A 144179-nucleotide genomic window follows, 5' to 3' on the forward strand; every position below is an offset into this window, starting at 1 on the left:
GATCCTACGACACCATCACGACTGTCAGTGGATACGCCTGGAGACAAGAGGAGTGGACCCGTCGAGGACCGATTTAAGAAAATTCTCGAGAGAAGGAGACATGAGTCAGAAGAAGAGAGTATGGATGAAACTCTCAGTGAAGCCGGTGAAGACATGGAAGTGGGGAATACGCCTGAACCAGGGCCATCAGGGGAGGAGCTCACCACTCAAGAGCTGTTGAAAGACTTGAGCGAGGAGAATTGGGCAGATACGGCCACCCCACCCCTGAATCCGTCCCCCCGGAAGAATCTGGAATTTCCATTGGCAAGTGAAACCTTCAATATGGGGATGATACTCTTGAGCTCGGAAGAAAGGGAAAGGAAGACTTTCGAAGGGAACAGGGACATATTCCTGGGATTCCTGAAGGACGATGCTTGGCAGGAGTTCTTGGAAGAATTCAATCAAGAAGTGGGCAGCGAGACGACGCTGGACAAGTTCAAGGAGGAACTGTGGGACACAGTCGTAAGATTTGGAGAACCGCTTCTGATAGGAACGGGCCTGGATGAGAAGGCGAGAAAAGAGCTACTGAGCAAGCTGGTAGAGCTGAGGAATTCACGATCGAAGACTAGAGAAGAAAAATGTGAGGACAGCTCTACTCGGAGACAAAAAACTGTAGATAAAATGGTTGATGATATAAAAAGGGATAAGGTTGGGACTAGTAATATGATTAAAAGTACTAATATCCTTAAGGCTCGAGCAGGGGGGAGGCAAGAGTTGGAAGGAGTGGATGGAGAGGTCGAATCAGTGATGGTAGCCACAACACCCTCAAGTAGAGATGTGAAGACTCGCAAGAGGAAGAGAGAAGTGGAAGGATTGGGTAGTCCTTCAGTGGATGCTGTTTCGGAAGGAAACTTGAGAGAGACGGCGCCCATGATTTTGGCTCGATGCAAGACGGCGGCATACAAGAGCAGCTCGGAGCTCAGAAGACCACTTGAAGTAGATAGGGAGATAGAGGTTTCCACCAGTTCGACATCGGAGGAAGACTTCAAGCCTCAGAAGATAAACGTGAAGAGAGGTTCAACGAACGGACAGACATGGGAAGTAGATGTCGGCAAAGAATGGATCTCGAAGGCACACCAGGCCACGGGCAAGCGAGTGACAAGTGATCCATTGGAGAGGAACAAGACGAGGAACACCTCCCGGACGTGGTGGGTGGCCCTTGAAACATTGAAAGAAATGGAGGACTGCTGGAAGAAGTTGGACAGTGGAGTAGCTCGCAAGCGACGCAATTGGGCCACCCAGCAAAAGGCCGAGGTTAATAGAATAGAAATGGCAAGTCATCTGAAGAGGTCCTGGCAGAGTTTGTTGAAGGATCATTTTGAAGAATCAATGAGGACACCCTCATCAGCACCACCATTAATGGCGAATCCCTTCGTTAGAACTGCAGGACAATTAATGTTCACCTGGAGTCTGGTGGGGATAGAGTTGGAAACGCTGACCTCGTATGACAGGCTGAAGTTGGGAAGCAAGAAGCTAGATGTGTATCAGGCACTGATGCAACACGTAGCCAGGGATAATTCAGGCTTGAGCCTGGCTAGAAGAAAGGACGCCACGTGTTTCTTGAGATGGATAATGTCGATGATGTCTGATAGCACCATCTTGGCATGCCAACAGAGAGCAAGCGTAAGCAAAACCATGGAAAAAAGAGTCTCAACGGTCATCTTGAACGTGTATCAGAGCACAGGAATAGAAAAGGAAGAGGGTTCCAGACTATCCCTAGAGAACCATAGGAAGCTAGACGAGGTACGGAGGTTTTATAATAAGAAGTTCGAAGAAGAACATGATGTTCACCGTAACCTGGCCTCGTCAGAGCAGTACTCGAGGCTCAGCGAGAAGGGGGAATACCAATATGTGTCTGGAGTGATGGGAATGGCCTACAACCCCTTCTTAGACTCGGAAGCTGGAGGCGCCCACAGGAACCATGAGGTAGCGGAGCTACTGAAGTTTTGGACAGAAAGAATAATGGAAATAGACGCGGTGGAAAAAGAGGGGCCGAGCCTGGGTTTGATTCTTGAGAAAACACCAGAGGTGGTGAGCATACCGCGTTCAAACAAGAGAGTTGAAGTGAACATGGGCGATGGAAATGGCTTGTTAACCACGAACTTGGGAGTGGTATGGAAGCTATTAAGACCCTCCTGGTGTCCACATCCCCACGCGAGTCTGATCGAGGAAACCACCGAGCGAGTGAGGTTAGCACCAACGGAAGATGAAGATCTGGCAAAGTTGAGTGTGCTGCATAAGCTAATTTCACCTCAGATGCAAGAGCCAGGCGAAAAGACGAGTAATCCCGGGTCAGCAAAGAAATTGGAGCCGGGTAGCTGTCTGGATTCGACGTGTGGAAACGGAGAGCACACCTGCGATGGACGGTCATGCGTTAGAATACTGTCATTTCAAAAAGAAGACCTGGTCACTTGGTTCGAAGACATAACAGAAAGGGAGAAAAGTGAAGTGCAAATAGTAGCGGAGTGTTACGCGAGAACCACGGTGAATATAGCGACAGCTCTCGGATTCTTCTCGAGAATGTGTAGTCTGCAGTCACTGGAAAGACTAGAATCTGAACATCATTTAGTGACGGCGTTGAGCGTAGAATCGTGGCCCGGGGTGTTGCAGGTGACTCAAAAACACATCCGGAGCTGGAAGGTTGGTCTCGAGGCGGAAATGGGATTTCCCATGAGCGAAGCTTATGGCTTGCCATTGAACGCGAAATCGCTGATAGGGTCAATGATGGCCAACTTGTGCGGAAGTCACTACCCACTGCACATGGTGATGGTGGAAGCATCCAGCCAGAGAGTACTGGTGGACAAGGCCTTCTCAGTGCCCAAGTGCGTGAGGTTGGCTCGGATATCGCATCACTCGCACAAGTTGTTGAGAAAAATCAGAGGGACAGTACCAAAAGAATTGAGAGATGACTTGAGTGAAATCTGGGGAGAAGAACTTTTGAAGTTGGAGAGAGAGAACACAAGCGATCACGAGAGACAAAACGTGATCGGAAAACCTGTGGGAAGTGCTCCAAACCTGGAGGATAACGACACGATACATGAGAAAATGATGGAGCTTGAGCCTCTCTTGGAAGCCTCGGGGGAGCGTAACCTCAGGAGCATTGAAATCACCCATGGAGAATGCCCATGCCACTGTTTAGCGCAAACGGTGTGGTATCCAGATCACAAGAACCTTTGCCTGGTGTGGGATATGGAAGAAATCCGGTCGATCGGACTACCGGATCACCGACAGAAGGTGACGATCTTGGTAGTGAGTACGATGTTGGCTCTGAGATGGATAGAAGAGAATATAACGAAGTATCGGGAAGCGGGGACGCCAACGGCTGAGTCAATATACGCGATAGACTACAGTAGGAGACTCGAGTTGTTTGAGACTGCGTGCAAGGTATTCGCCATACCAACGGAAGTCAGACATGTCTGGAGCCGTTTGAGGTACTTCCCATGGTTTCGGGCGACGCTGACGTCCTGGTTGTACATGACAACGAAAGATCACATGAGAAAACATCAAAAAGAGTATCGACAGTTCCAGGCCGAGATTGGGCCGGAAGCTTTCAAGAGACCCCTGTTAACCCATCGTAATGCAATCACAACAGGATGGAAGAGAGTGGGTAAAATGTCTAGAGACAATACCAAGGCGAGGGAATCGATACTAGAGGAGGACCTGGCGAAGAACGTGAGCTTGAGCCTGCACAACTCCTTTTGTTTGAACCGGGAATCTAGGGTGAAGGCACTACCCAACCAAGCAAAGAGGTTGCAAGAGCAAAGAGAATGGATGCGATCCTACGAACAGCTGAAGGCTTGGGAGGAGATTGTGATTAGCTCCGATGATGAAGAGGAACTGTTGAGACAGTTTGCCGTATCTAGTACTTCAGGGTGTAGTACCTCCAAGGCGAAGAGTGCGAGATGAGTGGGTGGCTCGTATGGATCTTGAGTCTTGAGAGGGGAAAGGGGGCTTGAGCGTGGATCCGGGTGAAACTTGGATTCACGAAAAAGAAGTTTTAACAAAAGCAAATATTGTTATTAATATACTATATTTATTATATAAATCAAAATGCTGCATGACAATTTCCTGATTGAATAGGACAAAAGAAATTTTAAATGATTGGTTTGGAAAGCAAGAATTCAAGGGTGCAGGTGTGTGCAGATTTTGATTGCTGTTTAGCGATAGTGTGAAAATTTTACATGGCTGTGAATTTTGGGGTGTAGATAAGCTTAAGTCTGCTGCAAACTTCTGTAAATGACCACTGGCACTGTATCTTGAGTAACACTCGGTTTTCTGGGACTCACTGGCAGAAGACAGCACGCGATGAGGACATCGATCTCGAGTCCGGGGAGTATGTGCCAGTCGGTCATATTCGGAAGTTTGACCTTGAGAGAAGCAAAAAACACTTGATTTTGGAGTGAAATTTAATTTTTCAAAATTTCGAATGGAACCTGTCATGCACGATTTTCTCGCGATAACTGAAAATCAGATAAGAGAAGTCAGAACGATCGAGTGACAATCGCGGGAAAGTTGCTAGAAAAATCAGTGGGAAATTGCTATTCGCAATTTCAGTAGCAATAATAATCGAGAGTAGAGCTGTCCCATCTGAAACAGAGACGAGCGCATTCCCACGAACTGGATTGTTGTGACTGGAGTACTATTATTAACTGGACCAGAGTGAACCTTCGGTGGAAAGGTGGACAGCTAGAGTGTCCCAATGGTTCACAAGAACTCACAGTCTAGAGTAAAAAACTTGTTTTGTTGTTAAAACTGACGGACATTAAACTCATCTTAGTTACTTTATTGATTCTTGAGTTGCATACCGACTTATTTACTTCCTGGTTCTTGAGAGTGCTACAATGTGAGTACTAATTTAAATTTCTAGAGTGTGTTTTATAATTGTTATGTTGAGGTAAGGCGAGTTTTAGGTTGATCCATCTGAAATGGATCAAAGTTCCACTGTCTAATAAAAAGTAACTTAACGGATTGTTCCAACCCGGTTTTTAACGGCGTTCATGTATTTTGGGTATCTAGAGACCTAAGTATGGGGACGTTTCTAATTCTAGAGTGGGGGGATATTTTAGTAGTAGCCTTTAAGCTGTAACGGGTCGTAGTCTCATGTCACAAGCGAACCGAATTGTGTAACATTCGCCCGGAAGATACATATCGACGGATAACAAAACTAAGTCTTAAGACGACTGGCTAGCGTCTAAACAGAGCTTTGCATGTTTTTCACCGTCTCTACCAAGCCAGTACTTTTCGGTGGTCTTTCGAACATCGGGTCGACAAAAACGTTACTGCTCTCCGGCTTCGACCAGAACGCTCAAATTAACTGAATTACATGCAAAAATAGTGAGCTCATGGCTGGGTCTCAGTATCCCCAGACCACGAGGTCACTCCTAAAAACAGGGCTACTGCTTATTATATTACTATTGTTTTTGTTCAGTAGATAAAAATCATCATCTCCATCGAAGATGGATCAACCCTTTCCCCCAACTCCTAGCTTCTCATCCTTATCAAAATGAATCCAGTTGTTAATTAAATTCAATTCAGGACATGACAAGAAGCTAAAAGTTTATATAAAAGGCTAAAAGTTCCAGTCCCGAAACCCTTCCGGATTCTTAAATCCAGTGAATCAAGCTCCTTAAGTTCAACTTCACACCAATCCGGAAGGCTGGTTCTCACCCTTCACCGTTGTTGGCAACGGCCTTGCAACTATTGTAGCAGCACAATAGTTGCAACTTGGAACGTTCTCTGCTATTGTAGTTCGTTGTCGTTTTTCTTTAATCTCGATTTTCGTTCTGTTCGCAATCACAGATAAAGTTGTTCTGTTTTTCACTCACTTTTTGTTAAAATGGCCGTTTCAGCATTTCTCAGAAATGTGACGTCATCATTCGAATTTTTGAAAATTTAAAATACTAGAATATTCTAGCCTTCACCGTTTGGCCAAACGTCCCAATAACGTCGCTAATCCTTCGAAATCATCAACTCGGAAGGCTTACTGCTCAAAATTCGAATCCTGCATAAATTGCATTTTGGCCATTCTGGTCGAATGTCACATACTCCCCGGACAGTCCGGTCAATGTCCTCATTGAATCGCGCAATGTTCTAAATGGTTACAGTGTCATCGAACAGAATTTACAAAATGCACGAAATTACTTTTACCTACGTCACATCGACTCACTGCAGAATATAACTGGCATCATACTACATCACTATAGCCTTCAAATTCTTTCATTAATCTGCACATTGAGGATATGACTTAAGATAAAACATATTTTCTGACTTCCAGTGTCAATGTCCCGATTGAAACTTTTTCTCCTAGATTTAAAAGGTGTTGGCTTGCAGGACAGTCCTGCCAACCAACAAGCTAAAATTATCCTACTATGCTCCTTCCCTTCGGAAATCTTGCTTGTTTATTGCCCTGAATATTAAAACTAAGAAACTTTGTGGTTAGAAAGAACAATGCAACAACCTCCCTCCTCAAGAAGTTACTCAAGTTTTTCATGTCACCACAAAGTGATCAGTCTTCCTAAGTGATTAAAAACAATCATGCAGGCTGGAATATGTAAATATACTCTTCCCTCAAGCCTTTCTAAATAAATAATAAGTGAGTGTCTCTAAAGCCACTTCAACTAAAACCAAAATGCAAATTTATAAATGCAACAATTTCAAAACTCAACAAAATGTTTCAGTTTTCAATTACAACTTGGTTGCTTGGTTTCTCACTTGAGTTTTTCACACACATAAAACAATTCTGAGTTTTAACGTTTCTTCATCATCCCTTTGTTCTCTTCTTTTTTCGTCGTTTAGAAGTTCTAAAACTTCTAAATTCTTCTAATTTTCTTTCTTGCTGCCTCTTGTTTTCTCGACCATTCATCAATGTTCCATTTCCTCCTCCTGTGATGCTGACTCCGCACTTTCGGTTTCCGTGTCTTGTAGCACGTCGTTGACTATCCTGACACTGTTGGAAGCCGTCCTCCAATACTTCTGCTCTTCTACCCTCTGTTTACAGCAAGGTAGGGGATCCACATTGGATTCTCTGTTTCTACAGAAGCTGTTGTGGAGACAAAACGTCACGTTTCTCTCCAAATCTTCTTTCAGCATCTCTGCCTTCTCATTTCCACTACGCTCGCTCGTCCTGGAAATTCTTTTCACAGCGGTGGTCACTGCATTCCGATGGGTCACGAAAGCTCGCTTGAAAGCTCCTGCCCCAATGTTCAGCTGATATTCACTGTACACTCTGCCATGCTTCGACATATGCTTTTTCCCATACTCGTACAACCATGCAGTCATGTTAGCTCTGAACCATGGCATCAATCGTTTTCTTGCCCATATCTTCTTCACTTCCATCGGAATGTTTAGAACTTTGCACATTGTCTCAAAAAGATCTAAATCTTTTAGACAATCTATTCTCTGCAACTGTTCTCTCGTCGGTGCCTCCTGTCTATTATTTTCTCTCACATGAGCTTCCAGCCATCGTATCGCCATCATAACTCCCACTATCACTATTGTTATGAGCTGTGATGAATCTGGTAAACCCATGGAGAGCAGCTCTCCAGAGTCCCAGACCAACACCAAATTACTACGCTTGGGATACCACCAGGTCTGCAGCAAGCAGTGGCAAGGAAACTCGTCATGTGTCAACATGATGCTCCTCCAATTGCGTTTGCCTGAAGCTTCCAGCAATGGTTCCACTTCCATCATCACTCGGTGGATTTCATCATTCTCATCTACTGCATTGTAATCTGTGACAGTTGATCCTCTCTGTTTCTGTTTTTCAAAGTCACTGAAGTTCCCGCTCACATATCCCATGAACTTCTTTCCTAGTATTGACTCCAATTCCTCTTTGGTTCTCTCTGGAACTGCTGAGAACATCTTACATAGTAACTCGTAAGACTTTTCAGACATTCTCGCCAATCTCACGCACTTTGGCACTGAGAAAGCTTGATCCACGATCGTTCTTGTACTCTTCACGTCCACAGCCACGAAATGTACAGGGTATCTGCTCTTGCACATTGGAGCCAACGTTGAACCCACCAAATATCGTGCTCCTGATGGTCTACAATAAGTTTCGCTGTGTCTGATGTTCATCTCTGTTTCGATTGCTTCCCTCCATTTTCCTATATACTTCTGCTCAGTCTGCAGAACTCCTGGGAATACTTCTACGCTGATGGCTGTGACCATCTCATGTTTCTGTTCTAGATTCAATAGTGACTCTAAAGAACCAAACATGCTGTAGAATCCTAGTGCTGTCACTAGATTCACATCGGTTCCTCCATGGCAATCTGCTATCAGTTCCGTTTCCGTTCTTGCTTTCATCACTACATTTCCAAACAATACTGTCAACTGCTTGTGTTGTTTCTCCAGGGTTTTCACACAGTCTAGACTTCCACAAACGTGACCCTCTAGTCCACAGACTTCCGCCAGACAGCTACCAGGTTTGACCCAGTCTTCTGGTCCCCAGCCAGGCAACTCCACTTTATCTTCTCCGTTGCTCTTAGAGGCTGTTATCATCACATTATATATGATGTTGAGGTCACGCAGGTTACAGTCCGCATTCAGTTCCCTCTGTATGTCTTGTGTCGCCCGTAATATTGAGTCAGCGTTGGGACTAGGACACCATGATGGCTTCATCAATTCCCACACTGCCATCAAGCTCGTTCTCAGTAATTCATCTGAGAATCCCAACCCAAATTCCACTCTCTTGTCGGATTTTGGTACTGAAGGTGCAGTCACCTCTTCTTCCAAGACCAATCCCAATTTGGCCTGTGGATTGTTGACGCTTTTAATCGTTACAATTCTGGACGTCCAGAACCTTAGTAACACCGCCTGCTCATAATCAAAGAAGCAATCGCGTATGTCTTCACTCAGGAAAGGATTGTATGCTATCCCTATAATCCCGGACACATAGCTATATGACTTCTTCTAGATCGGTCCACAGTATTCACTGGATTTCGGCAATGCTCCCATAGATTCTTTAGTGAGCCTCAACTCCTTGTTTGAGAATCTCCTGATCTCGTCTATCTTTTTCATGGGTTCCAATTCTTCAGGTTCTTTCATGTTCACCCTCATCGGTTTACTTTGCCGCATATCCAGCATTGCTAGTAAGAACATGGCTTTCGTTCGCTCATCGCCTTCCTTCAACATTTTAACACAAGTGCTTAATGCAGGTACTGAGATCTGCTCTATCAGGAATCGAATGAAACAGAGAGCGTCTCTCCGCTTTGCACACGCTACTGCTGCTCCCTCCTGGACTATCAGATCCCTCAGATTCGTCATAAGGAAAACTTTTTCCTCCTTTGATCTCTTCCTTTCTTCTGAATCATATTCTTCGCGAGTCAGTCCCATCATGCACCAGGCGGGCCTGAGTTGTAATTCTGTCCTTACGTAAGGTACTGCCACGAGAGCTTGTATTCTTGGCGTAGTCCTCATTTCTTCTTCGAAATACCTCAATACTACTGCTTTCCATGGAAGGCTCACTAACTGCTCGATCGTCTCCGCCTCTACGTCAGACGACGCCAAAGTTCCATACGCCTTCTGCTTGAGGGTGGTGCCTTGCAACATCGTTTCCAGATAACCCTCCATGGCTTTTTCGTCTTCCAGGGCCATTACATACCCTCTAGCCGAGTTCCGGTATTCCAACATCTCCATGTATCCACCGGTGGGTTCATCTATCGACACTGTCTCCGACACTGTTAGTCGGTTGTATTCCACTGGTGTCAGTTGTCCTGCAACACTTCCTTTTCCATGATTCATGGGAGATGGTTTGAAGTCCCTCATTTTACTCTCTCCACATTGACTGAGTATTTCCATTTCTAAAGTTGCTCCAGTCAGAGTGCGGTCACTCCTTTTGGATTTATAACCGGTTGACTTTATCCCTGCCATGAGAATGGGTGGCACCATCGCTATATCAGTTAATATTCTATCTGTGCCAGACAATTGATAATCACCTTGCCCCAAATCCATGACTTCCTCGACTCGTTTTCTTTTCGCTGAGTTACCAGCTTTCATCGATATTTCCGAATCCACTTTCGTCTTTCCAATCCTCCTCGGCATCACTCTGCTGCCTAACTTCATTTTCATCGCATTGATTTTATCAATCACCATTTTCGATCGCATCGTTCCTCTCCTGGTCCTTGACAGGTACACCACCTCTCCTTCATTGTCCTGCGGTGTCATCTTGATGGGAGAATTCGCTTCACTCTCATCAGTGGCTGAGTCGATCAATAACTCACTCAGTCTCCCTTCACACTCATCAAGCTTGTCAAGTACTTCTCTCATCAAGGGTTGATTGAGACCTGTTTTGAGAATGGACTGGGTCCCATAGCTCTGAATCACAGTCCAGACTTCCTCCATGAACGCCACTCTGTCCAGCTTACATCCCGTCCTACTCTCGTGGTCTCGGTGATGTACTTCCCATTCTTCTTCGGGCAGCGTTCCCAAGAAAGGTACTCTGGCTGAGGCCTCTATTCTTCTCCTCCGAGGTGATTCCATGAGGATTCTCTGATCGTTATTCCTTGTATTGCCAGGAGAGCTGCTCTCCGGCAAATTCCGTTTCATCTCCTCAAAGGCTGACGGAGGTTCCAGTGTCGAGATGCCTTCATCCGCTGGCTCAGTCGTTTCCAACGTGTCTGCATTATTCTCAAGATCACTGAAGATATTGAAATCCAGGCTGGATGTTCCTCCTGTCGATGCCCTGTCGTCCTCCCCACCAGCTTGATCTTGTTGCATGGGTTCTTCAGTCTGACGGTTTCCACCCTGTCCGTCATCTCCTTCTGACTTGTCCCTATTCGAGTTCGATGGTCCTTGTTTGTCATTGTCAGCTTCTTCCTGGAATCTCGGTATGAGCAATGTGCCGGCTGATTTATCTTCCTCTTCTCCATGGACCACTTTGATTTCTTCGCAGCCGAAGGGTGCTAGGAAAATTCTCGTCTGCAATACTCCCGCAGCTTTCATCTCTTTTCTCACACTGGTCAGGATTACTGAGGCTTCAGGCAATTCAGTCCTGCCTCTCATCCTCATTGGAGCTAAGCCTAGTTCCCTCCATTCCTCATCAAATCCTTCCGGCTTGGGAGTAGCAGCGTTGCTTATTCGCCTTCTCGTCGCTTGATCCGTGTACGCAAATCGTGTGTACTGTAACACGGCGGCATTTCTCCCCACGAAGTATGGATCCATCGTCGCCGAGAAATTCCCTACTCTCCTTTCATTGGTTTCGAATGCTCTCAACCTAGGAGTTTGTACTACGGAGACTGCTCCGAGCAACATCCTTCTTATCAGAGGGAATTCAGGGATTGCTTCGGGTAGCTTCTTGTAGTCGCCCCAGTCCTTCGTCTCTTCTCTCACCTTGTGATACGCTGCTGTGAGACGAGGCACTCTGGTCATTTCACCATTCGTTTTGTCATAGGGCCTCAGATTCCAAAGCTTTGGAAACACCTCGATGTGACTCTTTCTACTTCTCCCATGCGGTCACAGAAGTGATCGTCAAAATTGATGACTGTCATCTCTGGCTCCGATATTTTCGCAAATAACAGATCTTCACTCATGAGCTCTCGCAATGCGTGCTGCTCACACCAGTTCAGTGTACTACCGTCCACTGCCGATATGAGGTTCAGGTGCAACACCGACCTCCTATATGCTTCCACTTTAACGTCAGGGAACGCAAAGGTGACTGCTGGTCCATAGATCACTGTCACGAACTCCGTGACTCCTCTGATCAGCGCCAAGGGATCGATTCTCATAGCTAAGCTCAAATCTGTTAACAGCGGCATGCCTCCAACATGTCGTCTAACATCTTCCTCTCTTTCAATTGTCTCGTCTTCTCCGGTTCCAAAGCGATTTTGCTGCAAGAGATACTGGATAAGAGTGTGTCTCAGGTCTCTTATTTTGTTCCACGAGTCTGTGGATTTCTTCATATCCAGATTCCTCACTCTCTCTTTCATCTGCTCTGGACAACGTGCCAGTTTCATCAGTCCTCCCAAGTTTCCGTGGGTTATTGCGATCAATGTCAGAAGTCCATCTAGTCGCAGGTTCTGTATTCCATCCGTAAGCAGTATCACCGGTCCTTTCACGAAATTCTCCGCTCCAAATGTCACGAACAGGGCTATTAATTCCACTATCGATACTTTCACTACCGCTTGGAGGAATTCCTTTATCAAGTAGTGCGAGACTTTCGGGTAGACTTTTGCCAAGAAGGACGCGGTCCATCCGGCTCCCAACCCTTCTAGCATGCTGTCTGTCCTTTCAAATCCCTCCTGTCCTTTCACTTCCTGGGTCCAGAAGGTTTCCAGAGTAATCTGACACATTCTGTTCACGAACTCAGCTGTCTTTTCTCCGGCATTTTCCGCCAGATTCACCTCCTTCAACAAGTAGGCGTGTATCTTAGTGATCATTACTGGGCCTTGCTGAAAAGCATCTGCACCCAATGCCGCTACTCTCGGATTCAGGTGTAGCCACTGGTTTGCTTCCGGCTTGGTTCTCAGCACCATCGCTTCCAGATGAGCTCTCGTCTCCAGTGAATTCTTTCTTCTCGTGTCTTCACTCGCCACTTCCATTGCTCGGAACCACAAGTCGTTGGACATCGCCGTGATCACTCGATGGTCGTCATCTATTCCTGGTTTCAGTTTGAGTTGCCGACTGAAGTTGGACAGTTCCAACCCCAGCACTTCGTCCAACACCAACATGTGTAGCGCGTGGTCCTTGAACCCTCTCATCGCGTTTGAGATATCTGACCATACTGCAGGCAGTTCAGCCTTAAGTGGCCTCAGGTTCTCCATTTCTATCATGCGATTCGGGGCTGATATGATCACATCATATTTTCCCTCCGAAAGTAAGGCTACCATTGCATACACAAATTTCAGTCCATCTGGGAGATATGCATATCCCGGAGACAACGCAAATACTACTCTCAACGTCACTTTATTGAATGATCCCTCCTTTGTCGCGTCTACCACTTCACCCATTGACTCCAGGATGTCTTTTATCGCTGGCCATACTGCGTTTTCTGCTGTTGCAGGATCTCTGAGCCTGCTCAGAAAACCTCTACTGTGTAGATGGTCATTGATGCCAGCAAACACAATCGTTATCGGGTTCATTTCTGTCTGCCTTTGTACCCCTATAGCCAATGACACTGATTGCAATAGGTCTAGGTCAACTGCGGCCAGCATTATGACGTCCGGCCAAAACAAAGACTTAGAGGTGTACACGAACTCTGAATTCGCTACTACCATGATTTTGGCCTTTCTCATCTCTGCTTTGTCGTAGGCGGCGAAGATGGTCTCATCTTTCTTTATCGCTGTCAATCCGCCATATCTCTGGGCATCACCATCTTGGTTCACTAGTTTTGGGTACACTCTCTCCTTCACATGACCAGGTGGTGTCGTCAATTGCCTAAATATCTTCACGTGTTGTCCAATCGGCGCTCTCGCCGTCAGGAATCTTCCTGGCCTTTCTTCACGATTCCTCTCATCATGGTTCAATCTCACATCTTGCAACGGTCTTGCATTCACAGGTCCTATTGTGTTGTTGGAGGGCAGTCCCTCCAAGTCGGCAAATCTCAAGGCCGTCGTGGAGCTGAAATTTATGCTAGCGGCTATCAACCAGTCTACGCCGGTTATCGAGTACAATCTGCTGACGGATAGCGTGGCTCCATTCAGCATCCTCCTTGCATCTTCGATGAAGCTCACTCTCTGTAGGTCCAGCTTCATTAGTTCTTCTTTGTATATATGCCAAGGAGACGGTATGGATCGCGACCACATCAATGAGCCTCTGCTCGGTCTCTCCTCTCGACTGGTACTCGTCGTCTCCGATCTAGTGTCCGATCTGGATGTGCCTGCTACTTCCTCGATTGGTTGGTTGACAGGTCCTATCCTTTTCCTAGGATGAATTGTCCTCCTCATCGGTGCTTCTCCCAACCGATCTTGTACGTCTGTTCTTCGACCTGGTTCACCGGAGCTTTGTTGCCGGTAATTTGTGACGGCTGGGACCGTACCCAAGCGTGTTTCCAGGTTAGGAGGTACAAAGGTGGTGATCACCGTATCACTCACCGTTCCCTCTTCCTTCAGCACTCCTGTGTCAAAGAGTTCTGCTTCCAGCTCATCCAACCGTTCTTGGAAGACTCGATTCAACCAAGCTTGTCCTTCGACACTGTCGAAGTGGATGCCATCTGTGGTCAGTCTGGCTTGATCCATGGCTCTCAATTCATGTTCAATGTCCATGAGGATCATTCTTCCGACATTTCGATTTGCTAGGTTTCTCAAGATGTTGTTCCATCTCATGACTCCCTCGTTGTGCCTTCTTCCTGATGCTGTCAGGCTTCTTGCGTTCATTGGCACCGTGCAAACGGTCAGTACCGCGCAACTGAACTTCTGCCAGAGAGTAGTAAACAAACAAACCATCATTGATTCCCACAGTGCTTCCTGCTCATCTGATCCTCTGGAGATATCATTCGTCCCAACTAAGATCATCACATTGGGTATCTTCCCAGGATTCATCAGCTCCACCATGCGATATAATTGGGCAATCGTCGCGCCTCCAAAGGCCATCACCGTGGTGACCCATGAGGTCCTCAAATTCGACAGCACTCTGACTAAGCTGTCTCCCAATATCAGGTGAGATGTCCCGAGTGGTGGTTGCTGCAGGTTCACAGCCGGGCTCCAGGTAGCTCGATTGAAGCAGGCTCTCGGATCTGTCTCCGGAACTCCCGTGAAATTATACTTCAATTGATTATTCTTCTGCACGTCTATTACACGAGACACTTTCTTCGCTGGCATCTTCCTTACTTTCCTCTCTGGGATTCTCGAGTTCCCCATGAGTGGTGTCACGTTACTCATCCCTTGTCTGATTACTGTCTGGGAGAGTTGTACTCTGCCCGTATCGTCAATCGTTCCATAGGGTGCAGTCACCCCGGAACCTGGTGCATTCTTGTTAGCGACCAATCGTCCAGCTGTCTCTATCAGTTTTCTCACTGTCTGTTCTACGACGGGGTCACCCAAGGTGTCGCTAGGATCCGGGATTGTTACTCGATTTGTCTCCATTGGAGGTCGTGTCTCCGTTGTTTGACTAATTTCTCGAGGTGTCAAGAGCTCCATCGGGGACTGCCCACGAGGAATATCCCTTGCAGGTATCACTTTCTCAATGGACGTCGTCAACGCCACCTGCTCCGATCGCTCTTTGTATTCCTGCCTTAAGCGTTCGATCTCTTGACCCTGCTTTTTGTTGCAGTCTTCAAACAACTTTCTCCACATGTCCCGGTCTTCCTCCATCGCCAGCATGGTCTTCGTCATATCGTCTAACTCCTTCTTCGTACTTCTCAACTGATCGTTCATCTCGTCCAGATCTTGTATGGTTTGGTTCGTCTGAACCTTCTGTGTTACTTTCGCCCCTTTTGGTGGCACAGCTGCTCTCAGTGGTGAACCAGACGAGGTCGCCTCGCTGTTCATCTCCCGATGCATTCTCGTCAGCCCAGGTTTAGGCTTAGAGGGCATTGGTATCTCACCTGGTTGGTAAGTCCTAGAACTTCCCAACCCAGGCTCATTCGCCAAGTCACTCCCTGAGAGAGCCCCGTTTCTCCACCTCATCACTCTCATGTTCGGGCGGTCTACTACTCCTCTTTCTCCATATGCTGCCATCAACAGGACTTCCGTGGGGCGGTCCCCACGGTTGTCGTGCCCCAAGATGTTAATCAGGGCGGTCAGCAACATGACCACCTCTGGGTCCTCCAGAGCGAAGTCTCGTTCGATCAGCCGACGATAGATCGCATCTACCATCGGTCCTACATATGCCTCTGCCAGGTCCATCAATTCATCCAGGTTGAAGTTGTCCATTCTATTCTTTTCAAGTTTGATTCGATTCTTTGACTCAAGTGAGTAATTTAAATGATCAATCAGGATCTAGAAAAGGAATCACGACTGTCACACCTGCCAGTTTCACCTTATATTGTTAAAATCTGCTTAAAACAGTTCAGATAAAAAGATATTTATCCTAAAATTTATTAAAATCAATTGGTTTCTAAAATTTTGGAATTCGACCTAAGATTGGACAGTCCAAACTTTGGATCTATTCCCAAGATCGTCATTTAGTTGTTCATGGTCACTAACCCCTACTTACCCATGATCTTAATAACCTAACACATAACATAACATAACGCACCTCTCACATATTACACACAACTTAGTCTTTGGCCTAACACCCTCTCGCACATCACTCAGCCTATACTTAAGTAATATTTCTTATGTAGATATACTTGTATGTTCGTATCAGAGAATATCACGTGTACAAGCGCGTACAATTCCCGAGGATGCAGTCTTCCTCTATTTGGATCGTACACTGGAAGCGAGAGCTCCTTCACGTCCATTTCCACAAGGAAGTCCCTCAGCCTCGTCAAAGACAAGACTAGGTTTTCTGGGTCCACGTGCTGCTTCTCCGTCGCCCTCGTTACCAAGAAGCACAAGTACTTTCCCGGTATCTGCGACACCGCCGGAGGTAAGGCTGCTACGCCCCCTATCCCCGGTCTTTGCTTCCAAAGGAATTCCACGTTTTTATATTCCCTCTTAAAATCTGCCGCTAGCGCCGTCCTAAAACTCATGTCTGCGGTGATAGCTACCGCACATGTTCTGTTTGTGAGTATGAAATCACTGTCTGTTAGTATTATGTTACTAGAATATTCATTTGGTAAATTAAAATATGACTCAACTACCCTGCCTATGTCAGGTTTCTTAGGTTCTTCGCCTGTTTCTGCTTCTAAGTTTCCTGTTTCTCTTGCTATTCTCAATTTTTTTATTATCAAGTTTTCAGTGTGGGTAAGTCCTACCCCCACTCCCCGGACAAAAATATCCATCGGCGTCCCCGTCGATCGCATACCGGGTATTAAGTCAAGATTAGAAGCTGGAATGAGAAGTTGTCCTTCCTGGGCAGCCCAGGAAGGATCATCTCGTTCGGTCTTAATGTATTTCGCGCTTTCGCGATCTACGTCTTGAATCGTAACGCTGGTCATTTTGGGGTCTGATGTCATTTCGTTCAGCCACTCTAAGACACGCAGGTTCGTCAGGTCTTGTTCATTTGACTGCTGTTGCTCATCGTCGAACTCCACCTCGGGTTTCGACCAGTCGTCAACCCACTCATCGTTGTGATCATCGACTATGTCAATGTCTTGTGACACGGTTATTTCCTCTAAACCCACTACTTCCTCCACTATTTTCTTTAGATCTATCCTATCCACTACAAAGTCGTCACCGTAAGGATTGTATTTCTTTCTTGGTCTCGTCCCGTCTTTCTGACGAGTCTGCATCGTGAACGGAAGATCTGGTTCCATGTTCTTGGGAATCTCTGTCTGTTCGGAATCCTGCCAATCTTCCTCTGCGTAGGGCAAGGTTTCATCGTCTGCTTCGATCTGTTCGTTTGGATCCAGGTCCAATGGTGTATCCGTGCCTTCCTCTACGACTTCGTTTCCATCGTTCTTCTCCCTGGTGCCTTTTTCATTGATCTCACAAGCAGGGTCCATCATTAGATAATCCCCTTCTTCCATGTCTGCAGGTATACACCAGTCTTCTGTCGATGGATTGTGTGGCTTGATGTTCTCGTAGTGGGCGGCTCGGCCAGTACTCAGTCTATAAAAACGTCCCTCCTGGTGCACCTCCGTAATCATGAAGGGTCCCCTCCACTTTTTTAGAAGCTTCTTTGTTCCTTTCGGTGGTATAACGTTCTGAAATACCCATACGTAGTCTCCCACCGAGTAGGCCTTTGCACCAGCTGCTTTCTTGTCGAATCTTTTCCTCTGCCTTGCCTGTGCCTGCTGAGTGTTTCGTCTACACAAATCGTTCAACTCCTGTTGGCGTTTGATCACATCCCTCACGTAGAACTGTGGGGACGTTTTCTTTCCCTCATACTCTGGGTAGAAGAATGTCAAGGGTAAAGACTTCTCGTGTCCCGTCAGCATCATGTGTGGACTGACTCCAGTGGTGGAGTGTTGCGTGCTATTATAAGCTCCCATCACCTGTGGAAGGTATCTGTCCCAATCGGTCATGTACCTGGAACAATATACCCTCAGCATCGACACTAACGTCCTATTCTGTCTTTCCACTAAGCCATTCGTCTGAGGGTGGTATGTCGTGGAGTGAGCCTGAGCGACTTGTGACCGTCTCATAAGCTCTTTCGTAAGCTCGCCTACGAAAGCCGTTCCATTGTCCGATTGAAACGTCATTGGACATCCGTGTCTTGCTATCCACGTATTGATCAGGTGGTCGCATGTCTCTTCCGCCGAGGCAGTGATGCAGGGCACGGCCTCTGCATACTTCGTGAAGTGATCTATCATGACCAAGACTTGGTTGTAACCGCTGTCTGTCATGCATATCTTCTGGTGATCTATCTGCACCACCTCGTTGAATTCAGACGACTCAATTGATTGTAAAGGAAATCGCAACTTCCTAGGATCCTTGACCTGTTGGCATGACAGACATGCTGTCACCCATTTCTCGCATGCCTTTTTCATCCCAGGCCACTCAAAGCGCTTCAGGATCCTCTGATACACTTTGTCGATCCCTTGATGGCCCATCTGATCATGCGACCTGAATAATAGTTCTGTCTGATAGAGTTGCGGCAACACTATCGCGTTATATTTGTATAAGACCTTGTCTTCTTCTCTTCTCCTGCAAGCCACGATCCCGTCCTTGTTCAGATATAATCTCCCCTCCTTCTGCATGAAGTATTGTCTCAGGATCCTATAGCTGTCTTCTTCCAGGTCACCTTTGTCAGGTGCACCGTTTTCTATCCACCTTTTTAGGTTGCTTGTCATGCGATCATTTCTCTGCGCCCTTAGAAGGTCCGAGAGTCTGTATCTCGCCTTCAAGTACGTCTTCATGACTCTCATCTGACTGTTCAGCTCGTTGGGCTGATGTGTGTCTTCTTCCATCTTAACGCACCAAATCTTCGCCAACGGTTGTGTTTCTTGTTGAAACGGCTGAAGATCAGTCCTGACTACCTCTTTCTGCGGCAACAGGCTTATCGAACGTTTCGATACCGCTATCGTTTCTAAGTCATCCGCTGCGTTGTCAAAGACTCTTTCGCTTGGTATTAGGTAGCGATCACTGTCAGGATCCTGGTACACCTATCTGTCCAGGTTTCTCGCCCGAGTTTCCACTAGTAGCGTGTGTATCGCCAGTTCTGACAGTTCTGATCCCGAGGTCGAATCCCTGTCTGAATAGGTGTTCATTCTCGAGCTTTCTGACTGATCATCTGTCGAAGAGGTTGTGCTGGAGACTGCACGCTCCTCCAGATCATGTCTGTGCTTTCTTCGCATCCATCTGAACTCCCCGGACAAAACTTTGTTCTCTAGGTCCTGTTTCTCATCAGGAATTTTCTCGTCTATCTCAGACTCCCCGGACAAATTTCCTTGTCCCGGGTGTTGATCTTGTGATCGCTGGTTTTTCTCCTCATCCTTCTCCCCGGACAAATAGTCTTGCAGCAGATTTTGTTCTACTTCTTCACCCTCTTTTTCCCGGTCTACAAAGGTGACAGTTTTCTTTTGCTTGCCGCTCTCCTGTCCTTTCTGTCCGTAAGAAGTACTGGTTAAAATCTCCTGGGGTATTGAGGATACTAGTTGCTGAACTATTGTCCTACAATCCCTCTTGTTCTCTTCGTGCTGTTGTCTGGACGGCATGATCTTCACTTTCTCACTGACTGTTAGCGATGCCACTGCTGCTGTCCACTCGGGGTCATCTCTGGTCACTTCTCTTTCTAACAATCCACCCATTATCCGCATCACTTGTGGTGTGACTTGCACCGTTTTATCCAATAATGAGAGGCTGTTTATATTCATGCGAGAGAGTTCTTGCTGGACCAGGTTCGAGCGCAGCAACAAATCCAAGGGGACCGGGTCCTCCCTTGACAGGATCTTTATCTCGGCTGCTTTCTCTACAGGTAACTCAGGATGCCCCGGAATTGGATGTCCAGACTTATCCAACCATCTCGTTAAGGGAAGCGCTTCATAAGTTTCTTTGTCCAGAAACGAGAATCCCTCCTTTACTTCCGCCTGATTGGCCTGCTTCTGCTCCAATCTTTCATAGAACTCAGTTTTCTTGCTGAGACTGTCAGCATTCTGATGTTTATCACGCATCCTGTGTTCGATTATCATATGGTAGCCATCCAGTCTTACTATCCATCTACCAATATAACTCTGATCCATCGAGTAGGTCTTCAACCAGGATAACGCTCTGTTGTCCACGCGTAACTTGAAGGGAGCGCTCCCCAAGTATGCACGGTACTTCTCCACGAAGGTAACTACTGCAAACATTTCTGCTTTTGGTGCGCCATATTTCATCTCTGTGTCACTCAAGACTTTGCTGCCGTATGCAATGGGACGGAGAACTGCTCTTCCGTTCCATTCTTGCTCCTGATGCAATATTCCTGAGATGGCCACCACCGATGCGTCTGTGTCGAGAACATACATGCCCTTTTCTGTAGGCATGCCCAGCACTGGCGCTTCGCACAGTTCCCGCTTTATGTTCTCGAAAGCAACTTGTGCCTCATCGTTCCATTCGAACTTTTTCCCTTTGTTGCGCATCAGCTTCTGCATCGGGTACACCTTGTCCGCGTATCCTTTTATGAATTCTCGGTAGTAATTGGCAAACCCTAGGAAGCTCATGAGCTGTGTGTCCGTTCTAGGAGCTTTCCATGTCAGCACAGCCTCTACTGCTTCTGGATCTGGCCTCACACCATGCCGGTCCACCATTCTTCCCAGGTACTTGATCGAATCCCTAAGGATTTCACATTTCGATGGTTTGCATTTCAAGCCTGCTCTTTTCATACATCCGAAGACCTCATCGAGTCGATCAATGTGATCCTCCAGGGTTGGTGTCGCTATGACTACGTCATCCACGTAGCACATCAAGAGATTCCCGTACTTTTTGGTCACTCCTGTCAAAGCCTGAGCCATCAGCCTTTGAAAAGTTGCTGTTGCATTGCACAAGCCGAAGGGCATCCTCTTCCACTGGTACAACCCCAATTCGCACGCGAATCCGGTTTTCTCCCTGTCCTTCTTTCGCAGAGGAACCTGCCAGAAGGCAGAACCCAAGTCCAATGTGGTGAAGAACTTTGCATCACCAAGTTTGGATAGGCTCTCGTCTATTCGCGGTATCGGGTACGCATCTTTAATCGTTACCGCGTTCAAGTAACGAAAGTCGCAACAAAATCTAAGCTGCCCCCCTTTCTTTTTCGCCATTACTACTCCGCAAGCCCATGGTGATTTCGAGGGTTCTATCATGTCGTATTCAAGCAACATTTCTATTTCCGCTCGGCACGCTTCCGATTTATGTGGCGTCATTCGCCTTGCGCCTTCCCTATGGGAAACGGCGCCCTCTTCAAGTTCGATTTCGTGTTCGACGAAATTACAGCAACCGATGTCCGCCTTATGTTTTGAAAATACTTCGGCGTTCCGATCTAGGAGGTCCCGCAATTTTTCAAAATCTCCCTCACCTATTTTTCCTTTTAAATGTTCTATTTCTGGCAAAACCGGTTTGTCAGAATCTAGTTCATATGACGAGGGGCGTTCCGGAAAATTCGAGCAGCTTGATAAGCCGTCGTCCGTTTCGGATTTCATTGAAAACAATTTACGAATAGATTTTAATTCATCAATCCTCTTTAAAATTTTATCTTTATTGGCATGATAAGGACAGTCTTTCACACTATATTTCTTCAAGTTTTGTGTCTCTTCATAGTCGGTCCTCATCGGCAATGCGTAACCAAGCTTGTTTCCACGCTGGATTGAAACCGTGGTGTCCAGTGTGTTCAACAACACACTGACACACAGTCCGTTTCGCGTTACCGAGAAGCTCCGGCCTAAAATCACCGAACTCTGACTATTTGGATTCGGTACTAAGCAAACCTGTTTACTATCACTTAACGAATTTAAACTTCTCATTCTAAAAATCGCTACTACAGCTTGTCCTGGTTGTAATTTTACTTTTCTATCCAAAAAAACTGGTACCTTATTCTCGTCTGTTATTATCCTATTAATTGGTCTCTTAACATACTTTCGGTCCGGGTTTCTAATCCGTATTAGACCGTTGTTCAAGTCAATCATCACGTCAAAGTTCCTGACAAAATCTCTGCCCAAGATGAATTGGTCGGCGTCGTCCAGATTCTCTACCACCAGGAAGCTCATCCAAAGGTTCCGTCCTCCCATGTGAAGGACCGTCACCGGTGTTCTTCCAGCTACGTAGATAGCTCCTCGATTTGCAGCGGCTAGTCGGAGATTCGTAGGAATCAGATCTTCCCGCGTGAAGCCCATTCTCTCCCAGGTTTTTATCGGCATCACACTCACCACCGCGCCTGTGTCCAGAAGCCCTTTGACTCCGATTTTTGTTCCGTTGGTGTCAAGCAGGTGTGCTGTCACATCTGCTTCATATCCAATATGTACCGCGTCTTGTTCCATCATGGCGTCATGGCCTATCCTGCGGACTTTGAGTTCCTCTTCACCCAAATAGATCTGCCCCATTTGGTCATCATCTGTTGTTATGTAAGTCCTGGTGTAGATGCTGATTCCATCCACGTTCAGCATTATTTGATACGGCCCATAGACCTCCAAGTAGCGTCCATGAAGTTTCTTCATGCGAGGGCCACCCGTCGTTAGTAGTGCTCGCACAGCTCTCGACTCAGTGCGTGGCTCCACCTGCCTCAGATAATCTGCATATGTGTCCAAATGCATTAAAGTGAACTCTGATGGTTCACTCAAATTTCTTATTACCTGGTGTCCAGCCACTGAGATTATCGACTGTATCTTCTTTCCCTGCGGCGCCATGCCGAACCTCTTACCGGAGATCACTTTAAGTTTCATATCTAAACTGCTTGGTGTTTTCGTCTCTTCGAACTCCGTTGCCTCGAAGGTATTCAGTTGCTCCTGAAGCTTTTCATTTTCCAGTTCAAGTTTCACTTTTTGTTCGATCTCTTTGGTCACCAATTCCTGCTGTACTCTATTTAGAGCATCCTTTGCGGCTGCCTTATAATCGATCTTGAAGTCATCGGCCGCAGTTGCTGGTTCCGGTTCACGTGCTTCCTCTGTTACCGCTTGCATCTTCTTTGCCACCAGCTCTTGAGGTTTATCCTTTCTGCGTGCCTCCGCTTCACTCAAAAGTCGAGCCTTGCTGGCTTTCACTCCTGACAAAGCTTCTTCATGTCTTGGATGCTTGATGTCTGCCACTGCATCCCAGAATTGCGGACAATCTGATTTAAAATGACCTTCCAAGTTACAAAAGAAACACCTCGGGCCGAATTTCGCAATTACTCCTCTCATGAAATCCTCATGATCCAACTCTGACGCATCTTCGTCCTCGAGGCTAAAGCCTATTGCTTTCATGCCTTGTTTGTAAGCTGGGCATGCTGACACATGATGGTCTGTTGAACTGCAATTAGCACAAGAACGTCTCTTGTCCATATCATCCCTCGGTTTATACCAATTGTTCTCTTGGTTTGCTGGTCCGTTGTTAAAATTGCCATAATTGTTCTTGTAATATCCAGATCTCGAAGGAGGTTTCAACAAAAGATACTCTTTTGATTTGAGCCTCAACTCCTCCGGTGTTGGCGCATTAGTTGATAGTGGTGTGTAATGCGTTGCTAGCATCGTACGAAGTTCATCATTTTTCACACCATCGATGAATTTTGAGGCTACGGCCAGGTTCATCCTTCGGTTTGACTCATCCGGTTGGCTGCGTCTTCTCAGCATTTCCAAATCATCGAGAAACTTGTCTATTGTTTCATCTTCTCGTTGCCTCCGTTTCTCGAAGCGCATCATCGCCTGGTGCCCCTGCACCCCTGATCCGAAACGGTTTAACAAGATTTCGAAGATTTTCTCAGCAGTGTCACGTTGATACTGTTTCTTAGCCATGACACAGTTCAGGGCTGTCCCTTCTAAGTTGCTGGTGAGCGCGCTGCATTCCTGTCTCTCCGACAAGTCCTCTTCCTCGAAATGCAGCTTCATTACCTCTATCCAGGTATCAATACAGCCATCAGATTCATCCTTGTAGCATCTTGGCTTCTTAAAGACTCTTCTGGACTTTTCACTGCGTTCATTGGTTCTAGATAACCGCGTCAGGAATGTCTCCAAAGACCTGTTCAGGGGTTCAAATGCTGTGGCCATTGCCGTAGCATCCCTTGAGTGTCCCGCCTGAGTGTCCTCACACCTTGTCGAAGGCTCTGTGTGCGGTGCATCCCTGCAATCCGAATCACCATGAGCGTTTCCCGCTTGGCCCATGTGACTCCTCCTCGGGCTTGTATGCCCCATGTTGCCAGAATCGCTTCTCCCGGTCGCATGTGTGCTTTGCGTTGGTCGTTCGTTCGAGGTTTGTCTGTTCCCCGTTGAACTTGCTCTACTGTTCGGGCCCCATGCTGTATTACCCCTTGTGGCATAGCCTGATGAACTGCCCCTGCCTCTAGTGGATCCATTTGTCTTCCTCCTTTGATGTTCATTGAAGTTCACCCTCGGTTCCCTGCTGGGACCTCCCGAGTTCGGCTCTCCTTCTTTTGGTCCACTCTTGCTGCTTAGTAGCCCGTCCAACCTATCCATGATAGCCTGCGTTCGCCTCTCCATCATCGCGTCTATCTTTGTGTCAAGAGACCCAAGAGACTGCTCTTGCTGAATTCTTAACTTCTCCATTTCGGCTCTTAAGCGTAACTCCCTCTGTTCCGCCTCTCTTGTCATTCGCGACAAGTTCCTCGTCATATGTTCGTCCGTTCTTTCTTTCAAGCGTTTTTCGCTTCTGCCAACTTCTTGTCTGTTGCGGTTTATTTCTTCCCGCAGACTTTCTCTTTCAATGTGAACTGCTCTTTCCAGTACACTCATCCTTATCGACATCTGTTCATTTTGTTCTCCTAAACTGCCCACTATGTTGTTAAAGGCTTCCTCTAGTGCTGCCCCGTTATCCATGAGGGGCGTCACTAGTGGTGGTGTAACTCTGTCGGTCCCAGGTAGCTTCGTGCTGGTAGAGATCCGGGCCTTGACTCTCTGTCTTGACGTTTTATCATTATCTATTTCAGGATCCGCTAACGCGTTGCCAAGCCCTCTGGTTCTACTCTCTTCAGGTTGTGGCTCCGAACTTGTCCTAATCGCGAAGTCCTTGGACTGGCCCGGTGTGTTTGCCTCTTTGCTTATCGTTGTCACTACACCAAATTTATCCTTGGTTCCAGTGTCTCTTCCGACGTGTGCCTCACTCTCCTGGATCGAACTATTGAGACTGACTTGAGATCCAAAGTCCCCTTGCTCCTCTTCATCCTCTTCCTCCTGGGACTCCCCATCGTTTCCTGCTCCTCCTCCCATGCTGAATGGAAAGATGTTTCCGAAGGTGTTCTTCATTCTTTCTGAGAACGATGATGAGGTTGTTTGTTTTCCAGTTCCGCTTGCCATCATAGTGTTGTCTGTCGGAGATCTTCTAGTTGCCGTTACTTCAGTTGAGATGTCGGACAGTTCCGACATCTCCTCTCGATCCAACGTCCCGGTGGAAGTGGCAAAATCATGGCCTTGTTCTACCGGAGTAGATTCACTCGCCAGCCTTCTGCCTCTCCCTTCCAGTCCATTTACTCCCTGGTTGTCGTTCATGGTATGGTCCGTATTGACCTCCACTTCTAACAGTTCTCTTCGCTCTTCTGAGGTCTTTTGACTTCTCGTTTCAACCATTCTGCCTGAAACCGTCCCCTCTTTATCGGACCGGGTTCGCTTGATCCAATCCACAAAAGGATCGGTCATCGTTTTTCTTTGCTTTTCAGGTATGAATTTCCTAGAGCTATTACCTCGTTTTGGTATCCTTGACTTGTCTAAACTCTTTCTTTATTTGTCACTTTCCTATGCCTACTCTTGACTCAATTGCTAGAGACCTTATAGTTTTATTAACAATAACAATGACACAACACAATAAATTTCACCAGATTCTACTAAATAGTGACCACGAATCCCTGTATGTTGTCAGAGTACAGTTTGTACAAAATTTATTCACACTAGCCGATTATCGGTCCAAAGATCTGGAAACTAGCACAATATGATGTTATCAGTCAATTTTAAAAGATAGTGTACTCACTACCCAATCAAGCACAGTTTAGGTTGATTTAAAATCAAAAACAAAAAATATATATTGACACAATATGACTGTATATATAAAAAAACGTATGTGTCTTGTACTCTTAGTCGGTCGCAGTACAATAGTCGAACCTGTCTTTTAAAGAAAAAGCTTTCCCTGCTTGGTGCTGCACCAAACAGACAAAACTTTGAAGGCAGTTATTTTCTCAAGTGGGCGTCTATTGCACCCACCGAGTACTGTGTTACCTATCTGCCTTCGGACTGCCCGAGCTAGACCTACTAAAATCCTCAGGGCAGTCACTTTTCCCAAAAACGTATTATGTTCCAATCCACACCAATGAGTCACGCTCTTTTTAATTTAGACTTAGTGTCGCGAATATCCGAGTTCGGACCTGTTTTGTATTAGTCTGGTTCTTTTTGAGAGGCAAGTTACCAGTGCAGTCACTGATACCTAGCTTGTGTAATTTGCTAAAAACAATCTCAAAAATTTTCACGCTCGTTTTTCCGAAAAATTCTCTTTCCTACTAGTAAGTTCAGCTAATTTCTGATCTAATGGTACCAAGATTGACTCGATATGCTCTGTAGTTCCAAAGTTATTAACCAAAACGTCTTTTTTCCAAATTCAAAAATTTTCTCTCTTGTAGGTTCCGCCTAACTTTTTCCGCAAATCTGGTCCTTTCGACCTAAAAATTATTGATCCGAGCTCAGAAGGCCTATACTCTTCTAGTTCAATGCAAAAGACCCGATCTAAAACGCTATTGTAGAAAAAATTTGCGAAAAACTATGCTACCTGGACCCCTCCGGATTGATGAATCCACCAAATCAAACACGTTACGTTCGATTTCTATGCAACCCGGAAGGCTTTCGGGTAGCGGGTTTTAAAACTTGTAGATTCACTAGTGGACGTTGTCCGAACAACTATTATTACTGTCCTACCTCAAAAATTTCAAAAAATTTTCTAAATTTTTAGTGTTCCGTTTTCTCAAAAATCACGAAACTTCAGTTTTCGGTACCAAATTAGTTCCAACCACCTTCGAACTTAACTTAACCGGTTCTACCTATTATGGTAGTGCAGTTACGATGTAACACACTAACTTAGCGTTTTTTTCCGTTTCAAAAAATATCGATATCTCAAAAATCGCGACTTGTGGGGGGATCAAAATATCGCTATTTTGACCCTAAAAACCGGTCTGTTTTCGTTGTTTTTCACTGAAAAACGATATAAGACTATTAATATAGGCTAAATAAGTAATAATATTAGTAATACTATACCCCTCCGGGTTTGTTTATTATCCGAATTTAGGTGCTTAACTCGGATATTCGCAGTTCGGTGAAGGGTCACTACAGTGCAGCACTGTCGAGCCCCCCACAGATTACTATCTTACTTTTTGTACCAAAAGGGATACAAAACTTGTTAACGATACCCAACAGTCGATTGTTGTTGTCGTTGAGCCCCTTCTTGTTGCTCCTTGTACTGCTTGCCGGATCGGTCTTCACCCAAGACCCTTCCGAATTGAGCGCAAATCAGCTGACCCCTCCGGAATGAGCGCAATTTATCATTAACGTGCTTAAATGCTCAAATAACCCTACAGTACAAGCCTCACAAACGGGCCTCAAAATTGATCGTAACGATCCTGACTGATACAAATGCCTGTAACAACAATATATCTATCAACAACAAACGGGGGGGGGTTGAATCACATCTTGTCTGGGGGGATGATTTCTACTGATTTTTTACTTTTTTTACTGTTTATGGTTTTTTCGGTTATTTTTTATGTTTTTTGTTTTTCTTGGGTACTATACTACTTTTTGTTTGGTTTTACTTATATCTTTAAGTGTTTTTGGTCACCAACCACTCAGGGGACGAGGGGACGGCCGATCCCCCCACCCTTCCTGGTTCGTGAATTTTCGGTCTTAACTAGGTTAAAAAACTATTCACGGCAATTCGGAAGGCCTCCGCGTTTCGAACTACCCTTCCGCCCCGGCGGTTTAGGCCTATTAAGGGCGTTAATGTGAGCATCCGCTCGGCGCGGAGTGCTCGTTAACGGTTCTGCCGGTCATGATGTTAAAAAAGAATAACACCCAGGAGCGCCATAAAAACATACATGTAACATTCGCCCGGAAGATACATATCGACGGATAACAAAACTAAGTCTTAAGACGACTGGCTAGCGTCTAAACAGAGCTTTGCATGTTTTTCACCGTCTCTACCAAGCCAGTACTTTTCGGTGGTCTTTCGAACATCGGGTCGACAAAAACGTTACTGCTCTCCGGCTTCAACCAGAACGCTCAAATTAACTGAATTACATGCAAAAATAGTGAGCTCATGGCTGGGTCTCAGTATCCCCAGACCACGAGGTCACTCCTAAAAACAGGGCTACTGCTTATTATATTACTATTGTTTTTGTTCAGTAGATAAAAATCATCATCTCCATCGAAGATGGATCAACCCTTTCCCCCAACTCCTAGCTTCTCATCCTTATCAAAATGAATCCAGTTGTTAATTAAATTCAATTCAAGACATGACAAGAAGCTAAAAGTTTATATAAAAGGCTAAAAGTTCCAGTCCCGAAACCCTTCCGGATTCTTAAATCCAGTGAATCAAGCTCCTTAAGTTCAACTTCACACCAATCCGGAAGGCTGGTTCTCACCCTTCACCGTTGTTGGCAACGGCCTTGCAACTATTGTAGCAGCACAATAGTTGCAACTTGGAACGTTCTCTGCTATTGTAGTTCGTTGTCGTTTTTCTTTAATCTCGATTTTCGTTCTGTTCGCAATCACAGATAAAGTTGTTCTGTTTTTCACTCACTTTTTGTTAAAATGGCCGTTTCAGCATTTCTCAGAAATGTGACGTCATCATTCGAATTTTTGAAAATTTAAAATACTAGAATATTCTAGCCTTCACCGTTTGGCCAAACGTCCCAATAACGTCGCTAATCCTTCGAAATCATCAACTCGGAAGGCTTACTGCTCAAAATTCGAATCCTGCATAAATTGCATTTTGGCCATTCTGGTCGAATGTCACATAGACTCCGACTGATTTGAGGTACAAAAACACAAGAGATAGTGTCCCTGACTCTTGAGCCAATGGTTATAGGGCCTATTTTTCTTAAGCCTCATGTGTGACTGCAGTAGACGAATGTTACACAAGCCCGTTGATCTTGATTTCTTCCTAATCCGGAAGGCTGGTTTCTTACCCTTCACCGTTGTTTGCAACGGCCTTGCAACTATTGTAGCAGCACAATAGTTGCAACTCGGAACGTTCTCTGCAATCTGCTGCTGTTTTTCTTCAATTTCGACTTCTTCAATTTCGATAAAGTTGTTCTCGTCAGCGCAACTAATGTTGTTGTTCTGTTTTTTCACTCGTTTTTTGTTAAAATGGCCGTTTCAGCATTTCTCAGAAATGTGACGTCATCATTCGAATTTTTGAAATTTTAAAATACTAGAATATTCCAGCCTTCACCGTTTGGCTAAACGTTCCAATAACGCCCTTAGTTCTTAAAAACCACCAATCCGGAAGGCTTACTGCTAAAATTTCGAATTCTTCAGAGATTGCATTTTGGCCATTCTGGTCGAATGTCACAAATTTCAACCAATCAGATTTCAAAAAGATAAATTTTGGGGACTTATGCGACTTATTTTTTTATTTTGGGATCTATGAATGTTGGGACCCATAAAAATTCACCAAAAAATTTGATCCTAGTGAAAAATTTCAGAGACTATCTTCGTATCTGATGCTTTTATAGACAACGAAAATGAGTTGCATAGGCGACGAAAAAGAATTATTTACAGAATCAGTTGATTCTGCTTTGCCTTCATCGATTACAAGTGACTCGTCCCTTCCTTCGTCGCCAGTTAAGTCGGTCCCTGTTGTGTCTTCCTCCCCCTCTCACAGTTTTAGCAATAACATTAGCGGTTTACCGGGTCCTGAAACCGTCATCGAATACAGATGGCCTTTAGGTGATGGCGAAGATTACATTCTGCAGGAAACATTGGCCCAATATTTGGGTATCACCAGTTTTCGTCGAAAGTTTCCAGATGTTGTTAGACGAAACTGCGAAATCGAAGAGAGGCGATACCTGTTGCACATGAAAATCATAAATTCAAATGAGGAAATATTTGGCGTCACGGCTTTGAAAGCAGACGATGCTCATCAACTGATGCAATGTCATTTCCCAGAGTTACACGCAAAGTATGTTGCGTATTGGAAACAAAAAAGAGCAGAAGAGAAAGAGAAGGCGGCCCTGTTAGCGAAAACAGATATGGTGGCAATTAAAAGTGACCGAGAAAAAATGAACAAATTGATGCGGGAGGCTATCTTGGATACAGCTAGATGGAGTGCACAAATTAACAAAGAGCGTCGAACTAGCAGGTAAAATCACCTTCTTTCCCGTAAAAAACCTTGTCCATTGGATCACACTTCTGTATTACATTATTTGCATATCAAAATCTTGTCACTTGTTGAGCTTGTTTGGCAAAAGGTCATTTTTTTGGAAAACAATTACTTCCTTTACATTTTTTTTGGTTTTTTATAAATCAAATCGACCTTTATTTGAAGCAAATGAATCAAGGCTTAGCATATAATTACTTCTTTCGAAATATTATTTCGAATAACTGTTTATTAGGCTTGCGATTAGCGAGCGTTATCAAACTTGAATTTAGACACTTTTTTTCGGATTAACAACTTGTTTAACGGATTGACTTGAATCCTTTGTATCTTGGTTCATAAAGAATTCAAACTTTCATGTATTCCCAGCCAACGTAGACTTGAGGTAACTAATATGCCTTGGACGGCGAAGTTCTTTTTTTAACGGGAAATACTCTGTTTGAAATAAAATTGTCGGCCTGTTATTTGTCTGCTTATCTGTTGTCGACTTAGTTGTCAGATCTTTGAATCGTTTTTCTTGCTGAGCGCATTTCTTTTTAAAGTTGCTTTTAGTGTTTGACATTCTCATTCAATTTTACTTACTTTGACTTCGTAGTTCCTTCCTTGTTTTTTGTTTTGCTAAAAAATTCCTCTGCCTATTTTTTATCGGTTTTTTTACCTAATTTTAGGTCGTATCAAGGGAAACGCATTTTTAATACTCTCTTCCGCTCTTTTCAAGTTGGTTGCTTGTTTACCAATCGGTTTGACAAAATTTCTTTTTGGCTATTGGAAAATTTAAAAAAATAATAAATTGAAAGACCTCCCTCTCCTCCCAAAGAGTATCTTTTTACTTGTTTCCTCCGTCTACAGCCTTTGAAAAAGTCTATGAGAGAATATTTGACCCATATTTTTATGAGGAAATATTTGACACACATTTTTAATTTTTTTTCTCGGTAACCACTTCTCTCAAATTTGAGTTTTATGGTGTCAATGAACAGAATTGTTTTGAAAAGTTCCCTGCATATGCGGCTACACCCATTTTTCTAACATAAAGTTTTGACCCTCGGAAAAGTATATTTTTTCCACCGTTTTGTGAATCATCTTGATTTTGGCTCAAAAACTAACTTCTCAAATCTGAATGTTCTAAATTTTTTGAATGTTCTCGAAAAATTTAAAATTTTAAATTTTTTGAATGTTCTCGAAAAATTCCCTGCTATATCTGAAATTTTGGGTTCAATTCATTTAAAGGGTTGTTTGAAACTCATTTTTTATGCAACTGCGTCCAAATTTTTCTGACAGCAAAAGTTTTGGACCTCGGAAATGTGTCTTTGACAAGTTTTTGAAAGTTATTTCTCGCTAACTATCCTGTCAAATCGATTTCATGGTTTTAATCAAAACAACAGGTTAATGACAGTCTACGTTTATAATTGGCTATGCCCATTTCGCTTAAGAAAAAAGTTATGAGCTCATGATTATGATGAATTTTTGAGGTCTACTTTATCTCAAGTAATTACTGCGCATGACGACTTTTGAATTAATATGCCTGTGTGAACTCTTTAAACTAAAATTGGAATCCAGCGCTCAATTAAATTGGAATATTTGCATTTGGTTTTCGGATCCAAAATAGTTTCTTTGAGTATTCCCAAAAACTAGCCATTCATTCCATTTTATTCTAAATATTTTTTTTTTGTTTTTTGTTTTTTTTTTTGTAACTAATCCATTTTTTTTGTTTGCTCCAAAGTTTTGACATGGAGATGGTATCTGGAAGATGTTGAAATTGGAGAACATAGTGGCGTTATTATTGCAACGCCCTAAAAGTTATCGAGTTTAGTTTTACTCATGATCAGGTGAATGATGCTTATTTGCTTCCACTGCCTGTGTTTTGAATTTTGTTCTTGAAATTATTTCAAATTCGTATTTCAGCTTTACAGCTAGCTCTGAATATGATATTGATACCTCCAAAAATTCAATTGTATCAGCAACATTTTGAAGCTTTCTACTTGAGCATAGTTTTTCTGACGACTGAACTTTCCGACTGGATGACTTTCATCTACAAATTAATTAGAATTTGTTTTCGTCATCTTTCTCAGTTGATCATGCACACCTTGTTTTTTTTCGATCTCGGCTCAAACCAGTTTTTTTTAGTTTTAGTACGTATAAAAGGCGGAACATCAGATCTTATTTTTATCAATGAAGATTCCGATAAAATCATGTTAAAAGCATTTAGTGACCAATAAATTGTTCTCCAATTTGTTTTTGTTCCTTTTAATTGTTTTTCCCAGCCAATCCTTAATCAGGTCACATTCTTTAATAGTTAGATGTATTCGCGAAAATTTATATTCGTCAAAATCAAGAATCGAGTAAATTGTCGAGATACTTTTCAACGGACTCTTGTAAAAAACCATGAAGGTCATTTCCGTAACCGAATCCTTAAAGTTTGAACAAAATTGGCTACAATTTTTTTAAGCTGAAGTACAACTCGTTTAATTGCTGAATAAATGCTGTTTTTGATGCTTCACTTGTTCGAAAAATTGGATTTACGGAATTGTTATTACCCTTGCGATAAGCAAGGGTTCAATCGGTTACTAGATTTTTTTTCCATAAGCAACTTTGTCCACAGGATGACTGAAATTTGGTCATTTCCAAATGCATCTCTTTTTCTACCCAACTTGCACGTCTAACAGCTGGCTTCAACGACTTAATTGATAATTGTTTTACAGCTGAAAAGTGTTTTAGATATAAGTTAATTTTTTGTAGTTTTTTTTTGATTTCGACACAGTTTTTGTTGGCTTACTTGCCGGGCAATTAATTCTATCTTTTTGGTAGATTTTTGGAGTACTTTTTTCCCTCATTTTGATGAGAGTAAATATAGTTAATGGTTTTCTGGTTTTCATAGGCGCCAAAATTTTCTGTCTGAAATAAAATATTTTGAATTTTAAGGCTGTTTTTTTTCAGTTTTTTTCGGATGCATGGTTTCTGTTTTTTTTTTAATTCAAAAAGTGCGCGAAACTAGCTTAAGTGTTAATTAGTTAGGTGTTAATTTAGGTTGGAGCAATTTTATTTGAGATCGATTGAAGTTGATTGTTTAACGTACTGTTTCAATTTGTCAAAAAAAGTTAAATTTCCAGATTTTTTGCAAGATTGACTCGACTGATTTGTCTACAAAGGAATATGGCGGCAAGTTGTGCACGAGATTCAGGAGTGTGGTTCTTTTTGGCTGAAATTTTTGCGTTTTTTATTTTCTTTGTTGGCGTTTTCTACTGTTTTTTTTTGTTATGATCTAGCTCTCACCATTGCGAATACATTTCATAATTGATAATGATTGAAGAACTTTGGTTATTTTCATAAGTTTTCAGAGTTGTTTCAGATTTTGGGCTAGCTCTTTTATGTGGCAATTGTTTTTAATTTTTTTTCTTTTTTATCTTTTACTATAGGGCCTTTGACTCTCGATTGTTCTCTTTGGATAGCAGATTGTTTGATTTCAAGGTTTAATTAAGTTTTCGAGTACATTTGGGTTTTATTCGAAATGTCTTTTCTATTGGTTATCAGAAAGAAATGGATATAGTTCAGTCCAAATCCTTCTTTTGTTTTGAAGGTAATTGGTATCTTTTACATATCCAATAAAATTTTTCTTGAATTTTTGGCCTATAATTCGTTCAACAAAATTCAATCATTATTTTCAAGTTCAAGGCATTATCTTTTGATTTTTGAAGCTTTATTGTATACCGCAAGTGATGCGAAGATCAGCTTTGCCTCTGTGTATGATTTACTTTGTTACTTGACACTTTCCTTTTGCAGTGACAGCAAAATGTTAATATCAGTTCTGTGTGTCTGATCTTATTGATACTCCCTATGTATTCGGATTACTTTACGACAATCTGGTTTTTCCGGCTTTTGGTCTGGTTTTTCAAAAATTTGCATGCGGCGCAGAACTTTTGGTCAAAATTAAGTTTTTAATAAAGCTCAGTAAATCAAATTCGTCGGCCCAAAATAGTTTGACAATTTCAAAAGTTTTTTGAAAATCCTTTCTCGATAAAATCCTAAATCCACTGCTGCTTTTCAGCGTAGAAATTTTATTAGGTAAGAGTTTTTGCTTCGGTTGAGGGTGTCAAATACTATTTAACTAGCGAACTAGGATTTAGTTTTTTTTCAACCTAACTCGCAAATTAAGCTGCTCATTTGGTATCACTTTTGCTATAATCCTTATCAGTTGTATTAGAAAAATCATAGTATCTGTTCTGATTTATGTGTGGTTCGTGCTTGGCGCTCTTTAAGCGTCCGTGGCCGAGATAGAAGTACGTGGGACTGAATTTCCAGGTCTAAGGTCCGAATCGGTTATGTAACAAAATTTTCACCTATTTACTACTTCGAGGCTTATTTCTAATTATTTTTTTTGACTTATAGAGTTTTTTGGTCGTTTTGTCGCTAGCTTTTGCAAAGCGCAGCTTTACCACTGTTAAATTTTGGAATTTAATTAACTTCATTCAGGTGATATATGAAAGTGAGTAAAAAGATGTATAACTTCATTTACATTTCAACACGGGGACATACAAAAAACTGTTTAGCTAGTCGAGGTATGCCCTGAAAAACCTTAACATCAGTTGCGAAAAGATATCGACGAAAAGTACAATCAGCAATATGCTCAAGAGTAAATTTTAACCTCTAATCAAGTTACAGTAAATTTTATTGTAAAACCGGTCTACTTGAGGTACTGAAAATTGTTTTTGATTCTGTGGAATAAATTGATTCGAACTGAGAAAACCAAAACACTTAACTGAAATATTCCGCCAAGATAGCTGTATGGTTAGAGTACGAGACGGTAACGAAGATAGGATTTTTAGATAATCTCTGTGTAACAAAAGATTCAAGATAAAAGGTGCTATTTGGGGCTCCTCCCCATAAGTTGTTCATAAGTTGTAAAAAATATCACGAAAAATTTGTCAAAAATACAAATAGAATACAGTGTAATTACTCGTATCTCAAGAATATCGGAAACAGGATCAAGTTTTCGTTAAAAGTAAATTGTTTTAATTATTCGTCTCTCCATAAAATGAATTTGATAAAGATAATTTTTTGTGTTGCACCATTGGATATAACCTGTTGGGAACGGGTTTTTCGATATTAATTTATACTTTCTTAACAGCGTCATCTTAAATGTTAATAACAGTTCCTGTTGGTTTTGATGAGATCGAAATCGTTGCATTTTTTTTTTCGAATATCATTGTCCCATGATGTTAGACGCTCATGAATGATAGCAGTTTTCCGTTAAGTTCCCTGCCCCCCCCCCCCATTTGGATGAGTTGGGATGGGATTGAGTAGAAAGTTCTGAAATACCAAGCAATTTTTGCTGGTGCAGCGTTCCTGTTGAACCCTCCTTCCCTCCAGAGAGCTCACTTGTTTCTTTAAATCCAAAAAAAAAGAACTATATTGATGCACACATTTATCTAATTCCGAAATCTGTACATTTTTCTCGTCCATTCACTTGAGTTAGGACCGAAGTGTATAACTCATAGAGTAATTTCGGATAGGGTACACCGTCTGCTCGTCACGCTATCTTATTTTCGGCCGGATAGATTCGTGCAACTTCTTAGTCTAATACCGATCCTAATCTTACTCTTATACTATCTAGTCTCAGGTTGTTTAACTAGTCTCTGCTAGGCTCAATAGATCTAGGGTATACTGGTTTATTGCGGCTGCTGAAGTACTCGGGAGAGTTCAACTAATTTCTAAGTTAAATTCAAATCTCTCTGGTGCTGAAATTACAAGTAATTTCAGCACTTACAAATAAGTGGATTGTTAGTTAGATGGATCATGATTGGTTAATATTAAATACTTTACATTGGTAAAATATCTAATTTATCCAATCATAAAATGTAGTTTAGATCAGGTTCCACACTTCTCGAAAGCAGTTTTTTCAGAGTAACTTACTGATAATGTCACCCTGTTCCAATACTTTACCCTGATGTTGTCTCTCCTTGGTGTAGTTTGAGGCAAATGTAATTACAAGTTTTAAATAGTAAATCAAGTGCTTTTAAGTATTTATGTAAGTATAAGTTTCAAATCCAAATTGCTCTTTTTTGAGATTTTTCTTCGTTCAAGGTTTGAAGACTGCGTTAGAAATGAGATCGACTGATTTCTAGCTGATCATTCGATCGCTGAAATTTTCTAACTCAAATGTTCCTATCGAAGAAAAAAAACATATGCCGTAGTTGGTTTTGAGTCAAGGCAAATATTAACGTTAACTGCATCGTTCGAAAAGCGAAAATAGATTTTTTATCTGGGTGCGCGGGGTAAGAGAGAGAGGAAGCTATTAAAACTAATACGGGCGTGTACCCAAGTATATTTGCTCTAGCTACAGCTTCGAAAATATTTTCAATATTCATTTTTTTCTGGGAACTACTTTCAGACTTGTTTTCCTCTGAGTACAAGCTCGGAATCTAGGGAATTGTTTTTATGTCAAGATTTCGAATGATTGGTTTTTTATAGGGCAGCCTATTTCGATCTGCAAACGTTCAACATTCACTACCCCCGCGACAAGCCCAAGTATGATCCTGAGATATGTAAATCAATAAGCGAAGAAAAAGCGCGGTTGGCTACCGTACCACCCTACAGAGAATACACGAGCGAGCATTTGAAATATCTTCCATTAAAAACTGTATCTTGTGGACCGCTGGGAGTCCTAGAACGTGGCGATACCTCGGATCCAGTTTTTCCAGATAGTTCAGACTCCGAAACTGAGGTAACCATTGAAGCGCCGGAGGTGAATCCGGTTGTGCCGCCAAATCCAACCAGCAATTCCAAACCTAGCTCGTCGAGTAGAAGTTCAAAAAGCGGATCAAAACCTAGAAGATCGGCAGCGAAAAGACAAGCAGCAAATAATGACAACGGAATTGATGAAAAAAGTTGTTCGAGTCCAAAATCCCGAAAATCTAGTGGCGCATCCTCGACCGCGTTCAAAGAAGAATTACCGTCGATTTCAGTTGACAGCATGACAAACATAGCTTCAATATGCGGCATTTGTTTCAAAAATAACCAAGAAAACAAGTTCAATCAACAGGAAAACTTGATATCTTGTTCTCAGTGTACCAATGCGGGACATCCTACTTGTTTAGAGCTTACAGATAGTATAGTTAGCGTGATTATGACTTATAACTGGCAATGTATGGAATGCAAAGTATGTATGACTTGCAAAAGCGCAACAGATGAGGAGAATTTGATGTTTTGTGACAATTGTGATCGCGGATATCATTCGTATTGTGTAGGCATGACTGAAATACCCAGTGGTAGATGGGTCTGTGAAATTTGCGGAGATGTGACAACGTTTTATGTTGGGTTTGTTGTGGTTTTTCTTATGTTTTGTTGGTTGTGTCCTTTTTTCAAAAATCAAATTGTTTGTGGTATGGGTTTGTCTTTCGACTTTTTTGTGTTTTATTATTTCTTTCTTAGACTTTATAATAGTCTTCAAAAGAATAAATTATCCAGTTTTAAACTGGGTTAATCCGGTTTGGGTACCGTTGGTTTCCTTTTCTTAGTCATGCTGTTATGCTATGTGTTGTGGTGTTTAGTAAGCTGCATTGGTTAGTTTTGTTTAGTATATAATTCCTTTCCAACCGGGTTAAAGGAAAGTTTGAAACGTGTTATCTTGTGTTAGAGTTATCGAGTGTGAAAGCTTGAAACTGAAATTCATTATTTTAAACAATGCGAGCTGTGCGAGTGTGGATAGAATTCTTATGCGAGTGAATGAAAATATCAAAAGGTTAGTACTGCTTTTGCTTCTTATGAATTTACTACATAGAATTTTAATTTTACTGCTAATTGTTGGGGGAAATTAAGTTACAAATTTTCATCATTATTAGATTTACTGCTGGTGGGGGAAAAATTTATAAATTAATTTACTGCATTGGTATTATATTTATTTAATTCTTGGTGCAAAAATTTAATAGGGTTTTAAACAGTTTTGAAGAAGTTTGCTATTTTTTATTTTTCTTTTGTGAATTTTTCAGATGATCGTTGGATGAAGGCTAAAATTCTAAAGAAAACATGGATAAAGAATGGTGAGTTTCTAATGTTTGAATTAATTAGTAATATGTATAATTCATACTTACCTGTTAGTCGTCGGGGAAGAAACCGTGGGGGAAAATGTCGTGAATGAGATCTGAAGTTGTTAGTAGTTTGGCTAATATGCGGATGATATTTTTAGTTTGAAGCAGTGGCCAAAGCAATTGAAGTGCCTTAATTGTGGTTAGTTCTTCAGTGCCAACTGCAAATTCATAAGGTGTGTTTTGGATTAGATTATATAATTTGTGGTTGAATTTAGTGTTATGGATGAATTCTAAAATGGGGATTTCTATAGGTTGTACAAACTCGTGTGGGATGAGGAAGGGTCGGGATTCTTCTGCGTTGAAGGTCTTGGTGATGGGACAAAAGATATACATTTGGGTTATGGGATCATAATTTCGAAGAATACCATGAAGGTTAGTATCTTTAATGCAATATGTGAAGTTAAGAAAGAATGGTGAGGTGTATTTGGAATTGATGAATTGAAAACGATGGTGTGGTTGTCTGGAGGGAGTGTGTAGGTCAAAGTGATTTTGGATGAAACGATAATAAGTATATGTGTGTGTTTGTTTAGTGCGCAACATAATATCGTGTGAGCAGTGCAAATCTCTTTCATGTGGTGCAAGGAAATGAAAGGTTAGTGAAAATATTTGGAAGCGTTCTTTAAAACTTTCGTAGGCTTGCGTGTCTGTTAGTGCTTCTGAGATAATGTGGTCAAACTTGCGATCGAAGATATTTAGTGTAAATACATATGGTGTTTTAATGAAAAATTTCTCGGTGATTTGTGGGTTAGAGCAGCGATCGTCGTCTAAGAATTGATCTTGGTTAGTTCTGATGATGTTATGGTCGTAATATTCTAGTGTATATTCATTAGCTCGGGGTGCAGTGTGTGTTTTTAGTGATTTTTTGTATCCAATGTAAGTAAATTGTCTAGGTGTTAGTGGTGTAGTGAGTCGATATAGCATGTCCATATTTCGTTCTATATCGATATGAGTGTTAGATAAAGGTAAGCAAAGGGGATTTGTAAAATGATAATATGAGGTCCAAGGAAGGGTAGGCATTAAAACGTATTCGTCTACAAAGTTACGTGTCTCGTTAGTGTCATGAGGGGTGTTTAAGGTGTATTGTGGAAATGAGGGTAAGGTGATAGCTAAAAATTCTTTTGTGTTAGTGTGTTGTGGATGGTTGATGTATTCACGGGCTGTTCCTGGTTTCGCTGGGAAAGGATGGTTGGGGAACTTCCTTTTAAAAGTGCGGTAAGCTCTATTAGTGCTGAGTGAAGATACAGTAGTTGTGGATGATGGTGCTAATGAATCAGTATAAATTGAAGAGGGTGTAGGGGTAGGAGGGTTGGATGAATCTATTGTGGATGAGATTTGGTTTATGGTTGGGGTGTCAAGGTGATAGGATTGTTGTTGTAAGGTAATGAAATTATCTAGTTCTGGGGAGATTCGGGGGGTGTCTGAAGAATGAGATGATTGGTTTGAGTGAAGTGAGGAGTAGGTTGGAGTGACTTGGGAAGCATAAGAGGGTGTAGAATTGGTTGGGTCAGGGTTATTTGGTAGTATGGGTTGAAAAGGGGGTTGGGAAAAATTTAAGGGATTGGTGTGAAAATTATTTGATGGAGATGGTTCGGAGTCGGCAAATTCATCGGGGGTTTCAATATTCGGGTTATTGAGTTGTGAGATGGAGTATAAAACTGAGATGTGTGATTTAGTATCGGAATTCATGCCGGATGTTACATTACTGGATGGGAAATCGGGTGGCGGAAAAGCAAAAAGTGGTATTATTGGGATTGGAGTGGTGAGGTTGGTTGGGTGGGAATTTGATCGGTGTAGGGATCCAAGTTGTCGGCTCATCATGGGCTAAAAAAATTATTGTTTTGAGACTGAAAAGCGGTGGTATGGGGTTGTTCTATAATTTGTTCATAAGTATTTTCATCTTGTGAGTGGTGTGGCATTATATGTTGGATGGGACTTTGTGATATGGTTGGTCTAAAATTATTATGTGTTATGGCTAAATTTCGAAAATTACGTGGGACTAGGGATAATGGATGGTTATGTGGTAGGGGTGGTAACTGTGGTGCTGTTGGTGTTGTGTCTGCATTGTTATGTTCTTCGTCGTATGTGTTCTGTCTTGTTGCTATTTTTGTGTTATATTCTTTTATTTGTGCGTCTAAAAGAATTTTGTTTATAGATGTAGAAAATATTCCAAAAAATCCTGCAAATAGTATGCGTGCTACACTTGCTTGTCTATTGACTTGTGTGTGTATAGCACATGTGTTATAGATTCCTTTTAAGAGTGAAAAAAGAAATCCAATAAAGTTAAACATTGCGTATAAAATAGTTAGTTTTTCTAAGATGTAGTAGGGCCATCCTAGAAAATCAAGAATTTCATTCTTGAGTGTAACAAAGCTAAAAATATTGATAGGTGATATATCTTGGGGACGGTATTTTTCACCGTTAAGATATATATAATCTTTAATGTCTTTAAAATATCCGCTATAGTCTTGTGTATAGATGTCTGCAAATCCTGCGGTTTCGGCAAGTTTGCGTAAGTTTTGGTCAATTGATTGTCTTTGTATTGTGTCCATTTGTGTTAATAATTCCTGGAATTGTTGTGTTCTAATGTGATGTTGAATATCTGATTTTGAGTATATTCCTATTGATTGTAAGTCTATATTTGGGTTTCGAGCGATAGCGCGAATGCTTTCTGGTGAAAATTTTTTGAGTGATTGCATTAATGTGGGATATGGGGTGAGAAGGTAATATTTATCTTCATCAGGGTTTAGTTGTACTACGTTGTGGCTATTTTCTGATCCACATGGAACTGCGGTATCCCAGAAATAGGCTCTTCGTGAAAGTGTGTCAACGAAATGTACTTTATTCTTATAAAAGATAGGGATTCTTTTATAACATCGTTTATCTTCAAAAACGTATAGTGGTGATACTTTTTTAGTACAAGTATAAAACCATAAGATGTTTCCTTCATAGTCTAAAAAATTTGATCTATTTCCTGATAGTAAATATCCTGCGTAGGGTATTTTTAATACTGCTAGTGCAAGTGATTGTAATATTTGTGTTCTTTCTAATTCGCATAGTTGGTGTAATGTTTCTAATTCGGAGAGTGACATTTCTTGAAAAATTCGGCTAATCGTGTAGTCTAGTTTCATATCTAAGTGAATATCATAGTGGATATTACCAAAATATGTATTATTCATTAGTGATAGTTCTTGTAAACGTGTGCTTTGATCGTTTTGGGGTTTTAAATGTCCACCAGGTTGACCTGTATTCTTTTGAAAATTAACTGGTATATATGATGTTCCTTCGTTTAGGGGATGACTTGTGGCGTATGGGTCGACTTTTATTTTTCCAGTGGTCATGTCGAATCCATTTTTGTAATCAACTAATATTTCAGAGTATTGTGTTTTGTGAAGTGGGTTTCTGTATTTACATGCAAGTTCTGTTTCTTGATATATTTGAAAACGTGTTAATTTATTTTCTATATTATGAATGTTTCGAAAATTTGAACTTATTTTGCGTAATGGATTTACATGTTCATATGGTATTGATTGTATAAAATATTTTTCGTGAAATTTTATCATACGAGCGTGTATTTTTGCTACTTGAAATGTTGTACATGTGTCTTCGGGGAACCAAACAATTGTTGCTTGTGTTCTGGTTGTAGGGTCGCAATAACCTTGGTCGTTTTTACAAGGTAATCTAATTCCTTGGTAAATCATTGTGTTGTCTGATAAATCTCGTGTGAGTTGTATTTTTTCGAGTTGTATTTTCCAATCGAAAAACATTATTTCTTGGTATCCTTTATTTTTTGTGTCTGCTTTGCAGTTTGATGGGTCATTTATACCAATGTGTGGTATCCAGTGTTTATCGTGTATGTCATAGGTTAATCGTCCGTGTGCGCCGTTGTATGGGTATTTTTCATCTAATTTTATATGTCCTTGATATCTTTCAAGTTCTGCTTGATGTACAGAATCTGAAAAAACTTGGAAATATACTAAATTTCTATCTGTGTTTTTATTTTTGGTGATGTTTAGTCGGAGTAACTCGTTTTTACAATCTTCGGGATTGAGATGTAAAAGTCGTTCTTTATTACTCTGGTAGAATGATTCATGGTCAAGTCGGTTTTTATTTCCGTTTGAGACTTGTGAACAATGTACTTTCTTTTCAGAAAATGTTGCTGTGAATTTATATCCTATAACTGTAGTTGCTCGGGCTTTTGAATAAAGTGTTGCTATGACATTTGTAGTTTCTATGGCTTGGGGTTCTGTTTCGCACTGTGATACTTGATTTATTGCATACTTGTGTAGTGTTTTTTGTTCGTTTTCTTCACAATCGTAATGTGTTACTAATAAATCTTGGGGTCCTGTGCGGGGAGAAGGGTTTATGTTTTGATTTGAGATTACTAGAAAAAGGAGTTGGAGAAAAATTAATAATTTTAGAATATACATGTGTATGATAATCCTGAGTATGGGTTATAAAATGTGATGTAACCAATTGTGTTTTTGGTATATCTGTCGTATTTATATATTACTTCAGTGGTTATAAATGGTGGTGGTAGTGATTGAGCTGTTATGTTTGGTGGGTTTAATGGGTAGGGATGTTGAGTAATGTTGTTTAATTTAACTGTGATTTCAAACTTTAATTGTAAACTGTTTTGTTGAAGTATTTGGATATTGTGATCACGGATATCGTCGTGAATGTCTTGTCGGTATTGTAATCTATTAAGTGCCCAGTTGTGGAGGCGATTACTTTCTAGATGTTGTCCAAATAATGGTGGAGGGGCTGTAAATGTATTCCAATCTAGTCTTAAAGGGATATTTGTTGATGATTGTTCTCGATATCTGGCGTCGAGATTATTTGGAAAATTTAAGTTAAAAGGTGGTGGTGAAATCTGGCTTATTGATGGTGTTGATGGTAGTGATAATGTTTCTGGTAGTGATGAGGATGTTGTTGTATCCGTAGAAATATCTATTGGATCATTGACTAAATTTAATTCACCTTGTGTAAATGAATGTGTTGTCCAATATGGTAGTCGTGATGCCTGGTTTGGGGGGTTAAAGGGATTTTCACGTATTTGTTCAGATGTTGGTGTTGAACCTAAGTAATCTGATGGTAGGCTTGAGGTGCTACGTTGTGAAAGAAGCGTAGGGGTTTCTGGTAATATACCAATGGGGTTTTCTGGAGTGTTTTGTGATGGGGATTGAGGTATATCAAAATGAACTCGGGGAGTTAGAAAATTCTTGTTCCGTCGAGGATGTATAATTTGTCTATTTATTTCGACTGTATTTTGGTTTTGACTAGGATTTCTTATTCTACTTAATTCTTGTGGTAGTGTTGGGTATAAGTTATATGTTGGTTCGCTTAGAGGTGCCTGTCGTTGAGCTGGTTCTAGTGGTTCTGATAAACGAGCGTGTCGTTCTTCAAAAGTGTATGGGTTATCTTGAAAGGAAATTCGTGTAGATGTTTGAGGATTATTGGTAGTTGAAGGTGTTGTTGGGTTATCTTGGGATGATGTCGGTGAAGACTGACTTGGTGACTTTTGGGTAGCAATTTTTGATAGCTTTTTGGTCTATTCTTTTAGTGAAAAAGTTAATGTTTATTAAAGTATTCTTCTAAGAAAAGAATTAGGAGGATTGTTGCTAGAGCGAATGTGATGATTGCTTTCTTTATACATTTGCATATAGTCAAAATGAGGGATGATAGAAATGTTATGAAAATTACAAATAGTAGAAAAATATCAGTTCTACTGAAAATAGTTTGTATCATTTAGACAATTTTATAAATCGTACCTGTGTATATAATCAAGGGTTTTTGAAAGTTGGAGAAATAGTTCGAATATAGTGTAGAAAATTTAAAAAATATTACAAAAAATGATTAAGAGTATTAGAAAAGATTCAAGGATATCAAAAAGAAATATTATGAAAGTTTCAAGTATCGTAAAAAATTGTTTGAGGTTTGTGATAATTTTAGTGACTGTTTGATAGAAGAGCATTTAAGAAATGGCTTCGTGATCGAATATTTTTTGTTGTTTGGGGCAATTTTCAAGTGTGGTCGGATTATTTATTAGTTTTTTGACAAGTGGGTTGAGTTTCGTAAAAAATTGTTGGGGGCAATTTTTATGGTGATCGGGAGGTCTTCTTTGTCTTTATTTTCATTTGTCAAATGATCTGGGGTATTTTTGAGATTTTTATACTTTAGGCTAAATAAAATGGTCGTTCTTTTACTTTAGGCTAATTTAACATATTTGTTTGGGGGGTATTTGAGGGCTGAGTTGGGGAAATATTGTTGATCTTTGGTTTATTAGATAAGGGAGGGTTATGATATTATGGTGATATTTATTTTAGTTGTCAAGTTGGAGTGGTTTGCTTATTTTTGACCTGGAGGTCGTAGAGTTATAGTTATAGATATGCCTGGAGTTTAATATTTTTCGTCTAGTTGGTTTGTGTTAAAGTTATAGAAGGTGACGGATTGGATGAATCCTATTGGCTAATTTTGAACTAGAATCGCTGCGTGTTTATCAGCATGTTATCTTGAAAAATGAAAGTGTGAAATGTTTCAGAGGTGCAAAGGTTTTTAAATGTAGAATTTAAGGTTGTTTTTGAAATTCAACTTTCTTTAATATTTTAGATTGTGGGATGAATACTTTATAATTTTTACGTGGTTGATTTCTAAGTCGTGAAGACTCTCTATGTTCTGATTTGTCGATTTGTTTTTGGGGTATTATTTGTTCTGTCATTTTTCTATTTTTTCTTTCTTTTTGAGATGTATTTTGATCGAGATTTTTTGTATTGTTTTTTGTGGTGTTTGATTTTGTATTTTGATTTCCGAGGTGAATATCATTTTGTTCCTTTGTTATGGTGTCCGTATGTGGGTTATTTTGAATAACTTTTAAACCTGTAAAAGAATATAATTGAGTTAGTTCGCGGAGTGCGTATTCTTTTGGATAATAAGGTAATAGGTTATTTCGGTGTTGAACGATTTCTTTTTTATCTGAGTCGGTGATTTTATATGTGACATCAGTGGGTTTTGCAATTATTTGGTATGGTCCTTTACGAAGGGGTTGTAACTTTTTTGAAATTCCTTTTTGAGTATTAAAATTGGGTATTAAAACAAATGTTCCAATTTTTAAATCGGAGGCTGGTGTAAAGCGTGAATTTATTTGTTCATTAATATTTTGCCTTTGTAACAACTTTTTTGTTACCTTTTGGTAAATTTCATTGTGTTTTTTATCTCTGTTTAAAATCCATTCGGTGTGTGTACCGGAGGCTAATTTAAGAATTTGTGGGTGATGAAAATGATCTTCATCGTGTGTATGTAATGGTAGGTTATAACAAATTGAGTCTTTATTTGGTTGACAATAACCTTGTGCGTTTTTATGAGAGTTTGCTGTAAACATTATTGGTTTGCGTGGCTTTTGGTTAAAAACCATTTCATATGGTGACATTCCTAAAGTTGTCGTGATTTGTGAATTATATGCTAAGGGAAATAGTTTTACATCTGCTGACCATTCGGTATATCTTGTATCATTTCCATTGATGATACATCTGAGATATTCTTGTAATGAACGGTTCATACCTTTGACTAAGCCGTTTGTCCAAGGTGCGTGAGATGTACGTGGTTTGTGTTTAGTGTTATATAAATGACATAGTGTGATGATTTCATTATTTATGAATTCTGTACCGTTGTCTGTAACTAAAATTTCTGGTAGTCCGAATTTTGCTATCCAGTGTTCATAGAGTGTTGTGTAAGCGTAATAAGCGTTACAATGTGGTACTGGGTTAAGTGCTACATAATGTGTAAATGCGTCAACAATTACCATAATGTAGGAGTTTCCTTCGGATGAGGGTGAAATTGGTCCTTTGGTATCAAATGAGATACGATGATTAAAGTACAAACTTTGTCCTTTAAAATCTTGTTTTTGTGCTATTTGTTTTTGATTTGGGTAAGGTTTATTTAGTTGACATACTATACAGTCATTGCATAGTACTTTTATCCAAATTGGTGCATTTGGGAAATAAAAGTTTTGTATAAAATTTGAATATGTTTTTTCTGATCCAGAGTGTCCTTTAATATTTTGTGTATGTGAAATATTAAAAGCTATAAGAATCATACTTAAAGGGAGACAGGGAGCTGTAGATTCATTTAGTTTGTATTCTAGAAGGTCTGTGTTTTCGTTAATTGTTGTATTGTTGAATTTTCGAAAATATCTGAGGAGTGTTTTGTTTCCTAGAATAGTTGAATCTGCTTTGATAGGTTTAGTTTTATATTTGTGCCATGATTTCAGTTGTCGAATTACTGGGTCAAGGTTTTGATATTGTTTCAGTGTTGAAATTGTAATTGTTTCTGTTGGGGGGAGAAAAATGTTTTCGATTTCTAATTTAGATAAGGGTATTGTATCAAGTGGGTCATGGAGGTCAAAAACTTGATTTATTGTGTATTTTGAATCGTTTGTTTGTGGTCCTGATAAGTTTATTTTATCAGTCAGATTTTCTTTTTCAATTAGTGGAAAATGGTCTTTTTTAGGCGGGTGTTGTTTTATTCTTTTTTGTTGGGTGTTGTTTTTTATCCATTGTGAATATGGGATTGGTTTAAAAGTTGATGTTCCAAGTAGATCAACTTCGTAGTGATTATTTTGACAATCTAAATAAAGTGGGAAATGTTGTAAATTATTTATTTGTGATTGTTCAACGTCAGTTTTTACTGCATATTTGCATTCCAATCGGGGTGATGTTTCATTTTCTGCAAGGTAGAATTTTATGTTTTTGGGTATTTCAACTGTGGTTTTTCGTGTAAGTAATTCAGGTGGCGTATTTCGACTTAAGGTGTCTGGTAATGCAAGATTTTTTCCTGCGGTCCAAACTATATGTAAGTTTGGGAATTTCATTAAAATGAGTTGAAATCTATAAACTCGGTGGTTTGGATTAGACTTTTGTGTAAAAAGAAAGATGATTGGTTTATGGTCTGTGAATAGAACTGTGGGATGTTTTGATCCAAGTATCAGAAATTCATATTCTGTTAGTGTATATATTATGGCTGTACATTCTCTCATTAGAGTTGAGAGTCTTAGTTCTGCTTGAGTGAATAATCGAGAATTTGCTGATATGAGGTTCATTTTATTTGTACTATTATGTGATTGTAATAATGCTGCGCCGATGCCAAAGTTCGAAGCATCGCACATTGCATAAAATGGTTGATTTGAATCTGGAATTGTGTTTGAAATTTGTTCAGTTAGAAGTTTTTTAATTTCTTCAAATCGTGCTTGATGTTCTATATTCCATTCAAATTTATTTTGTTGTCTAAGTATGTTATAGAATGGTCGTAGATATAATTGCATTTTATAAACATATTTGCTTAAAAAGTTTAACATTCCAAGGAATTCTTGGATTTTCTTTTTATTTGTTGGTGGTTGGAGATTTTGAATAGCGTCTATACGTGATTTCAATGGAGTGATTGTTTTTCTTTCTATATTATGCCCTAAGAATTTAACTTTTGTCAAAAAGAAGTGTGATTTATCGGGGGCGGCCTTCAGATTTTCGTTCTGAAGTATTTGGTGATATTGTTCTAAAACATTGAACATTTCCTCTTTTGTTTGTGATTGCATAAAAACATCGTCTAAATAGGTGATTGCGTTTTTCTTGAGTATTAGTGGTCGAAAAATTTTGCTCATAAAAGCTGAAAATGCTGCTGGTCCTATGGATATTCCATAGAATAAGCGGTTGAATTCGTATTGTTGATTTCCAATAACAAATTGTGTTAAGCGTCGTGATTGTTCGTCTAATGGCATTTGATTATATGCACTATTCATATCGGCGGTGGTAAAGTATTTTCCGTTTATTTTTGTTAAAATAACTTGTATTGGTTCAATGGGCCAATTACACTTTGATTCATCTATGAGTGAGTTGAGGTATCTAGCATCGAGAACAATTTTTAATGATTCTCCTTTGGCTAGAATGATAACAGGGTTGATAAATGTGTTGCCTTTTGGTTGTTCCTCTTTGTTTACTGGTGATATAATGTTGTATTGTTCTAAAATGTCGAGTAATCTGTTCACTTTATCGTGTAAGTGAATTGGTACTTTACTTGCTCTTTGTTTTTTGAAAACTGCGTCTGGTTTTAATGGGAGATGTAGTGATGAGCTGATTTTGCCAACATCAAATTTGGATGTTGCATAGACTGATGAATATTTAATTAGCTGTTTTGCTAGTTTTTCAAATTCGTCTTGTGTTATTTGTGAATGTTGGAAATTAAACATTGTTAAAAATTTCTGTTGATTCTCTGTGTAGTTACTTATGTTGAATGTAGGTTTGAAATATGGGGTTTTTGTGAAATAATCCGTATTTCTGTTTTCGTTACTTATTATATTATTTATAGATAATTCTTCATTAAGGATTGTGGATTGGCAAATATCTAGTAATTGGAGTATATTTTTTACACGATATGCTTTTTCGTGTATTGGTAATATTGTAGCGTTGGTTTCGCAATAGCCTAAAAGTCCTAAAGGTAATGTTACTTGGTAAGGTGTATTGTTGTATACATGTAAGGAAATAATATCTGAATTCGAGTTTTTCAAATATTTTATTGATGAGATTGTGATTTTGAAAAACTTATGAATAGGTTTGAATTCAAAATCTGACATATAAAATTTTTGTTTGTTTTGTTTTTTATCATATTGGTGAACTTGTTTGATTGAAAAATTATAGATGTTTCCTGATAGTGGTTTCAAGTGTTTTCTTTGCTGGTTATATATTGGGTAAAATTTTGAAAAAAATGGTGGTTGTTTATTTAATCTTTGAAAAAATGTTAGGGATGTGTCTTTTGTTTTTGTATATTTATCTTTGATTAATATTTTACTATTCAAGATGTTGATTGTTGGTATATATTTAGAGATAAATGGTATTCCAATGATATTATGTTTAATATCAGTGATATGGAATATTTGTTTAAATGGTTTGGTTAAAATTTTGTTTTGCTCCATTGTTCTTGTGGGGAGAAGAAATAATTGAATTTTTCCGTAGTTTATTAATGTTGATCCTTGTGCTGTTGCTAGTTTGCTGGAGGTATCAAGAGGTGTTAGCTTTGGGTGTAAGGTTTTTATTTCATTCCATGTGGGAATGTTTATTATATTTGATTCTGCTCCTGAATCAATTAAAAAATCAATTTCAAGATCTGGTGGTTGAAATTCTTTGCTTTTTGGGCTTTCCAAAAGAAATGGTATTGTCCAAATTTTTTCTTTGGGTTGTTCTTTTTGTATGTTTTGATAGATGTGATTTGTATTCAAACATTTTGTTTTTTCTTTCTCATTGGTTTGGTTTGTAGTGTTAATTTCATTAGTTTTTTGTGTCGTCGGTGTGGAATGGACGGGTTCAATATAATAATTGTGAAGGAGTTCTGATTGATTCTCATATATGTGTGATGAAAAAGGTTCTTCATATATAACAGGTTCATAGTCATTTTCGACTTTTATCATGTTGATGGAGAGAGTGTTTTCTGCATCGCTTTCTGAATCTGATGATTCACAGTTTATTTGGTTGAGTTGTAACGTATCAGTTACTGTGTCATCAATACCTGGAGGGTCTGATGTTGTTTCTGGATTAGATTGTACTTGATTAATATGTCTTTGATGTTTAGGTGTACTACTTCTGTGGCGATTATTAGAATTATTATAGTTATTATTATTCCGGTGTGGTGATTGGGAATAATTTCTATAACGATTATTATAACTTGAGTGTAGATTTTGTGAATTATTTCGCGATCTGTTTTGGTAATTATTGTTTGGTCTGTTATAGTTCGATCTATTATATGAGTTATTCCTTGATTGATTGTTCGGGTAATTCTGGTTTCGGTTGTTTGAATAACTTCTATTCCGATTATTTGAGTAGTTTCTATTCCTATTGTATGATGAATTTCGTGATTGATTGTTTGGATAATAATTATTTCTTGATTGGGAATTAGATCTAGAAACAAATCGTTGTGTATTTTAATGTGATCTGGAGTAGTTATTTCGACTATTTGGTCTATTGTAGTGATTTTGTGATGAATTATGCGTGTTTCTTCGTTCTGGTGATCTTCCTCTATAACTTGAGTTATATGGTGATTGATTTCTTGTATAATTTGTATTGTTCGGGAGTGGTTTTCCTGAACTGTTGTTGCTGTAGACTGTTTTGTTCGGTAGATTTTGATCTTTTTTCATGTATTGATAGAATGATTTATTTGGTTCTTTATATTTTTGAGGTTTATTTTGATTGTCTTGCTGTTTTTGTCTACATTCAGAAATACTATGTCCGTATCGTCGGCAATAATTACACCATTTTTTGAAAGATGGTTTGCCTTTAAAGTTTGGGTGTTTTTCGTAAATATTGAGTATTTCAGTGATTTTTTCAACGAGATCTGTATCTGATTCTTGTATATTGTTTATATTTGTGGAAGCTGTTTCAATTCTGTTAACGTATTGTAATTTCAGATTTTCCGTTTCTTCGAGTTTCATTGTGATTTCTGCTTGTTCTAGTTTGTCTACTAGTTTTCGAAAATCTAAATCGGGTTCTCGAATTGACGAAGGATGGGATGCTCTCTTTTTTATTGCTATTTTCCTTAATTGTGGTGTTAAGGTCATCATTAAGATTTCTGTCATCTTTGTGTTTTTATAGTCATGTGTATTTAATGAATATGCTTTTCGAACTAGTGTTTCGATTCGTACTGCTATTTGCTTGATGGTTTCATTTGGTAATCTGCGAATTTCATTACATAAAACTCTTTGTTGTTGTTTGTTTCTTTCGGAGTCAAACATTTTTGAAAATTCCTGTGTAAACCTTTTCCAGTTTGATTTTATTTCTAGAGGTAGTACTGAAAACCATTTTTGGGCTGCGCCATCTAGAGTTGTTTGTATTAACGCTGTGCGTCGATGTATCCAGTTTTGATGTAGTGGCGTATTAATTGGTTCAGGTCCTATATTTAAAATCAAATTTGCTGTGACTGCATTTAAATAGTCTTCTACAGAATATTCAGGGTCTGTTCCTGTGAATACCATTAAAGGTTTATTTGATGTTATTGATGATCCACCCATAAGGTATGGATTCATCGTCATTTGTAATGATTCTGCTGCATTTGGCATTTGAGAAAAATTTGAAAGTTGATTTCTTGTTATTTCGTGTTGTTGAAGATAATATGGGAGTGGTATTTCATTTTGCATTTGTGCTGGTTGGTACGAGTTTGCAATCATTGGGTTTTGTTGCTGAATTGGTTGAAAAGATTTATTAATTGGGTTTTGTTGTTGAATTGGTTGTTGAATTTGTGTATCTATTGGTTGTGGAGAAAAAATTCTATGATATGTATGTGGTTTCTGTATTCCTTGTCCACGATATTCTTGATTATAGGGTGTAAATATATCTGGTTGTAAGAAATCATCATCTGAGGATAAGTAATCCATTTGATAAGATGTTTGTTTTTTATTTTTATTTTGTTGAAAAAATGGATAGTTTTCACTACGATCCTGTGGAGGATGTAAATTTGTGTGGAAATTTACTGAATTAGGTGGTGCCATTGGGTTATCCCAGTTTCGAGATCTTGTATAATTACTAAAATTTTTTCGTGGTTGATAACTTGTTTTTGATGGATGTGTGTAATTATAATTATGGTCTGCAAAGTTGTTTCTAGTGAACGTTTTGCGTGTTTTTGGCGGTATTGTCATGGGTCTGTATGTTTGGTAATCCATGTGTGAATATTTTGGAGCAACCGAAGGTTTAACGGTTGATTGTAATGTTACCTGTGTTTGTGAAGAATTTGTATTTCTTGGTGTTGTTAAGTTTGGACGTATTGGTGAAATACTTTGTTGTGTAGTTGTTGTGTGTACGATTTCTTCATTTATGAAGTGTGATGGTGTCTGGATATCTTGTTGAGTAAGATTCCTAGTTCCATTGAGGTTTTCATTGTGTATGACTGTAGAGTTTAAACTATTATTTTGCATATCGGGTAAAAATGTATTATAGTTTAATGGTGTTGCATCAATGGTTAATGGTATTACTCGTACATAATCTCTTACATAAGATATCGTACTTATTGCTTGACTTGAGATTGATTGTGGGAAGTTTATGAATGCGGGATGAGACCATTCGGGGTCCCAAACATAGTCTGATTGTTCTGTGATGGCAGTATCATCGTTGGAGTTTTGGGGTCTAAAATTTTTTCTTGCTTGTGAAATTAAATCAATATTATGTGTGAAATAATCTATTATGAACCATGCCAAGATTTTTTGTAAGTCGTGTTTTGTATGTTGTGAAACTTCATCTTTCGTGAAATTTTCTTTAATTATATTTAGAAAACTAGAGTAGTGTGATTTCATGTCGTACTCTTATATGTTTAGATGTTTCTGTTGGTGAGACATTTGGTATCTGGATTTCGTTTTCTAATATCGAGATATAACTATATATTATCGCAAAAACTTCATTGGTGAATATGGAGTTTGCTCTTTGTGAGTTATTATATTGGATGCTTTTTATATATTCTGAGAATATTTTTGAGAATTCTAAATCAAGGTCGTCTGTTTGAATTATATATTTACTGTGATTCTGGTTTGGTGAGCTGAATTCTATGGAGTAGATTCCGTATTGTTGTGTTAGGTTACATATATCTTTTAGATAGTGATCGATAATTTGTCTTTTGATTTTTACATCTGGGAACTCTGTTTTACATGGACTGATTCCGGGTTCAAACAAATTTAAGAGTAAATTTTGCAGAATATATGCTGTCCTCTATCAGTGGTTGCGTCTACGATAAAGGGGAAAATATCATCATCATCTGGACTTTCTTCACCTGGGGTGTGCGTTGAGCTCATTTTTTCGTTCGATGACTGTTAATATGTAATTATCAATGTGTCTAGTTGGTTGATTCCAATTGTATAAATGTACTGGTTTGTGTTTATACTGCTTTTTTATTCTTCTTTTTCCTCTTTTTGATGAATTTGAAGTTGTTTCTGAGTCAGAGAAATATAATTGATCGTGGATTGGGCAATTTTTATCTATTGATTCTTTTAGTTTATAAAGTTCGTCTAAACTGTTGGTTTCTGATTCTGAAAATGCGTTTCGATTTTTTGAAAATCTTTTTCGTGTTATTTGTCTTTGTTTAGTTAGTATTTTTCTCTTTAATGTTTGTCGTTTTGTTCTAATGTATCCAACTGTTTGTGTATGAGGTGTGATTACAAGGTCGTATTTTTTGTTATTTATTTCACAATTGTGTAAAACGATTGTTTGTTTATTTCCTAGGTTTTTAAATGACATAAGGTTTAGGATGACGGATGCAAAAGGTTGTTAAATGATTTCTATTTGCTTAAACTGTTAGTCCTTACGATTTTTTGTTAGCCTAACCTGGGTCTATTTGTTCAGGGTTGGGGAGAAAAGTATATCGATTCCGAAGAATGATTTTATACTTTCTCGTGGCTAGTATAAGCTAAGGTGTTAACTTACTTAATCTTACTTAAGGGTAGTGATTGTGTTCAGGGTTGGAGAATAGTAAATCGATCCACAGGGTTCAGGTATAATTAGAACGCGAGTAGTTCGTTAGATACTATTTTAAACTTACTAAGTCTAAGATTTATCCTGGGTCTGGTAAGAGGGGGGATCAAGTGAAGGATGAATAACCGAAGTTCTTCACTGTTTATCCTAATTTGAATGATTAGTTTTGTTCAAAAATTTCTATTAGTCCTGGGTTTTTAGAAAGGGTTGGATAGTGAATCGACGTTTGAGGTCGTTAGACACTCGTTTAACTGGGTGGGGGAGAACAAAGTTGTTCTTTTTGATCCAAGGATAGGCCTTGATGATCAAGTTTTAAATTTAATTAAATAGAAAATGATTTAAGATCCAAGGATAAGCCTTGATGATCTGATTTTAAAATTAAGTGAATTTAAGTTCAAAATGTTTTAAATTTGTGTAAAGAATAGATTTAGTATTTTTATGATATTAGTGAGCTTATGATTGCTGTTATGTTTAGGCGATGAAGCTGGAACAACAGGATGATTTATAATTACTAATCATTTATTGTCATGCTACTAATTTTTATTTTGATTTTTCAATAAATATTTTTCAAACATGTTTTGTATATTACTGCAGAATTTTGGAAAACGATCTGAGATCTTTTTATCAATCGTTATTGTATATTAATAATTTTGTTTAGCGCCTGAAATGATTTTGAAGATTGACTTCAAAATTTTATGTTTGCAAATGAAAATCTAAATTCATTGCTAGTAGTATTCTAAATACAAAAGTTTGTTCTGGCTTTTGCCGAACTATCATATAACTATATGGTAAGTTTCTGCTTTGTCGTATGTCGTCTCTGGTTCGAGGTCTTCTTCCAATTCCGGGTAGTTCTGTTATCGTTCGGAATATTGGCTCTGATCTATTGAGTCGTAGAGACATTTCGATTAAATTATTGTCGTATAACATTTTGTAAATGTTTTGTCTAATTTCTAATCTATTATTGGTTAATGCTAAGCTATTAAGGTCTTGTTCGAGACTTATGGTCGCACCAGATGAGTTAGGACCGAAGTGTATAACTCATAGAGTAATTTCGGATAGGGTACACCGTCTGCTCGTCACGCTATCTTATTTTCGGCCGGATAGATTCGTGCAACTTCTTAGTCTAATACCGATCCTAATCTTACTCTTATACTATCTAGTCTCAGGTTGTTTAACTAGTCTCTGCTAGGCTCAATAGATCTAGGGTATACTGGTTTATTGCGGCTGCTGAAGTACTCGGGAGAGTTCAATTAATTTCTAAGTTAAATTCAAATCTCTCTGGTGCTGAAATTACAAGTAATTTCAGCACTTACAAATAAGTGGATTGTTAGTTAGATGGATCATGATTGGTTAATATTAAATACTTTACATTGGTAAAATATCTAATTTATCCAATCATAAAATGTAGTTTAGATCAGGTTCCACACTTCTCGAAAGCAGTTTTTTCAGAGTAACTTACTGATAATGTCACCCTGTTCCAATACTTTACCCTGATGTTGTCTCTCCTTGGTGTAGTTTGAGGCAAATGTAATTACAAGTTTTAAATAGTAAATCAAGTGCTTTTAAGTATTTATGTAAGTATAAGTTTCAAATCCAAATTGCTCTTTTTTGAGATTTTTCTTCGTTCAAGGTTTGAAGACTGCGTTAGAAATGAGATCGACTGATTTCTAGCTGATCATTCGATCGCTGAAATTTTCTAACTCAAATGTTCCTATCGAAGAAAAAAAACATATGCCGTAGTTGGTTTTGAGTCAAGGCAAATATTAACGTTAACTGCATCGTTCGAAAAGCGAAAATAGATTTTTTATCTGGGTGCGCGGGGTAAGAGAGAGAGGAAGCTATTAAAACTAATACGGGCGTGTACCCAAGTATATTTGCTCTAGCTACAGCTTCGAAAATATTTTCAATATTCATTTTTTTCTGGGAACTACTTTCAGACTTGTTTTCCTCTGAGTACAAGCTCGGAATCTAGGGAATTGTTTTTATGTCAAGATTTCGAATGATTGGTTTTTTATAGGGCAGCCTATTTCGATCTGCAAACGTTCAACATTCACTACCCCCGCGACAAGCCCAAGTATGATCCTGAGATATGTAAATCAATAAGCGAAGAAAAAGCGCGGTTGGCTACCGTACCACCCTACAGAGAATACACGAGCGAGCATTTGAAATATCTTCCATTAAAAACTGTATCTTGTGGACCGCTGGGAGTCCTAGAACGTGGCGATACCTCGGATCCAGTTTTTCCAGATAGTTCAGACTCCGAAACTGAGGTAACCATTGAAGCGCCGGAGGTGAATCCGGTTGTGCCGCCAAATCCAACCAGCAATTCCAAACCTAGCTCGTCGAGTAGAAGTTCAAAAAGCGGATCAAAACCTAGAAGATCGGCAGCGAAAAGACAAGCAGCAAATAATGACAACGGAATTGATGAAAAAAGTTGTTCGAGTCCAAAATCCCGAAAATCTAGTGGCGCATCCTCGACCGCGTTCAAAGAAGAATTACCGTCGATTTCAGTTGACAGCATGACAAACATAGCTTCAATTTGCGGCATTTGTTTCAAAAATAACCAAGAAAACAAGTTCAATCAACAGGAAAACTTGATATCTTGTTCTCAGTGTACCAATGCGGGACATCCTACTTGTTTAGAGCTTACAGATAGTATAGTTAGCGTGATTATGACTTATAACTGGCAATGTATGGAATGCAAAGTATGTATGACTTGCAAAAGCGCAACAGATGAGGAGAATTTGATGTTTTGTGACAATTGTGATCGCGGATATCATTCGTATTGTGTAGGCATGACTGAAATACCCAGTGGTAGATGGGTCTGTGAAATTTGCGGAGATTGTGTTTCATGTCTAAAAATGGAAAAGGAATTGAGCGGTGAATGGAAGCAAGAATTTACGCGGCCCAGAGATAAAACGGAGCCTAAATTCCTGCAACGCCATTGCGACGAATGTTCAAGGCGGTTCAACAAGGGAGAGTTTTGTCCGATTTGTCTTAAGGTATGTTTTTTATTTTTCTTGAGGGTTCTTCATATGATTGAGGGAGAGCGAGTTAAACGAAAAGTGCGGGCCTTGAAACTTGAAAAAAAAATTCGTCGCCTCAAACTGTCAGTCGAAGAAAAAAAACATTTGTCTCGATAAAAAAGCTGTCGGTGATTTGAAGATTTTTTTGGACGAAAAACACAGGGCTAATAAAACTTATTGCTCGAAACAAAGTTTCACAAATACAAAGAGTGTATAATCTTTTCGCGTATCAATATATTTATTATAATTGATTTATATAACGTTAATCCAAAGATTATAAAAACATTTTTGAAAAGCATAGAATATAAAATTGCGACATGTGAAAAACTGATTCGCATTTAAGAAAGCTCGAATGAAAGTTAATTCTAGCCAGCGAAAGTTAATTGTAGTAAGCGAAATTCACACGAATTAAGAATACAACTACGTCTAATTTCCCATATTTGTAGTTTTGCATCGACATTTAAATTCAATTTTTGACCACGTCTAATTTGCTTTTTGTCTAAATTCCGAGGCCTCAGTATTTAAGAATATCTTCGACTTCACCTCACAAAACTATTGACTTATGTAAACAACATTTATTTATTTATTTTATTTAAATATTCATCATGAGTAATCAAATTATCATTACACAATATGCAAAATTTCAAAAAATAACTCATGATAGGACAACCAGAAAGCCAACGAGAGGCTTGTTGAAGGTTGCCCCGTAAAGGAATCACATCATATGACATCAGATCAAAAGGTTCAATAATTAATTTAGGTCAAAGAGGCAAATTTAAAGCGAAAGAAAAAAAACAAGACTTAAATAGTGCAATCACTCTTTTTTTTAAATTTAAGATCTTTATTCTTTAACATGAGAACCAGAGATATGATGCAAGCTTATACTTACAAGGGTATACAATTGACAGCGGGCGGTTGCGAAATAATGACAGTTAATTTAATCAGCGAGCAATTGGGCCCAGTTCTTAAGAGCTGGTAATCCAGTTGTTCGCTTTTTTCTAACTCCCCTTCTTATTGTCCACTGCCTGGTACCTTCGACGAGAGGTTATCAGGTCTAACCGAGGACTCAGGGAAGTTAGAATGGCTTAGTTTAAGTCTAGCGATATAATTCATCAATCAAATGGCAATTTCTTATTATATATGAATCTAAGATTGAATGACAGAAAGCCTTTTTTGAATAATGGGTTTCAAAGGAGGAAGGTATAGTTACACACCAATTGGCTAAGATATTGATTAATTTGGCAACACGATGAGAAACAGATTTATATTTAAGCTTACTTTTCATTGATGGTAAAATACGAGCAATCTTTACTGATGACCTCGTTGAATAAAAAATAGTTTCACATTTCTGAGACAATTTCTTCATTGACTTTTTTCTTAAGAATTTCATATACATGTAACTCGTATACAGTAGCAATTTTGCTTTTGGCCATTATATCCGTTATCGAGTCACGATAACTTTTGCGAAAAGTTATACGAAAAAATCGTTTTTGTAGTTTATGAATAACATCTAATGCACTTCTGCAAATTGCTCCATAAACAAGAACTCCATATTGAATACAATGTTGTAAATAAGTTTTGTAGTACATGACCATTTGTGAAATGGTCATCACATTACGAAGCCGGTATGCAACTCCGCAGAAGCGGGTTAATTTTTTTCGTAACATCTCAATATGATCTTTGAAGGATAGTTTATTATCCAATTCAATGCCTAGGTATTTGCAGCTAGCAACGGGCTGTAAACAAGTGTCTGCAAAATATATAGCATCAGCTTTGGATTTTGAAAAAAATTAGTAGCTTAGACTTCGATCCTTCTACGGTAAGTTTATTAAACTTCATCCAATTATCTATTCGATTTATATCCTCTTGAAAGTCATCAAGGGAAGCGTTTTTGTTTTTAATAACAGATGTATCGTAATCAAACAAAGTAAGTCGGCAATTTCTTACAATTCTGGGAAGATCATTGATATAGATCAAAAAGAGCAACAGTTCTAACACTGAACCCTGTGGCACCCCGCACAAAACATCTTTCAATTCGCTTTTAAATTGATTTAGGACAACATACTGTTTCCTATTAGACAAGTAACTTCTTAGAATTTCCAGCGACTTTCCTCTTACTCCATACCGCTCTAATTTATCAATTAAGATCGCATGATTGACAGTGTCAAAATTTTTTTCAGATCTAATAAAACTAACATAACGTCTTTTTTCTTCTGATCTCTCAGGTTACGAACCTCTTCTGTTAGATCTAGAACCGCTTTAATTGTGCTTAATTTACTACGGAAGCCATATTGATTTGTACTGAGCAACTTGCATTTTTCTAAATAACTAGTTAATCTGAAATGAATTGTCTTCTCAAAGGTTTCTGATAGCGTTGATAACAAAGAAATGGGTCGATAATTTCCATATTCGTTTTGCAATCCACCTTTATGAATCGGAAAAACTTTGGCAATTTTTAAATATTTCGGATAGCACCCATTTGTGTAGCAGGTATTGAAAAAGTTCGTGAGCCATGGCGTGATCATTGGTTTACATAATTTGACTATTGCTGTTTTGATGCAAGCACAACCCGAGCTGAGTTTATTTGGTAATTCTGTTATTATTTGTTCTATTTCTGTTTCCTTTATACTCGGAAAGAACATTGAATAATCAACATTTTATAATGAAATAGGATCTGCAACTCCGATTTTATCACTTAGATTTGGACCAATATTTACAAAAAAAATGTTTAAATTTTGAGCTTTTTTTTTCATTTATATCATCTGGCAACGTTACATTTTTATGTTTTCCCAGATATGCTGCAACCGCTTTGTGATACTTATGAGAGTCTGTTGTATTTAGCTTAGATCTCCAGAAACTTCTGAATGATTTCCGATTCAGGGCATTGGATTTGTTTCGTAATGAGTTATATTTGATCTTGTTATCTTCTGTAGGGTTTTGTATATATGTCCTGTATGCGAATGCTTTTTTATTTGCGACTTTTTTCACTTCATTTGTCACCCAGGACTTTCTTTTTTGGCACGTAACGAGTTTGAGAGGGAGCAAACCTATCAATGCAACTGAGAATTATTTCAGAGGAAATTTTCAGCAGATTTATCCAAATCCGATTAGGTACCATCAACTTCCTTCAATTTGAACTGTAAGAGGAAAGCAAACCTTAACCATGTATCATCATTTTCAAAAACTTTCATATTTCTAAAGCTAAATGTTTCTTTATATCCACTAATCAATTTTGGCATAGAGATAGAAACTTCAATAATGAAATGATCGGCTGGACTCCAGCGGTGTATGCAACTATTGTTAATTCCAATATTTCCCCAAATATGATCGATACAAGAGTTTGTTTTTGAAGTTACTCGTGTCGGTAACAGAGGTGACAACAAATGATAACCGAAAGAACTGAACATTTCAGTAAGATCATCTCTTGCTTTGTGTTTTTTCATCATATCAATATTAAAATCTCCCATAATCACATGTCTCTTTTTCGACTTGGCTTCGGTTAAGACCTTTTCTAGTTTGTGGACAATATCCTCGACCCTCATTGACGGTTGACGGTACAAAACAGTTACAGTCGTTGCCGTTTTATCACCTGCTACAACCTCTATTTTTAAAATTTCTCCTGCAGACACCTCCACTAACTGACTTGTATTAAGCTCCGTTCGTATATATAAACCTACTCCACCTCCTCTGCTCAGCCGAGGGCTCGAGAAAAACTTTTATCCTTGCAAATTGAACAACTCGGCTGAATCATTAGGGTTCAGCCAAGTTTCAGTGACAGCGATAACAGCTGGGGCTATTGCAAGTTGCTCAAGACTTACTTTAAAGGCTTCATAATTAGATTTAAGTGATCGCACGTTAACATTTAGAAATGAAACAGCCTCAAGAACTTGGGTAAATGACGATGGGGAAATAAAATGAAACAAAATAAAATTGAGATTGAATAAAAGTCCCTACTGAGGCTGTCTTGTCTTAAATACTTAACCAATGTCTTCTACATTAAACACACTTGAAGTAATGCTAACATTAGAATGAAGCTCAGTTTGAGGAGATTGTTTTGCTAAGTTATCAACATACTGCGCAATTTTTTCGGGTTTATTTCTGTGCTTTTTAACATAATCAAGGATTTGCTGATCCGACCCGGGACTTGGCGGAGACACTCGTTTTGGCGTTGTCGTGTTGTCATTTAGCCTCATCGTTGCATCTTGGTAACCTAATTGAAAAATTGATTTTCTCTTCTTTGCCAAAATTTGCGCTTTTCCAGAAGCAAGCAACGTTTCCGCATCAACCGAGTCTGCAACATTATTAGTGAACACCTTCCCGTTCTTACGCTTGATAAAGACTTGCGGTGCGCAATTGTTTGTTGTTGTTTTCAAATTAAGGCCTTTCATATAGTGGAGTAAATCCGAATCTCTCTTTGTCAGTCTCTCAAAAAGGTATACAGGTTTTCTATTGATCTGATTGAGATAATGTCGTAAAAAATGCTTCCTTGCCCAGATACGGTCTTTCACATCAAAATAGACAATTTTCACAATAATGGCTGGGGGGTTTTTGATGTCGCGAATTGGGCCTAGAGGGTGACACGCTACCATGGAATCACGAGGCACATAGATGTCAATTGCTTCACGAAAGAATGCGATTAGATCTTCTACATAATCAGAGCCATGTCGCAGAGGTTAATTGTTTATAATGATACAATCTTTTGAGGAATAGCGCTCCAGATCATTTACTTTTTTCTTCAGAAAAATTAATTCATTTTTCATGTTTGCAATGGTGCCGCTTTGAGTTTCAACATGGGATAAAAGATCTTGCAGAATTGATTTCAAAGATGGGTCAATATCATTCGACAGTTGGTTGATATTTTCTTTGATAATGTTGAGTTGTAAGCAGCAAAACAGAGTGGTGAAAGACATAGAAGTTTTTCCAAGCGACAATGCCTCAGCAATTGAAAATGTGTTGCCAAACAAGTCGTTGATATGCCACTAGGAAAACAGTAGATTTTTGCACATTCGATCCTTCGGGCATGAAAATAGTCCCCAAATTTTCGCAGAAGCGCGATTTTTTTAAACTAGGGTTTCAGGACAACAGGCCGATTAGACGTGAATTTTTCATCTTTCAGTTCTCAAAAATTTAATTAATTTTTAGTCAATAATAAGCGTTATTCATGACAATGCGCAACATGGGAATAACATCAGGTACTTGAATGAGCCTGTTTTTGAAATGCAAATGAATTATAGACATGAGAAACCACTTCAAGAAAAGTTCAAGTTAAGCATTCCTAACATCAATTAGAGGCTCGAAATGTATTTAAAAATCATACTGGTAGATAAAGTTCATGAAACTGAAAAAGCCTTCAAAAAGGTCTCTAAGTTAATCATATTTCATGACTTTCTGACAAAAGTTTTGGTTTGAAGTATCGTCGTTTGATTTCCAGCACCCCTTAACTAGACTAAGCGGCGACATTAAGTCTGTCAATCAAATTTGTTCAATCCTTGGTAAAGGCCTGGCTGGTTAAAAATGAAATTTCGAGCAAAAGCGAAAACTCAGTCACTGTAAAAATGTACAAGGATTATATCGTCATCCTTTAAACTGAGTTTAATTGGAAGATTTGCAGTTTTGTGTTGAGCGAAGATTTATGGAAGGTCCATACTGTTTACATTGGTCTGAATGCATTTCGTGACAAAGCGAAAACCAAACTGCCAGAGAACAGTGAAATTGTTTTGAAAATTGAAGCGTTGAAGCAAAGTTTTGATGATATAATTTATAAAACATTGATCTGAGAAGTTTATTTTTTGAAACATTGTTCTGAGAATATAGTTTTCGAAACGTTAACTGTTTTAAATTCTGTCGAAAAAGTTGTTCGGAAAATGTCAGTGCAATTTAATCATTTTTTATCTGGGCCCGTATAAGTTCCAGGGATTTTTCGTATACCGTTGACAACCTGTGTATTTTAACTGATTTCTATTTTCAGGTCTTGTCTCAGTACTTTTTTTGGTTTAAAAAAAAAAACAAAAAGAAAATTGGCGTTTTTGTTTAGGTTTTTGATCTGAGCAAAGAGTCTCCTGGCGAAACCCTATCGAACTGTATGTCCTGCGAACGTCTAGTTCACATTGAATGCGACTCAAAGTTCGCCTCCGAATGCAAGGCTGAAAAACATTTCCAACTTGCCTCACCGACCACGAGCAATAGAAATAGCAGAAGAAAGAATCCGTATAATTGCAGTATTTGTAGAGGAGATATTGAGGAGAGAATGGACTCTTTTCACGTGAGGAACAAACATGATAAATGAACGTTGTTGTCTTTAGTTGTTAAGGCGGTTGCTCAACATTATCCATTCAAATGACTGTAATTTTTTGATAGGATTATTTATTAATCTTAGAAGTATTCGGGGCCTTTTTTGTCCGCATTACTTCTTCGTGGGTTGAAATAAGGTTATCAATTTAAATGGCTGTTTCACTTTTTTGCTGTTGGCACTGATTATAAATTTCTTTGAATTAATTTTTTGGCAGGCAATAATTAAGAGGGTCGAGTTTAAGTATTTTGTGAGACATAATTTAGATTTTTTGTTTGATAGATCTTTCTCTTGAATGTAACAAAATCAATGTAGAAACTGTGCGCTCCTATTTCTACAAGCAACCGTCTCTAGATTTTTGTAAGGTTGATAGTTTCTTTGAAACGTAATACTGATGTTATGATTTTTATTTGTTTCGTTGTATACCTGAATTCATGTGTTTAAAACCGCAGTTATTTGATAAATTTTTTATTTCGGCAAAAACGATATTGAAGTTTCGTCGTTAACACACTTCTATCTGAGTTTTTCAGTCCATACAGACACTAAATAAAAAGCGTGAAATGAGCACACAAATTTTGTGCTGGTATACAACTTCGAAAAATCAATGGTTCAGAAACTTCATTTGGCACATGTTTAAAATTTCGCAATGTTAAAATTTCAAATAACTTCAATGGTTGAATTGTTTACACAAGCCGACTGTTGGAGCGTTAAATCTGTTGGAGCGCGAATGATTCAACTCTACGTTTTTTCTATATTCACAACAGAAACTATCGAAATTTTTGTTTCGCAATTTGTTTAACTAAAAATTATTTTCTGAACCCTATGCTGTGGTGCTTTCAGGGCAGATTCAAGGGTTGCAAGACTGGCGTCTAAGTATCAATGCTCAAATCTTTTAGGTTATCGAGACCTGGAGTTGTTCATTATTTTTTACTCTTTTTCAAAAATATAGATATAAAAAAATAACCGAACATCGGAGAAAAAACTAACCAAAATTCTCAACCTTATAGGGGGGGGGGGGGGGGGGCTGTCAGGGTACACTCAAGGGTTGCAAATTTGGAGTACAAGTATGACTGCTCAAATGTTTTTGGTTTTCGAGGTTTGGCGTTTTTTAAGATATGTATTTTTTTTCAAAAATCAAAAAAAATCAAGCGAACTTGAACTTCTGAAACCTATAGTGGGCAGCTATCAGGGTGTACTCAGTGGTTGCAAATTTGGCGTTCAAATAAAGCTGCTCATATCCTTTTGGTTTTCGATATATGGCCTTTTTATGGTTTTTATAAACAAAATTTCGAAAAATTCAGAAGTGAAAGAATTAACCGAACTTAAAATTCTCAACCTTATAGTGGGCTGCTCTGAGGATACACTCAGGGGTTGCGCAGCTAACGTCCAAATAAAGCTGCTCGAATCCTTTCGGTTTTTGAGTACAGGCGTTTTTTATGATTTCTTTTTTCTCAAAAAACTGATATAAACAAACTAAACCAAAGTTGAGTGTCTCAACCCTATTGTGGTGTATATTCAGGGTACACGTAGGGGTTGCAAATCTGAAATCTAACTGCGCAAATTATTTTGGTCTCTGAAAAATGGCATTTTTTCTGATTTCATTTTTTTCTTCGAAAAACCTAGATAAGATCTAACCGAGCTTGAAATTATCAACGCCATAGTGGCGTGCTGTCAAGGTACATCCTGGGGTTGCAAAGCTACTGTCCAATTATGATTGCTCAAATCTTTCTGATTTTCGTGTATGGCGTTTTTTTATTAAATAATTTATTTTTTTAAAAATCTAAATATAAAAAAACTAAGCCAACTTGAAATTCTCAATCTTATAGTGGGCTGCTGTCAAGATGCACCCAGGAATTGCAAATATGGCGTCCAAACAAAGCTGTTCAAATCAATTTGATTTTCGTGAATGGCGTTTTTATGATTTCATTTTAAAAAGCACTTGGACAAAAAAGGTTAACGAACTTGAAGTACTGTCAGCGAACAGTCAGGGGCTGCAAAGTTGCTGTCCAATTATGACTGCTCAAATTTTTTTGGTTTTCGTGAATGGCGTTTTTTTTTCGTTCTTTTTTTTTGAAAAAAAAAAACGAGAATTCGTTCTTTTTTTTGGAAAAACTTAAATAAAAAAGCTAACAAAACTATTTCAAGCTTTTGTTAAGGTGCTGTAAGATGAGTACATTCAAGAGTTCCTGTTTTTTTTCTCTAATTGGACTGCTCAAAGTATTTTGGTTTCCAAGATAAGTCGTTTCTTAAAATTTTCTGATTTTTGTTCCAAAATTTTGAATCTAAAACACATACTCAACTTCAAATTCTATTTTAAACCCTAATGCGTGTACTAAAGCTGGGCATTGCAAATCGATTCTCTAAATATGACTGATCGGATCCTTTTGGTTTGCGAGATAAGGCGATTTTTACTATTTTTCCCTTTTTTTTCAAAATACTCGAAAAAAAAACAAATTAACCGACCTTGAAATTTTCAACATTAATGGTGGGGTTCTGTTAAAGTACAAACCGGTGGTACTGTCAGGTTATAAACCTGGCCTCTACTTTTTACTGCTCGATTTTTTCTTGTTTCAAAAATTCTAAGATTTAAAAGCAAGTGTAGAAACTGATTTTCAATCCGATGGTGGCATCCTGTCAGGGAATAATGTATAGGAGCAAATCTGCCCTCTATTTTATCAAATCAGTTTTGGTTTCCGAGATAAGGTGTTTTTTTTCTGAAAAAAAAAACACAGATATATGAGCCCAGTTTATCGTCACGGTTGCATTAAAAATCGCTGTTTTAGCACATGTTTCAGAAAGTTCTTTTTTTCTTCAACGATCTATTTGAAGCACCGTAGTTGCGATTCATGCACTAGTTTTTTTAAGGGTTGGCCAGCTAAGATAGATGTAGAGAGTTAGTTCTAATTGGTTCAACTTGGAAGGGGTGATGATTTTCTGAAGTGGGTGGAGTCAATAAACGTGAAACTTAAGGGGAAAACTACAATAGAAATATGAAATCTATATTTTGGGTTCATGTAAACCGGGATACTACCGCCAAGTAGGACTATCCTGCCTTGCTTTACTGCTCCTGACTGGTTTACAGAATGGTCAAGTTTTACATCAATGATGGTTATTTAACTTTTTGGTTGATTAGAACTTAAGACCATTTATCCACGGGGGATAGGACCAACACAAGAGCTGTACAGCTCATCACGGCGAACCGCTGTTGTGCCCCTGTTTAAGAACTACATGCAATTCTTTTGGTTATTTTTTAATACAAAACTCCAAATGTTGGACCGGTGTCTTAAATGTATTACGCTTGAAAATCCGACAGGTTTATGCATATCTGAGCCCACGTCCGAATGTTTTGAAAAGAGCCAGGTTCTTAGATGAATTGGATTTCTCCTCTGAAATTTTCACCCTTATTGTAATTGATCAATTTTTCAACTGCTCATGATGAATTGACTGTTGCGTTTTTATAAGCATATGCTCTCTAAAACAGATTTTTTTTTTCGAAAAAGTCTATTGGTTCGGGGCAGTTTCGGTTTTGTTTTAAGCCGTTTAAGATTACATGAAAGAGTGAGCTCTTGGAATAAAAGATCGCATGAATACAGCTACTTGTCATAGCAACTGAAAGCTTGACAGTCGAAAATGTATAAAGTATGGGTAAAAAAATTATCATGCTTTCTGAGTTTCGCTTACTGTTGCATGCATATTCATCTCTATATTAGTGATTTGAAGAAAAATTTTAAGAAAAAATATAAATTTTACATTGAGCCTATAGATTTTGGTGCTTCTGCTTAGCCTGTCATTTGATTCAAAACGATTGTCCGTTTTTAAATTATGCTGTAAGCTGCTAAAACTTTTGACCAGTAAAGGTAGAGATCATTTTGGGTTCTAGGTTGATGACCACAATCGCAGGCTCAAAGACATCCCTGAATCCCTTGACGCAAATCGGCTTTTTGCATTCTGTACATTTATCATTCTGTAAACAATGATAAATGTACACCTTATCTGCTGGAAGTGACGTAAGTAGCACTATTCTAATACGAACTCTTCAATTGCACACCACCGCATGTTTTCTCAGAAGAACTATCTGTTCCCAGAATGGTCAAGAGTGACGTTTTAGCTTCATGCTTTATCAATTGAACTTAAACGCGAATTGACTTTCCTCTTGGCCTAAATTCAAATCCCCAAATTTATCCCATGTCCTGGGTTCGCTTGCATTTTCAGAGATTTTTTTTTTGGCCTCAGTTGATTTGCCATATTTTTAGTAATTTTTTTTATTGTAAATGAGTTGTTCATTTTAAAGGATGCAATATAGTTGTTTTTGTAGTATTTCAGAAAATCCATACCTCGGTGAAGTTTGTACCATGCAAAATGATTTTAAATTTTACGAGTTAAGGCAAACAGTTTTTTTTCTGAAAAAAGTTTGAACTCTCTTGGAATTAGAATAAATCACATTGAACTGTCAATTTAGAAAATCAATAATTACCCTCCCGCTAAACAAAAAATGGGATCGATACTAGACTTTTTACCCGTAATTAGTTTTCTTCACAGGAATCATCCCCTGACTCATTCATATACTGGCCTTTCTGTTGCAACAGAAAAATTTTCAACTTTTTAGCATATAAAATATCCGGCCTACCATTTCATAATACTTCTTTTTTTCAGTTGTTTTTTGTATTTTTGTGTCTTAATAGGTATCAGCTAACTTTAAATTGACTTAGTTTGTCTTACTGCGTCGTTTAATTACCACAAAAAATTGCGCGTGTGTTTGTTCTGAGGGGAACGAGGGCTTAAAATGTTTCCATTAGTTTAGAATTTGTTTTAGGCGTAAAGGATTTCTGCCCAGGTTTTTTCGACTCTGTAACCGCTTGGTAATTACGCTTGCAATTAGCAAGCGTTATTAAACTGGAATATAGTCATTTTTTCGGGTTCAAAATTTGTTGGACAGAACCTCTGACTTCTCTAGTATCTTGGTTCATAATGATTTCAAACTTCTATGCGTTCCAAGCCAATTTTCCTGGAGCTAACAAAATGCTGTGGATGACATCAATCCCGCGCTCGAATCTGACCAGAGCCTGTTTTTTTCCGAACGGGAAATATTCTGTTTCAAATAAAATTGTCGGCCAATTGTTTGTCTGCGTATCTGTTGTCCGCTTAGTTGTCAAATCTTGGAATAGTTTTTTTTTGCTGCGCGCATTTTGCCCTTTAGTTGATTTTACTGTTTGAATTACTTCTATAAAATGTAGTTTTAAATAAGTGTTTTGACTCTTTAATTGCTTTGAGTGTGCTAAAAGACGGGTCTACTAATAAAAACTATAACTAGAAGTATTTTTCGGATGTTTTATGAATCCGTCCTGAAAAGTCACTTTCAAATTGTTAGTTTGCTGAAATTTATTCCCAAAAACATTTTCACAGTGTTTAGCCAGAATTATTTACAAATGAAGTGTAAGCAAGCAATGATTAAACACCTTTTTATAAAAGCATTATTTGTTAGATATAAATTTTTTTCATTCAAAAGAAAGCAGAAATAACACGCTCTGCGAAAATTGAGCTGCGTTTTGTTAGATTATAAAAAGAATTATCAGCAAAAATGCACGCTGTGAGAAACGAGAAGCCAGAGGTGTGTTTTAACAGAATACTTTTGAAAATAAACACTATTTATTTATTTTGAGCATCAATTGAATGATTTAAATGTAATCTGTTTGAGCAAGATTTGATCGGTTTAGCACTAGTTAAGTTTCAAGTGGAATCAAAATAAACTCAACCTTAGAGAAATTCGATGCTTCAGCATCATTTTATAGTCAACTCTTCCAATTTGAGAAGCTATGCAATCATTTATAATAACCACCGACGCAATATCACGCTAGATTTAAATGGAAGCCGTTAAATAAATAGCCGTTAGCTGTAAAAATAGTTACTGAGAGTTGAAGCATCGAACTTCAGGAATATGTATGAGGCAAAGACAGAATTGAAAAAACAAGCATCATATTTTATTATTTTATAAAGGATCAATTTTTCATCAAGTATGTTGAGAAATGCACTTTAAAAGCAGTTTGAGTTAAGAACACGATTTTGAGATAAATCTAATTGTGGAGAGATAGGGACATCACTTTTGATACGTTAAAACAATTATTTTTAAATTTCAACATTTCAGTGATTATTCATTATGAAGTGAGATGTTATTTGATATCAAAAATAGTAGCGCCATAGTCGTAAAATGATTTATTTGAGGTGCTAAGCGAAAAAAAAACTTTTCAAAAATTCGTTTCGTGTTCAATTCAATTTGCAAAGATTTGTTTATCGCCAATTTTCTCTATTTGGTTGATGACTAAGAGAGGTTGACATCGAGTCTGAAGGTTATTTTACATCTGAAATTAGCGTGTATAAGAATGGTACTAGTGATTTAAAATCATCCTGTGTCGGCTCGTCGGGAGAATTTTGTCTAAGACCAGGATTTCTTAGTGCATACTCTATAACTTGCTGGCGTGGAAGTGGTGTGATTATCTGTACCCTACCGTTACTCTTCTGAACTTGAAATTTAAGTCTTCGGATCCTCGGGCCTCTTAATCTGTCTCGCAATTCCAAATTATCTCGGTCCCCTGCTACATGAATCCAATTTTTTCGTTCAAATTCGTGTAGAAATTTCTGCAAAATGTCGGTGTAACTTGATGATGAATTTGAAGAGTTATTATCTGGTCGTTCAAGTTCAAGTAATTCATCACGATCGTTCAACAAATCGAGGTTTATAATAAAAACTCTGCAATAAACTCTAGCTCTGGACACAGCAGTGTACAAATCACGCAGGAACTTATTAAAATCCGAAGGATCAATATAACCTCGGTTCGATGGAATAGGCGAATAAGCATGTAACTCATTGAACGCAGTTGAGAACTCAACAATAGAGAACTCAGTTGATGCAATGTTCGATCTATCTCCAAAGCAGTGATGTAATTTATCTGCGATCAATGAATCATATATAGCGGTTGACATCAAATGTGTGCTTATACCTTTGATTTTGGCCAACTTTTCCAAATCTTCCAGCCAAATTGAAAACGCTTGTGGTTTTCTCGTTGCCTCGCATATTTGATGTTCAAGTTTTTCTTTTTTGTGGAAAGTCATTAAATCTATGGTTACACGTGGACCATGAATGAAATGGCCTCTCTCCTGAGGGTCATATTTGACTTTTGAAGATTCTTTCAAAATTCCAAGAATTGATTGAAGTGTGTCTGAGACATCTGCCGTGTTGCGAAAATTCCTTCGTAAAGTTCTGGCATTGTCGAACAGCTTATAAAAATGACATAAACTTTGATATGACGAATCTGACTGTGTAACATTAAACACAACATGCTTTCTGGGCATGCACAATTCCGAATTAAACTTTTCTTTGAGATCAATTTTGTTGGTTTCCTGTAAATCGTCGAAAAAAATTTCGATGTTACTTGAAGAATCGCTGAGAAATTTTTTGATTGCATACTGTGAGACAGAGAAGAATTTTGATTGAAAACTATTCAATTTTTAATCTTCAAAACATGCTAATCTTGGATTGAAGAAAAATGCACATCAACGCACACAAAAAAGTGAGGCTCGAAACAACAAAAATTTAAAAATAAAAATCCGAAACGACTAAATTTGAAAACGAAAAAACAGGAAAACCAATCAAAGGTACATATTTCTTTTTGTCAAAAAAGTATTAGGAAAACTTTTTCAATAGGCACGACTGGTTAATTTATCAGCTTTTAACAGAAAAAATCCACTGTTAGAAACAAATTAATTGAAAAAATGGAAAAAAATCTCAAAAAGAAAGAAAAGGTGTAGCTAGATCATCAATACCCTTGATTCAATTCGGTTACAGGTTTGTTGACGCTGGTTGATCTATTTTTCCGCGGATGCACTATCATATCTCGATCAATTTGGTTACAGTAGCGTTACATTGCAAAAAAGAGAACGGTCGGTCATATCTTCCGCGCTTTGAACGCTCGAGATTCTTTTTTGCGTTTCATTCATTGAAATTCTCAAATTGAAACAGAAAACCGATAAAATTTATGTTGCAAATCAAAGTTTCTAAAATTAAAGACTTACAATGTTCGTAGTCGGATAGTTTAAAAGAAATACCTTCCTTTACCAAGCTCTGAAGTTATGCGCTCGGCCTAATTTCTTAGTATATCCATGAAAAGTTTGAAAATCAGAGGGAAGTTGAAAATAGCAAAGCTTTTTGAAAAAAGGTTGGAACTTTTTTAAACAAAAATCTGTGTTGAACAGATATTCAGAACAAAAAATTTAACAAGCAAAAAACGGTAGACCCAGGGACATCTTTCCTTTAATTTTTATATATGTGTACGATCTTTTTCCCCAAAACACCGTAGCCTAAAATAGTATATGATCCACTTTTTTGGAGCAGAAATAATTTTTTATTGATACCATGAAACAAGAGTCGGAGCTGCGCCAACACCTAGAAGTGGTAAAGGAGGTAGGTTTGTAAATAGGAGTCAGCGGTAAGCCAATTGAAATAACAAATGGAAAATCTTAAAAAACAAGCAGAGGAATCGAAATGAAAATTTGCAAAAAAAAATTGAAAGTTTGGACTGGGTGCAAAAAAATGAAAGAGTTATTACAGACACAGGAAAGATATAGCCGTGGAGATTTCCTAGTGATCTGCAATCCCCCATTTGACGCATCTAAGAGTCAAAATGTATTACGCGACATATTGGAATTGTTCAAGGGGTATTTGGGGATCGATTTTTCAGCTGATAGAAAATAAAGCCTGCCACATTTTGCCGGGGACTGGCAATTATATTTTTTATTCAGCCGTCAGAGTCAAGTTTTTGAACGACGAAAAAGTTACTGTTCTCTCAGGTCGTTAAAAACTGGAAAAAAAACAAGGTGAATGGTAAATTTATTCATATAAATGATGAGTTACGGAAGTACGAAGCAGAAAAAAAGCGGAGGCCAACAAAAAGGGTTCCTAACATCAACAAAGAATTGTTCAGTATCTGTTTTCGTCTCAAACAGCAACGATACTCCCTGATTTGTTGCAGTGAACAATATTACTGAGTTATCGAATTTATGAAATCCAATAAAAAAGATGTAAACGCAAAACGAAAGCACGAGAGGTTTAACACATCTTCAGACTGAGGAAAAAGGAAAAAAAAACAGATGAAAGATTGAAATACATAAGCACTGAACACCAACTCATGTGCAATAAATTTGGATTGTATCTTCTCTGCATAAACTACTTCTGTTTCTTGAACGACTATGCTCAATTAAGCAGTACGAAAACATTCGAAAACCCGTGTAAAACAAAACTTCCAAACAAAGTGTTTAGTTTTGTTTCACGAAATTGTTTTTCGATAAGAGCAACCAAAATAGTGTCCGCAGTTTTTAAATTTTTTGTCATCAGAGCTTTTTCAAATTATATGTTTTTTGTTAATTATTTTAGCTGTTCAGCGCTAAAGATGATGTTTTCCTTCAGCATTGAAAATAAAATACTTATGTGACAACTTTGCAATATGCGCGGGTTCATCATTTATTTAAGTAGGTAGAAATCACCACACACTGAATAAACTTGCAATATCTGCAAGTTGGCTCAACTAAACGGTTATCTAATAAAATTGATTTTGTTGTATGAAAAGCAAAAGCGTTTGCGTACCTCGCGATATTCGTGGGCGGCTCAAACTATCCTTTTGTGTTGTCTAATCAAAAAGTTTGCAGCAGTCTTATAGAAAGAGATTTGTGATATTCACGGGGTGCCTCAAAGAAATCAAATTTTCAAAAAAAAGCTGGAATTTTCGGGATACTCGCGAAATCTTCAAATTCCATAGACTCAGTGTTTGTGTACCTGGCAATTTTCGTGGGGTGCCTCAAATTAACCTTTTGTGTTGTTTTATCAAAACGTATGCAGCAGCATTATAGAAAAAAACTTGCGTTATTCACAGGAGCCTCAAAAGTCTCACAAAATTAAAGCGGATAGTTTTGTGTTAGTTTCTCCAATTTAATTAGATTTTCATAGATTCAATTTTCGAAATTTGTGTAAGAAAATTGTTTAAAAAGATTAGTACTTTTTGCAATATTATTAAAATCGAAATTAAATTTCAAGATGCTTGTACACTAATGAAATTTGTTAGAGGGCCGTGCGATATCAGCGGGGTAGCTCTGATTTTATCAACATTCACTTTACTGAAAAACAAAGTTGATAGTCAGAAACATCAATTGAAAAATTTAAATGACATTTTTTGATCCATGTCTATAAAAAGCAATTATACCTTCTGCGATGTCCGCAGAGAAAAATTTAGAATTTTTTTTAATTTTGAAAAACTATAAGAAAAAAATTTAGTCCAAGAAATGAGGAAAGATAACAGGAGGCCATAGTCCCTGTTTTCCTTCATTTCTTGTTTTGATTGAAAAAATTATCTTCGAAGCGGAATGAGAACAAAAAAGAAACTGATATGAATAAAAAAAATTAAAAAAATTTAATTCCAAACAAATTGAGGGTTAAGATGCCTGAAACGATATGAATTGTATTCTTTCAATAATATATATTAGACTTAAACAAAATATGGTACTTTCGCGTATTCTTGTTATTTTGTCATAGGAAGATTACTAATAGGAAGATGATACTCACAAGAAATTGATAGAAATCATAATCGAAAAGGATTATTTTTAATCAAAACAAACCCTGTCATTGTAAGTCAAAAACTTATAATTAAATTAGTGACAAAAAACTCACTGACAAACAAAAAATCAGTGATTACGAACGTTGAGAAACCATCTTGGTTTGGCAGAGTCTCCGCACGGTAAAATCTCACCTAAATTACAACTGAAAAAAACTCGCGATTATCAATAAGACGAGTAGTAAAAGATTTTCGTAATCAAACTTTCAAATAATTGTTATATTAGTTCATTATGAATCAAATGATCCTAAATCAACTCAGGGTATTCCAAATTAACCTCTGAACTTAGTATTTAGAATTGGGTTATCCTTTAGACTAGACAAAAAGGAATAAACTAGTCTAGCACTCGTTGTCTTCCTCAAATAAATCATTTCAACAAACCAATGTTCACCAAACCTATCGGTCAAACATTGTATACGATTCAAAGTTTAAACCAAAAAATGATAAAAAAAATTTAAAATCTATTATAAATGTCCGATGGCAATGTATTTTGGGATTTTTTTGATATGCTATTCAATAGGTCAATAAAATCCTATTCAATAATTCAAAATTAGTTAACAAATACAAAAACCAACTTGTTCGAAAAATTATCTGTCAAAAACCCTCAAGAAGAAGAAAGGAACCTTTGAAGAAGAAAACAAAGAAATCAAACGATCAAGTTTATTAGGTTACACTAAAAAAATTGATTCAGAAACTGATTTTTGTGAAGAACTAAAAATTTCATTTTCTAAGGCAAAGTTAGACTTTAAAATAAACCTCAAAGAGTTACGAAATGTAGTAATTACCTGCCTGAGTTAATGGCAGGAATTACTCATTTTCTAATTTGCAAATTCTAATTTTAAATTCTAATTTGGTAGTTTTTAGGGTTTTAGATTGCCTAAGATTTTATAAAGCTGAAACTTAAGTTTTGATCCGCTATTTGGATTTGACTAGACACAAACTGTTTTCAGGTAGAGACCAGATAACGAAATTTATTTTTGAGATAAAAAGATAGGATGAATGCAAATTCCATATCAGCCATTTCATAAACAAGATATTTTTTCATCGTGCAGGTTAACTTATCAAAAAATCATAGGAGCAGTTTTGTTGAAAAAAAATTTGCCCGGAGGCAAACGTGAAATACCATTTAACTCGTAGGGGCTTATAGAAAAACTTAATCAAAATACCAACTACTGCTAGATGTTTTTTTTCTGTGTAGTATATCTTTATACTTGCGGGCTAACAAAAATATCTATTTTACTTGCGGGCAAAAACTAAATATACTTTCACACAGATTAATTAAATATCTGTTATTTGGTTTTCTTACTCAAAACCTGACATTTGTCTGGACAAAATGAAAAAAATCTAGTTTTCGCAGATATAATAAACAGAAAGGTAACTATAACATATCATATCAACATCAACTAAATTTTTAAAATCCGCCAGAGATCTTTTTTTAAACAAAAAGTAGTAATGAAGAAAAATAGTTCAGCGCACATGATTCTGAGAAAAAACCATGCGACAAAATTTTTCCCTCATTAGACAAACTAGATCGGAACTAAGTTCATTTTATAAAAATAATAAAACTAATCAAAGTGTAAAACGGGTATAAAAACGATACAATTCGTTTTCTTGCCAATATTGGCGATTGTTTTTTGGCAAGCATCATTATTAAACTAATTGTAGATGATGTATATCAGAACGCCTGCCACTAGCATCAGTGATAAGAAAAGCAGACCAAAATCATTTTGAGTTATTGTTTGATTTAGACAACAATCCAACCCAAATTGAAGAATGCCACTAATTATACTATGTTTTACATAATAAATAAAACAAAGTTTCTTTTAATAACTGAAAGACGAAGCTGGTATCTATTTTTTTGGTAAGTGACAAAATAGCAAAATGAAAACAAAACACGAACAAATATTGAAGGAAAAATTTGATGAGCCGCTGTCATCTAAATCTATACATGACTATGTAAGTTTTCTCTAGTTTGTAGCAAACTCAACGAGGAAGGAAAACCAACTGACTTGAATTCAGACAAAATTAAAAGGAGCAAACATTTAACAATTTTATTTCCGGGCAGAAATTTATAAATGGAAACCACATGTCGTAGAATGATGTCTTGACTCTCAAAAAGTTTTAAAAAAGGTCACGATCCCAGCGAAGCACCATTGCAAAATTGGAAAAACACTTCACTTTTCACATTCCACAGAATGCAAATTAATCACAAAGGTCCCATGAATCTATCCTCAAACGTAAAGAAACATTACTAAGTAAATGTATGCTCCTTTTCGTTGAGTTTTACAAGAATAGCCAGTTTTTTCAACAACAGCAACCAAATACACAACCCTTTTTGTTTACAAACCTAAATTATGAAAATCAATAAATCAAAAAAATTCCAATACTAACGTTCAATTGACCCACAAAAACTATTTATTCGAAAAAATCCAGATGGATGACAACGCAATCAAGTAAGATACTGATTATATATTCAAATAACAATCATATAGAGCATTTTATGAAAGTCTTATGCAAACAAGAAAAAAGAAAAAGCGCGAACCTAGAAAAAAATATATAACTTTCTAAAAGCCTACAGCACCTTTGTCCAAAAACAATCTGTCCATGTTCATCTTTTGAGATAACAAAACTGTAGAGAAAAAAAAAAGAACCAGGAATGACAACGAACGAAGTTAGAAGATAATTAGTCGAACCAACAACTTGCTAACAAAAATCAACCAGATCAGCAAACTGTACACAATGGGAGGCATCAAAAACGTGCTCGACGATCCAATTTCTATCAATCGGGATATAACTAAAACAAAAGTACTAAACCTAAAAAAAACGTTCAATTTGACTTGTTTTATACCGGGTCCTCAATAAATAGAACTGAATATCCAAACTCGCTAATATTTAAAACTTACTATTGTTAAGCAACACAAAAGAAAATTAGCCCAGAAAACTTTTACACATCAGATAACGCTACAGATTTTTCCGACAACCTTTTATAGCTTATGTGAACGCTGTCCGATTCGCTACAAATGCGGAATGTACAAACATTCCTTCATCGATCACAAAGTGAGTATGGTTATCTATGAAAGTAATATACCACACAAATAATGCAAAAAAGCTGCAAAATTGTTTCAAAGCTGTTTAGTAAGTTAGCTACACTCACAAAAAAATGTAGAAATGAATGAAAGATCTACACCGCAGAGTTGAAAGAAGGTCAATAGAGCGGCAGTCTGGCTTCGTATAAGGATTGGGGACAAAATGAACACTACTCCAACAAAACACATTTGGAGTTATTTTCTTTCAAAATGATCCCGGAACTAAACAAATAGAAAATTCTATGCTAACCCAATCCCATGCACAGTACTCGAAGATAGATACAAAGCTAAATCATAAAATCCCTATGCTCACACATCGAGCAAGCCTAAAAACTGTGTCGTGCTCATAAACTTTTCACAAAATGTAAAAACGATTAGTCAAGTTCAATATCATATCGAGTGAGTGCGGTCGGATTGAGGTCTATTAAAATGTCGAGTGAGTGCGATTCAGTAGGATTTTATCAGATAAAACGTAAGCCTCAATCTCACTGGGACTAGATTGGCGGCCTATATGCAAAATCAAAGGCCTTCATACAGGATTGGAGAACTACGCAGGTCGAGATCCAGCTCAAAAACCGCTCAAGGTTTGAGCCTTTTGAGCGCTTTTCTAGCAAAATTTGAGCGATTTGAGCGGTTTGAGCGGTGTTTTGTTTTTGGAAAAACTGCTCAAACCTCTCAAATCTTGCTCTAAAATACCAGTCAAAAGCCGCTCATATCCTACGGCGGTTTTTGAACGGTTTTCCACGCAAGATTGGGCGGTTTTTGAGCGTTTTAATAAAAAAACGATCAAATCAACAAAAGGTCCGGAAAATGCAAGGTGACACTTAGAAGCTATTAGCTACGTTGCCTCTTTGCGCGAACCAAACTAATTATGTTGCGACTTTGTGCAAGCCAAATTAGTTATATTTTGACTTTGTACGACCCAAAATAGCTTTGTTGCAACTTTGCGCGACCCAAATCAGCTATTTGCGACATCGCGCGACCCAAATATGCGCGACTTTGTGCGACTTTGCTCGGCCCAGGAATGTTAAGAAAAATTGCTCGACAGTTTCGTTAGAGAGTTTTCCATGCCCGCTGTCTTCACAAGTTGAGGTTGTTCGACTAATTTGATGCAAGATTTGAACGGGTTTTTAGACGTTTGCGCTCAAAATCTTGCTTCACTTTTTGCGGCAGGCTTTTTTCTCCGGGTTTATTTTTGCGTTTCAAGCGATCAATTTGAGCAGTTTGCATTGATCATAGGGGTTGATTGGTTTTAACACGCGCTTTGCATATTTCCTGCAACGTTGCAAAAGCCCGGTAGAGAATTTTGCCTCAGGAAACCCGGTTTTAATTTGACACCATTATGAAATCGACAAAAACATTTTTCTCTAAAAAGAACCGTAGAAAAACCGGCCATTTTACAAATTTGTAATTAGGATAAGAGAAGAAGTTTTGTACAATTGTTTACTGTTAGCGAAACGGAAATTAGAACATAGAGGAGCAGCTAGTTGGAACAGATATTCTGTACTTCATATGAATCATGCTTTCATTTCATAGCGTACGGCTAAGGACCAGGTACATATCGAGAAGTACATGGAGCTTCAACAATCCTCTATCCTTGAGTTGGAGACTCTCTTTTCACTAACGAGTTACGGTTCTAGGCTTGGAGCCTTCACACCTGTAAGAAAAAACTTATATCATAGATGACCATAAAAAGATGCTTTAGATAGTGTTCTGAAGTTGACGGGTTGTTCTTTTGTTGCTTTGCTAGCTGTTCAACTTGGAAAGAAAAGAGTGGTGAGGATCAAATAGCTATTATTCGATTCTAGCTTCTTTTGAGATTTCTTTTCGAGACAGTTTTTGTCTAACAAAAAATGAATTTGAAGTCGAACATTTTTTCGCACAATGCGTTTCAATTCCTGAATTTATGGAAAGTTCAGTCATGTCTTTTCTGATGGACAAGGAACCTCTAGTGATCCCTGTTTGCATAACTGTTGTTCAGTCTCCCCACATCCTTAAAAGAGATCAAAATGGTAAATGCAGTCTCTTGATCCATATGCTTCCGTGCTACCTTGTCTAGTATCTCATGAAAGTGCTAGCTACTATCTACCACCCACTGATCCTCGTCCTCACGCTCGTTTCTATGGCAAAATGTGTCTTTAACGCAAATGTACAGAGTCTGATTTTTCAATTTTCATCGTTTCAACAATTTACTTAAACTGTCGCACATCCTCAGCGCAGGTCTTGTGGAAGCACCCGGCAACCTATCATATGGTAAAACTGTTTTTTTTCTAACTACCGGATGCTGAACCAAAAGCTTTTTGATTCAGCAAACCGGTGTGTGCTGCTATAATTGTGACTATAGTAACATATTTTGGTGATTCAGCATTTGATATGACTTCGCAATCAACCCATCAGAGCGCTATTACATTTTTTTTCTTCAACAGCTCTATTAGTCCTACATTGAGCAAAATTGGGCCGTTTGCCAGTGTCGGCACCGTATGTTAAGCTCACCAAGCTGATCATCAAACATCAAATGCCGCTAACCAAGAATTTTCTAACCCTAGGTGTTTGTTCGTCGTATGACATAGGGTAGAGAGACCATTTTCTGACGGAGTTATGAAAAGTAGCAAAAAATTGTCTCGCAAATTTAAAACTAAGTCAGTTTGACGTTAATTTTTTGAACTGGTGCGAAGAGTTGGGACAAATTAGCTCAACCATTGATTCTTTATTTCTGACTGATTATAAGAAGTCAATGTACCTCAAGACGCTTCTCACCCAAAATGCCAGTGCTGCTATCAACGCATACATTCGAAATGGTGTATCAAACAACAATGCAAGCACTACCATGCACTAGAAATATGGTGGGACTTATACTATCCTTCAGGCGCATTTGACTACGTTAGATATTTTTCCTCAATTTTAGCTGCATAGTTCAGAGAAGGTCATCGGTTTGCAGAGAGTCATCTAGTTGCAGTCTATGACTCTTCTAAGCCAAGCTGTCAGAAAGTTCCCAAGCAACTTGCAAGATATAGTGCAGTAGACTGGAATACAGTAGATATAGTGCAGCAAGATATAGTACAGCCGATTCATTATTATTAAAATTATAAAGTTATAACCCCATAAATTTATTATCCTGAAACGTGTAGTCGAAAGAAAATGTGGTACCATTCGAATCTTTTTCCGTTTTTTTGCGCTAAAATGATTCAGACTTTCTTAAGAATAACTGCCTTTCGAAGCTTGCTTTGAGTTGATTTTCATAAATTGTGAGTGAAAATGTACCAAAAAAGAAAAAAATTAGCTTGTAGGAGAAACAGTTTTTTTTGCTCATATTTTCACTGCGAGATTGGAGACGCCATAGAAAAAACAAAGCCAGCGTAACCGAGACCATATTTTTAACTTTCGAAAACAAACAATCAATGAAAAAAAAATGGGCAAAAGTCCATATCTTAGGCTATCAATCTTTTACGTTATCTAAGGATGTGTATGATTTTTTCTCTGCCTGTTGCGGATATATCATCAGAAATATTTGATGTCTACAGGTCTCGTCAAACTCACAGCCTGCTTTGATTTCCTTTAGATAATCGCAGAAGGTAATGCCAGTTAATTTTTGAAATTCGAGCATAGCTCTTTCGACTGGTGTATTGTAGTCATCCGAAAACGCATACTTCTCAGTGTTATGGACAAAAAAAGCTTTATTTTTTTCGTCTTGTAGGACAAATCTGAACAACTTCGCTAAAAGGACTAACGTTTTTCCTGTTCCAGCAGCTCCCTTCAATGGGAAAAATATCTGGTTGTTGTCATTATCTTGAAAAGCTTCATATTGATCGCGTTGCAAGTAATTTAAATGCAATATATCATAAAATAAGTTGATTTTGAACTCAGGATCATCTGGTTTCGGAAATGCAAAAATGAAATCAGGGTGGTATTTTGTCTCTATTATGTCTTGATTTCTCATGTCTTCTTTTTGTTTTGCGTTGGTTCTCTCAAATGTGATTCGACCATCTTTCAGTTGCTTGTCAATTTTGGCTATCCAATTGCCCAGTTCAAATTTAGCTTCTCCTGGAAGCTTTTGCTCTAGTGATCCCATGTCCCAAATGGCTATCAAAATTTCGTGGAGCATCGTAATGTCTGTTGTGGTGAGCTTTGCTTTCTTGAACCTTGTTTTTAATGTAGTTGATAAATATTGTAGACAATTGAACAATAAATATCGCGCTAAAGTTAAATGCCTTCTGAATGGCTGCAACATCCAGTGTGACTCAGGTAGTTCGGGACACGCAGTTTTTGTTTGCCACCATTTCGTGAAATCCAAGTTATCCTCACATATTAGCATAACATGATCGGATTTTAACTGCGCTTGCTTTGCTTTTTGGACTTTATCCTGTTTTTCGGCTTCTTCTGGCATGCTTATCAAAGCAATATGACTCGAACCTTGTTCAATAAAGTATTCCTTTAAATTGTCTGTTTTCATTTGATAAGCAAGTGTTCCAGCTTTTAGAATGAGAGCATCAGTTCTGTGATATGGGAATGCAACGAAGCGAAAAACGTTTGGAGTGATTTTTTGATTAATTGTAGAAGCTACATTTTCAATTAGTTGTTTTGCGGCTTGAGATTGTTCTACGGCTTTCTTCAAATTTTCGTCTAAGTTGTTTTCATTCGTCGGAGTTTTAACTTCAATCACTGCTATGAAGGTCTCACCGAGGATAATGAAGTCGTGTTCTTTCTCGTTCTCTCTTTTGTCGTTCATACTGTAAGTATTATGGAGGTGCATTTTTTAAAACTCGTGTGATAACTATAGCTGCTTTGATTTTTGTTCCATATATAATTTTTGTATTTGCTAAATAAGAGCAAAGAAAAGAATGGCTTTTTGCACTAACTTGTAGATAGTGTACTTAAATTGTATTAATCGTCAACTTTTTTGAAGCCTTTACAGGTTGATAAAATTTCAATTTTTAGGAATTTTTTCAGGCTCCTCTACTAAATAACCATTTTCTACTTTCGAAAAAATGAATCACGTTTTTGGGAAAAAAAATTGGACAATTTTCAATTTGAACATAGTCAGTCATTTTCATTTGGAACCTCCTAAAACACAAAAAGACAAATTTCTGGGTCCGCTTCGCAAAGACTGAACATAAGATTTAGATTCAGTGCAGTTTCAAGATATATTAGAATGAAAATAGGTGAAAAAATATTTGAAAAATAGGCGTTGTAATTTTTTGATTGGTTAACGCCTGTAATATAATATCGATTTTAAAAAGAAAAAGAGTTTTTTCTTCAACTTTTTCTTCAAAGTTTTTAATAGCCCCAAATCAGGTATCTATTGGTCAAATATTCTTTCATTCAGTGATTTGACCAAGTGAAATTTAGTCAAATCATTTATCTGTCAGAAAACTTTCTGTTTAACTTCTTTTTTAATTGATAGTTTTAAAATAGTCAACAACATTGATTCAGTTAAATTTTTATAGCAGTCGTGAATTTTTTTTTCCAAAGATGCGATTATTAAGTTCTACGCTGGATTTCACCAGAAGATTCTCCAGATAACACAAAAGAAACAAAACTTGAGCTCATTTTTTATTCTAGGCTAAGGAATCAAAAATAATAACAAAGTCTTAAGTCTGTGGCGGAGATGACGTGAATTTCTACCTTGCTCGTGACTTGCATCATGATAACCACCCTAAACTTAAAATTGCAAAACCTCTGACAATTTTTTAGACTTATAACAACACTTTTGGTGAATTTGAAGATCGAACAATTGTAAGTATACTTTTACTACGCTGTGACATCTTCTTTGTTTTTTGTCCGAAAAGGCAAGTGCTTGAGCGTGCGTAAGCAGAAATGTCAATTTATGTTACATTGTTCAAAAAAATTTTGTTCAGTTTTTGAGTCAAAGTTATAATTTTTGAATGAACGATGAAGACTGTCCACAGATATCTTTAACAAAACAGCTCAGTCAATTGCAAAGTTTTAGCAGAAACTCTGCTCAATTGCTTGAAATTTCTCAATTGCTCTGACAAATTAACTTCATTGAGATTTTTCAAATAGAAGTCATGCTTTTAAAGCATTTTCCTTTGTGAACGAACAGTTCCAACCAAAAATTAAATCAGCTTGAAAAAGTTTAAATACTACTTTTAATTTTTGGAATGATATAAATTAAATTAAAAAAAGCGTTGAAAACAAGTTCTTGATTTGTTGAATGAGTTTTATGCAGGGCTTTCAAATCAGAACTGAAAAATTATTTGAGTGATATAATCAAACAAAAGATTAGTTTCGAATTTAAAGCATAGCAGATTGAATTCTTAAAACGTCTCCTTAGTTTTTGTAAGCCATTCGATCGAAACAATTTATCTAAATGTATCGAGTCCAAATGATCAAGTTAATTTGGAAGTTTTGATCAGTGAGATTTTGAAGATCAACCAGCGATATTATTTTTATGGAACTGAAACTTCGAAAAATTAAATACTTTTTTAAAATTTTTTCTATCGCGGGCCGGTATAAACAAAGTGATAGAGATAAATTATCCATCACCTTTCTTAATAGAACAAAGATTACAAACAATATTCCTTTAATTTTGATTTTTTATTGCTTTTGGTTTAAAAAAACAACATTAAGCATCCGATTTAAAGTTTTAAAAATTTCATATAATTTTTTAAATTAAAAATAGCAAAAAAATGTTTCTTTTAAAACATTTTGGAAAACGTGAATCGAAAACGAAATGATCAGACTCAGTTTTTGCAAAAGTAATCTATAGAGTATTCCTATTTTTTGGAATCTCCTTCCCACCTTTTTGAACAAAATTTAGCAAAGTTAGGAAAGGCAGTGGTGTTGCATGAAAACTCTGTCCGGAATCCCGAACGTTTTTTTTTCACATTTTAACTGCTAAACATCAGCCAAAATTTCTAAAACAGTGGTTTTTTCACATAAACAGTAAATATCTGTTTATACTGATATCAGTAAACATCAATTAATAAAGTTAAGGACTTGAAAAAACTGAGCAGTTATGGGTGTAGGCCAATTAGACAACAATTTGCACTATTTTGCGTCAATTTTGTTGATCTTTGGTAAAAAATGATTATTGTAACATAATTTTGTATGATATTTTAATTCCAAAGTTAATTTTATTTTCCATAGATAGAGAAAAAACTTATCTTATAATTGACTTTTTTGCAGTTTTTTATCAATTAATTTTATAAGCCTAAAAATATCATTCATAACATTTAATGTTTATACAGTTCTCATCAAACACAAAATCTCCCAAGATTTTATATTTTCTTCAATTTCTTACAAATTATAAGTAACTAAAGCTCCTGATTTTGTAATATCTTTTTGCAGCGAAGGGCCAAATATGAACATCGGGGGGAGGGGATGATCTTGTACTTAGTTTTTGTGATATAGACTTGACTTCTTCTGCAAGTTGCTATGTCATAAACTTTTTTGCAGTATGCAAGCTCTTAGTCCATAATTGCTTTTTTGCTTGAACTGAGTTCAAGCAGAGGAACAATTTAACAATTTCAAGGTTTACTGTGAATGGCAGTGCTGTGTTTTTAATCTTCAGCCGATGCCGAACTTTGTTGCTATTTTTTTCGAAAAATTAGTTAGAAGAGCGGCTCTAATTTCTCTCTGTTTATTAGGAGAGCAAGTTTTCCCGTAGAAGATCAACGAATATATTGGTTTTGAGATTAAGTAGAAACTGAAGAAAGCATTTTGAAAATTCTTCATTGCTATATTTTAAAAAATGTCAGAAACATAGAGTTGCATAGACAATTACTGGATTTTATTCGTGGATATGCGTTCCCGTTAACTTTTCTATATAAAACCGGCTACCATGTAACAAGATCCAATGATTTTTAAATCAGAATATATTGGACAACCTTTTTTGTCACTCTTTCAAACTACCTCATCTCCAATAGTTTCAGCGTGACAAACCTTTTTTATTGTATTTTAGTAAAATTGCAGAGTTATTTTGGTTTTGTTGCGAATATCAGATGACCAAACTCTTTACAGGATTAATAAACAGCAATTTTTACTTTAAAACTGACTGTGTTATAATTTTGAACAAGCACATATTCTTTTCAAGTATTGTTTTATCAAGCACAGAACTTACAATCAGCTGAACTGAGAAGTTCAAAAAAATGTTGGGATGAAAACAATCTACAAAACAAAGTGTTCAATTATATTTACTGTTTCGGGAAAAGTTCACGAGACATTTTTAAGCTCTAATCAAAACATGCATCCACTCGAAGTCTCAGATGAACTTTCCAAAAAAAATCAAAAAACTCAAAGTTGATTTGTTGGGCTTGTTGGTATAACTAGTTGATTACTTTTTGATGACCATGATTCTGTACAAAATGCTTATGACGTTTTTGTTTTGAAATGAATACCAACCAATTTTATTCAAAAAATTTTTTAAAGTGAAAATGTCTGGGTAGTAGACATCAACAAACAAAAAACCAAGATTTAGTTACAGTTATTCTGTGGAAAAAAAAGCATTACGGCTTAATATAAAGATTGAAAAGACATGATAAATTTTTTTGTTCTCAATCAGTAGTTTGTGTATACCACAAGACACGTTTACAAAATCTCAAATGCAGACACGATTTGTGTAACATAGTTCTTGCTGAGTGAATTTATGTCGTTTTTCAGCCAAAAAAAAATCAAATAAGAAAACTGCACTTTTTCCTTTTTTACTTTTAAAAGAAAATTTCAGGTACATCGATATGTTCTTTGTATGCATCAGGACATCTTGCTGCTAATTACGGTTTCAGTATTTCACTTTTTATAAGCGAAGCTCTAATGAACGGGTTCTAGATTTTTCTGGAGACTGATCTACGAAAAAATATTCGAGATTATTTGATAAAGCAATCAATTATCACCAACCAACAGTGGATCTGCAACCATAAATCAATTGGTTGCTACAAAAATGCAGACAGAGAAGGTTATTTTACTCAAAGCATTGTTTCAAAAAACATATGATATAAAATAAAACGTTTAAATTTATAGAGACTATTATGATGCAGTGAAAAACAAAGCGGTACGTTTTATCTAGATTTGTGAAAGTTAAGTTTCAACGCAAATTTTTTATAACTTGAAGTGAGGTATACAATTTCTCCAAAATTGTTTTTTTTTCCCAGAAGTTTCATCTAATGACTAAACGATATCTGAAAACTGCTGCGCCCTGATTGTTTGATTCTTTCTAAAGTGAGTCTGGTTATGGTGATCAAATTTTTACAGAGTTTTCTCTGAAAACAAACCTGTTGTCGCACGCAAATTCGAATGCAATATCCCAATTGGTCTGGTTATGGTGATCAAGTTTTTACAGAGTTTTCTCTGAAAACAAACCTGTTGTCGAACGCAAATTCGAATGCAATATCCCAATTTTCATTTCCAATATACCAAAAAAACATTCGGAGAATCAGCGCCGAAAAGCACTAGACAAAGATTTGAGAAATTAACAAAATTTTATATCGAAGAATCATATCAATTACACGAGCGATCTTGACAAATTTCTCATTGAAATCCTTACTTACACGATTAAAAAATCATAAAAAAAACAGCTTTTAATCATGTGTTCATTTGAAATTTTTAGAGACGAGCTAAACGAGCTACTATTCACACCAATAATTTCAGAGAAAGAAATTTAAGCACAGTAACTGGAACCATGTGATACAATGCAGATATGAAAAAGGTTCTTGAGAAGAAGAAGGAAAATAATATAAAAAGCAGCGCTTGTCAACATTTCATGATAGATACGGAGATCAAAAAACGGTTTAAATGAGACTTTTTTCAATTACCCAAGGTGGCTAAAATTTCAATTAACGAAAAATTCGGATAAAAGTTCAAAAAACAGGATAATGTTCATCTTGATGCAAAACTCTGACAAAGCTCTGGGTTTTGATCTTGGAACAATTGAGACTGGTGAATAATTATACTGTTATACCTACGAAAGGAAAATGATTTGCAACCTTACTCTGCAAAAGCAGGTTAGGTTGCGATAAAGTGAAGAAAAGCAGCCAGGAACGCTAAAGCATACCAGGAAACTCAAATTTATCAAATTTGTTTCTTTTTTGCTAAAAACATTCTTATGGGTTGTCCACATTATGTTTTGGCTAAACCTTTACTGAAAACTTTATCGGTCAGGTCAATACAGCGATTTTGATTACCACACTTCTAGATACTTCACAGAAATGATATCAACGTTTAATCGTAATCCTAAAAACTTCCCGGAAACTCCTTTAAGAGCATACTTCTTGTCAATGAAAAGACTGAGCTCAACATCCGATGTACAAGGACATTATGTGCGAAATCTAGCCCAAAGAAGTATTGAAACATTTGAAAACTACCAAGAGCTTGCTTATTTGTTAGCTAAAATTTAATACCACTGACTAAAGATTACCATTTTTTTCTTCTTCTTGTCAATAAAGAAGATATCAACTAATCAAAGTTTAGGTATCTTCTTTTTAAGTACCACAGAGAATCACTTAAAGAGACAAAAACCGCACTCTGGTTAGAAAAACATTATCCAAAATCCACTTCATTAATTTTGAATATGACTGCTGAACTATTTTGTTTCAATAACTAGCATTCACAAAACGTATCAATGTTTTACTTAATCTCAATTTTTTGGCTGCGAAAAGTAAACGAGAGATGGAAACCAATTTGAAGATAATGAGGGAATCCTTGATTGAAGAAATAAATTGCAAATTGACTAATGTGGTGAAGTGTGCTGGCAAGCTGATACTGCTTGACATTGAGCGATTTGTGATAATTCTTGGAAAGAACAAAAGTTTACATAAAAAATTTTTACAAATTGAAGGATCGATGGAGATTTCTCAGCAAATCTAGGTCACAAATTTTTAGAAGCACATTGAAAAACCTTAATGATACATTACTACGGTCTTTAAGGAAAACTAAGTTTTCAGTAAACTGGCCATCTTCAAATTTCAATCCATATGCGTTTTTACAGAAAACCTAGGGGAGTTAAACTTAGAAAATAGTATTTGGTCCTCAGTTTCGGTAGCATCAAATCTGACTCATGGTTCGTCTTATGTACAACAATGATCTGCAACATCTTATCGCAAAGTTTGTACTTGATCTCGAAAATTTGTAAAATAAAATTGAGAAGTGAAAAGATTGTTAGGATGTTGAAAAAATAGTAAATGAGCAAGCTAAGAAGATGCTTGACCAACTGATAGAGCAGCCAAAAACTTTTCATGAGAGAAAGTTAAGTTCAAAAATGGTTCCATTAGAATTTTGGATGATTCGGCGAGATCAAAAATCTCAACTCATTGATATAAAACAAAATCTGGAGAGAAGTAATAAATTTTTTTTTGATTTTAACAGTCGGAGATATGACTTAAAGTTGATCAAGCCAAACATAAGTTCTCATTTGATTTCCAGTAGAGAGAAAGAAATTTCAATGATTGAAAATGCAAATATTTATCTTTCTATCAAGTCTAAAGATGTGCACTTTTTCAATGATATCAAACTTCTAGATAGTACAACAATTCCGGATTCTTTTATCTTAGTCAAAAATCATTTTCTGAGAAAGGTATCTTCCTAATTTTTTCATCAGAAAAGGATCTATTATTGTGTGACTTGTTTTTTCTAAAAAAAAAACTGAAATCAAATGTCCCTCCAAACTCCAAGCAAAAAGCTGTTGAAAGAAATGTTATCAAAAACTACATGATCTATTATGTAATCATTGTTGAATTGTGAAAACACCTTCGGCAATTGTTGAGGAAGCTATGCTTTTAGTAGTTCGACAAAGTTTTAATTGTGGAAACAGACTTGCTTTGCTGTGTACCATCTGGACAGTGTTTGATCATAAAAAAGAAATGGATGAAAAAACTCCTTCAAGAGTTGTAGCAGAAACAACGAAAACTTCAAGCAATTCCTCCTATGGATACCAGATCAAGGATAAAACCAAGCATCCGATCACAAAATGATGAGATGATCGGTCAATGAACAATTATTCAAAAGACTGAAAACTATTTACAAACAATTGAATGAGGTTGAGCTAATGAATTCAACAATTGAGTAGAAACAACTCAAAACTGTCGAACTGCTCATACTACATTACCCAAAGCTAAGAAAGTGGAAGCTATACTGTTGCTTGTTTGAACAAGTCTTTAATGTGGGCACAATTGTAACACAGCTTTTACTGAGGAAAGTTATAGAAAATGGTTTGCAGTGTACCGTCCAGTCAGTGTTTGATGATAAAAGAGAAGGCGATGAAAATCCTCTATCACGAATTGTAGCAGAAACAATGAAACTTTTAGTCAATTCCTTCTATGAAAACCAGATTTTGAATGAAACCATGCATCCGATCACAAATTATCAGAGAGATGACTTGAGCGCTTTTTGAATAATTATTCTAAAAACTGAATACAGCTCACAATGAATTGTGTGAGGTATCTCTATTCAGCGAGAGTATATCTCAACAATTCAGTGTAACGAACTCAGACTTATCGAATGCTTCATACCACTTTACGCAAAGCTGAGAAGGTCTAAGCTAATTTACTACTTGTTTGACTGAGTTTTCCGAAGCTCTTCCTGTAAAAAAAATGAGATACATTATTAAAAACGATTTTTTGAAAATGAAAGTCTGTAGTAAATTAATACGATAATATGGCTAAAACTTTTTTGAAGGACATATTTCACTGAAATTTCAGTAGACTTCCGCATAAATAGTCTCAACATAACATTGAGTAATCAAAATAATAAATAAAACTTCTGGTAGTAGAAAAACGTCATATAGGCCGTAAATTCAAATTCTGATTAAAAAATAGACGAAAAATTCATCTTCAACAGAAAAAGGACAAACTTGAACTTCAATTTCATCTTTTTTTTATAACAATATGTTACCAAGAAACCAAAAAATATCGAACTATGGTATCATTCTTCAACCTACACGTTTTATATCTTAAATTTTTACCATTTTGATAACACTCGCTCATTTTTGTGTACACGAAAACCACAAAGAAAACCAGCCAGTTTTCTCACCATTCTCTCACTTTGGTACAAAATTTTTTTCTGTTGCCAATTTTGTTCCCTGTCTGATACTTCATGGAGAAGTATGAGACAGTCTCATACTTCTGTATCATACTTCATGGAGAAGCGGAACCTGAAATTCTGTCAGTTAATACATAAAATCAATCAACCCCCCCCCCCCCCCCCCCCCCAGCATCTACATCTCTTATTGATTTAAGTTGAAAAAACGCCATTTTATTCTGACACTAAACAAATCCGCTCTGATAAGGTTTCCCTATTATTTTTCTCATATTCGTGTCCGTAAATTTCTTTTGAAGTTTCCTTTCTCAAAAATTATTAAATGAACTCATTTCAGAAAATCATTTGTTTCGTTCAAAAATTTAAAAGTTAACTTAGTTTGTCGGCAATGAGTGATTGCTCAATTATGAAAAAAAACGATCTAGAAATTCGCAGTTTTTTTTCACCAATTTGCTCTATACGTTGAATTTAGCTACCGAAGTAAAGGATTTCTGTTGATTTCCGCCTTTTTATTTCATAAAAGTTGTAAATTTATATCAATCAATTTGCACCTCCACAAATTGAACTGATGAGCTGTATATTCGAAAGAGTGCAGACAAATAAGTTTTTCCTCTAGCTCTTCAAGTGCTCGGTAAACTATTACTTCACCCTCGTACTGACCCCGTTGTACTATTTCATCTCTAACTTTTGCTGGTGATTTGGGATCGGGAGATTGCTCTTTCTTTTTTTGTTTCGTGTTTTTTCTTATAGTTTGTTCTTTCGATACTGCTGATACTGGAGTGTTGTTTGATTTTTTTTCTATTTCGTTAGGATAAACGTCAATTCGTGTTTGGTTTGGAACCGGGGGTAGCATAATTGGCTCAAAGTAATAACGGGAAAACTGGCAAAAATTTTTGCGTCTGGACTTACCTCTTTCGATGTACTCTTTCTGCTCAACCGTTAACATCAGATGAAACCCTGTCTCGTTGCCGCGAATGTCACTGTCAGATCTTCCTGCTTGTTCAGAAGATGTTTCTGCTTGTTCAGAAGATGGTATTGGCCTTGCCTTTGTAACCATTGGCCAATAAAACTGGGGGAAATAAAAAATCTGAAAAAAAAGGGAATAGGGGAACTGAAATATACCTCTGTTTGGTAATTTCATTTCGGAGATAAATGAAAAAATTATAAAATGACGTAAACAGAAACTAAAGTTTCATTTTTTTGCGCGCTCATAATGCAATGTTTTATGAAAAAAATTTGTTATTTACTTTACAGCTTATACTTTGTTCTGTACAGCATTGAGCTTTGTACCAGAAAAATTAGACAAACTATGCTCAGCAAAACGGCTTCTCAAAAAAAACCAGCTTTATGTTTTTGGCTCGCAATCTATTAAAAAACGTGTCTGTTGACTGGCTCAAGATTACTGTAGCAGAGCATGACATCAAAAAACTAGTAACGCAGCCAGTTGGTTTTAAAATTGACTCAGAATAAAAAGCATGCTCTACAATTTTCAGTAAAGTTAGCTGCGTTTCTAAATTTTTTGTAATAAAATTGGAAAACAGACTCTCGGCTATTTTGTTGCGGCAACGAAAAAACTTGCTAACCTTCTTTTCAAAGTAAATTTCTCTTCTGTATTCCATAATGCTCCGATTTAGCTGCCTCTAAACTTAAAGAACAACCATTACTTTTAGAAATAAGGCAGCTAATTTTTGACAGGGTAATTTTTTGGCGCATTTTTTTTGCAAAAAGTGTCAAAGGGGACAGTTTTGTAATTACTGCGAGACCTTTTTTTGATATAATTTGGTCCATTCGTTTTTTGTAACTTTCCGGTAAGCTGATTTCAATCAAATGAAATTTCAACACTTTAGTTGTTGGGTTTGGTATCTCATAATGCAACTTTTTTAATCAACAAATAGTTACAGATAAAAGTCAAAATTTCCTAGTTGATTTGCGCTTTATGCAAAAAACCAAACGCAAACTGGCATATTGCTTAAAATATTGCAGTGGTCTAGTGGTGATCGAAACGCCTGCGCGTCGATTCATTGCTCCGAAAACCACCTGGCGTTTTCAGAAACAGCTCGCGTCTCGGTTTTGGTAAGCTCACAATGGGTTTTGAGCTGGCAATTTAATCTGCTGATTTTGCATTTGGCTGAAGTTTAACTGGCTGCAGTATACCTAATTGTTTTCCTCGATATTTCCGCTGTTTCTGGACCCTCAATTCTGATTGATTTTACAACACTCGGGCCTTCCACCCAAAAAAGACTTGACTGGCGGGTAATTTTGAAGCGGCTTTTGCTGCATAGTGTCAATGCATCAATTGTCGCTCAATAGGGGTGCCCAGGTTCAGATGCTCGGTTCATGTTTTGACTTTCAAAGTCGAGCCTATGTATGTGCTCGGCCAAAAAAGAAAAGCCGAGACATGTATTTCAGTCGAGCACGGTAGAGAAGGGTAGAGCAATGTCAAAACTTACCTCGAATATAGTCGGAACATATCAAGCAGCGCCGAAACATACCTCGAGAATGGTTGAAAATTTGAAATGAGCAATGATACATTGCCTGATTTTCTATCTGAAAATTGTATCGCAGAAAACGAGACGTTTGGTTTTTATCAGCCTTGGCTCGAGATTTTTCCAGCATAAATTGTTCAGCGAGACCATCGAAACATATCTTGCTTGGGTCGAGTACGGTCGAGGAAGGTTAAAAAATACTCGGAGTCTGCTGAGACGTCAAAAAATCCTGAACTTTGGTACAGATGATCGATACAATCCAAGTTTTGGTGAGGCATTGGAACAAAGAGTGAGCACGTCGATTACATCAAATTTCATGTCACATCGAAATTCGCCATTTTTAAATTTATGATTCGTAAAACTTTTTCAGTTTTGATTTTTTTGTCAATTGAATGACATAATTATATCATAAAACAGTAAATTTTACGTAGTTTCAGCAACAATTTTCGGCAAGTCATCTTCTTTGCTCTTTTTCCCTCTCCCTCCTAAACATTTGACACCTGCATTTGCCTGTCAGAAACTGTTATATAAAAAACACCAATCCTTACCAAACAAAGTAACTGGTTTGAAACTTCTACAACACTGTTTCTGTTGTCTGTTTGCGCTCTGAGCCAGGTTTGGTTTCTCATTATGCAATTTCTTAATCAACGCAAAGTTATAGAAAAGTGTCAAAATTTCCGACTTGCTTCACGTTTTATGCAAAAAACCGAACGCAAAACTGGCAGATTGCTTAAAAAACTGAAGTGGTCTAGTGGTGATTGAAATGCCTGCGCGCCGATTCATCGCTCCGAAAGACACCTGGCATTTTCAGAAACAGCTCGCATCTCGGTTCTGGCAAGTTTACAATGCGTTTTGAGCTAGCAGTTTTATCTGCTGACTTTGCATTTGGCTAAAGTTTAACTGACTGCGATATACCTAATTGTTTTCCTCGATATATTCGCTGTTTCTGGACACTCAATTCTGATTGACTTTCCATCACTCGGGCCTTCCACCGTAAAAGACTTGACTGGCGGGTATTTTTTGAAGAAGCTTTTGCTGAATAGTGTCAATGCATCAATTGCTGCTCAGCAGGGGTACCCAGATTGAGATGCTCGGTTCATGTTTCGACTTTCAAAGTCGAGCCTATGTCAATGCTCGGCCAAAAAAGAAAAGCCGAGACATGCATTTCGGTCGAGCACGGTAGTCCAGGGTGGAGCACTCTCGAAACTTACCTCGAATATAGTCGGAACATATCAAGCAGCGCTGAAATATACTTCGAGCATGGTAGAAACATACCTCGAGAATGGTTGAAAATTTGAAATAAGCAATGATACATTGCCGGATTTTCTGTCTCAAAATTCTCTCGCAAAAAAGAGACGTTCGGTATATATAAGCTTTGGCTCGAAAAATTTCCAGCATAATTCTTGCGGCGAGACCATCGAAACATATCTTGCTTGGGTGGAGCACGGTCGAGGACGGTTAAAACATAATCGGATTCTGTTGAGACGTCATAAAATCGGGTATCTATTTCTGAGAAGCCTTTTACTTTGAGTAGGCTGTGCGTGCAGTCAGAACGTTATACAGTTTATTTAAACTTGATTCAAAGATTGAAACTGTCAAATATAGTTGTTTTAATTTAGGTTACACTTGAGATCAGTGTTTTTGGAAAATAATTTTAAAGTAAAGGTAATTTATAAATTCCACACTGTTGTTTTGGACCAGTTCTCTAAGGGCAACATGATGTGATAAATGAAAGACAAAATAACTATCTTATGGGACAGCAAATGAGTGTGGGGGACAACAACCCATGCCAAATCCTAAGTATCTCACATAAATGAGATAGATTGAGAACATTGTTATGGTTTATGCCGAACTCCTTTTATAACCAAACAATGGTCGTAGCATAAAATCTGACATCTTATAAAAAACATAAAATTTGTGATAATGATTTAACAATTTGAACTTGTTCTAAACTATGTTCAAATTTACTGATCAAAAGCAACATTAAAAAGTGAATGATCGAACGATTGTCGATATGAAACATATTTAGCGGGTATCGAATTAGTGCTAAAGGCCAAGAGGTTAAGCAAAATGATCAACTCACAAGATGCACCAACGGGAAAAATTCAAAATTCAACAAATAGCTGATTTTGTCACGGCTACAAAAATTTGCTGGGATATGTCAATAATTTTCTACAATGCTATAGGAAAACTAAGTTTAAAAATCAAAATGGCCGTTTTCAATCAAATAGTTCAATTCTAAAAAAGATATATCCACGAATTTACTTTCAAAAATTATGTAAGATTTGCTCGCGGATTCCTCAGACAATGGTTAAGTATTTGTTCGTAATTTCCGCATTCGCTGTTCTAGCTAGCCAAAACTAAAATTGGTTATTTCTGGATATCTCACTTTAAATCTACAGAATCCGCTAACAGTTTGGGGAATAAAAAAAAACTGTCGCGCTCTAACACAATAATTTATTAATAATTATTACGTGAGATCAAATAAAACAGCTACTCAGCCCCCCTCACCTTTTCCAGAGGTGAGAATCAACCAGCATTATGCTGAGGATATCATCTGGGAGCCACCCAGACTCATTGTCACCCCCGAAAATAGTACAAAGCGATTGAACTGAGGCTTCAAATGAGGAGTGCCCATAACATAAATGGAACATTTGCCGGAGTTGTTCAGCAAACCACGCCGCCCAGAAGAAAAACGAGGCCAATAAGAAGATGGTAGAAGTTGTACTTTCCAGCTTAGGTGAAAGAAAAATCTTCCTTCAAAACTTTAAACTCCTTTCATTCTCGGAAACATTTTATCAGTTTTCGAATCAATTTATTTACTTGTTCTAAATTATGTTCAAATTTGCTAATAAACTATTCTAAAAAATAAACCCTGAATGTGTACAATTATGTACACTAAATCAGAAAATATGAGAATAACTTGATTAAGAAAAAAATACGAATGTCTAACCTAAAGCAATAATAAAAATTGATTGATCGACAGATGGTCGATATGAAACATTCTCAGCAGATATCTAATGAGTGCTAAATGCCAATAGGTTAAATAAAATGAACAACTCACAACATTCCCCAACGAGAAAAATATATAATTTTACAATTAGCAAAAACTAAATCTATATACATTCATTTCCTCCTTCAAAGTAGAGATAAACAAAATTTACAAACTGCACAAAGAAAATGAAATGAATAGAACAAAAACTTGCTATCTACAGTTAGGTTGGTATGTGCAAACATGCACAACTGTGTGAATTTTTACAAGCAGCTACCTAATCTACTTTAAATATACAAATTTAAAAAATAAACTTAAGCTACAAACTGTATGCACATGACTTGAAACATGGAAAAAAATCGTAAAATAAAGAAGTTTGAAGATAGGGTTGTAATGAGTTCTATGACTTTTAAATGTGTTCGGCGTCAAATTTTTTTAAAGATTGTTTCACGTCCTGATCTATCGTCCAGGATATTTCGCTCCCGGAATCTTGCTCTGCGACTATGATGGGTGATTTGCAGGTGGGAAACTTCCACGATGTCTGAACGTACCCCGCTTTCTCGAGGGGAATGACGAAATCATAAGGAGACCAGCACAAAAAAGCAGGTATTGTAGATCTGGGTTGCGTGGCACTAGGAGGTGAAACTGATCCGAAGGATGATGGTCCAGGAAGGCTGCTGTCTTGAGACGATTTCCCAAGGGAATCCGATATGACGATATTTTCTGTCGGCGAATTTGTGGTCGTTTGTGTGAGCGTCGGATTTCCGCCAATCAAGTTCCTACTGGTCGTCTTCTTCTGAAGGTTGGCTCTAGTTGACTTCTTGAATTTCGAAGATGAAGTTCCCGTTGTATTTAAAACTTTTGGTACAAACTACCGTTCAGCATTAAGAAATGTACAAGGGCTTTATTCGAAAACGAAATGTTTTTGTATTTAAAAAGCGACTTATACAAAAAGTAATAGCAGCAATAATTCTAAATTTCAATAAAGCTAAAGAGCTTTCGATTCAAATTCTACCGTTAACATCGCTTGAATTACCCATTCAGGACGGGAGAAAAGTTTTTGCAATTGAATTTACAGCAACCGTCTTTCGGTCAAAATACATATTTTTTAAAACGGTAAATGTTTGTGGAATCTACTTTTTTTTTCGACCGTTTTGACGAGGTTGATTGTCAACTATCCTGGGGATCAACTGTGCAAATTGACATAAACTTCGATATAGGCTATGTTTTTGACGTTTTATCCCTATGAAAAATTTACGTTAAACCTTATTTTAATAGCTTCAAATTTGAATCTATGGCTGCTATGAATCACGAATTTACGAATTAATTAGTATGCCATAGTTCCAAGTTTAAACTACGATTAGTTGTCACTGCTAACCCATCCTATAATGAAAATGGAATCAGTTCTTACAAAAACAGCTAATACATAAAAACTTTTTTAGCCGAGTGAATTCAAACTTAACAAATTTGTTTAATTTTTTTTAACCCTAGGCATTCTGTTAATTAATTATGCAATTTAACTAATTGAAATGTTCGGTTTGACAGTTTAAATTGGTTGCGTTAAACCGCGGGCGTGACTATTTTTGCCACGGCTACAAATATTTGCTGGGATATGTCAATAAATAATTATGCCACTATAGGAAAACTAAATTTGAAAATCAAAACGGCCGTTTTCAATCAAATATTTAAATTCTAAAAGGGTATATCTACGAACTTAATTAAGTTATGATTTAAGACTTGTTCGTGGTTTCCACAGACAATGGTTAATTATTTGTTCATTAATTCCGCATTCGTTATTCTAGCTAGCCATTGTTCAAGCTGGTTATTGGTGGATACCTTACCTACAATCTGCGGAATCCGCTAACTGTTTGTGGAATCAAAAGAAACAAACTGTCGCGCTCTAACGTAATTTTTTAGTAATTATTTTGTGAGATCAAATAAAACAGCTACTCGGGTCTCCCTCACAATTTCCAGAGGTGATAATTAACCCGCAGACTCAGTGTCGCCCTAAAATGGCACAAGTGTGATACTAAGGTCCACGAAAAGGGCACCGCGAAAACAAGTACGACAAATAAACTAAAATCAGCGTTTTCGGATAAAAGGCCCCTAAAACAAACAATAAACGCGTTCGTGTTGCGGAATCCGCTTACAACTAACAAAATGCACAGATTGGCTTCATAATGATTTTGTTTTTCAAGGACCCAACTATCATACTTGTAACCCAAAAAAAATTCCACGTATTTTTTGTGGGTCTTTTATTACTTATTATCCCTCCTCTGGTATCTCTAACGAATCTATACCCATATAAACCCGAATGCGTTTTGTGATTTGATACTCAGAAACACATTTTGCCAGATTCTTTATTGTTAGCTATAGACTAGCCGACGTGACCATATGGTTGACTTCGTATAAAAATTCTCACCACAAGCTGAGGCGTTAGGGATAATTTTAGTTTGCAGGGAGTCAGTCGTTGTTCTCCAAAGATAAGCAACGAAACTTGATGGTAGATATCAGCCAACTTTTTGTACTCTGAAGCGTTAAAATCACCTCTTGCTCTCATTAGTTTTGTGCATTCATTCAAGTTCTTTCTCAAGTTCAGTGACAGCTGGCAACTTTGGTGGGAATGCACCCGAGGGTTTTTCCGAGAACTGTTGAGACGAGACTCGGTTAGATTGCTTGAAGCAATTTTACGGACTTAAGGTACGTAGCTGTATTTTCTTTTGGGCGAACAACAACTTCATTTTTCCATACTCCACCAAAGAGGTCTTCAGTTTCTGTGCTAGCCTCTTTCATTTCTTCCTTGTCAGCGATGACAGTCAGAGCACAGATTCCAGAGAGACTGCATCCACTTTGCCAGATCGAGATAGTGGTGAAATGAAAAAAAAAAGCTTTTTGGCCCCCCGTCTGGTCAAATGTTCCTCAAAGCGCTGAATCGGAACTTTTCGTGGGGATGCATATCCTCAGTTGTTTTATGTGCCATTTTTTGAAGATATGTTTCCACACATCGAATAATCATGTGGGTGGCATCTGGACAAATGCATCGAATGTCTTCGATGATGACCAGTGACGTCTTGGGTAACTCTTTTTGAATTGGAACATGTTTTTTTACCTGGCTCGCAAAATAGTGGACGGATGTCTGTCATTTGACACATACAATGGAAGCCAGGAGACTGAAGCAGATGACTGCTCATTAGAGACACCAGTAACCAGCCGCAAGAAAAGAATTGAATCGCCACTATAGGTCAGCTTTGATCCTAACTATCTTACGGAATTTGTTTGGCTGTACAACCAAAGCGATTCTTGGTCGCCTGCTGTGGTGGGACCAACGTTCTGCTCCATAGCGTATCTGCTGTCTTTTCCATGGTACGCGGAAACATTTGTCATTTGTCGATTAATAAGGAAAAAACAGCTTATCCAGTTTTGCAGGCATGAACAGATCGGATTTGAATTTGAGCAGATTTAAATTTCGTTGTTTAAATCGCATTATTGTGGCACTACATGGCTCCACAAGATAGGATCAGTCCACACGCTGATAAAATTGGTCAAAAAGTACATTCATAAATTTGAATTCTCAGCGTCTTAAGCCTTGGTTGTGGATTCCGTTTACAATGATTAACTGTTTGCTCTTAACTTCCGCACTGGCTTTTGTCAGTACGCAGAAATATTTTGCGCTCTGCTCCATTTGACAAGTTTTTTTTTCGAAGATAAAGTACGGCGTGGAGCCAAAGTGCCTAATTTAGTTGAAGAGCAACTAAAGTTGACCATACTGACTAAATATAACATAAGAGAGCTGCCGAGACTAATAATCCTGAGATGTTTTTTCTAAAGTAAATCAAATTCAAAGTATCTAAAACAAAATTGACTTACTTGCGAAATAGAACACGCTGGGAGTCGACTGTACACTAATGTCGACATCGAGGAGCCTGAACGCGAGCCTGGTAACTTCCACACTATAGCTGTCTCCCCAGATATCCACACATAATCCTTGAAGCTCCGAGGTTTTCAGTAAAAAAAAACGCAACGGCTTTGACGCAAGAAACAAGGTCACTTCGAAAACCAGAAAACGCTTTCTCGGGCTTACACGACTAAAGTGAACCTCCATTTCGGCGGTTGCTTGACGAACGTGTCTAGGAGAAGGAACGATTGATTTGAAGCCTGTAATTTCAAGCCGAGATCGTTTAGTGTTGATAATATTGTCAACCTTTCCAGTTTTTGTCTCCTCAACCAAATTGTAACTGAAATCTTCCCAAGATCCCCGTTTCTTAAATAAGCAAGTAATCCTAAAGCGGGTCGAAAAACAAATATACACTTGTTGCGACCACCTTTACCACGTTTTATTCTCTGGGATAACTTTTCAGCATTCTATGGCATCGAACATAAAACAGAACTTGGCGCCAAAATCTTTCAGATCCTTTTGGAGTGCGCCACTCTTGTAGTGCCGCCAGTGCTCTCCTTTGAGTAGTCTTGCTATGAATCACATTCTTCGAAAGTTGAACATGCTGCGGTTGCGGTTGCTCAATTTCTTGATGGTTGTAAGTGTGCTGGAAGAGCTAATGGTTGTGAGGTTGCTGATTTTAGTGATATAGGGGTTCTTGATGAGGTTACTAACTGTTCTAAGGGCAGTGTCGATCTATTCTGATGGTTTATAACACTAAAGGGTGAATATTCGTGTAATGTTGTTTCGAAAAGAGAAACTTGATCAAATTCCTCCTTTTTTCGTTCAACGGTATTTTCTTGAAGTCCCGTAGAACTAACATCTCCTAGACTTCTGCTGCTACTGCAATCGACTGACTGCGTTGCCGTGGTATTGCTATTTTTCGTACAAGATCGTCAACTTCCATCGACCACTTCTGAAACTAGTCTTTGCACTGTTCGATATTTGTTTGCCAACTCTTTTCCTACAATTTCGTCAAGAATTTTGGCGTCTACAAATTTTCGATAAATATTTGCTGCAAAATTTCTGATGATAAAAGCGATTCCACAATTCTTGCTCCATCCTTTTCTCGGTCATCGAAGAGTCGTTTGTCCTATCGGGCGAGTACTTCAATTGTATGTCGATTCGTAAGCGTCGTTTTGTGCGTCCCGATTTGTATATCGGTTATTTCTTTGTCGATTCGTATGTCGGTTCGTTTCGGCTTGTTTGTGGATACGTCAAGTCGTATCGATTTTGTCGATATTCGTGTCGGTTTTGTTTGTCGGAAGTTTTTGTCGGAAACTGTTTTCGAAGTCGAAAACTAAAGTTCGTGTATCGGTTTTTTGTGTGAGTGTATCGGCGATGATTGAATAGAGGGTGTAATTTAAGATATCCACATCCGTAATTACCGGTAAAACATCGGTAAAACTAATTATGGGTTCTGGTTTGATTTTTAACATGGCCTAACAGATTTGGCCAAATTTGGGTTAAGCTTCATAGGCAGTGGAAAGACTTGACAACCAACTAGAGTCATATTTGTTTCGATACTTTTCAAGCAGTCAACTAAAAGAGTCACTAATTGTTTACTGAGTTTGATTAATTGACTTTCAAGTGTTAGATTTCATAATCCGTGATTATGATACGCTCCTCGAATGGTCAATTATATTAATCCGAGGAGATCAATAATCCTTGATCTGCCCAGTTTAATTATACCTTGTATTTTATACTCTATGTTATACCCTTTTTTCCTGTGATTTTAAACTTGGCCTAACCGACTTGGCCAAACTTGGGTTAAGCTTCATAGCCAGCGGACAGACTCCATAGCCAACTAGATTCATAATTGTTTCGATCCTTTTTAGAAAGTCAACTAAAAGAGTCACTAATTGTTTCTTGAGTTTGAAAAGTCGATTTTCGAGTGTTAGATTTCATAATCCTTGATTCTCACACGCTCATCAAATGGATATTTATGGTAATCGGAGAGGGTCAATAGTTCGTGTATCGGTTTTTTGTGTTCATGTATCGGTGATGATTGAGTAGAGAGTGTAATTTAAGATATCCACATCCGTAATTACCAATTTCCTTAATCGGTAAAACTGATTGTGGATTCTGGTTTGATTTTTAACTTGGCCTAACAGATTTGGCCATTTTTGGGTTAAGCTTCATAGGCAGCGGATATACTTCATAAGTAACTAGAGTCATAACTATTTCGATACTTTTTAAGCAGTCAACTAAAAGAGTCACTTGTTTCATGAAATTGATTAATTGACTTTATTGTGTTGGATTTCATAATCCGTGATTATGATACGGTCCTCGAATGGTTAAATATGGTAATCGGAGTAGATCAATAATCCTTATCTGCCCAGTTTAATTATACCTTGTAATTATACTCTAGTTTATACCATTTTTTCCTGTGATTTTAAACTTGGCCTAACGGACTCGGCCAAACTTGGGTTAAGCTTCATAGCCAGCGGACAGACGTCATAGCCAACTAGAGTCAAAATTGTTTCGATCCTTTTTAGGGCGTCAACTAAAAGAGTCACTAATTGTTTCTTGAGTTTAAACAATCGAATTTCGAATGTTAGATTTCATAATCGTTGATTATCACACGCTTATCAAATGGTTATTTATGGGAATCGGAGGAGGTCAATAGTTCTTGAACTCTCCATTTTAACTATACTTTGTAATTTCTTTTAGATTATACCCTATTTTCCTGTTATATGGCCCAAAGTTTTGCTTTCCTAAAGGAAGTTGTCGGGGTAAATATGTTTCACCCTCTGAATTTTTTTTCAGTAAACAAATTAGTAATTGTATCATCGTTTCTGATGTGTAATGGCGCCGTATAGTTCATTAATCCATCCCAGTTACAGAAAAAAGTCCGTTCAGTTTTGCAAAATCTCAAATACAGACAGGAGTTAATGGCGCCATTCAGTCTATTGCCCGTCCCAAATACTGAAATAGTTCGTTCAAGTTTTACAAAAACACAAATCTTGAAGGAGAGGAATGTGTAATGGCGCCGTGCAGTCTATTGCCCGTCCCCAAAACTGAATTTGTTTGTCCTAGTTTTCCAAAGTGTCAATAGTTCTTGTTGAAGTTCAAATCATTCTTAAACACTGATCATTTCGTTCCAATTTTGTTTCATTTTTGTCCCACTTTCCAGTTACGATACAATTTCAATAAATACTGACTGATAACCTAGAACGAACTTCGAACAAAACAAAATTATAACAACATAGGCGAAAACCCAAATACTGACAATATTTCGTTGCAGTTGCAGAATCCTAATACTGATAACAGTTTTTGCAGTTGCAAAATCTCAAATACTGACAAAACCCTCAATTATTGTCAAAAAGTTCTGCATAAACCCATGACCTGACAATCGATAGTTTGTTGCACCTCTGCAAAATCCCAAATACTGAAAAAAATCCCAAATACTGGCAAATATTTCTGCAAAAGCCCAAGGACTGACAATCGATAGTTTGTTGCAGTTCTGCAAAATCCAAAATACTGAGTATCGATAGTTTGTTGCACTTCTGCAAACTCCCAAATACTGACAACCGATAGTTTGTTGCAGTTCTGCAAAATCCCAACTACTGGCAACAACCAATACATAGGGGATCAACTGTACAGTTTTTCCCCATTCGGTTTAGGGGGATAATAATCGGGGCTCTTGCTAGCTATTTCTCCCCCTATTGCAATGGGGGGAGGGTAGTTCACAAGTTACAAAATTCGTGGCGGAATAGTGTGGGGGGGTACTTAACATGGTACAAAACTCGTGGGGCATCTTAGGGGGATATATCTTCATAGGGCGATTTTCCCAGGAATGCGCATTATCTACTATGGTGGGAAACCCGGTTCGTTACAAGGTACCACATGGAAGAAATTAACAAGATCCAAAACCGCAGTTTTGAATCCTGTTATTTTCTCCCCTTTATGCTACCTTGTAACGATTATGACATTCAGAATTTTAATATTAAATTTTTATTTCTTGAAAATAGATTTTTTCGTATTGATCGTACATATCATTTCAATTTAAAATAATTTTCAGATCTGACTTGATTTTATTTTCAAGTTTGTTTCATTCATCCATTACCGATCAATCCGATATATGACAGACTTCGAGTGCAAAATTAACTTATCATTATCCTTAACTTTTTCTTCAAGGGTCAATTTTTTCAAAAAATGGGAAATAAAAGCTTTCAAGGGTAATAAAAGAGTTTTGCATATCAGATAAACGCTTGTAACTGATTATTTGTAAAAAACGACTGTTAAATCAACGAAATAAACGTGCATCACAATTATTGTGCCCTAAAAGACGTTTTTTAATGGTTTATCATTATAAAATTTAGGGCTCGCATTTCATAGTTGAGGTACCGGTTTCACATCCTAAGGGGTAGCACAAATTTTATGTGGCAAAAGTTCCAAAAATTTGATCCTGGATTCCAATAAAATGATCTAGATAGTGCTAAAGATTTTGCGGATTCGAATGAAGTTTATTGTTTTTTTTCTTTTCGCTCACCTCATATGTGAATCATTTTTATATTGTAAGGAGGGTTTTGCTTTTGCAACGAAGGCTTACGATGTCGTAGCCTAAATTTAGTCCTCTTACCAATTGGTGTAACAAAATCGATACGGTGAAAAAAACTTTAGTGTCTAAATTTTAATCCTCGACTGATTTTCTTTTTCTTTTCGTTTCCAGAATGCGATCTACAATTTTCGCAAAAAAACAACATGGTCCGCCATTTTGCTGAAAAGCAATGCGAGAAGAGGGATGCAAAACTAAAGAAACTGACCTGCATGTTCTGTGGCACGGAGGGCTTCAGCGAATGCTACAGATCTGCAGAGCATGTGTTGTCGCCAGGAAGCAGGGAGTTGATAAGAGCCAATCGAAGATCTGGGCTCAAACGAAAGCTGCTCTCTCCCACTAGGAAAAATTATAACTTTGTGAGGGACACGTATGAGTGGTTCCAATTACCATTCAGAGCGAAGCATAGGAGGACAAATTTGATCTGCGAGGTTGAAATCTTCAATGATCCGAGTGAGTAAAGATGTGTGCTTTTGAAATAAGATACAAACCGATCGATCTATGTGTTTTTTGATTTCGTATTCAAACTGTTTTAGCACTAAGGCACATTTTTTAGTCCACGTCTGCGCAACTAGATTGTATCGCGACAACGACGAAGAGGCAGAGGACGCGGACTACCGTAAAAAAAGCGTCATAAGATGACGAACCCATTTTGACCATTCAAAATGTATGTAACAAAACACGTGTTTCTTTTATATATAGTCTTCAATTAAATGAACCTCCTCTTTTAGCCTTCTTTTTCACTGAATGGCGGTGAAATATCAAGGGCGCTGCTACAGGTACTGTTGGTGCAACAATTACTGCTCCAGAAGTGACGAGTACTATCAATGAACAAGGGAACTGCTCCAAGGGCACTGCTGCAGGTACTGTTGGTACTACAGTTACTGCTCCAGTAGAGACAAGTACAATCAAGGAACATACCTCGAAAGTCACTGGCCAGTTGCCCATCGGTGCGCCAGCTGCACCAATTAGGACAGTACCATTTCCCGAAGTACCGAACGGACCGTGTTTGATTCCAGATCCACATCATCTCCTACCAGAGTTTGTTTGGCCCTTTCCTATACCAGGCTTCATTTCGCCACTTCGTCTGGTTGACGCAGATATGAGGACAGATCAACGACTTCATCTGAGACAGATACAGAAACCAAAAAGTCTTGGGAAGAAACCGCAGAATTTTGCCGTGGTTTCAAACAGCTCTTGTAGCACGAGTGCCACTCATATTGACGTGTTACCTCCAATTGACTATGGCGAACTAATGGATAGACTTTTGCAAGTAAGCATCTGAAACGAAAAATAGCTCAAAGACGATATAACTAATTTTCGATCATCTTCTTTGGGTATTTTGTTAGATTATGCCTTACTCTAGATCATGCCTTATTCTAATACAGTGCGTACCTGCAGTTTATCTTGTCAACTGGCTCAGTCAGACTGGTTTATTGGCCGACAAGGAGCCATGTTACTTCCCTTGGCTAAATACATCAAGGACTTCAAAAGCCAACTAACAGGTCCTGCGGATAGCTGCCAGTTTCACAGCCGAATGTATGGGGAAAACTTCACTGACAAAATTTCGAAGGAATAACCCGAGGAGCTCAGAGCTAGACGGTATAGCTTAAAAGAAAAGGTAATCAAATTGTAAAGTAATTAGACTCCTTTTCACCGATAGGGTCCAGTTTTCAAATAGGTTTAATCTCACCTTTATCACCAATCCTAGGAATACGTACAACCAATCAAGCCAGCTGATGTTCAAATTTTGTGCTGTCGGTCGCCACGAAGTTATTTGTACCAAAAACAGTCAAGGATGTGTCGATGGGACACATACATAAAAGGAAACTGGAGAAGACAGAAGTACCGACGAAGGAGTTAAGCTAGCTGCTGTTATCGCAGGCTATTGCAGTAACACCATTACAACAGGATTTCTGCGATTCATTTGTGATGTACCTTTTAGTGAAAAATTAAACAAAGTTTGGTGCACATTTTTTGTAACGAAATATAGAAATCTGTTCCATAAAGTTCTTTTTTCTTTTAGGCTACAAAACAAGTAATTTGATAGCCCCGTCGGTCAACAACAAGCAGATATTCCAGGATTATCTGGCGCAGCAACCTCTGGGTTGGAAACCGATGTTTCCGGTTATACTTTCGCTATGATGTTGGAGGGTGTCAGAAAATTTTTCTGACGGAGCGCCAGGCGGTCGTTATGCCAGCTGGCATGAAACTCATGGTTGAAACGCATTCAGAGTCAGTGGCTCTGGGTGTCAATTTCATCCATCGTGGACGCCTGCTGACGGCTGCCAGAGCTTCCCGACACCAGCGGAAAGACGGGGAGTACTTCGGCAGCTGCAACCCTGCTTTTAGGATGTTGGTTCTGAACTAGATTATGGTGCATCTGTGGTTAGTATCAACTATTAAACTGATACATTTTTGTCGAAATAACTGAAAATAGAAAAGATAGTTTTATAGCACAAGAGACACAATACCGCCGCAAGAATTAGAAGATCTGGAGGAGGTCTGAAGAATTCTGAAGGCGTACGACAAAGCCATAGTTAATCACCTTGCCAGGTTAATTTACATCAGTACTTCTGGCCAAATTTCATCGCAGATGCTGAAACACATGATGTCTCATCCCAAAAACTGCAACCCGTTTAACCGCATTTACTGAGGTACTCAATTGATCCCAAAAAACGAGTTTCGTCATCCCGTATACTGATATGCTCAATTCATCCCAAAAGCTCAATTTAACGTCTTGTGCTAAACTTTGATAATTTTGAATTTAAGCCAACAACTAAGGAAAAGCAGACGAATAAAGAAGAGATGGACAGTCTCTTTCAACACCATCGTGGGTCATGCGGAGCATTACCAGTGGAAGCAATGCCCGCATTAATATCAGCTAAAAGAGCCTGAAGACTTTCTGATAACGGATTCGATTATTTGATAATTTGTACAATTTTTTCAACGAATGTGTACAAAATGTCTACATTAATCAATTTACACTTTAAAAACAGTTTTTTTTTCAATAAATTAAACTATATGATTCTAATTTTTAGCATGCGGTCCGAGTTACTAACTTACTTTTTGATTTTCAGAAAACATGAATGAACAAAAAAATAATGAAATGTGCCCGATCTGTTATGAAGAGGGGATACTCCTACATCAGATCCACAGTGGGAAGGTGGCGCACACGCCGTGCTTTATTTGCTGGCGGAAGGTGGCTGATGAGTTTCATTCAAGGTGCCTCTTCTGTCGGCAAGATTTGGAGCGCCTCAGTTGCTTCTTGCCTTCGTAACTATTGCTTTTGACCTTGTTTATTGTTAAACTAACTATGACTGGCACCATGTGAACAACCTGTTTTTCCCACCTTTGACAAAAGAACATCCAAACAGTCATCCATATCGATCATGATTTACCTTTGTTTAGTTTCTCTGACACGGATAAAGATGAGGAAGCAAATCAGGTTGAGGATGAGGAGGCAGACGAACAGATAGAGGCTGAGACCGTGGTGCCCTTCCGGGACTCCGACTCGGAGTCGGAACCGGATAAGCCGAGGAGTTTCTCCAACTTTGGAGGAGAGCACTGACTCGGACGCTGTTGCGTTTTTATACGTATGGTGGCGCGGTCGTGGTCGCGAGCACGCTGTGGCCTGGGATGGCCAAATCGTCGACTCCTCCAGACAGATGAACGAACAGAAATTAATAGAAACTCTAATATTTTTTTGAGATTAAAAAGCAAGATTTCTCATCAAATACTAAAAAGAAAAAACTTTTTCTTCGTACAAGTTTTGTTTCGGACCCTGACATGAATTTGAAAGAAATGGACCAAAAACTTCTTTTTGGAGGCCTAATTGGGTACGAAAAATCCTGTATGGAACATTTTCTTGCAAATTCCCAAGTTTTTAGACTACATGCAATTCCATATGACTCTGCTGGATCTGTGAAGTCTACTATCCATAAGGGACCTGGGTATTGTTATGTTGCACCTAGTCTCCCCAATTCATGCTTTCTTGGTCTCGTAATTGGAACTATTTTCTAATTATATGATAAAGTATTTGCTTCATCAGTATATGCAGTGTTCAATTGTTAATCAGTTCAACCAAAAAAACTCTAGAGAAAACAGTTAACAGAATGAGTCTGGTTGTTTTGGATTTTGAATGGATTTGTGCCATTCTGCCAGATGACACATCACAACCTTCCGGCGACATAAAAAAGAGTGACTAAAGGCCTTATGAACAAAAAAGTGTTGCGACGGAGGGTCAGAATGTTCTAGAATTTTTATTTTTAAAATTTCGATAGGAAGAAGAACATTTCTGAGAAATAGAAAAAAGACGGCCATTTTGAATAAAAAGACGAAAATGAGAACAACGCCATAGATTGTGAAGAACAGTTGTATCAGAGACAGAAAAATCACGGAGCCTCTCATCATGGCAAAAACACACGATAAGGACCTTAGCGACAGATATTTGTGGAGAAGGAGGCTTCAGTGGGGGAAGAAATATACCACGGAACCCTCCCGGGACACGAAATATAAGAGATAAGAGTGTTATCTCAAGAATATCACGGGAGCGGAGGCTTGGTCCCCCAGAGACAGTCTATGTGAAGGGACTGTGTAAACTGACTATATAGCTGCTATAATGTCATAGATCTGAATTAACACCGTTATTATTTAATATTTCAGAGCATGAGTAGCTAGAAAAAGGAAAGGGTCAATCCATCTCCAATGGATTTAATGTAAAACTGTCACACAAAAACATAATAAAATAGGTTGTTCGAGCCGTGTTTTTAATGACAATCACGTAGTCTGAGGATCCGAGACTCAGCTATGTGGTTGTGTTCGCATGTAAACGAAAGCTGATCAAAAGTAGTTTGACTGATGGCCTAAAAATGGTAACTTTTTACTTTGCCCTAAACAGACCAGAAAATCAACTGGCAAGGTCGAGACGGTGAAAAACGAGTAGGATTAAGGTAACTGACGCCTGCCAGTCGTTAATAGGTACTTTTCCTACGCTCCGTCGCTGTGTGATATTTGGGCGAATGTTACATAGACGTTTTTATGGCGCTCCTGGGTGGGCCTGTTAAAGGCATGAAACCATCATGATCAGCAAGCGTTTCAGCGACGTACCCTCCGCTCCGGGCCCGAGTTAGAGGACTTAATGACCGTTGTTGTACTAGGGGGAAGGTGCGTACCCTCCGTCTAGTACAATTTAGCTTTTTAGCTCAGTTAACACCGAAAATTCCGGGGGCCGGAGGGTTAGGTGGGAAGTCATGAACCCGCTTGTCCCGAGGTCCCGGGACCAAAAACAACTAAAGAGAAAGCGTAAAACCAAACAAAAATAGTGTATAACCAACAAAAAGCCAAAAACAAATTTATTTAAAAACAAAAAAAGTACAAAAAACAGTAAAAAATCCAAAAAAGACCAAAAACAGTAAAAAACATAAAGTGACAGTTTATATGTTATTTCCGGACGAAATGTGATCTGACCTTCCTATTTTTTGTTGTTTCAGATTGATTTATATCGTTTGTGATAGAAAGATTGTCTGTTTTGGTGAAGGGTTGGATACCCTCCCTCGAGTGTAATTTGAGTGTTTAAGCACGTTAATGGTAATTTTGCCGGTGGCCGGAGGGTAGAGTGGCAAGCTGATCAACGTGTTCCACACTCAACAGGGACATCAAGGACAACATCCGCAACGACTGTTGGGTATCGTTGAAGCAATTTTAGTATCGTTCGGGTACTATTTCTTTGAAACTTAAGTGGTGGGGGGCACGATTGGCGCGGTCCGATTGTACCCTCCATCGATTACAAATTTCCGAGTTAAGGGTCTTAATTCGGATATTTTGGTGCAAAGGAGGGTTTAGTACTATTCATTAACGACTATTAATAGATTATTATCCTTATTATATATTACTTATCTCCTATTTAGACCCAAGAAACACCTATTTTTTGTCGAAAATTACCAATTTTCGACCAAACCGTGGACCCCCAAATTTTCGGATATCCGAGCTTTTCCGATAGGCAAAAAGCTTTTATATAGAGAGTAGCTACGTAGTTCGATCCCCTTCACTAAAGAAACCGCGTGAGCAAAGACTCAGTAGAAGTTAGGAAAACGAAAATTTTTCGATCAAAATTTTGATAATTTTCTGTATTTTGTCAATCTGTTTTGGGGATCGAGTTTTTGAGTTTTTAGAGTTAGAGCAATAAAATTTTTTGCGTTAGGAGCGTGCTAGCATAACGTGCTCGGTTACTAGAGAGATTTTTGGGTAACCCTCCGAGTAGCTCCGTGGATAGAGCTAACGACTTAAGGTTTGGAAAAGGAAGGAATCGGAGGGTCCAAATTTGATAGTTTTTGGCCAAATTTTTGTTTCTAAACCAATTTTGGTCCGGTTTTTTGCATTATTCCAGTGCCGTACAGGGCTACTACGCTCATTTCAAGTATTTTTAGGCACTTTCGACCGGAATTGCGGAAAAAGTCTTTCAGATCCTATACAGGTGGTGAAAAAGGCATTTTGACGAACGCGTTTTTGGCGATTTCTCAAAGACTAGTTATCCGATCGGGATAATTTTGGTACCATAAGTCGACGTTTTTGACCACTTTTCCGAATCGCAACCGTTTTTGGATTGATTGTTTCGGAAAAGATAAATTTTTCAGAAATTGTTGGTTCGGAGGGTCCAAATCACGAGGAACCCTCCGAGCGGCATAAAATTTTAATAAAATCACCTTTTATCCTACTGGGAAGGTTGACCGAGTCAGCCAACCTAGTTTTAAGCCAGGCAGACCGCTTTTGGAGACTTTGTTGCGGTGATATAACCTTTTTTCTTGATTTTGGGGGAACCCTCCGAAGTGACCCTCCGGAGTCAGCTAAACCCCTTAGCAACCCTCCTTAGTGGAAAATTTCCACGAGATCACCCAAAGAGGTTCAAACAGCTTCCCTTAGAGCTCCTAGCTTGTTTTGACGCTTTTTGAGGCTAGTGGGAGAGCCTTCTAAGCGAGGTCAAAAAATTTGAAAATTTTGGAGGTACCCTCCGAAGTAACCCTCCGGAGCATATTAAGCATCTTATTGACCCTCCTTAGTAAATTTAGGGGGACCCTCCGAAGTAACTTGGGTGATTAAGGTACCCTCCGAAGTAACTTGGGTGATCAAGGTACCCTCCGAGGTAACCCTCCCGAGTGTCTTAAACCTTCTAACGATCTTCCTTGTTAGAGACTTGAGTAAACTTTCTGTGGCAATTTGGGAAACGAAAGATATCCATTTAATTAGGATCATATTAGGATACTAGGCGTGCTTATCAGGATCATAGGAACCCATTTTGACCCTGAAATTCGTGATCAACTTTGGATTCTACATTGGGTGTATCAGAAGTACCCGAACAAAGAAAATATTTTTTTTGATTGTGATTTTGGTTGCGTGGTTGCCTTGAGCTACTTAATAGGAAAGTTCGGGCAATCCGGGAACAAATAAAGGAAGACCTCGGTGGGTGTATTAGGCAAATACACACCCACTTGAGAAGGAAAATTGTTCCCTACTCTCGTGCACTTGGAGCAGTCCGAGTGTAGGAGAGCTTTTTCATAGACTTGACGAATTTTCGATCGGAGGTTGCCTTGAGCTACTTAGTAGGACAGCTCGGGCAATCGCAGGACACCCAAAAGAAGACCTCGGTGGGTGTATTAGGCAGATACACACCCACTTGAGAAGACTGTGTCCTGGGCTTCGTTCTTTCGGATCGTTCCGATTGGGGGAAGTCTTTTTCTTTAAGACTAAGTTTTATTTATCTATTTCTGAGTCATCACTGCTTTTTATCAAAGATTGTTTAAATTTAACAAAGCAGTGACTTGATAAATTGTGTGGCGATAAATTGATACTGACGAAAGGTCGCTGTCACCTGTAGGATATTCTTATCTGATTATCGATTGTGTTTTGTGTGTCGATTATATCTTGTGGAAACTTAGTGATACTGTTATACTATACAACCGGGTTGAGTTAGCATTATATCAATACTGGGTAGACCCTGTGTGTAACTTTAGCTGAGTCACTAGTTTAGTCGTGAGAGATCTAAGAGACATTTTGATACTGACGGAATCGAGTAGACAGCGTTAAGTGATTTAACTAAATCTTGATTGTGGTACGTTTGCAGTGCCATCAAATTAAGAATACTTTCATTTTGTTAAAAACTATGCAGCGCAGGGACTCGCTAGGATCGACTACTAAAATTCCCAAGCTAAGCAAGGGAAGCACGCGGAAGTTTAGAACTAGGCGTAGCCAAACCTCGTTTAGCAGCGCTTCCGACGCGTTTGCTGAAGACGAATCGACTAAAGGTCAATCTGATCTTTCAGTGAGCGAAATGCGATTGAGGAGCGAGAAAAACCTCGATGGCGATCAAAGGCGGAGCACCGAAACCGGAACCGCGAGCGAAACGCTTGTGGACCCCTTTGACGAGGAAGAACAGACGCTCATTCGACCCGACTTTGAGCCGAGCGAGGACCTCGAGCGGGAGGAAGTCGAGAGGACGGAGGAGACCTCGGAGCGTTCCGAGGTCGAGCCGCGAGAGGAAGTCTTATTCAAGGGAATGTCCAAATCGGAGACCCAGAGTCACAGGTGGAGGGGAGAATACTCACATTCGGCTAGTACCCACTCATCTCTGGCCAAGCAGAGCAACAACGCGATGATGTCGAGTATAAGCCCGAGTGGAGAACAAACGGGTTCGAAGGCCAAGAAGAGTTGGAAGTCCTTGTACGACGAACGCATGGCGTCACTACCAACTGTAGGTTTGACTTCCAGTGATGACTACCCGGAGATAACCCATCCGGATGTGAACTTCACACCGTGCCCAAGGAATGATATGAGCAGGAAGGCGTCATCAACCTCGCCGACCAGGCCCATGTCAGATGGGATAACGATGGGAGCGTCGTCAACCTTCGACAGATTAATGACGTCGATGAGCAAGCAAAGAGGCGGTGCGTCATCAAGCACCAGGCTGCAGCCGCCGTTGACCTCATCTTCTCTGGGACTAACCCCGTCATTTGGGGCCACTGGCGACATAAGTGACATGTTCGCTGGCGTAATGAATGGTCTGGATGAACTGAGACGGGACATGACTAAAAGAATAGATCAGGTGGATGAGAGAGCTCACAAGGGTCAAGAGAATCTGAGAAATGAACTAACGCACGTGAAGTCGCAGGCGAGGGTTGATCAAGCTCAGTTGATTCGCAACACCGATCAATGCCTGGCGGAGAGCCTGGCACAAGCAAACAAGGAGTCATACGAAAGAGAGGCTAGGATGACCAGAGAGATCGAACGATTGTTGAACGATCATGATAGTACCTATGCCCGCACGATGACCAGCCTGGAGAAGAGGTTAGATGCAAAGTCTGACTTAATGATGCGGAAGCTTGACGCGATCCTGAATGGGAGTAATTGGCAGGAGCATTCCAACCCAAGGGAGCGCTCACGCCATGCGAATGTTGGAGATGGTACGGGCAGCAATGCCAGAGCCCAGCAAGGCTCGAGAACGAACTACGAACATAGAAACAAGGAGCGGCCAAGGGCAGCCCCGCAGAGGCCTGGCTGGACGAATCCAGTCCCGCCGGAGGCAGATGCCACCCCGGAGACAAGGTTGCCAACCGTGTCACAAGTCAGTTCAGTACCAGATCTGACTACAGTCTCACAAGACACGACGATGTATGCCTCGATGTTTGAGCCTCTGAACAGATCTCTTGAAACATTCATCACCAAGCTCTCGAAGTCAACCGAGAGAGGAGAGAGGTCAAGAAGAACACTGAAAAAGCCGAAGTCATATAAAGACGAGTCAGACGGCTGCATTGATACTTGGATAGAAGTGATGAAGTTACACTTTGAGGAAGAGAATCTCTCCAAGAAACAAGAGTGCAGCGCGCTGACGAGCAACCTGGAGGGTACTGCATTAAGTTGTGTAATGGCGAAAAGGGCCAATGAGAGAGACAGCGCTCGCAAGATATTCGACATTCTGCTGAATCGTTTCGGCTCGGGAGTACAAGGGCACCAGGCTATGGTGAAGTTCGAGAAGAGGCGTCAGAGAGACGAAGAATCAATAGATAAATTCTTGGACGACCTTGAATTGCTCAGGAGGAGAAGCAACCCGGATGAGAGAATATCCGAGCGAAACTTGGCGATTGCTTCGAAGTTAATGGATGGAGTAAGGAGTGAGGAGTTGAAGACGATGTTGGCCACTCACTTCACCCTGTCGCTTGACCAGGTACCCACGCCTGACGACTTGCGCATGAAGTCACGCGAGTATTTACTCATAAAACCGAGGGCGCAAAACCGTTACAGCAATTATGGCAACTATAGCGGGACAAACACTGGTGCGAATTCCAGTTGGTACAAACCTCGCGATGACATGGACAAGAGGAGGTCGTGTGCGAATTGTGGTTCGATGGACCATCACGTTTCTGCGTGTTCTACATACAAACAGAACATGAAGGCCATAGGCTACTTTCTCGAGGACGCCGACGCGACCGACGAGGATCATGAGGAGTACGTCAGAGGGCTCATCATGAAATACGGTCCGAGGTGTTTCTTCTGTAATTTGGAGGGACACTTCAAATCGGATTGTACTCAATTTTGGGACGCAGTAGCGGACGCGAAACATCCCCGCCACGAAGAGGCGCTTTCGGGTGTCAAGGCCAGTCGAGCACGTCTGATGAACGAGGCTGAATCTCGGAGAAACGAGACGACACCGAGCACCCTCACGACCAAAAAGGTTAAGACATGGCCTGACGAGGTGGTAGCCTCGAACCTCGAAGCAGAGTCGACTAGCCCACTCAAGGTGGATTACGGCCTGGCGGCAAGGACAGCGCTGCAGAATGTCAAACAGGACATAGCCACGGAAGAAGTGGAGCAATGGGTAAGGTCGGAGCTGGAGAGCAAAGATCTTCGGGAAAATCTTAATGTCCTGGGTAAAACGACAAAAGCAGAAGACAAAGAGGAGCCCAAGAAACAGGGACTGAAACTGAACGTTATATCTGGTAAGACTTTCGGTATGACGAAGGCGGGGACAAAAATAATGTCCATCATCTCAGTCGCAGGGCACCAGGTGGTCAAGAACTTGAGTGAGCCATCCGAGATTACACTAGTCCACCTGGACATCTATGCCGATTACCTGAAGGAGAAGGATCCCAAACTGGACTCCAGGGCAGTGCGAGCGCTGCTCACAACGGGAGGTCCGAGGCTGATGAAAGTGGACGGACATTATATCGATGTCCATGGCCCTTACCCGATCCTGATGAATGTGGATGGCATCAGTATCTACACGAAAGCTCATATAACTGATGCGAACGATCAGGTTGGCCGGATATACATTGGTAAAGAGGAGCTGAAGGTCAGACGAATCGGACACAACGCGATGCTCGAACAAGATGCGGTGCATATTGGTTGCGAGGCCGATCTGGCCGCACACGTTCTGGACGTGCAAGGCAGACAACTTTCAGTAAAGGGACTGCTAGACACGGGAGCAGTGGTTAGTGTCATGCCAGTCAAAACTTGGACCGACATGGGTTTCGAAAGGTCGGATCTCATACCGACAAACATCAGGTTGGCAGTTGCCAATCAGGGAGCGATCTATGTCGCCGGACGAACCCCGATCATTTCACTGCAGCTCGGAGGAAGACATCTTTGGATGAGCTTCCTAGTAGTAGAGAACTTGGACGAATCCGACCAGTTCATCCTAGGAAGGGATTTCGTTCGCAACTTTGACGTCACGATCGATCTCAACGACGGATTGATTAGGATCAAGGATCCTGAGAGAAAGTATGAGAAAAGACCCCTTAATAAGATCTTAATTAATCAGACCAAGGTGCCAGTTTTTCTGGATCGAAAAGTTAGATTAAAATCGAACCAAGCCGTAGTAGCGACGTTTAGGATGAGGAACTTGAATGAACTCAGCAATGACAGACATGTGTGTCTGGTACCAAATCCAAACAGTAAAAGCTCGGCTATTTTAGGAAGAAGCTTCTCACTCACTCAGAGCGGACTGTGTGTGAGTGTGTTATTGAACACAGAAGCAACAACAGTGACAATACAGAGGGGAAAGAAACTTGGCTACGCTTTGCCTCTGAACACAGACTTTCAGAGTGTGGAGAACTTGAAAAAGTTTGATGTAACTAAATGTCCATTGCATGCGAACCAAGAATGTATAATGAAAAGAGTGAAGGAATTGAAATCTTCTAGGAAATTGTTTTCAATGAAGTCGGAAACAGATGATGGGCTGTCTAGTTGTTCCAACTTTCCTGAGAGGCCGACGGAGGCAGAGTTAGCAGCGAATAAGCCTGTCCTACCTGAGATAGAACATCTGAAGGGTAAAATATCAGACAAGGAACTAGATTCGCTCAAGGCGGTGCTAAATCGGAACGCAGACGTTTTTTCGAAACATAAGGCCGACATAGGTTGTTGCAATTTTGTAGAGCACGAGATTGAGATAGAAGAGGGCTCGGTACCTCATAGGGAAGGGGCGAGAAGAATGACCCCAAACAAGTCAGAAGCGTGTAGGAAGGAAATCGAGATGTTAATGGAGTACGACATGATCGAGCCGTCGAAGTCCCCATGGGCTTGTGGCGTGGTCATGGCGAAAAAGAAAGGGGGACAACTCAGATTTTGTTGTGATTTCCGTTATCTGAACGCAGTGACTATAAAGGACGCATACCCGATTCCCCGCATCGATGAGAGCCTATCCAAGCTGGGAGACGCTAAGTTCTTCACGACATTGGATTTGGGCCCCGCATTCTGGCAAGTGCCACTCAGAAATCAAGATCGAGAGAAAACAGGTTTCGCGTGTGAACTGGGACTGTTCCAGTGGAAGAGGATGCCATTCGGATTGTGCAACGCGACGGCCACATTCCAGCGACTGATGGCCCAGGCACTCACGAGCGTCACTAAGAAATATGGGAATCTCATCATGTGTTATGTCGATGATGTCGTGATTGCAACACCAACCTTAGAAGACCACATAGAGAGGTTGGAGGAGGTGTTTTCTTGCATGAAGCAGGCGGGTCTGAACTGCAAACCCTCTAAGTGTGAAATCCTCAGGGATTCCATAAAGTATCTGGGCCGCCTGGTTGACAAACATGGAGTGAGACCAGATCCCGAAGCGGTTGAAGCGGTGCTGACCTGGAAGGCACCTAAAACAGACACACAGCTGATGAGTTTTCTGGGATTCGCAAATTATTATCGAGAGTTCATCAAGGGGTATGCTGATAAAATATACCCCATGCAGAGGTTGATGAGAAACAAGGGCAAAAAGTTCACCTGGACTGATGAGGCACAAGTCTCATTTGAAAATATCAAACGTGAACTTTGCGAGGCACCGGTCCTCGGCATGCCAACGGAGAAGGGAATGTTCGTGCTGGACACGGATGCATTAGTGGTTGCGATATCGGGCATACTTCACCAGGAGCAGGAGTGGAACGGGAGAACGGTTCTTCGTCCGATAGCCTACGGGAGTAAAGTCCTGAGTGATACTGAAATGAAGTACGGCGCACCAAAAGCGGAGATGTTTGCGGTGATCACTTTCGTGGAAAAATACAGGGCCTACTTGGGGAGTGCTCCCTTCAAGTTACGTGTGGATAATCGTGCCCTTGCCTGGCTGAAAACCTATTCGATGGACCAAAGCCATATTGGTCATTGGATTGTGCGCCTGGATGGATACCACATGATCATAGAGCACCGTACCCGTGACAAGCACCAGAACGCAGATAGCCTCAGTAAAAAGACAGAATTTTATGAGCGCCTCGAGGAGAAGCAAGCTATTTGTTATTAACAAGAATGCCAAAGCAGAAGACAGAGGAACTTGGATCCCTTTCAAAATCTGTCATAAAAGTCGTTCTATTGGAAAAACTCCAAAAGATTTGAAAAATAGTGATTTTTTATCAATTTTGTATAACAATTCGTTCATGAAATCTACCAAACCAAAAATCATAATTGGGGATAGGGTGAGAATTTCGAAAAGTGATATCACGTTCCGAAAAGAATACACGCCAGAGAAGAAAGTTTACAGAGAAGAAAGGAGGCTTCCGTGGGACATCCGGAGCGGATCAGTACTCCCGCGTGCCACGAGATCGGAAAGATAAGAGAGTTATCTCTGAGGGAGAGTGGAATTGGAGGCCCGTTGCCCAAAGACTTAGTAGACTGTGAAATTCTCTTTTTAGCTGCTGTGATGCCCTGAATAGCTGAATTTACTCTGACTTTATATACTATTTCAGAGCATGAGTAGCTACAAATAGGAAAGGGTCAATCCGTCTCCAGTGGATATAGTGTATAACTGTCACTAAAAATATAGTAAAATATGATATTCGAGTCGTGTTTCGATAGTAATCATGTAGTCTGGGAATCCGACTATGTGGTTATCTTTGCATTAAACGAAAGCTGATCAAAAGTCGTTTGACTGATTGCTCAAAAATGGCACTTTTTACTTAGCCCTAAACAGATCAGAAATCAACTAGCTAGGTCTAGACGGTAAAAAAAACTGGGTAGAGTTTAAGTAACTGACGCCGGCTTTTTCTACGCTCCGTCACTATGAAGTATTTGGGCGAATGTTACAAATCTTCAAAGTATTCCTGGCGTTTTTTGTTTGTCCGTCTTACTTCGTTGACTAAATTAATGTTCTCAATTTAGTAGGCTGTTTCAAGTTTTTGCTGTTTGCACTGAATTAATTTTTTTTTCAATGAACTTTTAGGCAGGCAATAATTAAGACGGTCGCATTTACTTATTTTGTGAGACACGATATTGATTTTTTGCTTGATAGATCTATCTCTTAAAGGTCACAAAATTGACGTAGAAACTGGGCGCTCCTATTTCTACAATCAACCGTCGTTAGATTTTTGTAAAACTGATAGTTTCTTTGAAATGTAGTACCGATGTTATGATTTTTAATTGTTTCGTTTTATACCTGAATTTTTGCGTCTAAAACCGCAGAAACGTTTTTAGAATCTGCTCTGAAAATTGTGATAATTCAGATATAGCTAATTTTGCTCGCAACTTCGCTAATATAGCAATTTTCAATCAGCCAAAAAAAAGTGAGATTTGATAGATTTTTTCGGCTCGAACGAAATGGAAGTTTCATTGTTAACACATTTCTATCTTGATTTTTTTCGTCCATACAGACACAAATTCAAAAGCGTGAAATGAGCAAAACAACTTTTCTCTTCGTATACGACTCTGTAAAATCAATGGTTTCACCGTAATATCGAGTTTTATTGCTGCTGGGGAACGAAGAGCCCTCGAAAGAAGTGAGAAGTTTGAGGAATTCAAAATGAGTATTTTGTGAGGCCTGTTGCAGTACAGTTTTTTTTGACTTGGAACGATTGAAACCAAGTTAACATTTTCCATCGCTTACTTTCAAAATAACATTCATTGACGCCAAAGCACTCAAATCTAATTATCAATTATATATCTATCTATACTCGACTTGACACATGTTTAAGAAGTTGACATTTGTTGACATATTTAAGCTTTTTCGCTTATTGTAATGCTTCAGAAGTTTCATTTGGCACATGTTTAAGAAGTCATTATGTTAAAAGGCCAAACAATTTCAATGGAGGAATTGTTTACTCAAGCCGACTGTTGGGGCGTGAAGTCCGTTGGAGTGCGAATGCTTCAATTATACGTTTTCCATATTCACAACGTAAGACTACCTAAATTTTTGTTTCATAATCTAACCAAATATTAGGTTTTGAACACTACTTTGAGGTGGTATCAGGTCAGATTCTGGCGTCTAATGATGAATGCTCAAACCTTTTTGGTTTTCGAGAATGGAGTTGTTCAAGATTATTTTTTCATTTTGGGGGTCGAAATTCTCAACCCTATAGTGGGGGGCTGTCAGGTTACACTCAGGGGTTGCAATTTTGGAGTCCAAGTATGACTGCTCAAATCCTTTTTGTTTTCGAGATATTGCGTTTTTTATGATTTCATTTTTTTTTCAAAACCCTAGATATAAACAAACAAAACCAAACTTGAGTTTCTCATTCATATTGTGAGATACATTCAGGGTACACGTAGTGGTTGCAAATTGTGAGTCCAAGTGTGACTGCTCAATTTATTTTGGGCTCCGATAAATGGTGTTTTTTTTCGATTTCATTGTTTTCTTCGGAAAACTTAGATAAAAAACTAGCCGAGCTTGAAATTACCAACCACATAGTGGCGTGCTGTCAAGGTACACTCAGGGGTTGCAAAGCTGCTGTCCAATTATAATTGCTCAAATCCTTATGGGTTTCGTGATTGACGGTTTTTAAGATAAGTTTTTTTTCGAACTAATTTCATAAATCATAAAAAAGCCATATCTCGAAGACCAAAAAACTTGTTTGTTGGCTTTCGAGATATGACTTTTTCATAATTTATGAAATTTTTTTGGAAAAATTCAGACGTAAAAGAACTAACTGAACTTGAAATTCTCAACCCTGTGGTGGGGTGCTCTGAGGGTGCACTCAAGGGTTGCGCAGCTGGCATCCAAACATAGCGGCTCAAATCCTTTTGGTTTTTGAGAAATTACGTTTTTTTATTGTTTCATTTTTTTTTCAAAAAAAAACTTGATATAAGCAAACTAAGCCAAATTTGAGCTTCTCAACTGAATTGTGGGGTATATTCAGGGTAAACTCACGGGTTGCAAATCTGAAGTCCAAGTATGACTGCTCAAATAATTTTTGTTTTCGAGATATCGCTTTTTTTATTATTTCAATTTTTTTAAAAAGACTAGATATAAACAAACTAAACCAAACTTAAATTTTTCAACCATATTGTGAGGTATATTCAAGGTACACGTTGTGGTTGCAAATTTTGAGTTCAAGTGTGACTGCTCAAGTTATTTTGGGGTACGATAAATGGCGTTTTTATCCGATTTCAATGTTTTCTTCGGAATACTTAGATGAAAAACTAGCCGAGATTGAAATTACCAACCCTATAGTGAGGTGCTGTCTGTGTACACTCAGGGGCTGCAAAGTTGCTGTCCACTTATGACTGCTCAAATTCGTTGGGTTTCGTGAATGACTGCTTTTGAGCTTTCATTTTTTTTTCGCCATCTAGCCAAAAAAGCTAACATAACTATCTCAACACTTTGGTACTGGGCTGTAAGGTGGGTACACTCAAGGGTTTCAACTTGTCTCTCCAACTGGACTCCTCAAATTATGTTTTTTCCAAAAACTTGAATGTAAAAAACTAACACAACTTCAAGTGCTAACCTTTTTTAAATCCTAACGCTAGTCCTAATGCGAGGCATTGCAAATCGGCCCTCTAAAAATGACTGATCAGATCCTTTTGGTTTGTGAGATCAGGCAAATTGTACAATTTTTCCTTTTTTTTCAAAATCTTGAAATATAAACAAATTAACCGAAATTTTAACTCTCAACACTAATGGTGGTGTTCTGTCAGGGTACAATGCGGTGGTACTGTCAAGGTACAAACCTGTCCTCTAATTTTTACAGCTCAAATCTCTATGGTTTCAAAGATAAGGGGTTTCTCGTGATTTTTCAATTCTTTTTCGAAAAATTTTGGAATTAAAAATAGAAACTGATTTTTAATCCGATTATGGTATGCTGTCAGGGAATAAAATATAGTAACAAATGGGCCCTCTAATTTTCATCAAATAATTTTGACTTTCGAGACAAGGTGTTTTTTTTCTGAAAAAAAAACTCAGATAACTGAGCCCAGTTTATATTGACGGTTGCATTAAATATCGCTGTACTAGTACACTTTTCAAGAAGTGCTTTCTCAACGTTCAGCGATCTATTTGAAGCACCTTAGTTGCAATTCAAGCGCTAGTTTTTTCAAGGGTTGGCCAGCCTAGATTGATGCAGACAGTTAGTTCTAAATGGGTCAACTTGGAAGGGGTGATGCTTTTCTGAAGTGGGTGAGGTCTACAAACGTGCAACTTAAGGGAAAACTACAATCGAAATATGAAATCTATTTCTTGGATTCTTGGGAACCGTGATACTACTGCCATGCATGACCATACTGCCATGCTTTACTGCTCCTGACTGGTTTACAGAATGGTCAAGTTTTACCTCATTGATGGTTAATTGTCTTCTTGCTTAATTACTGAATACCAAATGCCAAATGTTGGACTGGTGTTTCAAATGTATTACGCCTGAAATGTCCGACAGACGTATGCATATCTGAGGCCAAGTCCTACGATTTTTTATAAAGCCAGGTACTTAGATGATTTGAATTTTCGGCTCTGAAATGTTCACCTTTATTGTAATTGATCAATTTTTCAACTGCTCACGATGAATTGGCGGTTGCGTTTTCATAAAGATATACTCTCTGAAACAGATTTTTTCCCCGAAAAAGTCCAGTGTTTCGGGACAGTTTTGGTTTTGTTTTAAATGGTTAAAGATTACATAAAAGAGTGAGCTCTTGGAAGAAAAGATCGCATGAAAACAGTAAGTTGTCATAGCAACTTAAAGCTTGACAGTCGAAAATGTAATAATGTATGTGTAAAAAAATTTTATCATGCTTTCTGATTTTCGTTTACTGTTTCATGCATATTCGCTTTATATTAGTGATTCGAAGAAAAATTATAATAAAAAATATAAATTTTACATTGAGCTTATATATTTTGGTGCTTCTGTTTAGCCTGTCATTTGATACAAAACGCTTTTCCGTTTTCAAATTATGCTGTAAGCCGCTAAAAACTTTGATCAGTAAAGGTAGAGATCATTTTGGGTCCTTGGTTGATGACCACACTCACAGGCTCAAAAACATCCCTGAATACCTTGATGCAAATCGGGTTTTTGAATTCTGTACATTTATCATTCTGTACACAATGATAAATGTACACCTTATCTGCTGAAAAAGACGTAAATAGCACTATTCTAATACGAACTCTTCAGTTGCACAACACCGCGTGTTTTCTCAGAAGAACTATCTGTTCCCAGAATGGTCAAATGTAAGATCATGAGTGACGTTTTAGCTTCGTGCTTTATCAATTGAACTTAAACGCGAATTGACTTTCCTCTATTGGCGTAAATATAACTCCCCAAATTTATCCCATATGTCTTGGGTTCGCTTGCATTTTTCAGAGATTACATTTTTGGCCTCGGTTGATTTGCTATATTCATTGTAATTTTTTTTTATTGTAAATGGTTTGCTCATTTTAAAGGATGCAATATAGTTGTTTTTGTAGTATTTCGGAAAAAATTTATACCTCGGTGAAGTTTGTACCATGCAAAATAAATTAAAATTTTACGAGTTAAGGTAAACAGTTTTTTTTTCTGAAAAAAGATCGCACTCTTAGAGTAATAATCAATCAGATTGAACTGTCAATTTAGAAATTCAATAATTACCTTTACCAATAATTAACAAAAAATTTGATCGATATTAGTTTTCTTCACAGGAATCATCCCCTGACTCATTCATATACTGGCCTTTCTGTTGCAACAGAAATATTTTGAACTTATTAGCATATAAAATATCCGGCCTACGATTTCATAATACTTCTTTTTTATCAGTTTTTTGTGGCTTAATAGTTATCAGCTTATTTTAATTTGACTTAGTGCGTCTTACTGCGTCGTTTAATTACCAAAAAAAATTGCGCGTGTGTTTGTTCTGAGGGGAGGAGGGCTTAAAATGTTTCCATTAGTTTAGAATTTGATTTAGGGTTAAGGGTTTCTGCCAGGTCTTTTCGACTCTGTAACCGCTTGGTAATTACGCTTGCGATTAGTAGGTTTATTTTTTTTAGGTTTAAAAACTTGGTGGACAGAACCACTAAATTCACTAGTATCTTGGTTCATAACGATTTCAAACTTCTATGCGCTCCCAGCCAATTTAGCCTGGAGGTAACGAATAGGCTGTGGACGACAATAGTCCCGCGCTCGAATCTGACCCGGACCTGTTTATTCCAAACGGGAATTTTTCTTTTTCAAAAAAAAACTTTCGGCCAATTTTTTGTCTGCTTATCTGTTGTCGGGTTAGTTGTCTAATCTTGGAATAGTTTTTTTTCTGCGCGCATTTTGCCCTTTAGTTGATTTTACCGTTTGATTTACTTCTGCAAAATTGGTTTGAAGTTAGTTTTTTGACTCCTTAATTGCTTTGAGTGTGCTTAAAGACGGGTCTACTAATAAAAACTATAACTAGGAGCTTTTTCGGATGTTTTAAGGATCCGTCCTGAAAAGTCACTTGAATTTGTTAGTTTGCTGAATTTATTTCTTAAAATATTTTCACAGTGTTTTAGCAAGAACTATTTACAATTGAAATGTAAGCAAGCAATGATTAAACACCTTTTTATAATAGCATTATTTGTTAGATATAAATTTGTTTCATTCAAAAGAAAACAGAAATGACACGCTCTGCGAAAATTGAGCTGTTTGGTTGGAGTTTAAAAAAGAATTATCAACAAAATGCACGCTGTGAGAAACGAGAAGCCAGATGTGTGTTTTGACAGAATACCTTTGACAAAACACACTATTCAACTATTTTGAGCATCAATTGAATGATTTAAATGTAATCTGTTTGAGCAAGATTGGATCGGTTTAGCACAAAGTCAAGTTTCAAGTGGAATCAAATGAAACTCAATCTTAGAGAAATTCGATGCTTCATCATCATTTTATAGTCAACTCCTCCAATTTGAGAAGCTATGCAGTCATTTATAACAACCTCCGACGCAATATCACGCTAGATTTAAAGGGAAGTCGTTAAATAAATAGTCGTTAGCTGAAAAAATAATCATTAAGAAATGAAGCATGGAACTCCCAGAAGATGAGGCAAAGACAGAATTGCAAAAATAAGTATCAAACTTTATCATTTATAAAGTATCAATTTTTCATCAAGCATAGGGAAAATACACTTTAAAAACAGTTTGAGTTAAGAACAATCAATTTGAGAGGCATCGAATTGCGGAGAAAATGAGACATCTTTTATGACATATTTTTTAACGGTTACGAAAACTTGGGACAATTTACCTCAACTATGGATTCCAAATTTCCGGTAAATTATTTTAAAAAATAATGTAATTCGAGACGCTCCTAACCGAAAAAGCAAGCTTTCCTATCAACGCACACAGTTGAAGTGGCGTATTAAACAGCAATGCTACCGCTAGCCCGTAGACGAAACTTGGTCTGGCTCATACCAACCTTCAGGCTCATTTGGTTATGCTAGATCAATTTCAGAGAAGGTTATCGGTTTATCGGTTTCTCATAATGACCCTGAAGCATTATTCTTCTGAGCCAAGCTATGAGCAAGCGTCCAAGCAACTTGCAAGAAATAGTGTGGTAGACTGAAATTTAGTAGTTTGCCGATTCGAGTACCCAACCCCATGAATTTACTATCCTGAAAAACTTAGTCAAAGAATAATCTGGTTCCATTCAACCGTTTTTCCGCTTCTTTTCGCCTTAATTTGAATCAGACTTGGTTAAGTATAGCCGCCCTTCGGAGCTTGCTTTGATTTGACTTTCAAAAATTGTGAGTAATTGTGAGCTCCAGTGAAAATATACCATGGAAAGAATAAATTATAGCTTATTGGAGAAGTAGTTTTTTTCGCTCATATTTTGACTGCGAGACTGCAGTGGCCGTAGGAAAAACAAAGCCACCTTTCGCGAGACCGAATGTTTGAACTTCAAAAAAAACCACTAAAAATTTTTTAGGCCTACGTCTATAATTGAGGCTATCAATCTAATACGTTATCTAAGGATTGGTATGAATTTTTATCTGCCTCTTATTCATAGCGTTTCGAAAAATTGTGCCTCATCTTGTGATCTTGTGCAGAGAGTCATTGACAATAATCCCAGTTAAATTTTCAAACTCGAACCAAACTCTTTGAACTAGTGTAGGCTGATTTGTCATGTTTAGAGTCGAATAGATAAAAAAAAGCTATTTTTTGTCTCGAAGAATAAATCTGAACAATTTTGCTAAAAAGACTATCGTTTTTTTTTGTTCCAGCAGCTCCCTTTTGTGGAAAAAAGTTCTGGCTGAAGCCTAATCTTGAAAGGCTTCAAATTGATCGCGGTGCAAGTAGTTCAAAATTAATATATCATAAAAAATGTTGACTTTGAATTCGGGATCATCTGGTTTTGGATACGCAAGAATGAAATCGGGGTGTTCTTTTGTCTCTATTATGTCTTGATTTGCCATATCTTCTTTTTGTTGTGGTTTGTTCTCTTATATGTGGTTCGACCACTTTTAAGTTGATTGTCAATTTTAGCTATCCAATTGCCCAACTCAAAATTAGCTTCTCCTGGAATTTTTTGCTCTGATGGTGCCATATCATAAAAGGCTATCAAAGTTTCGTGGATCATCTTTATGTCTGTTGTGGTGGGCCTTAACACTGCTTTTGGATCATTTATTTTAACCTATTTGTAAATATTATAGACGATTGAACAATAAATATCGCGACATTGTTAAATGCCGTCTGAACAAAAAAATCTAGTGTTAAGAAAGGCACATAGTTGGAAGGCGAGTTCGAAGAATTATTTACTAAACGTGAAATCATCAAACAAAACACTCACAATGAACAAAAAAGAGAGTGCCGAAAAGAACTAATTTGATGAGTCTACTGTACATTTGATTTCAACAGCATCCTTGGATTTTTTTGGCCACTTTCAGAATTTTAATTTAAAAAAATAGCATTAGATAAAGATTGGAGAGTTGCTTTCTCAGAAATGGTGTTCCCAGTAAAATTAAACAATTTTACTGATAAGGAAATTAAGGATTTCGGAGCATCCGAAGTAGTAACTCGTTAAACCCGATTCTGGCAATCGGAATACAATTTCCAGGCCCTATTATGGCAAAAAAAATATCAAATCAGGATATCAAAAACACTTTCATAGATCAATTGATCAATGAGGATAAAATTAAAACTCAAAACAAAGTTTATTGCGATGCAAATCCTCGAGAAATTACAAAAAATTGGTTACGCCTGCAACATTGAACCTAATCATCGAAGAAACTTCACCAACTTGGACTTCAAAAAGTTTTTCAGTTCAGTTGTACAATCAATATTGGAACAACTACCCACAGGAACCGGAATTCTGGCTAACTTTAGTTTTTGCAGGAATTGACAAAGTTATGCTGACTCTAGAATTAAAGCACTCTGATTGGAAACCAGTGCAAAAATTTCATGCAAAGCAAGCTTCATTTCCTCATTTTTCTAGACAACAAAGACAACGTGGCTTGTGATTCGGCGCTTTGGCTGCTGGTATTGGTCGTGTTGCTGTACCGTTTGCACGGCGGGCTATTCTACCGGCTGCAAAAAAATTGGGCAGAGAAATTGTGATGAGTGTAGCACCTGAACTGACTGACGTTGCTACGAAAAAGAAGTTTCCTGAGCAAGCATTGAAAAACAATGTCACAAAAACTGCAATAAAACATCTCAGTGGTCGTAGACGTCGACGAAAGACACCACTGAATGGATAAGGAAGAAGAAGATCAGTAGGAGCACGAAAAAAAATAAAAAAACGCCTAGTAACCAAATACCACAATGAAGCAAACACGATCGTTCAAAATTGCGGAACTCTTGATGAAACTGGAGTAGCAAGACTTGAGCAACTGGAAATAAACATCCGCAAGAAACAGGACTAGCTCTCAAACTCTAATAGCAAGATACAGGAACTGATCACAGATGAACAGCCATTAGACGATGAGATCCAGGAAGCAGAAGATTTGGACGATAACTATGGACAGTATGTTCATCAAATTCAGCAGTTTCTTCAAAAACCCAAAACACCGACAGGAGTTTCTACACGTACGAGCTTGATCTATAGATGTGAAAGTGAACTTACCAAAACTAATTTTGCCTGTTTTCTCTGTTGGATACCTGGAATGGAAATTGTTCTTCGACTTGTTCAAAAGAGCTGTGATTGACAACACGAGACTGACAAAGAGCCAAAAGCTACAGCACTTGAAATTTTCTCTGACTGGAGACGCAGACCAACTACTACATTCCATAACGATAACGGACGACAATTTTGACATTGCCATTGACATTCTGGAGAACCGATACGACAACAAACGTTTGATTTTGCTATCGGATTTGCACGAAATCTTCAGGCAGCGTTCGTTAACAACCGAAAACTCCAAAGTTCTTCGAACTCTCATAGAAACAACAGAGGAACACCGACTCGCTTTGCTTAACCATGGACAACCAGTGGGTCAACAGGATATTTCTTTGGTTGCCTTCTGACGGAACGACCTCCCATTGAAACACGGAAAGCTTGGGAAATTTCTAGACCAGGAAAGGAACCTCAGCGATACGATCAGCTTAGAAAAATTCTCAGAGAAAGATGCCAAGCTCTTGAAACATCATCTTTGCGATCGACGTCGGTTGGTAATCAACAGCTCGACAGGAAAGGAAGTAACGTGACACCACGCTTCAGACAAATCTAGCTACAACAGACAAGGACGAATGCGAATGTTGTGGAAAGAACCACCTGATCTACCGATGCGACATCTTCAAAAATCTGTCAATCAAAGACAGATCTCAACTGATCAAAGTCAAGCAGTTGTGCTTCAACTGTTTTCGACCTGGACATCGAAGTGAGGATTGTTCTGGGTCTCGATGCAAAGAATGTGGACAGAAGCACAACACTCTTCTTCATCGAGAGCAAAATTTTTTTGCGAAAAACCAAACACTGGAACACAGCAGACTTCAGCAAAGGTTGAGAAAGACGACAAAAAATTTACCGGAGCAGCAACTCATGAAAAATCTCAGCAGTTTTCCTACAAAATGCTATCATTCCACTCGAGATCAACGGAAAAATTTTTCAAGTTCGAGGAGTATTGGATTCATCATCACAGAACAATCTGATAACAGAAGCAGCTGTTCAACGTTTACAGATACGCAGACAGAAGCAGACAGCAAGGATTTGCGGAGTTGGAGGAGAGGAAGTTTGCGACAACAAGGGACAAGTTCATCTACTCATCCGGTTCTCAGACAATTAACCAGTCTCAATAACAGCATCGATTCTTCAAAAGCTAACCAATACTTTGCCTTCGAGACGAATCAACATTAACATTGGACAACAGTGAAAAAAATACAATTGGCTCATCCCGGTTTCAGCGATCAACAGGAAATTGACATGATCATTTTAGCAGCACACTACGAGGGTCTGATGTTTGGAAACAATAGAATCAAGGAACAGACAGGTTCAATTTATTATCGACTCTCAGTTTTTAGCTGGCTTTTAATTGGACAACAAAACAGCGAAAACGTACTTGCATCACTACAACAGACATTTCTTGTCAGCGACGAAAGCAACACAATTTTTCAACAATTTTGGTAAATTGAGGAAGTTCCAGAAAAAAAATTGTGGACACGAGGGTAGCTTAAATGTGAGGAACACTTCAAATTAACAACTAAACGCAGGCCAGATGGACGATTTGTGGTAAAATTGTCATACTAAGAAGAAGTTGGACTACTTGGAGTCACACTTTGGCAGGCTCGCAGACGACTACGTAGGTTACTGTTTCGTTTGGAACGGAACACTGAGCTCTACAAGAAGTACAATAACTTCATCAACGAGGTTTTTAACCTAAGCCATATGGAGGAAATTCCAGACAACGAGTTGGTACGACTGCACTACAACGGTTTCTACATGCAACACCATTGCGTTTTCAAGGATTCAAGCACGACAACAAAACTTCGAGTGGTTTTAGGAGCATCAGCAAAGACGACATCTGGAATATCACTCAACAACAAACTGATGGGTGGACCTGCCGTTCAGAAAGACCTCTTCAGCATTCTAATTTGATTCCGAATGCATCAGGTAGCACTTTCAACCGACATTTCGAAAATGTACCGCCAGGTGGAGTTGGAAGAAGAAGATAGAGACTATCATCAAATGTTGTGGAAATATCAAATTTCGACAGAGGTTTGGCACTACCGAATGACCAGAGTTACGTACAGAATTGCTTCTTCAGCCTTTCATTCGATAAGACCTCTTCAAGTGCTTGCTGAAGTAAGTGACGACGACTCATTTAGGATAGCAACACTCAACGACATGTACGTAGACGACCTTCTATCAGGATTCTCAGATACTGAATCAGCTATTCAACTACAGGATGGGTTCATCAAAATACTCGGTTAAACTGGATTTGAAATTTGCAAATTGACATCAAACGACACTAAGCTAGTAGAATGACTCCCAGTGCAATATCGAGAAGCAGCAGACCAAATGAAAACAAAAGGGACAAGTATGTCATCAAAACACTTGGAATCGAATGAAACCCAAGGCCAGATCTTTTTAGTGTAGCATTTAAATTAAGCGATTAGATTCCCGTGACCAAACGACAAAAACTCTCAGAAGTCACGAGACTCTATGACCCCCCTGGATGGCTTTCGCCTACGACTATTCAACTGAAATCATTCATACAACTCATGTGGATGGACAAGATTTCGTGGGATCGAACGATATCAGTCACACTACAGGAACACTATGGACGCCTTTGACAGCAGCTTAAGGAACTGGAAGACAACAAGTTGTCTCGCCGAGTTCTTCTAGCGCAGACAAACAAAGACCTTCAACTTCATGTTTTCTGTGACGCGTCAACTACAGCACATGCAGCTGTCGTGTATATGCGACAAGAAACCAGCGAAGGTACCACACTCGTCAAAATATTGACTGCAAAAATACGAGTTGCGCCTATTGAATGCATTTGTGTCCTACGCATGGAACTTTGTGCAGCACTTCGTGGCTCGAAACTAGTGGAAGCAACTCTAGCCAACATCAGTGACAAACGGTTTATCATTTAAACTGTTTTCGCATGGACCGACTCTCAAGTTACTATTGCGTGGTTACGAGAATTTCCTCGCAATTGGTAGACTTTCGTTGTTAATTGAGTAGCAAAAAATCAACAAATTCTACCAGCCGAAAAATGGAATTTTGTGCCGACGAAAGACAACCTAGCTGATTGTGTTTCTCGGGGAATTCCATTATCAGCTCTAGCAAAACATGAATTTTGGTGGAACAGACCAACATGGCTCTCACAGTCAACAGACAACTGGGCGAGAGCAGAATTAATCCCTGCGGAGACGACACAACAAGAAACCAGAACAATTGAAGACAGCGGATCTGTTACAATGGTGACAGTGGAAAAAGAGAACAGAGTCTTAGATCTTTTGACCAGGTTTTCAGGGCTTTCAAAGATTGTCTGGATTTTAGGCTACGTCAAGAGATTTGTTAAAAACTACAGAGGTCATAACATAGTTCAAAAGGCAGTTCAAAACGTAGCACATGCACCAACTGCTACATGAGGTATTCGGACTCCACATGGCATTGAAAGAAGGTTACGTTTGGGGACAGAAGAAAGCGACGATGCCGGGGAAAGTTATGATACAAAAACAGATGTCGGTACAGGGATAGGTTTTGGTACTGAGAATAATGGTAAAACTCAAGGGAAAACAAAATTGATACCAGGTTTGGTAATGGTAAAAACGTAAGATTGCAGACGTTTAGTTACCGGGATGGTGTTGGGAGGTTAGGTACATGGAGAGGAAAAAAAATGAAGAGCGGGAAAGTTATGGTAAAAAAACAAGTGTTGGTACGGGAGTAGGTTTTGGTATTAAGTGTAATCGCAAAAACTCAATGAAAAATTATAAGGAAACTGAGGAAACCCAGAAAAGTATTTGTACAGGGGCAGGTATTTGTGCAATGGTTGATATTGGTAAAGGTAAAAGTCTGAATAGTGGTAACGCATTAATACTGGATGCTAGTAAGGGTACAGGGACAAGACCCGATGATAGAACAGGTGCGGGTACTGATTTGGATACAAACGCGAATTCTGTTAGTGCCACTGATTATCATTCTGGTAAAGGTGCCGGTAGGGAAATTGGAGGTAAAGGAACGGGATGGGATAGATGATGCTTTGGGGAAACTGGACTGCAGGTTTCGCATCAATCGCTAACCGCGCGAAGGCAACAATTCCATCGATCAGTAACTCAGGAAGCAAAAATAACGTCAGCAAACTGACGACTCATGACAGTCTTGGAGGTTACGGAAGCTCGCACGACTTTGTACAGCTTGGTTCAGCAGCATCATCTAGCTGAGTTTCAACTTATCAGGCAAGGGAAACGATATCCAAGGAACAGCAACCTTCTGAGCCTTTCACCCTGCTTCGACAATGAGAGCAACGTAATTTGTGTTGGAGGACGCCTCGCAAAATCACCATATGACATCAACAAAAAAGTTTCCGGTGCTCATTCCCAGGAAATCACCAATTAACAAATTGCTCATTAGGAAAGCGCATGAAAATTTTTTCATAGCGGTCCTCAGATGTCACTCTACACCCTTCGACAAACAATATGAAAACCAGGAGGCCTCGCTTTGGCCAAACAAGCAATTCATAAATGCAAGCCGTGCATTCGACAGGACGCAGACTTCTCCAGCCAGAAATGCGAGATTTGCCGCTCGAAAGAGTGGTAGAATCTTTTACTTTGAGCAAAACAGGACACTATTATTGTGGACCTTTCTACATCAAAGACAGCAGCAGTCAAGGAAGTAAAATATATGTGGCTATCTTCATTTGCTTTGCGACTAAAGCAGTTCACATGGAAACCGTCAACTCTCTCACAAAGGACGATTGCTTAGATGCTGTAAAACGATTTTGCGCCAGAAGAGGATTACCAAAGGCTTTCTACAGTGACAATTCGATGACTTTTATTGGCTCTCGAAGTGAAATTGAATTCCAAAAATTGATGATGAACAAAGAATTTAAAGAATTCCTCAGCAAATTTGCCAACGACCACTCAGTTTCATGGTACACTATTCCACCGAAAGCGCCACACTTCGGAGGATTATGGGAAGCGGCAGTGAAATCATTGAAACGACATTTATTCCGAACAGTTGGGAAAACGCAATTAAAACTTCATCAGTTCCTCAAAGTTCTCACACAAAATGAGGCCATCCTCAATTCAAGGCCACTTGTTACGCCATCTAATGATGTCAATGATGCACTCGCTTTAACACCAGGACATTTTCTCATCGGAAGACCATTGACAGCAATGTTGTGTTCTACGCGCGACAAGAAGACATCGCTCAGTCGACAAATCAAAACCATTGACAACATAGTTCGACAATTTTGAAAACGTTGGAAAGAAGAATACTTGACTTCTCTGCGGCAAAAAGCTAAATGGACGACATCGCGATCACGACAATTCGCCATTGGAGACCTTGTTATTGTCAAAGAGGACAACATCCCGCCTTTGATGCGGCCAACGGGTCGTATCACAAAGTCTTTGATAGAAATGACAACATCATCCGGGTTGCACAAATCAGAACCCGAACAGGACTCTACAATCGACCAGTCAACAGTTTTGTACTGTTGCATTCCGACAGAAACTGACCGACTGCAGAACTCTCTTCATTCAGGACCTCACTCAATGATTTCTTGTAGACGTTTTTTTGAACCCGTTCAAGGAGGCCGGGAAATGTTGGGACCTATCTCTACAAGGCACTCTAGCCGGGCAAACTGTAACCATGCGGGCAACTGTAACCGTGCAACTATTGACTTTAACAAAATTTGTGAAACGAATACAGAAAATCATTTTTCTCAATTCTGAACAGTTTGATTTTCTCACGTTTACGTGTTGATAATCTAGGTCTTTATCTTGATTTGGTTAGGAATCTAGGACTAGGAATAGATTTGAAACATATCAACTCAACCATTCGAATAAAAAGCAGTTCATTGAGTAAAACAGCGGACTTATTCTCAAAAAAAAGGATTACTGATTTGTACACATAGCTCTCTGGGTTTGTTTGAAAAGCAACCTCTTAAGATTACTTTCGAAAATGCTTTGGATAAAAAACTGGACCTGAAGAATACGTGGTCGTCTCAAAAAGTGATGTCGTAAAGCAAAACCAAAGAGCGGATCTTTTTGTTGGTGAGTGCGTCGAATCGCTGATGGATGGAGGCCAACCCCCATAAATCCTATCCTGGATCAACATGTTCGTTCGACTTTTGCAGAAAGCTACAAAAAATTCAAAAACGAATATGGGTTATATGTTCCAATTTATCAGCACTTGATTATATCTTCCAAAACTATCAAAAAACGACAGTCAATTAAACCTCAATAAACCACCTACTAGGCCAAAAAAGCACCAATTTTTAAAATAATCCATATGCCCACTTTGCATGAACGAAGAATTGATGTAAGATATTTGAGTAAGTAAATGGGTAATGGAGGACCTCTGCATTTGTATTATGTTGTCCAGTTCTTTTATGAGCCGTCTGCTGATCTTATAAATTCGTCTGATTTCGTATTAGTCCCAAGCAACGATTTACGAGAGAGGACGTGCATTGTGTAATCAACATAACAAAAAATGTGCATTGAAAATATTAAATTCTATGTTTTTATGCGGGGCACATTTATTCATCATATATTTGAGGACAAGTATTATGGAAATAAAATATCAAAAACTTTTTCACTACAGATATATATTTCTCTGTTTTTATGCGGGGGAATAATTATCCATCGATTTAAGTGAGGATAAGTTTTGTGTATTTCAAATATTAAAATTTTGCTTGAAAAAGTTAATTTCTCTGCTTTTATGAGGAGGACTTTTATCCATCGATGTGAGTCAGTAGAAGTTTTGTGTAGTTTTTACAACAAAAATTGTGCCTTAAAGATCTTATCAATGCAATTTTTTTCATGTTTTTATTTCACAGAGTTTGTCCTCACTCATATCACTGGATAATTTTTCCCCCTCATAAAAGCATATAAATTAAATTGTTCAATGCAAATTTTTCGATTTATTAAATACACAAAAATTGTCTTCATTTATATCGCTGGATAACTATCCCCCCTCAAAAAAACAGAGATATCAATTTCTTCAAAGCAAATTTTTTGATGAATTAAAAACACAAACTTTGTCCTCACTAATAGTGATTGATAATTGTGCCCGCACATGAAAACAGAGACTTCAACATCTTCAATGCAAACTTTTTCAAATATTAAATACACAATGCGTTTCCTCTCTCATAACGAAAAATAATTGCATCCCTCCCGCATAAAAACGTAGAATCTAATATTATCGATGCTCACTTTTTGTTAAATTGATTACACAATGCTTGTCTTTGCTCATATCGATGGATAATTTTTCCCCCTAATAAACGCAGAGGAATTAATTTCTTCAATGCAAAAATTTTGATTTATTAAATACACATAACTTGTCCTCACTTGTATCGATGGATAATTGTGCCCCCGCTTAAAAATAGAGAAAGTAATCAAATAGATTTGGATAACTCTATGTTGCAGAAAAAACATTTAATGTCAAAAAATAAGGGATGAATAGCCAAACAAGATAAGCAGATCTGATTACAAGCCATTTTCTCTGTAGGTGAATGAAAAAACCTCATTAGGAAAAAAAGAGGTGGAAGGAAAGATATATTTGAATGGACTGATTTAATTTACACAGTGTTTAAGAGTTTGTTAATAAAGATTGACAAACTTGATCAGCAAAGATTGGAAAAAATATAAAAATATAAAACAAACTTGATCAGCAAAGATTGGAAAAAAAATTTGAATTTTATTCACCACACTTTACAGTAGCCCCAATTCTTCAAAGCCATTATGTGTGTTATTTGCTGACACTTAGCATTTTTATTGTGCTGCGCAGTCCTCGACAACAAAACATTGCGTGAAAATAGTAAATCAACAAAACCTCTCAAAAGAATTCTGAGTCAATTTGCCCTTTTTTCGTGAAGTAACACTTGAGAAGACAAATGAGAAAATCTGTCAGAACGAAGACAGAAAAAAAAACAAAAATTTGCTGAAAATCGAAAAAACTAAAAATTACCCTGAAATGATTGAAACAAACTGAGATACGCTGACCAACAAGTTTGATAACATTGAAAAAAAGCAACAATAAGTTTTTAGAAAGTCCAAAACACTTGTGTTTAAAACTTGAATCAATTTATACCAGTAAAATTGTAACTGAAATGTCAAACGACCATAAGAGTTAGCAGGACAGTTAAAACAGAAAAGCAGCATTTAAATCATCACAAAATTTAATTGCATTGCCAGTTCTGTGGCTAGATTCAGGAACAAAAACAAGGAAATATGATGGAAGAAAAAAATGTTCGAAAAACTTTTTCCTGATAAATTATAGAAAACAGCCAAAATGGATAACAGTCTATTAGATTTATTTCAAAATTGATCGATAATAATGGTCAGAAAAGTTGAAAAGTACGGAACAGTGAATCGAAAAACTGAATAACCTAGTGACATTTTTTGAAAGAAGGAGAAAAAGTTTGTGTCTGATTTAGCCATGCAGAACCAGATTTCGATCAAACTTTTCACCTCATCCATTGTATCTTAAACTATCAATGAAGCAGGAAGTTCACATTAATTTGGAAATGTCAAAAACCAACTTCATTCTTGATTTTTGTAGATTGAAATACTTTTGCAAATGGGTTTTATTAACAAAGCTAGAAAAATTTTCTTTGAAAAACTTGACCCAATTACTTGGAAGGAGCAAAACTCATCTGACTTAAAAAAACTTGATCAACTGAAATAACTGCAATTTTTTTTGCAAGCCATCGAGTTTAAAGGCTAGAAACCTCATGAATAAATAAAATTCCATTCATGCATTCATAGCAAATTTGTTCTGTTTATTTATGAACAAAGTGGCGTTCGATATTGTGTGGAACCTTTGATGAGGTACTGTTGCAAAAACACGCAAAGAAAAATTTTTTCAACCGTTTTTATATAACTCAGAATACTTTTTTAGGCTTTAGCAATTGTGATATCTTGGTCTCGAAGTGTAATACGTGTAGATTGATTTTTCCTGGGTCTCATTTTTTTAAAATTCCAAATAGTGCTTTTTGAGTAATAACAAAGTTGTCTAATTGTTTTAAACAATCGTGTTAGCTTGTTTGGGGAACAAAAAAAAAGATGATAAAACTAAAAGTACAGTTACTACAGCACAAACAAAATTGCTAAAATGAGGAATTTCGGAAAACTTTCAATACACCTAAGAAACATAAATGACAAAAATTGAAACACAGATGAAACCAAAACAAAATGCTCTCACAAACCCAACAGAAACTCATGAAAAGTTTCGCTAACGAAACTCAATAATTGAGCGTATAAAAATTTTATCTTGGTCTAAAATTGTAGTCAACTGGTTAATGATTTGTCAAAAGAAAAAAAATCACTTGTTTTTTAGTTTGAGGAAAACCATTAGTTCAAAAAAATTGTTATGAACCTTCGACTGTGAGTTATCTTATTTTTTTGCGTCGTTCTTATATAGAGAACCTTGTTTTCCATCCGGATTTTGTTTTCACCTTGGATGGAACACACTAATCTTGCCGCAATATTCAAAATTTCAGTGTCTTTTTTTTCAAAGAATTTTAACACCATCTAAATAATCTAAAACTCGCAAAATTTCCTACTTCAGGCTTGGTAATCAGTTTTCATCTGATTTTTTTTGTCTCATAAACACATTCGACATCCCTGATTCGAAAACTTTGCAGTTCCTAGTCGCCTTCATTTTATATCGCCTTTAACAACCTACTGGTCGCAGTACGTGTTATCAGATAACACTGATTTAGGAATGGTTTTCCATCTTATCAAAAAGCATTTCCTTCAGTTTTGGAACAGCAGGTTTTTTTGCTAACAAACTCGTGCAGATCTTTTTAACAGATACTCAGATGGGATTTTAATTAGCCACGTAAAACAACTTAAGTTTTACTTGATGTTTTTGTTGTACTTTTTTTTTAACTTTGTTTTTTTTGAATTTGTGTTTATTGTAGTAGACTGCATAAGCCGTAGAAATCGTGAAGTTAGAATTCACTCTAATTGCTTCCAAATCACTATCCTTTCTCCGAATTGCGTTCGTTTCCTGCGTTACTTTTGCTTTTGGCTTCTGATCTGGCTTAACGTTGCATTTTTTAACTTATACTGACTGCTTCCACTCCATTTTTTCCTGGTACACTTCTGATTATGTTGATAACTTCTCGGAAAGTTTTTGAAACTCTCCAAAACCAACTGATGTCCAATCAATGGTGCATGGATTCTCCTCGAGGATGAATGACAACCTCTCCCCTTTACTTCATATTTTCATGAAATTAAAATCGATTTTCATTATATTTATTCAAAAATTTCTGTGCAATTTATAGAAGATAATTCTGCGATCAATTTACGCAAAAAACTGAAGATAAAACCATTAGAAATGAAAAAGTATCCATCAGAACACCTAGAATTCTTCTGAAAATTGTAGAAAAAACATCCAAAATGTCTTTGCAGACCCAAAATAGCTTCAAACAATTTTCAACAAACCATCAAAAACTTACTCAAAATCAAACAATTACAATTTCCATGCATCTCTATACATTTACAAAATTACAAAAACTAAAATCAAAACTTACTAAACCTACAAGGCTCGCATCAAATTACATTTTCAGAATGAAGTGACTATGAAAATCGCAAAAAAACCAAAATACACTGAAACTTGTTGATAAAAATTGATTCGAGACTGATTTTTCTGCTCGAAACTTGCACTTACCAAATTTTATGATAACCTGTTAGTGTCCATAAAAACCTGAAGAACCCCTGAATCAAAAACCTGAAAATAAATAAGAGATAAACTGAACTTAAATTTTACAGAAATTACATTGCTGAGAACGAAGTAGTGTACAATTAGGTTTAAAATGCTTATGAAGAAAGAAAAAAGCACAGAAAAGTTTAATATATACCATTACAGCCAGTCACACTGATCTGCTTCATTTAAAGTAGGAAACGGAAATCAAAATGCTCGATTAACTTTATTACTTCTATAACTTGCAAAGAAATACGAGTTTTTCACCAAAGGAAATCAATTTTTATTAAAATTATGAGAAAAAGCAATTATTGTCCAACATAAACGAAGCAAAAAACTGTAGACGCACGCTTCCATCCTAATTAAGATTACTTAAGTTAACTAAACTACTAAATTACAAAACTAAATTATAATGTTAACGAAGTTACACTGCTCACAACAAAGTAAACATTAGGCCTCAATTGATTATGAAACGACAAAATAAGCACTAATAATCCTAATATAATCCATAGTAATTTAAAAAAACAAAGTGATTAATACAAAAAACAGAGGCTAGTATAAGCTATTTGGTTAAAAATTACTGGTAACGGATACTTTCACCTCAAAAATTGCAACATACTAAGCAAAATTTTGAAGTAACGTTTCGCCCCTCCTCTCCCCTGGTCACAGGTTTTCCCTCCCCGGGTTTGATTAACCCCCACTTCGTTTTCATCCCACAACCCACGCCAACCCACCACGTTTGTTCTCCTTGCAATCGCTTCATCTTTCCCCAGCCTTGTATTCTCCCCTTTTTCATACCACGCTTACCTGCTTTCATACTTTTTTCCTTTTTTTCATGGCACGCTTACCTCCTTATATTAAATCAAAAATTTCAAAAAAATACAACGCATTCAACCAAGTGCAAACTAAGTTTGAGATGAATATAAAACATTAAAACAAGCACCAAAAACATTGAATTCAATCTTTTATTCTCGATTAACATGAAAAACGAAAAATTGAAACATAAAATGATTTTTTTTCATAGTGGAAAAAACTTTCGAAACAGTAGTTTTCTAAGAAGTATAGTCGGAACATTCTGTGAACAAACCAGCAACGTCATTTATTTCGGTAAGATCAAGAAGGGATATATCATTTTCGATTAAAGTTTTCCAGAAAGTGCCTAAAACGCCTGTTTTGCCTGTCCTTAAAAAAATTTTGCCTGCGGCGTAGATTATTTGGTCAAAATAGGTTCTCTATACTGATTTGTGAGAGCCCGGAAAATCAAATAAGTCGCTTAAAAAAGTTGGGAAAAAGTTTGAACATTTTGGAAAACGCGCCCATCCTCAAGAATATGATAAACCCGCCTCTGATTATTATGTTGCAATTTATTATTATCATCGCCATTCCACTATGATAAAAAAATCGTTTTATGTTTCATATTTTCGTTTTCCATGTTAATCGAGAATAAAGGATTGAATTCAATGTTTTTGGAGCTTGTTTTAATGTTTCATATTCGTCTCAAATTTAGTTTGCACTGGGTTGAATGCGTTGTATTTTTTTAAAATTTTTGATTTGAGTTTTTTTTCGAAATAAGGAGGAAAGCGTGCCCATGAAAAAAAGGAAAAAAGTTTGAAAGCAGGTAAGCGTGGTATGAAAAAGGGGAGAAGTGAAGGGTGGGGAAATGTGAAGCGATTGGAAGGAGAACAAAATTGGTGGGTTGGCGTGCGTTGTGGGATGAAAACGAAGTGGGGGTTCATTAAACCCGGGGAGGGAAAACCTGTGACGAGGGGAGAGGAGGGGGAAACGTTACTTTAAAATTTTGCTTAGTATGTTGCAATTTTTGAGGTGAAAGTATCCGTTACCAGTCAATTTCAACCAAATAGCTTTTACTAGCCTCGGTTTTTTGTATTAATCACTTTGTTTTTTAAAATTACCATGGATTATATTAGGATTATTAGTGCTTATTTTGTGGTTTCATAATCAATTGAGGCCTAATGTTTACTTTGTTGTGAGCAGTGTAACTTGGTTAACTTTTTTTTTTTTTGTAATTTAGTAATTTAGTTCACTTAAGTTATCTTAATCAGGATGGAAGCGTGCGTGGAAGATTTTTCCTTTGTTCATGTTGGACAATAATTGCTTTTTCTCGACAATATTGAAAAATTCATATTTTTTTGCAAGTTATAGAAGTAATAAAATTAATCGAGCATTTCGAGTTCCGTTTTCTATTTTTAATGAAATAGATCAGTGTGACTGATTGTAATGGTATATATTAAACTTTTCTGTGCTTTTTTCTTTCTTCATAAGCATCTTAAACCTAATTGTACATTACTTTGTTCTAAGCAATATAGTTTCTGTAAAATTTGAGTTCAGTTTATCTCTTATTTATTTTCATGTTTTTGATTCAGGGGTTTTTCAGTTTTTTTGGACACTAACCGGTTATCATCAAATTTGGTAAGTGCAAGTTTCGAGAAGAAAAATCAGTCTCGAATCAATTTTTACCAACAAATTTCAGCGTATTTTGTTTTTTTTTGCGGTTTTCATAATCATTTCAATCTTGAAAAGTAATTTGATGTAAGCCTTGTAGCTTTAGTAGATGTGAGCCTTACGCTCAACTATTGAGTTGCGTTCATGAGTTTCTGTTGGGTTTGTGAGAGCATTTTGTTTTGGTTTCATCTGTGTTTCAACTTTTGTCATTTATGTTTCTTAGGTTAAGTTTTTCGAAGTTCTTCATTGTAGCAATTTTGTTTGTGCTGTAGTAACTGTAGTTGTAGTTTTATCATGGATTAAAACTTTTTGAGCTCCCCAAACAAGCTAACACGATGTTTTAAAACAATTAGACAAGTTTGTTCTTACTCAAAAAGCAATATTTGGAATAAAAAAATTGAGACCCAGGAAAAATCAATCTACACGTATTACACTTCGTGACCAAGATATCACAATTGCTAAAGCCTAAAAAAGTATTCTGAGTTATTTAAAAACGGTTTAAAAAAATTTCCTTTACGTGTTTTTGCAACAGCACCTCATCAAAGGTTCCACACCATATCGAGCGCCACTTTGTTCATAAATAAACAGAACAATTTTGCAATAAATGGAATTTTTTTTATACATGAGATTTCTAGCCTTTAAATTTGAGGGAATGCAAAAACTTGCAGTTACTTCAATTAATCAATTTTTTTTAATCAGATGAGTTTTGCTCCTTCCAAGTAATAGGGAAAAAATTTTGGGTCAAGTTTTTCATAGAAAATTCTTCTATTTTCGCTAGTAAAACCCATTTGCAAAAGTAATTTAATCTACAAAAATCAAGAATGAAGTTGGTTTTTGACATTTCCACATTAATGTGAACTTCCTGCTTCATTGATGGTTTAAAATATAATGGATGAAGTGAAAAGTTTGATCCAAATTTGGTTCTGCATGGCTAAATGAAACACAAACTTTTTCTACTTCTTTCAAAAAACGTCACTACGTTATTCAGTTTTTCGATTTACTGCTCTGTATTTTTCAACTTTTCTGACCATTATTATCGATCAGTTTTTTTAATAAGTCTAATAGACTGTTATACGTTTTGACTGTTTTCTATAATTTGTCAGGAAAAAATTTTTCGAACATCATCTTTCCTTGTTTTTGTCCCTGAATCTAGCCACAAAACTGCCAATGCAATTAAATTTTGTGATGAGTTAAATGCTGCTTTTCTGTTTTAACTGTCCTGCTAACTCTTATGGTCGTTTCACATTTCAGTTACAATTTTACTGGTATAAACTGATTCAAGTTTTAAACAGAAGTGTTTCGGACATTGTAAAAACTTATTGTTGCTTTTTTTCAATGTTATCAAACTTGTTGGTCAGCGTATCTCAGTTTGTTTCAAACATTTCAGGTTAATTTTTTGGTTTTTCGATTTTCAGCAAATTTTTGTTATTTTCTGTCTTCCTTCTAACAGTTTTGATCATTTGTCTTCCCAAGTGTTATTTCATAAAGGTCTGAAGTTAAAGGTTTTGATATTTTCTCTATCCCTCAATGACTGCGAAAAAAAGGAATTTTGACTCAAAATTCCTTTGAGAGGTTTTTCTTGATTTACTATTTTCACGTAATGTTTTGTTGTTGAGGACTGCGCAGCACAATAAAAATGCTAAGTGTCAGCAAATAAGACACAGAATGGCTTTGAAGAATTGGGGGTACTGTATAGTGTGGTGAATAAAATTCAAATTTTATATATTTTTTTCCAATCTTTGCTGTTCAAGTTTGTCAATCTTTATTAACAAACTCTTAAACATTGTGTAAATTAAATCAGTCCATTCAAATATATCTTTCCTTGAACCTTTTTTTTCTCTATGAGGTTTTTTCATTCACCTACGTAGCAAATGGCTTGTAATCAGATCTGCTTATCTTGTTTGGCGATTCATCCCTTATTTTTTGACATTAAATGTTTTTTCTGCAACATAGAGTTACCCAAAACCATTTGATTAATTTCTCTTTTTTTAATCAGGGGCACAATTATCCATCGATACAAGTGAGGACAAGTTATGTGTATTTAATAAATTAATGTTTTTGCATTGAAGAATTTAATTCCTCTGCGTTTATGAGGGGAGAATTATCCATCGATATGTGCAAAGACAAGTATTGTGTAATCAATTTAACAAAAAGTGAGCATCGATAATATTAGATTCTACGTTTTTCTGCGGGAGGGATGCAATTATTTTTCGTTATGAGAGAGGAAACGCATTGTGTATTTAATATTTCAAAAAATTTGCATTGAAGATAGTGAATTCTCAGTTTTCATGTGCGGGCACAATTATCAATCACTATTAGTGAGGACAAAGATTGTGTTTTTAATTCATCAAAAAAATAGTTTTTCTGTAATTAATTTTTCTGTAATTCATCAGTATTAGTTTTTCTGTGTTTATGAGGGGAAACAATTATCCAGCGATATAAGCAAGGACAAGCTTTGTGTATTTAATAAACAAAAAAATCTGCTTTGAAGAAATTGATATCTCTGTTTTTTGAGGGGGGATAGTTATCCAGCGATATAAATGAAGAGTTTTTTTGTATTTCATAAATAGAAAAGTTTGCTTTAATTGAAAAATTTGCATTGAACAATTTAATTTTTGTGCTTTTATGAGGGGGAAAAATTATCCATCAATATGAGCGAGGACAAACTCTGTGTAATAAATACATGAAAAAATTGCATTGATAAGATCTTTAAGGCACACTTTTAGTTGTAATAACTACACAAAACTTCTACTGACTCATATCGATGGAAAAATGTCCTCCTCATAAAAGCAGAGAAGTTAATTTTTTCAAGAAAATTTTTAGTATTTGAAATGCACAAGTTTTATTCTCACTTAAATCGATGGATACTTGTTCCCCCGCATAAAAACAGAGAAATATATATGTTAAGTGAAAAATTTTTAAAATTTTATTTCCATAATACTTGTCCTGAAATATATGATGAAGAATTGTGCCCCGCATAAAAACATAGAATTTAATACATTCAATGCACATTTTTTGTTATACTAATTACACAAAATTTGTACTCACTCATATCAATGGATAATTGTCCGCTCTCAAAAGAGAAGAGAAATTAAATTCTTCAATGCAAATTGTTTGATATATTGATTACACAATGCGTGTCCCCTCTCGTAAATCGTTGCTTGGGACTAATACGATATCAGACGATTTTATAAGATCAGCAGACGG

The 144179-nt window shown here is 37.9% G+C and overlaps 3 protein-coding genes across 4 annotated transcripts; 2 read left to right on the forward strand and 1 right to left on the reverse strand.

Moving 5' to 3' along the window:
- The first annotated feature begins 29797 nt into the window (after positions 1 to 29797).
- On the forward strand, positions 29798 to 63339 carry LOC134854974 (PHD finger protein 10-like). The gene is made up of 4 exons (XM_063871354.1): positions 29798 to 30449; positions 36930 to 37775; positions 56045 to 56318; positions 63088 to 63339. The coding sequence occupies exons 1-4, from the start codon at positions 29833 to 29835 to the stop codon at positions 63337 to 63339; spliced, it is 1989 nt and encodes a 662-aa protein (XP_063727424.1). The 5' UTR covers positions 29798 to 29832.
- Positions 63340 to 68785: 5446 nt separating this feature from the next.
- LOC134855401 (uncharacterized) lies at positions 68786 to 91369 on the reverse strand. Of its 2 annotated transcripts, none has more exons than XM_063871911.1 (3): positions 90977 to 91369; positions 80565 to 81810; positions 68786 to 70803 (listed from the first exon to the last, which is right to left on the reverse strand). In XM_063871911.1, the coding sequence occupies exons 2-3, from the start codon at positions 81807 to 81809 to the stop codon at positions 69688 to 69690; spliced, it is 2361 nt and encodes a 786-aa protein (XP_063727981.1). In that variant the 5' UTR covers position 81810; positions 90977 to 91369; the 3' UTR covers positions 68786 to 69687. The 2 variants fall into 2 exon arrangements, with proteins under 2 accessions (XP_063727981.1, XP_063727980.1); XM_063871910.1 differs by having other exon boundaries at positions 90619 to 91369.
- Positions 91370 to 132319: 40950 nt separating this feature from the next.
- On the forward strand, positions 132320 to 133054 carry LOC134854975 (uncharacterized). The gene has a single exon (XM_063871355.1). The coding sequence runs from the start codon at positions 132320 to 132322 to the stop codon at positions 133052 to 133054; it is 735 nt and encodes a 244-aa protein (XP_063727425.1).
- Positions 133055 to 144179: the final 11125 nt, after the last annotated feature.

Source organism: Symsagittifera roscoffensis, chromosome 10 (assembly GCF_963678635.1).
Source record: "Symsagittifera roscoffensis chromosome 10, txSymRosc1.1, whole genome shotgun sequence".
NCBI classification, from domain to species: domain Eukaryota; kingdom Metazoa; phylum Xenacoelomorpha; order Acoela; family Convolutidae; genus Symsagittifera; species Symsagittifera roscoffensis.

Bases quoted from the DNA above. Each gene is read 5' to 3' on its own strand.
- LOC134855401 (XM_063871910.1), bottom strand. From the start codon at position 91,208: ATGAAATTACCAAACAGAGGTATATTTCAGTTCCCCTATTCCCTTTTT. The intron at 81,811-90,618 runs GTGCAAATTGAT...TAATACTTACAG, and splicing joins CATCAGTTCAATTTGTGGAG to TATGAACGACAAAAGAGAGA. The intron at 70,804-80,564 runs GCAGAGAAAAAA...TCTGTCTCACAG, and splicing joins TGATGATATATCCGCAACAG to TATGCAATCAAAAAATTTCT.
- LOC134854974 (XM_063871354.1), top strand. From the start codon at position 29,833: ATGAGTTGCATAGGCGACGAAAAAGAATTATTTACAGAATCAGTTGAT. The intron at 37,776-56,044 runs GTTTGTTGTGGT...GGTTTTTTATAG, and splicing joins GTGACAACGTTTTATGTTGG to GGCAGCCTATTTCGATCTGC. The intron at 56,319-63,087 runs GTGAATCCGGTT...GTTTTTGTTTAG, and splicing joins TAACCATTGAAGCGCCGGAG to GTTTTTGATCTGAGCAAAGA.
- LOC134854975 (XM_063871355.1), top strand. From the start codon at position 132,320: ATGCAAGCCGTGCATTCGACAGGACGCAGACTTCTCCAGCCAGAAATG.